The sequence below is a fragment of the Gadus morhua genome, chromosome 14 (assembly GCF_902167405.1).
Source record: "Gadus morhua chromosome 14, gadMor3.0, whole genome shotgun sequence".
Taxonomy (NCBI): domain Eukaryota; kingdom Metazoa; phylum Chordata; class Actinopteri; order Gadiformes; family Gadidae; genus Gadus; species Gadus morhua.
This window is the reverse complement of record NC_044061.1, coordinates 1,236,925-1,379,173: the sequence shown is the minus strand read 5'-3', so window position 1 is coordinate 1,379,173 and position 142,249 is coordinate 1,236,925. Positions and strand designations below refer to the sequence as shown.

Sequence of the window (142,249 nt, the reverse complement as noted above, 5' to 3'; positions counted from 1 at the left end):
CTTCCCTTCTCTAGGAGTCAGCAGTGGAGGAGGCCAGGGCCGCATTACTCATCAGCAGACAGCGTCCATAACTCATTAGAAGGTCCCTGCATATAAAGCAGAGGAGTCGCTCTGCAGCAGCCCGGGGCCCGGCCCAGAATAACCCTGGACCCCGCTGGACCCCGGCCCTACCCCCACCCAGAATACCCTGGACCCCGCTGGACCCTGCTGGACCCCGCTGGACCCCGCTGGACCCCGCTGGACCCTGCTGGACCCCGCTGGACCCCGCTGGACCCTGCTGGACCCCGCTGGACCCCCCTGGACCCCGCTGGACCCTGCTGGACCCCGCTGGACCCTGCTGGACCCCCTGGACCCCCCTGGACCCCGCTGGACCCCCCTAGACCCCGCTGGACCCCGCTGGACCCCCTGGACCCCCTGGACCCCGCTGGACCCCCTGGACCCCGCTGGACCCCCCTAGACCCCGCTGGACCCCGCTGGACCCCCTGGACCCCCTGGACCCCGCTGGACCCCGCTGGACCCTGCTGGACCCCGCTGGACCCCCTGGACCCCCTGGACCCCGCTGGACCCCCTGGACCCCGCTGGACCCCCCTAGACCCCGCTGGACCCCGCTGGACCCCTGGACCCCGCTGGACCCCCCTAGACCCCGCTGGACCCCCTGGACCCCGCTGGACCCCCCTAGACCCCGCTGGACCCGCTGGCCCCCCTGGACCCCCTGGACCCCGCTGGACCCCGCTGGACCCTGCTGGACCCCGCTGGACCCCCTGGACCCCCTGGACCCCGCTGGACCCCGCTGGACCCCGCTGGACCCCGGCCCTACCCCCACCCAGAATACCCTGGACCCCGCTGGACCCTGCTGGACCCCGCTGGACCCTGCTGGACCCCGCTGGACCCTGCTGGACCCCGCTGGACCCCGCTGGACCCTGCTTGACCCCGCTGGACCCCGGCCCTACCCCCACCCAGAATACCCTGGACCCCCCTGGACCCCGCTGGACCCCCTGGACCCCGCTGGACCCCGCTGGTCCCAGGCCCAAGCCTTCACTCTGCCTGGTGATCCACAGCGGCCAGCACAAGACCACCCGGGAAGCAGCCGTTCAGGAGCATAACACCAGTCGGTAAGCAGCCGTGCAAAAGCACAAGACCAGCCGGGAAGCAGCCGTTCAGGAGCACAAGACCAGCCGGGAAGCAGCCGAACACCAAAACAATCTTTCAGGAGCGTCACTCCCGCAGTGGGCCTCTCTCATGCTGTTTTGAATTATAATTCGCTGAGGATAGAGTCATGTTCACCACAGGCAAAGCAATTTAGCATCTATAGTCTGTGTTCAATGTCAAGGTGGACAACACTGGAACTAAACCTCACAAGCTCACACACGACAGATATAGAAATATTAATAAGAATGGTCTATAGGATTATTGATCTATGCCTATGGAGTTAGTTTTTCTCGATATATTTTCTGTGAACAGGATCATAATCAATGCATACATCTGAAAGCTGCGTACAACGACAAGTTCTGCTTCATGAGCAGCACTGAATAATGAACTCAGAGAGCTGAATCCTATCAGTCTCTCTTTGGTTGACTTGAGCTCATTTCAAAGAGATTAATGACGATCTCTTTCCTGCCCTCGACATCGCTAAATATTGTTACAAACACATTAGTTTGTCTCTAATATATTCTGGTTAATTTGATTTAGTGGTGTGTGTGTGTAAAAGATGAATCCTTGATACGCTGTGTTGGCCTTGGACGAGGTCTACTGTGTTGGAACCAGGCTACGTCACCCCCCCCCCCCCCCCCCCCCCCTCCCCCCCAGGGATCATCCACTCATCTGTCGTCTCCACTCTGCTCCCCGTCTTGTGAGCAGCATGTAAACAGCGTTAAAGCGACCCGGGCCGTGAGCGGTCGGCTCCCAGAGCCACAGGGCGGGTCAAATGTATTCCTGGAGCACGTCGACAGAGGAAACAAAACAAGGCTGTCAGAAGGAACGTGAGAAATAGACCGCAGGACACAGAGACACTGACAAATAAGGTGAATGAATCACTCACAGAGTAGGTGTTGTTGTTAGCTTAGCCCTAAAGCTAACTCCCAATGCATCCATATGCACCATAGGAAGACCACGCAGGTCTGAGGGGGGGCTTGGTGTGGTCCAGACGGCCAGGGTCGTGTTCCCTTGAGGCGTTAGTCTCTCTCTCTCTCTCTCTCTCTCTCTCTCTCTCTCTCTCTCTCTCTCTCTCTCTCTCTCTCTCTCTCTCTCTCTCTCTCTCTCTTTCTCTCTCTCTCTCTCTCTATCTCTCTCTCTCTCTCTCCCCCCTTATGCATTAGTGATGAAGTACACAGCAGATCATTCATAAACATCCGTTGTTTTGATACAAACTTTATGGGGCCAGACTTTTGATGAATATTTGCATACGATAGCATTGATGGTACATTTCACAGAACGAGGTGGATCTTAGGAGAGAGTCGATCCCTGACTGAACCTAATGACCTCCAGGCAGCCGGCCTCCACATACTGACCATGAAGCACCTCGATCACCGCAGACAGACTGTCGGGCAGAGGGCCACCGATGGAGCTGATGGTCCGGGACTCAGACGCCTCCTGTCATTGAGGAGCAGCATCTGTGATGAGGTCACAGGTTGGATCTGCCCAACATGTGGCGAGCAACATCACGCGTCGAGCGTACTAATCGTCCTTGGGAGACGCTCCCCCGTCCATCTGCCTCCGTGGCGACCCCGCGCGTCCCCCACAGCGACGAGGAGGTGGGGAGAGGAAGACTCTCACTCAGTTCATTGACAGGTTGGTATTAAATCGCCCTCTGCTCTCTCCGTTTCTGGGAGGAATCGTTCTTCATCGCCTAACTTGCTTGAATAGAAACAAATAGAACTTTTGTCTCAGTGTTGTTGCTGGCAGTTCATAAGTTTAATTCCATTTGAAATGTATTTGTAATCCCCAAATAAAGCCCTACGTGTTGGTCTCCTGTATACGGTAGAGGAAGGATGGACGCCCCGCATTAAGACACACAGCCATCCCCTCGATGCAAGGCTCAGACTATATTGCAGCAATCATGCCATCTTCAATTCCTCCCAACGTCAGTGCGGTGGCAGCGGGGCTCAACACTCCACAAACCATTTCCTCTGCATACTGATCCCCATCCCTGTCGCTCTGAGGTTACCAGCAGAGGTGATGTGATAGATATGTTGCCTAGCGATGGATTCAGACTCAGCCTACAACACGGGCCCCAGAGACTTGGTGTTAGGATGCCTCTGTGACTTGTTTGACTATGTTTGAACAATGGGAGAATACGGCAGCGAGCCTACTATAGTGTTGTTGCAGAGTTTGTTTGAAAAAGAGGACCTTTGTTTGCGATTCCAGCTGACGGATCACACACTGACGCCTGCGTACGTCTTCACCGTTCTTCTGTTCCAGGAACGTGCTCCTGCAGCTCGGAGCACTTTGGTTATTTAATATTGATTGAATGCTCTGCTGTCGGCCTCTCCTGGAAGACACTTTGGATAAAATTCTTGACGTAAATGACTGAATGAAAATAAACATGCAGGACAGAAACACTTTGTTTTTCTCATTTCATTACGAAATCATGAAAACAATTACTCCAGCCCTTGTTAAAGCGAAGGAACGCAATTTATTTTAGATTAGTTTTTTTGCTCTGACGGCAAAAGATCAGAATCAGGCATCTGTGGCGGTCTCAGGCCTTATCGGCTCGTCCAATCAGATCACTCTTGCCCCTTTCACACCGCCGCAAAATCGGGGCTGGTTCCGGGCCAGTTCGGAGCTAGGGCCAGGGCTTTGGTTTCACACCGCCAAAGAACCGGCTCCGGCCCCTAAAAACCGGTTCAACTCTGGCCCCACTTTAGAGCTGGGCTAGAACTAGAACCGCTTTTACGCCGGGGGCAGGGGGCGGAGTTATCCGTACCTTCATAAACAGGAAGACCAACGAAGACCGGCATTTTTTAAAACACCGAAGTAAACAATGGACGTGAATCCGTGTATGGTTCTTTTTTGTTTTTTTCTGATTTTGTTTTAAATCGGAATATTCAAAGAACGAACCATACACGGATTGAATCGAAGACGAAATTGTTGTTGTTGTGTTTGAAACTGGCGCGAGGGTTCTTCTGCGTGCCTATTGTGTGGTGGTTCAACGCGTCAACGCGCCAACGCAGCTAGATGAGTCCATGTCCATGCAAGTGAACGGAGCGTTCCCTCTTCGTCATAACTATCAAACCAAACATCCTTCACATTCACCGAGCGAACATTATGAAAGTAAAATGCACATTTCTCGCTAAAAATGTTTCCATAAACGCATTTGATGGCGTAACTATGTTACTATTTCCACCCAGAATAAAGAAAGATGTCGGCCGTATGCTTCTGTCCAAGCTCACTAGCCGAGACGTTTGCAGTGACGTCATGACGTTGCTCACGCCGGCTCCATGGCTGGCTCTGGCCGGTGTGAAACCAACCGGTTCTTAACTGGGGTAAGGCTGGAACCAGTTTGGAACTGGCCCTAGCACCAGCCCGGAACTGGCTCTCGGTTCTTTTTGGTGTGAAAGCGGCATCTGTGGCGGTCTCAGGCCTTTATCTGCTCGTCCAATCAGATCACTCTGTGGCGGTCTCAGGCCTTTATCTGCTCGTCCAATCAGATCACTCTGTGGCGGTCGCAGGCCTTTATCTGCTCGTCCAATCAGATCACTCGGCATCAAATACTTTTTTGTTTTTGAGGGAGGCCTACTGGTCTCTCCCAACGGCTGTCCTGGATGAAAGGGAGCTCGTCACTTGGGTCTCCAGCAGATCAGTTCTCTGGACTGGCTGATTGTGGTAACGCACACAAAACAATGGGTCAACCTTTCAAATTCAAAAAAAATTCAAAACTTTATTCACATACTTACTTAATAACTTAATACTTATTGGATCAATAATTACTAATAACTTTTCCCTAAATTTCCCATCTGGGAATATCAATCAATAAGTAAGCGATCGCTGTCATGTAGCGATGTTGCTAATCCCATTTCTACCCCTTACCCCTTACCCTTACCCCTTCCCCTTCAAAACAAGGGGGAGGGGTAAGGGGAATGGGTAAGGGGTAGAAATGGGATTGGGCCTTAGAGTTTGACCACAGCGATCCATCCAGCTGCTGACCCCTTCTGACACTGTGAGTGAGTGGTGAGGCTGGTTCAACCTGTGCTCACTGATTACTCAACGAGCTACAGGTGTGCAGCCTCACCAGAGCCCAATCAGTCAGACCCAGGTGAGGCTGCGTCAAGCAGCCGTCATCCACACACACTCCACAGTCCGACACACACGATGTGACCTGCAACCGGACCCCAGGCTGCTGGGGCCAATCACGTGAGCCCCCTCGTGACTGGACGACGCACACGGTAAGAAGAGCCACGTTTACCATGTAGCATTAGCATCGTAGCATCCGCTGTTTACCATGTGGCGCTAGCATCGTAGCATTACGCTGTTTACCATGTGGCGCTAGCATCATAGCATTCCGCTGTTTACCATGGTGCATTAGCATCGTAGCATTACGCTGTTTACCATGTGGCGCTTGCATCGTAACATTACGCTGTTTACCATGGTGCATTAGCATCGTAGCATTACGCTGTTTAACATGTGGGGCTAGCATCGTAGCATTCCGCTGTTTACCATGTGGGGCTAGCATCGTAGCATTACGCTGTTTACCATGGTGCATTAGCATCGTAGCATTACGCTGTTTACCATGTGGGGCTAGCATCGTAGCATTACGCTGTTTACCATGTGGCGCTAGCATCGTAGCATTACGCTGTTTACCATGGTGCATTAGCATCGTAGCATTACGCTGTTTACCATGTGGGGCTAGCATCGTAGCATTCCGCTGTTTACCATGTGGGGCTAGCATTGTTTCTCGAGAACCTGTGAGGAGTGAAGAGAGGCTGATGGCCGCCGTGCCTCCTCTCCCGCGATGAACAAACCTGCACGAGAGAGGGGTTAAAGTTCACAACATGATGTCGCGTGTGAGGCCTTAGTGGCAGCAGTGGACTGTTCTACTCACAAGTTTGTTTCTATTAATCATTTATAATCCCATGGAAATAAGAATTGGTTGGTTTGCATTACATTCAAATTGAGAATTGAGTTGGATGCAATATGCAGCCTCACCACTAGATGACTAAACCCTACAGTACACCTTTAAACGTTCTCTAGAGGATAATAAAAAGAGCCGATGGCTGCTTTGAGCGGCGCTCAGTGACCATCGAAACCTTCAACATCCCAGGAGCCAGCTCATGTTGAGCCACACCGTTATGGAAAGCCAAGAAGGCCACAATCCGGCCCTAGAATGGCGCGGTAAAAGTGCAAAACCGCACGGAATCCGTACAGTTTTGAATGACTAATATTAAATGCACTGATTGTGTGCCCGTCTCCGATATGCTAGATACCTGGCATTTATTCAGTTCATGTTCATGTTATGTAATGTTATGGCCTAGCTGGCTACTGCATATCGAGAACAATCTGGGGATGAGGACATCCCCGAATATTGTCGGGTATTTCGCACACTGCCATCTCAATATATAGCCTAACATATACAAATATATCACTGTACTAGACACAAATGTATTTTCCACTAGCTAATGGTGGTCATTACATTGTAGTGAAACTAGTAAAGACAACACAGCTTTATGTTACAGCGAAACATGGAGGCACTGCAGCTCTGATTGGTTAGACAGCCTTCAAACTTAGTGGTCAAGCAAAGAAGAGGGAGGGGCTCGTTCTGCATACCTAATAGCCGGAGTGAATAACTAATAGCCGGAGTGAATGACTAATAGCCGGAGTGAATGACCAATAGCCGCGGCTATTAGTCATTCAAAACCGTACGGAATCCGTACGGATTCCGTACGGTTTGGAATTCTTGCCAAACCGTACGGAATTCTTGCCAAACCGTACGGTTTTGCACTTTTACCGCGCCATTCTAGGGCCGGATTGTGGCCTTCTTGGCTTTCTATACACCGTGGTCACTGACGGCTCATCACTAGCACGTGCATTACCCACAATTCAGTCTGCCTCCGTAACGCTAGCCTCTCTCCCGCTCTGATCCACATTCTCCTCGGCTCAAGGCCGTCCTGACGGTGAGAACCGGGAGAGGTTCGGTGTGTTCGGTCACGGGGAGCTGAGCGCCGTGTGGAACGGCTAAACCAGCCTGGGAGACAGCGATCGGTCGAGGAAGAGGAGCTTCTGAACCGCGGGCTCTCGCTTCATGTTGTCTCAGTGCCTCTGGTCTGATTGACAGGTCTCTGTCCTCCGGGGGGACGGTTCAGGACTGATTAGGCCTTAAGAGTCAAACTGCGGACGGATTCATAAATAATTGGCTTCCAATCCGATGCAGTGACTTGCGAGGCCCTTTGGTGGGTGCAGACGTCTATTAGATATGGCTTCCTCTGCTTCAATAGCTCTGTGTCGCCTGGGACCGCGGGAGGCTCCACCATCACCCTCAGAGCAGGCGGAGCTTTCAAGGCGTTTGTTAGGATTTAGACTAAGTTGAAAGAGCCAAACGAACTAGATTTGTGACAAGACTAAGCAAACACATTTATTGTCTGCTACTGCATTGCTCTGTTTACTTGACAAACGGTGGGAATAGCCTCTGCACAGCCTCAGTCCAAACGCTGTTCTGTAATAAGTTAGGCTACTATGCACCATAGACCAATCCGTTTTAGGATTTATTTATTTTGACAACCGGTTTTGAACACCGTTCTTTTTACATGACAAATGGTAACCGTTGGCCTCTGTGGCAGCCAGTTTCCTGCAGCTGTTGTCTGAATATGAACAGCATTGGTATCACTGTGAACCTTCCCATTGCCACCAGTCTTCAGCTGAGGGTTTTACTGTCAGTCGAAGGCAGGTAGCGCTGAGCCTCCTCTGGGGATTATGAACCACCCCTCAGAGCCGAGTCCAACCTCCCAGCCTTCAGATCGTGTCACTGGAGCTCGCTCCCTCGCCCGCTCTCTCGCTCTCCTCGCCCGGCGCTGTCACTGCAGGCCATGTTTGCGGATTTACCGCAAAAAATAATTAGCAGAGGAGCCCGGAGCCGAAGCGCGAGTGACTCTCTTCTGCCTCATCAGAAAGATTCGAACTGAGCGCTACATGTTACGTAAGAGCGGCTAAATTTACCGATGCTCTTTTTATGCAAAGCTTCCCGCCGCAAACTGTGATGTTCTGAATCGGAGGACGGCTTTGTTTCCCTCCGAGCCGTTTCATTCTATTTCTGTCGTGGAAAAACAACATTTCAACCCTACAAAGGTCATGCTGATCCAAATGGTTTCCTCAAGGAGGAACAATTACAATTATTTGTCCCCATGTCACTGGGAAAAAAAACAGCAATCCTCAATCACTGATTTCATTGTACGCGATTATTTCCTTGATTTGAGCCTATTTCAGTGTGTTGAGCCTCTAATCGTCATTTAGTAGGCTACTACAAGTCAGCCCTTGTGAATGGTTGTGTGTTATTATGCACGCAATTTTTAGATCATTGATAAAAAGTGTGTGTGTGTGTGTGTGTGTGTGTGTGTGTGTGTGTGTGTGTGTGTGTGTGTGTGTGTGTGTGTGTGTGTGTGTGTGTGTGTGTGTGTGTGTGTGTGTGTGTGTGTGTGTGTGTGTGTGCGTGCGTGTGAAGGAAGTATAAAAGAATAAGGTATTTTTTTCTGAATGGGAGATGAGTCTGAAACGTGCATCCTTACTCTGAATCCAGTGAATAACTCCACTCTACACACGTCACAGCTGGGATATTGTACCCTCTAACCTCTTTCTCAGACACTGACGTCTCTAGCATTGAAAACATTTCACAGAAATGTCCTCACTTCATGAAGAAGGACGCGCTGCGCACACAGAGTGCTTAACCCTTCCCTGGAACGCAGCATCAGATGTGCGACACTGAGCTGTCTCTTCATTCAGCTCATGTACACTGAGGCGTCTGCCGCTCCAACCGGAATAACATTTGCTTTGATGCTCACACAAAGCAAACATCAATTGCCTGCGTTGGGTCCTGAGCCCGTGTAGCACTAAACAGGTTCAGTGTCGATAGCAGACTACCAGCATTACGTACAATAACTCTACAAACAGGTGGTCAATGAGATGTTAAGTGTTTATTACGTTTATACGTTTCCTTAGTTCAATCGTGCGGCATGTGGCTCAGGAGGTAGAGCGGGTTGGCCGGTAACCGGATGGTTGCTAGTTCGATCCCCGGCTCCTCCTAGCCGAGTGTCGAGGTGTCCCTGAGCGAGACGCCTCACCCTGACTGCTCCTGACCAGCTGGCTGTCGCCTTTCATGGCGGAAACCGCCGTCGGTGGGTGAGTGTGTGCGTGAACGGGTGAATGTGTGGTTGTACATCGCAGTGGATAAAAGTGGCAGCAAAGTCCCCGATATGTAAATGTGTTACGCATTTTCCAGTTGCTCCAACACACGGCGCGACGGGTGCTCCATCGGCCCGTGCGCACGGGGAGAGCGCACGGGGAGGGCGTACGGGGAGAGCGTACGGGGTAGCTCCGAGGTCTCTGCACTCGATGTCGTGTCTGAACACACGGCGGAGAGCAGAGCAGCCCGGAGAACACTGGCTCCTGATCAAGTTTCTATTACCAGAGTCTGTCTCTCGGCTCCGCACAGCGCCCTGCCAGTTACCATGACAACGAACAGCAGACCGTTCCCTTTAGCCCCCCCCCCCCCCCCCCCCCCCCCCCCCCCCCCCCCCGACCAGGAGATGTGGGAAAATGTACGATCCTAGATTCTTCCTTTGGTTGGTTCGTACAGCTGGAGCAGCAGCATGTCACGCATTTTGATGTTTGTGAAACTCGTTGAAATTTGCTCCATTATTTATTTTCTTTGCTAGGCTAGGGCAATGCTAGGGCTAGGGCTAGTCTAGGCTAGGTCTAGGGCTATTCTAGGGCTAGTCAAGTCTAGTCTAGTCTAGGGATATGCTAGGGATAGGCTATCGAGATTCCCTGAAGTTAAACCAATAAGCCAGGCCTTGAGGGTATGAAGGATCTGTTGGGCCACAAGGTGAGCAGGTTGGGGCCTGGGTCTTCAGACGACCCTCTGGGAGTGTGGACCGGATTTAGCCCCCGGTCCGGGCCTTCTACGGCCAGGGAGACCCCACCTCCGCCCCATGGTTCAGTCTCTTTCAGCAGCTCATCATCACTCCTCTCTCTCTGCACAGAAATAGACTCAACCTCCACCTTACCTTCAGAGCGGCCGGACACTTTGGACCGAAGGGGGAGGGGGGAGGGGGTGACCTCTGACCTCTGACCCCTGACCCCCACACCTTGAGGTGTCAGCAGTGATGGAGGCCTTCAGATCTTTGGACTCCAGCTCTCTATATTTAGGGGTTCCATCGAGATTCGAGATTCAAGGGGCTTAAGTGGAATGAAGATGTACATTTACAAAGCACAAAAAGTAACACAGGATAGAAAAAAATCACAAAAAAATTGGAAAGAAAAAACATATTTCCAAGTCCAAGCCATAGAAAGACTTTTCTTTACCAGTCTCTCTGAACATTATATGACCCTCTGTCTCTCTGTCTCTGTCTCTGACTCTATGTCTCTCTCTCTCTCTCACTCACTCACTCACTCACTCACTCACTCACTCACTCACTCACTCACTCACTCACTCACTCACTCACTCACTCACTCACTCTCTCTGCCAAAGCACTTAAACTCGCTCCGTCCGCCTGTCCGTCAGACAGAATCCTTCATTTGCGGTCGTTTAAATATAATCAAGTGAGAAAGAAAGCGTCTGACCCCTGGAGCAGAAGGTCACTGCATGGAAAACAGCCCCGCTCTCCAGTGACCCCCCAGGGAGGGGCACTGGTTGTGGGTGGGGGTGGAGGTGGGGTTGGTGGAGTTGGGGGTGGAGGTGTCAGCCGCTCCGTCTGCGGTTCTCCTGCCTAAGTGTTAAGTGTAAGGTTAGCGTTGTTAAGTGTAAGGTTAGCGTTGTTAAGTGCAGCGTTAACAGGTGCGTGGAGCAGCCTGGTATGGTTGAGTTTCGGGGAGGGGGGACGGGGGTACGGCGGCGGTACAGCGGCGTCGGGTTTCCATGGCGAGGCCGTACTCACCGCAGGCATGTGTGGCGTCAGGTGGAGGATATTGTTCTGTCAGGTGTCGCCTTACCCCTTGAGCAATGGGGTCTTTTCCCGGAGGACAGATGCTCAACACGCAGACTCAAGCTCCACGTCTCTCTCTCTCCATCTCTCTGTGTACCTATCGTCTACAGAGTTAAGCATCTATTGAGGTCTATCCTTCCTATTGTCTGTCTGTCTGTCTGTCTGAGACCTGCGTGTTGAGGTGATCAGGACTCAGAGCACTGCTGGGCCAGGCCGGTCTTCAGACGGCAGGAAGCCAGCCGCTCCACCAGAGCCTGATTGATGCGCGGTCCAGTCATCGCGCCCACTATGGGACCCTTTAAATATTTAGGCCGTGTCAAACATGAACGGCCTGAGCATCGGGTTTCAGAAGCAGCCTCCCTAAATGGTCTCCTGAGTCGCACGGCGTTTGGTCCTCAGATCGTGGAGAAGCTCCTGAGTTAGCTTCAGGGAGCTCTTGGACTAGAACATCACGGTGTATCTGCACCAGATTCAGGATACACGGTGTAAGTGACTGATTATTTGAGAGAAAACGCTTTGCGTTGCTGTCCAGTTCCCTAAATGTTCTGGGAATGTTTTCGGCCTTAATTCTTTAGTTTTGCATTTACAGCTAGAGCCCAATACACCCAGACAAACTTAAGTTCTGCAAAATGATCGATTGCTGCAGAAAACCTTCCTCCTCCTCCTCCTCCTCTTTATGAGAATAACTCGATAGATAAATAAATGCTGCCCAAAACTCAGAGGCATAAAACCTGCAATTTTGACCACAATGAACAGACTGTTTCTTAAGATGCAGATTTGGTTGACTTTAACATTGTTCCACATTTAGGTTCAGTTATTTACCATTATGTATGACATGTACCACTTCATGATTATTTTAAAAAGATCAATGTCAAAGAAAATAAGTATAGATTTCAACCATAAACCATATCTTTCTTTCCAATGACTTTGCTCAGCCGTAAACACTGCCAAGTATAAAAGGTTAACACCAGGTAGTTTAATACAGGACAGAACAGGAGAATCCGATGTGAGTCGACAGCTCCATGAACTCAGGCAGAACGAAGGTTATGAGCACAGCATACTAGATGTTCATGATCATAGGGAGAGACACAAACAAATGACCGCATGAACGGAAAGTGCTTTCAGGATTTTTATTGAATATATTATATTTTTTTCTTTAATCAACATTGCACAGATTCCATTTTCAATCACATCTCATATTGCTGCCTACAAAAATGATATGAATGTAGAAAATCCAAAAGTTGGAAGGTATACCAAAAAGACGTAAGTAAGAAAGGAAAAGGGAGGAGGAGGAGGAGTAAAGGGTCTGGATGACGAGCTCCAGGACAGACACAGTGGGGTGGGGGGAGGGACACAAACACACATCAGTGGGACGCGTTCTTCCACAACAAAGCATCATGCAGAATTAACGCAAGGCTGGCCACAACTCACACGGACAACGCTGGGAAACCTCCTCAACCAGGGAGCAGCTGTGTGTTTGCTCATCATTAATCCATTTCATTTCCATTGCTGATCTATATTGAAGTCATGGAGGTCTAAGATGACTCGTTGTGATAAGAGCGTAAACACCGAGAGCTTAGAATGAACACCGAGCGCCCAGGGGAGCAGAGTGGGGGGGGGGGGGGGGCGTGTGCAGGCGGGGCCGAACGCAGCGTCGGTGAGATGTTTTCTAGACGGGACCACCCAGCGTGTGACGGTGGAATCACAGAGTTCTGCAGAGACGGGAACCACCGCTGCACTAGCGCTGTGACGGGACGGGACCTTGGCTGATCCAACTGCTCCACCTTGCATAGATATGTTGACTCTACCCTCTCTCTAAAGGTGTCCCTCCACGTAGAACCGCTACAGGGCGGCCCTCACGAACACCCTGGTGCTCCTGGAGGGGTCGTCAGGCTCCTCCGGGTCTGCTGGTCTGCGGCCGCTGGCTCTCAGCAGGGGGGGCGGGGGGCGTGGTGAGGGGCGAGCTGGCGACACTTGAACACTTCAAGAACATCAAGGTTGCATATGACATGCCTCTGCGTCACCTCAGTCCAAACACTGTAAGTTAGGCTAGTTCGTACCGTAGACCAATCCATTGTTAGGATTGATTTATTTTTACTTCATTGTTTTTACTGGAGTTTGAACAACAATAATCAGAAGGTGCTCCATAATCAATAGGCATGGCCTTATTGGTTAAATCTTTGAATAATACCACCTTGTCTAACATTAATGAAATAGTATTTTATCATCTCACATTCAGAGAGCTCGCATATCTGAGAAGACATAGAGGCAGGAAAACATAGAAAGAATGAAAGAAAGAAGGAAATGTAGTAACCCCCCCCCCCCCACACACACACACATGGAGACAACGGCAGGGAGACATGTGATGGCTGAGGGTCCGTCAGTTCTCTCCTGTCGTTCAGTCTGTTTGGTTGGACTCTAGATCGATAGAGAGATGCTGTATTCCTAAGACGTATTCGGTTGTTCTCCCTGTTGGCACTCGGTTGTTTTAGTATTTTCAGGATTGTGTTCTTCTCGTCACGAGGGCCTCTGTGCTTTAGAGATGTGCTATAATAAATACTTAAGGTAGGGAGGGATTTCATCCTCAACGTAATGCAGACAATTCCCTGTCTCTAGAAGTTCTGGCTGACTGGCCTGATTGATTGTGTTGTGTTCGTCGCTGTAAGTCCCTTAGAGTGCACCAAGAAGCCACTCGTAAACTAGCCCTTCATCGAGTGAAACCACCCTGAAGCTATGCACTACAATTATCTGATTCCTCACTCAACTTTTGTGTTTATTTTTCGTTTCTTAATTTCTTTCTAGTTTCTTCCAAAGTGGTGGGCAACGAAACAAAACAATAAAAACGAATTTGTTCTCCTAAAGCTGCAACAGTGCAGATCAGATTGCAGCGGTTTAACATCAACAACATTTGGCTAGAGTTTCAGCCTTAGAACTCCTCGATATACTTACAGGAACTTGTTTGATTAGAAAACCATCGGATGGTTCTAAGCATATTAGGGTCTGACTTAATAACCGGACGGCACCGTCGTTCATCAGGAGACGCAGGGAGGACTGCTTGTGAATCCAAATGTCTCGTGATTAAACTTTCCTCTGCATACTTTTTTTGAATAATGTTTGAATTTTTAAGGTGTCCTGTTTTCCTCTCCACCAACGTCCTCTGAGCGCAGACGGAGGCATGCTCTGCCTCTGTGTTTGAGACGTCTCGGTGGACTGAATGCATGTGAAGGTTTTAGAGAAAAGATCATCTTCACAATCCTCTGATAATTAATGCTGGTCGTCAAGCAACGCAAACAGTTAGTAGCATCTTTTATGTAAACAATTGCGTGTTATTTTTATTTTGCTATTAATAATCAGATTATCATCCAATATATTAGAACCCAAACACCATTATGCTATGCTCAGTATTCCATATCTTTCTTGTGTTCCAGTACGTTTTTCTGCATGTGATTGGTGGATTATAATTAACTAAATATTAAATATATAGTGTCATAGTCAACGATTCTCCAAAAGTGATCTTCTCATCTGATTTCAGTTGTGTGGTTTAAGGTCGTTAACGGAGAGCCAGAGTGCTCGTTCCCCTTTTGGTCTCGGGGACTAATTGGTCGAGAATCGGGGGGGAGAGACTCAGCCGTAACCCGGGAATCAGGCGGCCATTTAATCCTTTGGGGCATAGCACCCTGTCACTGTACGTCTTCTTAACGGGCCTGTATCTGACACTGACAGGCTCAGATTATATTCTAACGTTATAGAAAGGAACCCTGCAGGGAAATAATCCTTTTTAATTCACCTTTGGCTTGATCCGGTCTGATTGTTATTGTGTCCAAGTCTCTCTCTCTCTGATAAGTCTCGCGAGACTTCAGTAAGAGCTGGAGAAAGAAGAGTTTGTGTTGTTGGAGGAGATAAAGTGTTGCTTAATATTGTCTCAACGATTTGGGTGAAGGAGAGTTTAGATTTGAATGATTATAAGGACATTTCTCACAACAAGATTTCAGAGAGATAATTATCCTTGAGCGAGACTTGGTTGCAATAACAAGCAGATCGTAGATGGCGAAAGCTCAAAATGAAATCCTTTATAAAGACTACAAGACACAAGCCACAGTATTTGATGTTCTATTTTATGAAACAGGCCTTTTTATTCCCCGAATTGCAAATGTTGTGAAAATAACTAAAAGCTCCATCATAAATCCCCTGATGTGGTTTCACTTGCTTGAGGAGATTTCCATCCCGACCCTGAATTCTGTACGACTATACATTCTAGTCTGGGTCTCTAGGTATTAAGATCAATAAAGTCCATTATATTTCCAACCAAACACAAAAACTCACATCAAACTTTATTTTGTAACCGTGTTATATAGGGGGCCCAGCACCCTGGTACTGTGCTGTCCAATGGGGCGGCCAGGAGGTGTGGCCAGTCCAGCCAACAGAAAAAGATATACCGCAACACTTTACAACAAGGGTACACTAATGAGCCATCGATAAGTTTAGTTATTGCACTATTAAGCATTGACTCACGTTAATTAACAGTTAACTAATGGTAGTAGTAAAGTAGTAAAACCTTTACTAAGGGTGTTAACCCTAAACCTAAAGCACTAACCCAACCCCTAACCATAACCCCCATGCTAAAATAATGCTTATCACTGCATAAACTAATGTCTATTAACGGTTTATTAATGTACCCTTTTCATAAGGTGTTACCAAATATATTTATCCATCATTTTGAACTGCCTTAATGTGATCACAAACTAAGTTCAAATTGACACAACTGATATGTACCTCCTCATTATGACATCTAAAACGTGTTGCAGTCACCTCCACACTCGTAAACCCCTAAAGTTTACAAAGACAGCTTCAGACCAAAGGATGCTTCTGGAACCAGGAGAGTGGCCGGCGATTGCCAGCGCTCCGGGTCGGGAATGACGTAGAGCACAAGGTGTGACATTTATGATGGGATGGTTAACAAAGCCCCCGCTGCCGTTACCATGACCACAGAGGATGCTGAGCAGCAGTCCTCTAGCGTTTACGACAGACTGCCTCATCACCGGCAGACACAGACAACACAGCGGGATGAAGGTTAGTAACAGTCAAAGAAAGGAGAAGGAAAACTCTCAAAAAGTACTCTATTTTCACATCAGAGACACACACGTATAAACATCTGCGTATTTACATTTTGTTCTATTCAGTGTGCAACTATTATGTCACGACAAGTTCCAGAAGTCCACAACAGACAGGGTTTCACCTTTGGTTATGTAATTATCAAGGCTAGGTTTAAAAAAATAGAATAGAACACACCTCCATGTTACTTTGCATACAATTAACTTTAACGTGGAAACGCCTCAGCCAGCAGCTGGCAGCTCTACATTTTGCATCTGAGAAAAGAAATGAGAAAAAGTTCTTCATCTTTAGATTCATCTTTGAGCATCGAATGCCCAGGATTTTCCACCACCTCTGTGATAAAAGTAAATGTGGCAGAAAATCATGTTTGTCTACATGTGCCTGACATCTTTGTTAAGGTGGATCGATTTGTAAGGAACGTGTTTTATGGACTGCGTTGCATCAGTCGCCCGGATATGTCTTGTATTTCTCCCTCTCGCTGCTCTCTCCCCACCCTTCGTTGTACTATCGGTTTGTCGTGGGAATCTGAGTTATGAAATGGTGAGAAACAAGAGATTGGCGAGCGCGTGTTTGGTTGAGGATACAAAACAAGATAAAAATAGATCCAGTCATACTGCTTACTGCGCACGTGCAGCGAGAGCTATCCCGCTGCCGGCTAACCAAGACACCTACGAAGCAGACCCAGGAAAACATGTCAACATTACACCCAAACATAGTTCTCTATCATAGTAAAATATTCACATCTCTCTCCCTTTACGACACACTGGTTTCACGTAAAGAAAGAAACACCTTTGAACTCGTATAAGTCTCTAAACATCGTCTCTTCGTACATCTGCGTATATATTTCTGTGTTAGTTTAAGGCAATCGTTTGGGCCGTGACTCACTGTTCAGCTCCCAGCGCTCAGAGCTCGTCTCCATTCAGAGATCCTCTCTGACTCTTTTCCCAATAAACGTCCTCCATCTTTCCGGTGTCCACTGGCTCTCAGGATGACCGGTCACAAAGCTCTGCTCGTTCTCCGCAGTTTCCAAGGACGGACGGACGGACGGACGGACGGACAGACGGGGGGGGGGGGGGGGGGACACTGCTCCGCTGGGTACACTGCAACAGAAACAGGAACAGGAAGGGCATCTAATCAATCATCATTCTAGGCAGGAAGCGACAGTGTTGCATAGCCCCCCCGCCCCCGAAGCAAAGCGCTGGCCCAGTGGCTGGCCGTCCTCACCACGCCCTGCCGGCCTCGGGGACCGGCCTCGAGGACTGGCCTCGGGGACCGGCCTCGGCATCCAGGGCCTCTATTATGGGTAATGGGGCCCACACTGGCCCATTAAGCCTCGTTCATGATGTCCTGAACACCCTGGTGTCCACACTTCAGCCCTCCGCTCCGGGGGTCCCGCTGTTACCGGACATTAACCCCGGCACCCCGCCCTGATGGGGGGCGTGCACGTTGTTAGGAGGGGTGTGCGTGTGTTTGTGTACGTTTGTGGGTGCGTGCATTTGCTGTTGACGCACATTGTTGGGAGTAGTGTGTTTGTGTGTTTGTGTGTGCGTGTCTGTGTGCGTGCATGCATGTGAGTGCATATGTGTGCGTATGTGTGCGTGTTTGTGCTTATTTCCACAGGCCTATCTCCCAGGGTCTTCCCCCCCTTTTTGACACACGTATATATTTTAAATGTAGGATTCCGCAGCGGAGCGTCATGTGAATGATTGTCATGTGTGGCTGTCAGTGTCTGCGGTTATTGAGACGCGTGCGGACGCGACAGCCCTGCGTATAAGCAGACCAGCTGGTGTATAATTCTCCACCTCGATAATTTGAGCATCTCATACACGCGTCTCTGAGGAGTTGCAGACATTCTGTAGGCAATTACTGCTTCAGCCGGCGCAAGGCAATTACTACGACAGTCTGAACACAGGATCCGCTCTGCTCGTGGCCTTATTCGCTGCTTCGCTGGTAAAAATAAAGACAAATTAACAAAACAGGTCATTTGCTTTAAATGTGCCACATATGCCCGGTCACAAGCACTTCAACAACCTGCGTTCCTCCTCTCCACCGACGTGGAGCGAAGGCACACTTCAGCAGATACCATCTCCACCTGTAGGTAAGGCCCAGCAGATCTGAATCACCCATAGTCAAGGCTGAGGGTAATGGGGAGTGCCGGCTCTGATCATCACTGTGTTTGTGGAGGGGAGGAACCCAAACAAAGGCACTACAACGTGGCTGCTTGTTATGACTCTACTGCAGTATTGTGAGCAGGAGACGCACGCCTTGCTCTGCCTGGCTGCTGATCACCAACATGCAGCTGCACACGGTGCAACGCGCTGCTCTGTAATACTGGGATCACGGAATGAGGCGACGGTTGGCGATGAGAGACGTTGGCTTGGTGTCATAAGTACAATATGCATTAATGAATTCAGCGTGTTAAGGGGAGGAATGGGGGGGCGCCGGTCTCTCTTGGTGACGCAGACCGAGTGACAGTGGAGTAGAGAGGTCAGCAGCCTCAGGGCACTTGGCCAACAGTCACTAAGTGTATTCTTTATACAATGAGTAGAACCGTGGTATTGATTCTTCCACAATATGCATTTTGATGCAGTCATAGACGCTGTCTGAAGTGTACGATTTAAAACAGAAAGTTTTGAGATCAGGGTGCAGAGAGGACGATGTCTCCGCTACACCTCCGGGAACAGGTGTGGGAGAGTGTAGCAGCCGTTGTCAACATCACCCCGGAGGGGATGCGTGCTGATCGATCCGCTCTTATCTTCTAACAATAATCTCCAGCGGAAACATAGTGCGGTCCCGCGCCCTGCGGTCCTATGTGTCTGAGGCCCTATGGTCTGAGGCGTCTGGGCTCCGGTGTCCCCGGTCTGTATACAGCCGGCCGACGGTCCTCTGAGTCGTCTCTGCTCCAGGCCCGCTGTCCTCACAACGCTACGAACCCTGACCCTGCGTTTCCATTAGGAAAACGTTCCAGGGCATTGTCCGAAATAATGCCGCCTCCCTGCTTCAAACCGGTTGAGTCTGGTCTCAGCGCGTTGTGTAAACACGTTCTGAATCTAGATACTATCAAAATGCAAAAACGGTCGTAGAATCACGATCTTCCTCTGGTGTAAACGGCGCCATGAGCTCTCTTGAGTTGATTAAATCGGAGCGGACTATCAGAACAGATTATGCCGGCCTGAAAGGGTTTTTCTTGCCGAGTTCTTCCGTGCAGAATATGGTTTTTAGGTTATGAATACCCAGTCACAGACTTCAATCCCGCTGACATTAATGTACCAGAAATGTAATCGGTTCTCTAAAAATAGCCGTTCCAACAACACGGCCGTTGTTTCCACAACCACAGAAGTCAGCGTCCTCTGAAAGACTCCTGGACTACGTAAACAGACAAACAGACAGGGAAGGACTTCTGAGCTCAGGCCACGAGGGGATCAAAGCAGGCTGAATAGAATTCCTTCAGTCGATTTCTTCAACTGTTATCGATGGCATTCTTTTAAAGATCATCTAACCCAGGTTTCTCTCCAGCTTTCTGCTTTCTCCTTCTCCTCACTTACCGAGATCATAACTAATGATACTATCCACGTTCAAGATTAGGAATGAATTCCTACTTATATTCAAGGCTGACAAATGCAATCTCTAATAGTACCACCTGATACTGGCAATATGAGATCAAATAAACAACATATATAATAAGTCCTTGTTGTTCAATAATGACCTATCCAGCCCTCAAACAGTACAACCTCCTCATTGCAATTTAAAAGCCAAAATTATTGAAAACGTGATGAAGACACAAATTCATCAATAAAACGACTGAATTAAATTTGGTTCCTAGTACATGCAGACTGTAATCATTAATTCAGTCCCTACACCACCTTTTTTTTGATTGCACAAAAAGCTGCTCATCCGAATTGCTGCATAATACGTGATATTATATGAATACAAATGGTCCTAATGCTACTACCCCCACCACCACCATCATCAGTGAGGTCATTATTGTTATTAATGTTAAGGATGCGTCCTCGTTGATAAGCACCTGTTCCCTGTTGGAGCGGTTCAGTTCAGAACACGCATGTACACGTGGTCACCTGGCGCCCCATTCTCAAGAGGAGCAGGTCATATCTCCACCATGTTGGATCACACGTTCTTCCCTCGCACGCCCCAGCGCTCGCGCTCTCTGTTGTCTTCGTCCTCCTCAGCTCTGCTCTTTATCTCCGGGAAACATGAAGTCACTGACCGCACAGCGAGTGTGCCTTCCAGTGAACCGCACACACACGCGTGCCTGACCCGGCTATCACCAAACCCCTCTATCGGGTCCACTAACCACTCTCCTCTCTCACACACATGAGTGCGTCGTTCCTGCCGGGGAAGGGATAGCAGAGATGCTGCCCACTCCCATCTCTGTGTGCAGTGAGTGTGTTGAGGAAGAAGGAGAGCGAGCGAGGGCGAATTAGTAACCCTGTCTTATATCTTTTAATATGAGAGACTACTCCAAATGGCTGATAAGAGGAATGAGCGATTTGGAGAGACTAGGATGTGCTCTGCTTTGAGTGTCGGCGTCACTCAAGGACTCCAGCAGGTTTCAAAGTAAACCGTGTACAGCTTTGAGCTGACGTCCTTTGTTTGTGCCGAACCCCCTGGGGAGAGCCCAGCGTATCCACGGCCACAAGTCCTTCAGCGTCTGACGCCGTGGCTTTGGTTCGTCCGGCCGGTGAGAAGGCGCAGCCGTGAATAAATGAACTCACACAGATGTCCCCTGCCAGCCGAAGATAGCGGAGGTCTCCTGCTACGTCCGACAGTGTGGAGGAACACCTCAGATATTACCGACACCTTCATGGATTTAGGTCAAATAACAGAAGCAGGTAATCCAGGGGTTTAGAGTCAACTCTGCAAATCAGCAGCTAGGTGGCCCACTTCCATTGTGGTTCCAAAGCACATAAGGCGGTGCCAATGTGTAACATTTCAACTGGCTTGCAGCTGAAAACAGCCTGGACATATCTGTAGTCAGTGCTGATTGATACTAGATCAATAATGCTTTTATCCTACGACATCCTATGACTGATATATTCGACAAATTCGACGAATCTGTCCATGGGGGCTGGTCAAACTTCCGAAGCAGAACAACAAACTAATGTGTTTCTAGCAAGAGTTCTAGAGAGGAGGATGGATGTGTTATCACCATGGTTACCACGCACAGCAGCCCTGGGATGCTTTAGCTCGTACATGTTGTTGAATTTGAGCGTCATAAGCCAGGGATCATCGACTAGGTTTCCTGTTCTGGAATAAGAAGCCATGACACTGGGCTCAGAACGTTAGGCTGAGGATTGGCCTTCCAGAAGTGTATTGTATTATGATGTTATTATATTATATTGTGTTCTATTTAGAACCACACACCTAGGGATGGATTCACCTGCTCTACTGTGACACCTCAGGAATCATCAATCTATGGTGGTTAAGTTGATTCCTATTTTACGCAGATGCTGTCTCAAAATATAAACAATTAGCTCACATTATTTGCTCGGCTCCTAGAAACACAAATTATCTGACAGGATGAAAACCCTGTTTGGCTCTGACTAATGCCTGGAACGTAATCAGTCGATCAGCGCGGTTAAAATGAGATTAATATGGAGTGCAGACGTTGCCTTTCTGCCCCAGTAATCAGGGAGGGTCCTGCCAGGGGAGACGAGGTCCCATCTGAGAGCCGGCAGCCAGACTGCCTTATAGATAACTGATTAATACTCTACATTAATGCTTCATTCACTTATGGCTGTTGTAACCAACTATTTGCTGGAAAATATACTTTATTTATTATGGACATATTTAGAAGTCTGCATATTTCCCAATGAATGTTACTTTTGAATTTGCAATAGTGACAATCTGTCATAGGCCTATATTATGATATTGAAGATCATAGAAGACGTGATTAAAACAAAAATATACGGTTCTGGGTTCACTGGCACTTTTAGTTCAGCAATAAGACACACTTTTCTCTTTCCTGACGTAATCCTGAGAGGGCCTCATGGCCTTAGCCGGCTCTGATCAGTGGAGTCTGTCAGCCCGTGAGATGCGGTGCGCTCTAAGCCCTGGGTTGGTTCTACACGGTTCTTCAGTAAATCTTCATGTGACTCCATGGCCTTGTGGCGCATACCTCCCCGCTCCGTCGTAGTATTGCTGTACAATTCGCTGAACGTTGAACGTTCGAGCTTTTATTAACATACAATGTGACGACGTATGAATAAACATGACGATGAGATGAATTATTCCAGTAAGTCGCGTCAAACCAAAGATCATCATCGTCGTCTGTCGTTGCCTTGAAGCGCTTGTGGTGTTCTTGAAATATCCGGGGCTTAGCCCTGAGGGAAAGGGAAAATGCGCGTACAGCGCACGACAATTATTTTTGTATGCTTGATTGCAAATGCACATTTTTCATAATGCTTTACCTAAATACACAAAATGTGCAGTTTATTATAGCTTTAAATAGCTACCTGACTGCTGTGCTGCTAATCCCCAGACATCTAAAGTTTTCGATTAATCTCGATTAATCGCCGAGTTAACTATGACATTAATGCGATTAATCCTGATTAAATATTTTAATCGCTTGACAGCACTAAATAAATATATATATATGTATGTATGTATGTATGTATGTATGTATGTATGTATGTATGTATGTATGTATATATGTATGTATATGTATATGTATATATATATATGACTTGGGATAGGATAGGTTAATTCACTTGAAGTGGTAAACAGTCTGGTTATGTTTTTAAACCGTTGTTTGTTTCTAGTTTAAAGCAAGCAAAAAAATAAAATAAAAACGAAAGTTGATTATTAATATTTTTTAAAATACGATTCGGGGATAATTACATAATGTCGGGGGCTTTAGCCCCGAATGAAACAGCTTAGTGACGCCACTGGCGTGAGAGTAGAGCTGTACAGAAGGGACCGTCGCTGAGGTGTAGCGCGGACGCTAAACATCGCTCCGACGGCAGAGAGGCGCGGAGCGACGCACCACGAGAGACGGAGCGCTGGGGATCTGTGGGCGGGGCGCCGCGGCTTCCTGCGCGCTGACACTAATCCAACGGCAGCAGGGAGCTGATGCTTCTTGCGGCTTCTTGCCTCACACCCCTGCAGCGTTCACACACACATGCATCAGAACACACACACACATGCACGCTGGCTTCTCAGAACACACACACGTGCACGCACGCACACTGGGAGAGAGAGAGAGAGAGAGAGAGAGAGAGAGAGAGAGAGAGAGAGAGAGAGAGAGAGAGAGAGAGAGAGAGAGAGGGAGAGAGAGAGAGAGAGAGAGAGAGAGGGAGGCTCATGCACAGAGGACCAGGGGCCTGATGCTAACGGTACGACTGCAGGCCCATCTGATGCTACCTAATCCCTGTGTGATCGTGTGTGTGTGTTAGTCCTCGTCTTGTTACGGCAAGGAGAGTGCAATAGATCGTATCCATTGCACTCTCATTGATGTAAAGGAGGAGGGAGGGCTTGGAGTAATGGGGGGGCTCATTCAGAGAAACCACCGTTTGGCTCGGCCCAGACTCAGTATCCAGTTATATATGAGACGCGTCTCAGAGCCAAGCACACACAGGCCGACCAGAACGTGTCTCCAGTGACCCATCGTAATGTAATCCCACCAGGTCTGTGTAAATACAGTGCATTAAGACGCCACTCTGCTGTCATGGCGCCCGTTTTAAAGTGAAGAAAGAGCCCCGATGTTTTCCAGGTTCAAAAAGTTTGAATGTCGAATGTTTTGATAATGTATTCTTATTGAAGCCTTGCAGGGAAATGGCTTTGCATACTTTGAAGCTGCAATTTACTGAGGCCAAACCCAGGGCACGCAGAGGAAGTCAGATAGCATCATGCAGACTCTCCCCCCTTCCTCAGAACATCTCTCCTTTAGTCTACGTGCGTAGACACCAAAATGGTTAGGATGGACACACACACGCACACTCAGGCACGCACACATGCACACACGCGCACATGAATATATACTAAGGCACAAGCACACATGTGTGTAGGTTCATCTATAATTAAATAAATGTAATAAAGTAAAACTGCAAACCTATAGTATTGTTAAGTGTGCCTTCCTTGTAATAGCTCCGCCCTGTCTGATGATTCGCTCGTTATTAGTATCTGTAAGGAGATCAGAGTGCGCCGTGCCGTTGACTACACATCTGTTCCCTAACTCTCCAGAATACGAGGCCTGGAGGCCGAGCCACGCTCTCTCAGCCAGACGTCTGCTGCCGCAACGCAGCACAACAACATGGTCGTTATGACGATCAAATCAACATGACATCCATCGAGATGTGGCGGATCACTGATTGGTGAACTGATCTGATCCTCTACCGTCTTTGGAACTCAGTCTGTTAGTTCTAGATTCCCAACACTGCAGGCACAGCAGATACGCCTGTGACCTCTGACTAAACCACTGACTGATCACCGGGTAACATTCCACACATCATACATACATACACGAGTTACCAAGCGAAAGATCTTAACGATGTCGAGGTGTTTCAGCCTGTATTGTTCCTTTAAGAGCCCTTAAAGACACACAGAATAGTACCATGGAACCTTCTAGTGTCATATGTAGGTTCCTAAGGTCGCTATGAGCGAGCAGGGCATCTCTAAGTGTGTGGTTGTTTTAATGTGTTTCTCTTCTTAAGAAGATATCCAGAACCAAACAGGAAACACTGCGTAGTTCCGTCCAGTTAACGGTTTCTCCCTCCAGACGTTCTGCTGTGGGTCTTGTACTGAAGGATGCATCATGGCATTACCTGCTATATTGAGAGGATTTTAGAGCGCTGGAGACTTAGTAGTTCTGTAGATGTCAAAATCAACAAAAATATATCGTAACCTAGGCTACATATAAGAAGTGGCCGTTTCAAACGCGTCTCCCCATGATAACAAATAACCTCATGATTAATGACTGAACGAGACAGAAAGAAGAATCTCTCTCTGTCAGCAGTTTCCCGGCCAAGTCTCAGCCCCGCTCAGCCTGTTAGTGTCCCAGCCCTCTTAACTAGCGGTCCGTACGCCAAGACTCTGAAAGCAGACACCCTGGCCCAGCTAGCTAGCTAGCCTCTCCCTGCTGCTGCTACCATCCAGCTGCTAACCACAGCTACGGCCGCAGGCCCACATCAGCCTGAGTTAGCTCCTGAGTTAACTCCTGAGTTAACTCCTCTCCATAATTCAGTCTGAAGTTTCTGTGGTGAGCCAAGGGCCAGGCGAGGTCGCACCCACCTAGACCAATCACAACGGAGAACCACTCTCCTGGTCAAGTTGCGGCCTCTCGTTGGATTTAGAGCCGATATTTCTGGAGATATTTTTCCAGCTTCAACATCAGAGACCAGACTTAAAGAGGCAGAACCCAACCGGTTCACTCTGGAGTCGGTCTGTTGCTAGCGAGGGCCACGGATTACGACAGCATGTTGTTCCCCTCATCCCACCTAAAGACACGGAGTGACTGGAGACTCAGGGGAGCAGCGCACAGAAAGACCACATATACCACATAGATCTACATAGACCACGTAGACCACATAGACCACATAGATCTACATGGACCACATAGATCTACATAGACCACATAGACCACATAGACCACATAGACCACATAGACCACATAGATCTACATAGACCACATAGACCACACATACCACATAGACGAGACATATATGAAAGTCATAGTATTCCATAGATCTATTGAGCATTTTGAAGATTGAATCTTCTACAGAACCAGAATGAGTTCCTCTGCTTGAAGAAGACACTAAACTATAAACTCTAAGCATTGATTATGTTAACAGGCAGCCACTGGCTTTGGCTTCGAAGGAATGCAATCACAATAACGTTCTCTCTCTCTCTCTCTCTCTCTCTCTCTCTCTCTCTCTCTCTCTCTCTCTCTCTCTCTCTCTCTCTCTCTCTCTCTCTCTCTCTCTCTCTCTCTCTCTCTCTCTCTCTCTTCCCCCCACCTCCATCATCTATCCATCATATTTCTATTTAATAATGTAAGTAAATGATAATGTGCTCGAACAAAGAGCCAGACAGACCCAAGTCTTTAAATCACAGAGTAACAGCCACGCTGGTTATACGGCCGGCCTCCGATGGAAGATAACACATAATGTACATATTTAGAAGTCTGTCTGTAAATAGCCCAGGGAGACGTGATCACATGTAGAACTCTGCATCTGAGGGGAGGTGCCAGGGAATGTGATTTACAGCCCCGCTCTGAGGCCGATAAATCACCCTGACGCGTCTCAGATGAAAACAGATCAGTCGTCGTGGACAGGCCCGACCCCCAGCCCTAGAGCTGCTGTTTGTTTAGCTGCTGGTCCACCACCACAGAACGATAATCATAAGGCTGCAGGAACCAGCCTCGCTTTGGGAGGACAGGAAGTACCAGAATATCACAAGGCAACACACAAACACACACACACAAGCCTTCATACACACTCACTCACATACATATCTATGCAAACACGCACACACACACACACACACACACACACACACACACACACACACACACACACACACACACACACACACACACACACACACACACACACACATCCCAGATATACATTTGTAAATGCTCATACAGGTATACACACACACACACACACACACACACACACACACACACACACACACACACACACACACACACACACACACACACACACACACACACACACACACAGGCTGTCAACAGGTGGACATTGACTCCTTACATGCACACTTCAAACTTGCAAAAATAAATGTTTCAATTGTTTCTGCAAACTAGGAGTGAATAGAACGAGTTGTCTGTCCTCTGAGCACTGCAGCAATGTTGTGTTGAGATCATGTGTTTAGTTAAAGGCTTTGTGGGACTCTGGGAGATATGCCCTACAGATGTCTGCAAGAGACGGGCACGTTCAAAGGTCGGGAGGAAAGAATCTCTCACTACAAATCCCGTCTCTGAAGGGAGGGTGAAACAACGGGTTGGTTAGCACAGGTGATCTAAACTAGGTTTAGATAATCCCTTTGGAAGACAAAGACGTGTCTGTAGCGACAGCAGGCAGAAGCCAATATCATCAGAACAGTTTGGACTACATTAAGGAAGTGAAAGGTTGAGTGAAAATGAGTTACTTATAAAATGTCACTTCCTTCAATATTAAATGATGAAGAAACCGTCTTCTGAATTAATTCATGAATCTCTGCTTCCCTGGGAGGATTTCAGATGTTCTCAGAGTCTGAACCCTCTACGCATGCTTTAGGGAAAACCAGTTCAAACATCTGTCTGTCTGTCTGTCTGTCTGTCTGTCTGTCTGTCTGTCTGTCTGTCTGTCTGTCTGTCTGTCTGTTTCTCTTATTCTCCCTCTGTCCAGCTCTTTCTGTCTGTCTCTCTCTCTATCCGTCTGTCTGTGTCTCTAACACACACACACACCACTGCGCTAGTTGTGGGCAGGCCTTGAGGAGTTTCCATGACGACGCTCTTCCACAATGCACACTGCTTCTGTGGGCAAGGTGCTCTAAGAGTGAATGGACCTGTTATGTTTTGTTATAACATTCGGTGAATGAACCTGTTATGTTTTGTTATAACAGTCGGTGAATGAACCTGTTATGTTTTGTTATGATATAACAGTCGGTGAATGAACCTGTTATGTTTTGTTATGATATAACAGTCGGTGAATGAACCTGTTATGTTATGTTATGATATAACAGTCGGTGAATGAACCTGTTATGTTTTGTTATGATATAACAGTCGGTGAATGAACCTGTTATGTTTTGTTATGATATAACAGTCGGTGAATGAACCTGTTATGTTTTGTTATGATATAACAGTCGGTGAATGAACCTGTTATGTTTTGTTATGATATAACAGTCGGTGAATGAACCTGTTATGTTATAATAGTCGTCAAATGAGTGTTATGTTATGTTATGATATAACAGTTGCTGAATGAACCTGTTCTGTTGTGTTTGTATAACAGGACCGCGTATTAGTATTTGCTTGTTGACTTCCAGGTTTGGGTTTAATGTGGTCAAACCCTCCTTACTTGCATTGACAAATAATAATAATACATAATAATTGCATTAATAAGGTTATTAATGATAATTGTTATAATGATACTCTTAATAATAATCATAGTAAATAAACTAATGAATAAAGGTCCCCCCCCCCCCCCCCCCCCAGGCGATATGAGAGAGGCATTGCATCCTCATGTCTCCCCCCCCCCGCCCATCTCCAAGCCATCCAGCCAACAGCAGGGCTCTCTCTCATGTGTCAAAATAGAACGCGCTCACCTCTGTGTGTTACACCCATGTTGGATAACTACACAACACTCCCATGTGATGTAGAGGGGAAAGTAGCGTCCAAATCAGTCAATAAGATACACTATTCAAGGAGAGGTCTGACTGATCTCCTTCTGAGTGTCGGCAGGACCGGCGGCTTCAGGATGTGGTTAACACTGGTTGTGTTTGTATGAATAATGAGGCCCTCACGTCCCCCAGATGTTAGAGAGACAGATGTGTTTCAGAAGGCCCGATCTTAAATCAACAAGCCTTCCTGAGGGTCACTTTGGCCAAACATACGACCGAGCAGAGAGCTGCTCTGCTGAGCGGCAGCAGAGGGTCGTCATTCTTTAGGCTCCTGTTGCCAGCGTCCTGTTTGGGACCGGGCCGCCCGGCGCGACTCTGACACACTTTTTCCAAACAGAGTTAAGACATGGAAAAAGCAGTTACAGAAGGAACACACATTACACACACGCTTCTAACACAGGAACTACACACACACACACACACACACACACACACACACACACACACACACACACACACACACACACACACACACACACACACACACACACACACACTTACTCTCTCTTTCTCTCTCTTGAGGATAGTGCTTTCCATAGACAAATAACTCCTATCACAGATTCCAGCTTTTGTTGCCATGGCAATGATTACACTCAGCCCAAACACTCCTATTCACTGTGTTCCATAACTTCCCCCACCCCTTGGGCATTAATATTCTAATAGTATTCTTGATCAGGTTTGATGGGATTCGAAGCAACAACGGAGAGCCTGGTACACACAGGCACGCACGCACGCGCACGCGCACGCACGCACACGCACACCCAGCCATGCATGTGGAAGGATTGCCATTACTCTGAACTTCAACAATTGAAAAAGGGTTTCCATGCGTTGTCTTCTCTGCTGTATTGTTGAGCCGCGGATGATTGACAGGCCAACTGCAGCACTCCTGCAGCACACAACAAGGAACCAGGTTCCTTTGAATCACTAAACCTCCTCCCTGCAACAGCAGTAAACGCTTCATCTATTTTTAGCCTCCAACGTACAATTCTTCAGCTGGCACTGAGGGGAGGTGTAGAGTTCCAATTAGCTCACCGGAGAGTCACAGGCAAACATTGAGATAACTAATAATAAGGCTCTCCCCTGATGTTGGTGTAGACACAACTCTCCCCACTACTGAAGGGAGGCCCGAGGCTCTTTGGAGCCGGGATATGAAACAGGATTATGATCCTTCTTCTTGTTCATTGGATTTGGATTTCTGTGTGAGAACATGAATTATGGAAGCTGATGTGATGAAGATGAAATGTGTGATGCAACAGAAAATATTCCATTATATTTCATAATGGGCATCACTTTATCTAGCTAGCTAGCTAGATGGATAGATGGATAGATGGATGGATGGATGGATGGATGGATGGATGGATGGATGGATGGAGATATATACGTCTATAGAGAGCTCTGGTGCAGCGTTCAGACAGAACTGGTAACACAGCGTACATCACGGGAGCCGATATGTGGGCCAGCCAACGTGTTTTGTCTCAATTAGATTTCAGTCTGCAGTTTGCAGCCATCCAAGTGCTGGGTTTATAATACTGCTGCTTCTCTTCTACACAATCCAATGCACATGTTACCTTCTGCTATGAGGTCACTTGTTGGGTTTCTCTTTCTCTCTATTCTTCCTACATTTATTATAGAGTCATTCATGAGCTATGCTACGGCTGCATATTGTGTGTCTTATTCTTCTCCAGCAGAACACACTTTGGCTGGCAGTGTTTTTTCCACAGTATTTCTCCACTGACCATAATCACAACGGAACAAGTGAGAGGAATGCAAAATTGGGCCCTCTATGATATCATAGTATCATAGTTTAAAATACATAGTTTAAAAATAAAAACACCTATGATATCATAGTACCATGGTTTAAAAAACATAGATTAAAAACGAAACACCAATGATATCATAGTACCATAGTTTAAAATACATTGTTTAGAAACGAAAGGCCTATGATATGTCAGTTTTCAAACTAAACAAATAGCAGCTGGGACGAGCAATTCATTTTTTTATTAGAAAATGTCAAATTCAAATCCAACGTTTGTCTGATTAGTCGGGGTGGAATATTCACGGCTTTGATTAAGACCTTCGCCGGGAAACATCAGTAAATATTTGCAACTTCCAATGTTTATTTGTGATATTTTCCTTTCCACTCTACACCATTTACAGTATGAGGCAGATTTATGGCCCACATAATTAGATTTGGTGCCAGGAAGGGGACAGAACGCAACAAACCACTATTTGTTATTTGTAAAAAGGAAGAAAAAGAAGGCAGGGAACTTTCCATCAGGGCCGTGGTGTGGCCGTGCCAGCAGTGTGCCAGCAGTGTGGCGGGGCCAGCAGTCACTCTGGGCAGAGGCCCACTGGAGAACCAGGCTGAGAGCAGAAAGGATTTAGTGTGAGGGCCTGGAGGTAACACACAACTCCTAAGAGGGCTGTGGTCACTCAGCCCAACGTACCTTAAAGGCTTCCATAAAAGCTGTTCTGTACGCATCTGGATACGCCTTGAACTCATACTTGGAGAAAATATATTTTATAAATTTGTTATAGTAGCCTATATATTTTCTTTTTAAAATGTTTGCTTTTTCCTTTTCAAGTCAAAATTGTGAATTAACTAAATGCAAGTGAATAATGCTCACCATGAGGCACAAGTTTAAAAAGTTAAGGAGCTACTTTTCCATACATGTGTGTGTATATACACACACACACCTCTTACATGGATCAGTTTGTAAGTCAAAAATAATATGAGGAACACTTTGCTGTTGCTGAACGTGTTTTTCATAAATACTGGTATACGGAGCACAATACTATTGGGAGTTAACATGTAAAGCAAGACTGCAAGACATCAAATGAAAGCAAATCAACCTCAGAATGGCTGCCTGATACACTGCCTCTGTCTCCGAGCTCGAAGCATGAGGCGCTGCCACGAAGGTAAACAACGCCTTCCACCCCTCAGCCTTTAGAACCGCGTGCGTCAGGCAGTGGGAGTCTGTGGACAACAGAACCGGGAATCACCTACTAGGGCTTCACACAGCGTGGAATAACAAAGGCCACAGGGCTATAGCGCTATAGCTTAAGTGTGGCCGACGTGGCCACGCTGGTGGTTAGATTCAGCCCAGTGATGCTGGGAGAGAGGATGTCTTTCCACCATCAGCCAACGCTGGAAGGACATGGAGCAGTGAAGACCACAACTGGTGTGTGAGGAACATGTTGATCAGACTCAGCAAGAGAGGCAGACAGGAGGTTCTGATAATCCTCATCATCTAAAGGCAGCACCAGTGTATTTACTGTACACTAACGCATTCTATAGGGAGCTTCATGTAACGTGCCGTGGATTTAATTATCTCTGTTTCATGACTCATCATTTTAGCCTCAGAGGCCCCAGTGTGTTGAATTAACACACACACACACACACACACACACACACACACACACACACACACACACACACACACACACACACACACACACACACACACACACACACACACACACACACAGGACCCTAAGAGCAAGTATTACTCATTCCACATAAAAGCATAGAGTCATTCCAAAGTACGTGGGGGGAGGGGGGGAGAGAGGGCTAGAGGGAGAGAGAGGGAGAGAGAGAGAGAGAGGGCTAGAGGGAGAATGTTTTTTTCCACATTTTCCACAGTGTCTTAATCCTGTTCTAGCTCAACCAAGTCCAGTTGTTGGCGTCGTTGTGGGAGGGCAGGTCCTTATGTAACCCTGATCGATACGAGGCCCATCTCAGACACGTTTCCACGTTCCATCGGCAGCCTGAGGCTCGGTCGGTGGGAGGCTGATGGGAGAATGATGAGAGGCGGTCATGTGGCCCACACAGTCCTACCATAACACCACGTCATGTGACCGTCGCTTGGAGCCCTAATACAATCCACCTCTCAAACCTTTGGTCATGAGAATGACCGACAGCCTCCAGGCGCTACCCAACGTGGAGCTGAGATGATTTAAACAGCCAAGTCAAACTCGCTCAAACTAATGGTACTGATGGTAGAAGGAGAGACACAATCGCAATATACTTCTACAATCGTAATATTCAAATCAATGTCGGCTTATCTGCAATAATTCTATCCATACCAGGCTCACAGATCGATCCACTGCTGAGGCTGTGTACACAGTGAATATTGAAGTGACCATACGTGGGTTTAAACATGTGCATATGCACATACACTCAACCAGCTACTTTGACTAACCTGCCAATGGTGGGTAAATATAAACCCATAAAAGCCAGTTCTATGTTGAGTGATACTAAACTGGTGTTTGATAACTGGGTATATTTTATATCTATGTTGAGATAAAATGTGTCGGTATGTGTTGGCCTCCAAGGTTTTCCTTTAGTTTCATACAACACTCGACCTGTAGTCACTGGCTTCTATCACGCCAAGATATGTTAGTTGTTTATTATATACAACTAGTTACCCACAGATTAACATTACTTTAGCCATAATAAGCATAAACTAACTAACAGTTAACCAATGGTCTAGAAATTGTTTACTAATGATGTCCGTGTTCACTAAGGTAGTGGGTTTCATTGGAACTAAGGTATTCATTTATTCATTATTTGATAAATATCCCACTAACCCTTACCTTCTAACACACTAACCTAATCCATTTACCCTAACCCTGCTAATTCTACATAACTAATGCTTGTACCGCATTAATTAACGCTTATTAACTGTTCATTAATGTACCCTCATTGTAAAATGTCGGTAAGAATGTAAGGCTGCTCTCGAGAAGCAAGAAAGAAAGAGCTTCCAGGTAGAAAGGTCGACCCTTTAGGCTGCTTCTCCCCGTTTGTCTCTCCACATCTCTGATCCTCTGTGACAGCCGATGTGATCCACCGTGGTCTCGGATCTACTGCTGTGTGCTGTGTGTGCACAGGCAACTATGTACTTTATTTAGTTTTCAATGATTAGCCCTGTGTGTATTCTGAATGTTAGAAAACACCGGGTCTTTACAGTACAAACCAATATCCACACTGAAGAAATATAATCGAATAAAAACATATCGTACATATTGTGCTCGTACACCTCTTACACTGCGTCCACGGCCGTAGCTGTGGTGCGTGAGAGTGAAATGGAGACCAGATGATGTGTGTGATTAGCAACACAATCCCTGCGCCTATAGTCGGCTAATGTAATCAAGACGGGACGGGACGAGTCGGGAGAGAGAGAGGCTGGAGGACGGCTCAGAATCGGGTGTCTCCCCCCCATTCAGGGCGGCTTCATTGATTCAACACTATCTAATGGATGATATGTTATAGGATTATTCCTCGGATAAAACACAGCCCGGTCCAAACACTAAATGGTGGCACACATGTATCTGGTGTGAGAATGTTTGTGTGTGTTTCATATGGAAAATGCTAACCCAGTTTCTGCAGGTTGTGTGCACTACAGGTGTCATCAACGACACACACATTGTAAAATAATAGTACACTTTCGTAATAATATTGGCTTGCATGGCATGCGTGGACAAAGGATTTGCACAATGCATAATTAATGCAGTTTGTTAACGATTTACAGAACAGGACCAAACGAAGAGTATCAAAATACATTTCTGAAACTTTAGGTAGAATCAATATTGAGATGTATGTGTTTGGAATGAAATACAATCAATTCATAACGTCCTGAGTTACGAAACATTAGGCATTGTTTGTGCGTAAACGGCCAACGGGGCTCTTATCGGCGCGTGACGCGTGTATTACGCACGCGCAATGGCTCACCATTCAATGGCACGAGATGGCCGTTACACACACACACACACACACACACACACACACACACACACACACACACACACACACACACACACACACACAGACACACACACACACACACACACACACACACACACACACACACACACACGTTCAGGGCCTACATATAGGAAGATATTTTTATACATCATTTCCACGTCATGTAGTTCTCAAAGTGGAGATGAATGTGTACAGTAGGAAGCTACATACCTTGGAAGACATCCATACTCCGAAGAACCTCTTTGATCCTGGAGATAATCATTGTCCTCTTGTAAAAAAAAAAAAAAAAAAAGAACCGTTGTGCCAGAGGTCCATCGGACGACGGATGAAGTTCTCAAACCAACGAGTTTCCACGACGTCATGTCGCCGTACCTCTCCATCGGGCTCCGCGTAAAGGGTCATCATACCGGGTAGAGATGTTGGCGCCAAAGCAGGAATAGGCCATAAAACCTGGCGTTGCAAGCCATTCTTCATAAGCTTTTTCTGGCCTATTATGAATGTTGGAAAATGATCTGATTGGATATAGCTCTGGTTAGATTAGAATGATGAATACGAAGTCTAAACTCGGATTGTTCTCATTATAGATTTGGACCACATCAGACCCTCGGGTCTCTCCTGCAGGCCCTCGGACCCACACCCTGTGCTTGTAGTCTAGTGCGTGTGTTTGGCTGTCGTGTGCTTTCTCAGATGGAACAACAGAAATAGGTTTCAGTCAGATGTTTAGAATGTGTCTCCAATGTCGTCCTTCAGAGGGTCTGGAGGTTCTGTATTTAACTGCAGCCTCTCACCCACGTTTGCCAGAAAATATTTATATATATTTTTAGTGCAAACAAATTTGACTTTTATTGCATATGAGCAAAAACTAACCCATTGTTCACGTTTTGACAAATACAACTCATAAAGTGCGAATGCATTAGCCGGTCTTTTGTGGCTCATAGTATGAAACCTTTAGACTAACGTATCGACCCCACACGCGGCTAGTCGGACTAGCGTGTGATTGTTAATTAATCAATTAATTAATTGATCTAATTCCTAGATGCTTTTTATTTAAATGCTCCACCTGGCAAAACATTCTGAATAGTGTGTGTGTGTGTGTGTGTGTGTGTGTGTGTGTGTGTGTGTGTGTGTGTGTGTGTGTGTGTGTGTGTGTGTGTGTGTGTGTGTGTGTGTGTGTGTGTGTGTGTGTGTGTGTGTGTGTGTTCTAGGTATCATGCGCGCTTCGCCTTCTGCAGTGATCTCGACGCACGAGTCCAACTTTACGCTTCAGGGCCCTCACTGTGTAGCGCACACAGGTCTTATAAAGTAATCTCTGTTATCATCACACGTCAGTCTGAACCGACTTGGAGCTGCTGTTCTTCCGGTTGATCTCGGTCCCGTTCCCCTTGCTCGGGCTCTTGTCCAGCCCGCACAGCGACTCCGTCACCCCCTCTTCCATCTCCATGTACTCCGCCTTGTCGCCCAGCGAGGAGCCGGACGGAGAGCCCCTGAACCTCCGCAGCAGGTCGGGGCAGTAGGGGCACCCGGGGGGCAGGCTCTCCGCCACCGCGGGGGGCTGCTCCTCCTGGTTGTCCGTCTCCCGGTGGTAGAAGTAGTTGAAGTTGGACACGATCACCGGCACCGGAAGCGCGATGGTCAGCACGCCGGCGATGGCGCAAAGCGAGCCCACGATCTTCCCGCCGACGGTGATGGGCTTCATGTCGCCGTAGCCCACCGTCGTCATGGTGACCACGGCCCACCAGAAGGCGTCGGGGATGCTGGTGAACTGCGAGGAGGGCTCGTCCGCCTCAGCGAAGTACACGGCGCTCGAGAAGAGGATGACGCCGATCACCAGGAAGAAGATGAGCAGCGCCAGCTCGCGCATGCTAGCGCGCAGCGTGTGGCCCAGGATCTGCAGCCCCTTGGAGTGGCGGGAGAGCTTGAAGATGCGGAACACCCTCACCAGGCGGATGATCCTGAGGATGGCGAAGCTCATGGCCTGCTGGCCGCCGCCCCCGTGCTGCTGCGCGAGGTCCGTGCCCAGCGTGATGAAGTAGGGCAGGATGGAGACCACGTCGATGGAGTTCATGATGTTCTTGAAGAAGTCCGCCTTGCTGGGGCTCGCGAAGAAACGCACCACGAACTCGAAGGAGAACCAGATGATGCAGACGGTCTCCACGAGGAAGAAGGGGTCGTTGAACGGCGTGAAGCCCCCGTTGTCCGGCTGCGCATGGCTCAGGTTCCCGCGCGGCTGCAGGTACTCCTTCTCGTCCCGGAACTCGGGCAGCGTCTCGAGGCAGAAGATGACGATGGAGATGACGATGACCAGAACGGACACCACGGCGATGCCGCGCGCGGGGCTCGAGCTCTCCGGGTACTCGAACAGCAGCCAGATCTGCCGCTTGAACTCGTCCTCCGGGAGAGGCTTCTCCTCCTCCTTCACGAAGCCCTCGTCCTCGCGGAACTTCAACACGGCCTCGTCGCCCAGTTCGTAGAACTTCACCTCCTCCGAGAAGATGTCGAACGGCACGTTGGCGGGTCTTTTCAACCTCCCACCCGACTGGTAGTAGTATAGGATTGCGTCGAAGCTCGGCCGGTTCCTGTCGAAGAAGTACTCGTTGCGCAGCGGGTCGAAGTAGCGCACGCGGCGCTCCGCGTCGCCAAGCAGGGTGTCCGGGAACCGGAGCAGCGTCTTCATCTGGGTCTCGAACCTCAGCCCTGACACGTTGATCACCACACGCTCACAGCAGCCGTAGCCGTCGCCGTATGCGGGCTCGTAGCCGGACTGCGGCCGGCGATCCGTCTCCTCTCCATCCTCCTCCATGGCGCGCAGGAGACTCGCCCTCGTGCTGCCCCCCCTGTGGTCCTCCTCCTCCTCCTCCTCCTCCTCCTCCTCCTCCTCCTCCTCCTCCTCCTCCCCCTCGCCCTCCTCCTCCTCTATCATGCCGTCGTCCCCGGACCCCAGCAACGCGAGCTCCGAGTGGCGCAGGTCCCCTCCGAGGCTCGCGCGGTTCCTCCTCCAGCGTCCCGCGCCACCGCCGCGTCGCCTCTTCCGCGCTCTGAGCGCGTGCTGCTCGTGCCGCTGCTGGGGGGGCGAAGCGCATGAGGGGGCGTGGCGCGAGGCGGGGCCGCCGCCGCTGCTGTTGTTGGCGTTGGACGAGGAGGAGGCGGCGTGAGACGGGTGACCCCCCCCTCCACCCCCGCCTCCCCCTCCCTCCCCAACGGCGTCACCCTCCGCCGCCGCCGCTGCCGCCGCGCGCGACTGGCGCTCCACCTCGCGCGCCCTCTCCCGGGCGCGCGACTGCTGCGCGTACCCGTATGGCAGGCGACTGTTGCAGCCGTTGTCCGCGCTGATCATGGCGAACTCCATGCTGCCCCGTGGGGGGTCCGCGCGCTCAGCGGGAGAAAGTGGCTTGCGCGCGACGGAGGAGGAACCGGGGGGAGAGTTGAGGCTGAGCGGGACGCACGCGGGGCGCGTCAGACATCAACGCCCCGGGGAGTCGACCTCACCGGGCTGATGGTTCAGTGGAGGGGACGCTGAGGGGCAAGGTCCATGGTATCTGGAACATGACACGAGACCGTATGATAAGTAGGGTCCAGGCCTCGAGGTCTATGACGTCACGAGCATCACTCAGCAGGGTGGGTGGTGTCGTCCAGCTCCGTCAGGTGTTATACTGGGGGGGGGGGGGACGCCCTTTATCCTCCTAGTCCCTAACTGGTCGGATCAACAGGCCGTCAGTGAGAAGGCTGCTCAGCCTCCGGTTCCCATCAGGTGGTTCAGTCAGACGCTGAGCTCAGAGCCGTTCTCAGAGCCGTTCTCAGAGCCGTTCTCAGGTTTTGTGTGGCGGCTCCGGAGTCCTGGATGCCATTTTAGGGGTGGAGAAAATCCGATCTGTTATCTTCACCTCCAGGGATTCGGAAGGACTTTATTCCTCCTCCGATTAAAGCTGAGGGAACAGAGAGACGAAGAGCAGTGAGACAAGGTGATGGGAGCAGTGAGACAGCATGATGGTAGCAGCGAGACAGCATGCTGCTCCTCTCTGAGTAGTGAGACAACATGATGAGAGCAGTGAGACACATGATGAGAGCAGTGAGACAACACGATGCTCTTCTCTGATGTCCGCGAGGAGCAGGCGGCTCAGAGAGGAGACGCAAACAACTCCATCATCATCACGAGATGCTGAGATTATTATGATTCATATATGAGTATTATTATAATGATTATTATGATTATGATAACGATCATTATGATTAAGATCAGCCTTTTATCTCTACCAGCATCATCATGGAGGTACAATAACTGTCGGTATGAGATGCATTACGCACGAGATGCTCTCGCTTCTGTCAGACCGCCTCCCGCCTGCAGTACTCACCTGGTTACAGGGCCGAGGAGGCTCTCAGCCCCCTACGAAGATGAGCTGGAGGTAGGGGAGGATGCAGCTCTTCGCTTTGCCCAAATGTACGTCTTGTTTTGGGAATATTAAAATCCCTCGTCGCAGGCAGCCGGCTAACATATCAACTCCACATCCGTGCTCTGACGCACTCCACGATGACACTTTTGGCGGCGTCTCGACGTCCTCTCTCCTCTCGATTCAACAGGATCTCTTCCCCCTTACCGCAGACACATGCACCGCTGCATCGATCCCTCCGAGCGGGCAGGTGTGCAGCGAGATGCCATCGACCGCTCCGCCCAGGAAAACAAAAGGATGGATAAAAGTTTATCCCCGCTTATGGAATAGCCCGCGGTGGGTCGGAGCATCACACATATGTCTGGCCCTACCTATACGCACACACACCCTTCCTTTTCTTCTATTGTGCGTGATGAAGACCCTCGGCAGACTAAAGATCTGGATGCACCGCAGCGCAGACGGAGTGCGATCATCCCCCAGTGGCCGAAGGCGGTCACTGCGCTCTGCTGCAGTCTCCTCTCTGCCCTGCCCTGTCTCATCACTGGATGACGCTGAACCCAGCGTCCTTTTCGCTGTTTTATCAACTCAATCAAATGAACTCCCTGCGACACACCGGCTACAAGGGCCTGTTCAGAAATGATGCTCGATGATCTAAAATAGTCGAATGGAAAAGCTGTTTGTTTTCTCCATGTGTTCCGGCCTGTTGTTGTTCTGCATGAATAAACAAACTACAGGCAACCAGCGCACAAACTACGGGCAACCAATGCACAAACTACGGGCAACCAACACACAAACTACGGGCAACCAACGCACAAACTACAGGCAACCAACGCACAAACTACAGGCCACCGCACAACAACTAGAATCAAATGCATGTTGTTTATCTGTTTGGGCATTGATCAGCATCGCTTACGTGAGGTAATGAATACATACACATCACACTCACACACACACACCTACACACACACACACACACACACACACACACACACACACACACACACACACACACACACACACACACACACACACACACACACACACACACACACACACACACAAACACACACACACACACACACATCCCTGTTGATTAGACCACTTTGTGCGCTGTAGGTAGAGACTCCGTCAGCACCAGGGGGAGCAGTGAGGACCTGATGGAGGCCTGTAGGCTAAAGGGGGGGTGGTGAGGACCTAATGGAGGCCTGCAGGGTAAGGGGGGCAGAGCAAACAGAGCTTTACTCTGAGTTATCATACGAGTGTACCTGCTCTCTGATCTGCTACTGCAGGCCGGTTCAAACCAGATCTGGGTCCTTGGTAATGAGAGTATCCCATTAATCCTGAACTGGTCCTGAGTCCCTCCAGGACCTCTCCAGGGACCTCTCTGTAGAGCTGGGGATGAGCTCATGGCTCGGATGGACCTGGGATGTAAATCTTCCTCATGTTGAAACTCCGAGCAGGACTTAGAACCTCAACAGCAGGAGGAAACACTCCAGAAGACAACCGATGCTCCTGATGCTGAAGCTGTCCTGGCAGAACGAGCTGTGTCATCCAGATGCAGCTGAAGAGCCTCACCACGTCGTGCTCAGCTGGTTCTGTCTGATGTCCTCCCCAACTCCACCCCAACAGAGCTGCCGTCCTGTGAGGTAGCGAGTTCGTCCCCGTCCCCCTGAACAACACGTGGGTCCTCTCCAACCCGGACGGAGGCCAGGATGTCCTGCTCTGAACACGATGAGGTTCAGGCCAACGTTCACGACCCCAATACTGATCGTACGAAGAACGCTGGATTATTGGGATGATCTGGTCGAGAACTGAACCCTTCTACCTACTCCAGTTCAACAGAAATGTTAACATACACGTCAACACACACGTCAACAGACTCGTCAAGGTGGGTTTATCCACATCCCTACAGAGCATGTAGATCAGTAAATCACTATACGTACTGTATGTGTTCTGCGCTTTAAACCCATGGAAATTACAATACTTTGTTATCTCACATAAAGAGACGTTTGAGATACTCTAATTAATATAAATATATACTTTTAGTCAAATGGGCGCTATTAATGAATACGATGGAAGAATAGTAACAGTGACTGGCAGCAACAAGGGGCAGCAACAACCCCAGCAACGAGGAGGCTACGCTCCAGACAGTCGGAGCCCGCCGGCCTCACCAGGTGTGATGGTCCGCTGGGGGCCAGGAGAGCTCTCTGTGGACACATGCAGGGCTGGCAGCACAGCAGCACTCAGAGGCACGCGCTGTGGAGCCCCGGGGAGTCCTCCGCCCTGCCTGCAGACAGCAGAGAGGAAACTACGGAGAGACGCCCCCCGGCTGCTCGCTCGGTCGGGAGCAGGGAGATGAGAGGGAGGGCAGCTCCCCGTGTGTCTGAGAACCCGCTCCTCTCTGACGCTCCACAGGGTTTTATGAATCAACAGCAGAGCTATGGTCAAGAAAAGGCATGTTGCACACAGCATGGGGGTAGCAAGTACACAGAGTACTACAGAGGAAAGCATGTTTGTATTGGGGGCGATACCGTTCTCATAGCCGTAATCGACAGACCCTGTTATTGCTCAATAACATCTTTTATTTCAGCAGATATTGACAATTCTTCAACGTGTGATCTCTTAATCCTTGCACGCCATATGTAATGTTGCACACTGTCTCAGTGGGCTCAGTTGTTAGTCTCTAGTTGTTGCAATGTTCAAGTCCACACATTAACACTTTGAAATCTTTGGTTGAAAACAAACCAGAATATTAAACAGAGAGAGGACAATGTATATCAAACAATGTCTGTATTCCCCAAGAAAGCGTTTTATTTAATTAAAGCAAGTGACAGCAGAACATGAGACCAATGAATCTGGGTAATCCCTGATGTCCTCGATGCTTCCTTCAAACCAGCAGTGTCTGCGGCTGGGCTGAATCAAACGCCGCTGTGTGAGCGCACAGTGGAAGACTCCCTGTCGCTGTGTGGGCCGCTGTCTGCTCCTTTAAGCCATTCACCGGCAGACTTTAGACACTGACCTGTGGTGTGTAGGAGGTGAGACCTTGAGACACGGCTCTGTTTCCCTCTCTGGAGGAGGTTTCCGTTGTTGCCTACAAACAAGGCGTTGTCTGCAGGTATCTGACACCTGTTTCCAAGGCTGCAGGGATTAGTGCCTTCTCAGGGAACACTATTTAAGATCCTGAGCGTCGGTGATGATTCGGAGATGACGGGCTGTCTGGGGAGACGCACACTACACAAGAGCTCTCTGAGGTGAGTCTGGCAGTGGGATTGGGGAACAGATAGGCAAAGATGATCTATAGTCCGTTTTGGTTGTGCAATTAGATTCCTCTTTAAATGGGCTTATGAGAGCATTAAAGCCCATGCATTATAGGTGCTGAGAGCATTTAAATACTTTAGATTATATGTATGCACTAGATGTGTAGAATATTTTGAATTTGCAAACTCTTATAATGTATTTGCATTTTTGACTGAGTTAGAAAAAGGACATAAAATATTCAACAAAAGGTTTCGCAAAACATTTAAAAGTGGGACAATGCATTTTTAAAGCATTCATCCTCATCTTATGGGAGAATGTGTACAATTTGTAAATTCTGTCTGGTGATGGTGAAGGAAATACTCTTCAAAATAGGACAGAAAGTAGTCAAAGTAAAGACAAAATTCTGCCTGCACTTTGCCAGCTCATAAGAGCCGTTTTATATCTGCAAACTGCTGTAGAAGGCTTGTTAATAAAGGGCTTCACACTGCATAGCTCCATCGGTGTGTCAGGTTCCGTGCCAGAGGCCGTTCATCCGTCCTCTGATTGCTGTGTGATGTGCAGGCTGATCTCCCCCTTGTGGTCGGGCTCCATATTGCAGCGAGCCGAGGATGCAGCTGGTTGTCATGGCAGCAGTGCTGGCGATGACGTGGGCCGACCAGCCATGCAGCTTCACCTGCCGCCCGACCCCGACCACCATTGCCGTGAAGAGCTGCGTCAGAACCGAGTCCATCAACACCACCATGTGTGAGGGCCAGTGCTACCAGGAGGTGAGCACAGCACCCAGGCTCAACCCTCAGCCCCATCCACACACGTGTGTGTGCTGGCCCACAACTATTCAAGGTAAGGATTCTAAACAAAGAAGGAGGCCTCATCTAATGAGCTTTGGTCGGCAGGACCCGATGGACCCCGGGGAGCGCCCCCAGCAGTACACCTGCAGCGGGGACTGGGCCTACGAGGTGAAGCACTTCGAGGGCTGTCTGGAGGGCGTCCTCTACCCCGTGGCACGCAGCTGCAAGTGTTCCCTGTGTCAGAGCAGCAACACCGACTGTGAACGAGTTCTCTGGGATGTCTGTTAGCTGTTAACCCCCCCCCCCCCCCCCCTCTGTGTATCGTACCCAGTCAGCGCTACAATATTCAGTGAACAATAAAAACGCCTTCACATACACCGATCGTTCTTTGACTGTGCTGCGGTTGTGATTGGTGTGCGGTGAGCTGTGTCGTCCTGTGATCGGGGTTGTGGAGGTCGGATGGTTTGCTCCCGGCCCCCAGGAAACAGGAGGTTGCGCGTTCGGCCGGGACCCCGCCCTCCATCGACCCCCCCGCCCTCCCCAGACCACCGTCCATCCGGGAGCTCTGAACTCTGAACTCCAAGACGGTTCCGCCCAAAACAAAATAAAAAACAAAACAAGCAATAAAATCCAGCATCTCTCGATCAATTGATGGATTAATGGGTTATTATACTCAATTTAACTATTAAGTATAATAGTTAATTTATCCAGTGATGCTGGATTTTACTTTGCTGGAAGTATAATACTTTTATTAAGAATTATACTTAATAGATCCAGTGATTCTGGATTTGACTTGCTTGTTTTGTTTTTCAAATGCAAGCAATACATTTGATTGTTATGCTATAACAATCAAATGTATTGCTTTCATTTGACTGGCCTAGGCCTAAAGGCTTCATTGGTATGATGTCCAGTAATACTAGCTTGTTTAAGAAAAGCTTGTCAGCAATTCATGAATGCCGCCTATTTGACTTCTGTGTCCGCACAGAGGAACCCTCAATTCAAAGAAATCATATCTCTCAGTTTTTGGGACAGCAGGATGACTTTGCAGAAATTGTTTCCCTAAAATATGCAATGCAACAGGTTTTACAAGTAAGCCAGACCAAACTTCATCTGTCATTTGAAAGAACACAATGTATCGTCATTAGTGCGCCAAAGGAAAGATTAAGGGTACCACGATGTTTTGTAACCTCTCGCAAATCTAATAGGCGGCAGCCAGTCTCCTCCTGCCTCAGTGTTGAGGCTGACGCTAACGAGCCCCGGAGCTGTAATGTAATTATGACGGGGTAATGGTTGGGCCGAACGGGGGGCAGTATAGCGGCAACAGGTCTTAATAACCACTTGCATAATGTGTTTGTTTCTAAAATGTATAACAGTTTCCAGATTAGAAAAAAAGAATGGTAATTTGTGCACGTGCCCAGGCACGTGGTCAGGAGGTCAAGGAAACACTAGAGATGCTACAAGCTAATTGTTGCCTCCAGTACCGTCCTGACACCGACAAGCAGAAAGAGGCTCCACCCCCAAGGCCTTGTGTATTATGCACACATAATACACATAATCGGGGTCAAATACAATGTGTTGCTAGTAATAAAGCTGTGAGATTGTGTGCTTAGAAAACAACACTTCTAAAAACAACGACAATGCCAGCCTCAATCAGCCCTCCAGTTATAAGCCTTTAAAATAATCCTTTGGCCACCTCAACCAATCACATGGGGATGTATATTTTATACAGCTGAATTCTGAGTAAATGATCATCTTGTAAGATTGCATAAGTCGAAACTAAACACTGCTATTCATAACATGGCAGCTGTCTTTGTATTTTAAACCCGATCTGGACAGCTGACATAATCTAGTGCTCATTGAAAGACAAGGTTGTGGCAAAAAGCCTTTTACAGAATGAATTGTAAGTATAGTAAATGTAAAAATACAAATACTAGTTATTGGTCTTCCCCTTTCTGAATGAGATTTGAATGACGATTATTCACTAGGGTCTGTATTTCATGGCTATTCTGATACTTGACACCATAATAGATAGCCCATATTATGCATTACCAATCAGAACATTTACTGTTTGTGCCAAAACTCAACTAACACCTATAATACAAATGTCCCTTGCAGACGGAGCAGATATCCCAAACTGATCTTTATTCATACAACACAAAAGAAATATATACAGCACAGAAGAGGTGTCTTTAGTGTTTAAGTGTGTCAAACTCAAAGAAACTTCTGTTTTGGTCGAGGACCTCAGTGCCTCAGTGCCTCAGGGCCCCCTCAGGGGGCCCCCTCAGTGCCCCCTCAGGGCCCCCCCCCTCCCTCCCCCCTCCATGTTCCTGGGCCCTAAAGGTTCCAGAACGTTCTGGAGTCTTCACACAGCAAATTTGTTCCTGATGATCTCGCCGCCCTCGACCTCCACCTGCTCGTAGAGCCACTTCCTGTGGCAGCGGCACTCCACGCCGCACTTGCGAGCACCGCAGTCGGGGCAGGGGTAGAAGCAGCCCATGCAGTCCACGTCGAGGCAGTCGCACATGTCCTTCCCGCTGGAGATCAGGACGCCCTTGGCGTCGTACAGCTTGCTCTTGGGGCCCATCGTCTGTCTGCAGGAGACGGACGATGAAAGGCTGAACACCGTTCCACACGTGATTTAAATCACGTGTTGGTGACGATCATCCCGACTAAGGTTTATCTCCATGGAGCTCTGTCCCCAAACCGGCCGACAGGCCAACACACTCCCTTCATCTGGACAGACAGGCCAACACACTCCCTTCATCTGGACAGACAGGCCAACACACTCCCTTCATCTGGACAGAGAGGCCATCACACTCCCTTCATCTGGACAGAGAGGCCATCACACTCCCTTCATCTGGACAGAGGCCAACACACTCCCTTCACCTGGACAGAGGCCATCACACTCCCTTCATCTGGACAGAGAGGCCATCCCTCCCTTCATCTGGACAGAGAGGCCAACCCTCCCTTCATCTGGACAGAGAGGCCAACCCTCCCTTCATCTGGACAGAGAGGCCAACACACTCCCTTCATCTGGACAGAGGCCAACACACTCCCTTCATCTGGACAGAGGCCAACCCTCCCTTCATCTGGACAGAGGCCAACACACTCCCTTCATCTGGACAGAGAGGCCAACACACTCCCTTCATCTGGACAGAGGCCAACACACTCCCTTCATCTGGACAGAGGCCAACCCTCCCTTCATCTGGACAGAGGCCAACACACTCCCTTCATCTGGACAGAGGCCAACCCTCCCTTCATCTGGACAGAGAGGCCAACACACTCCCTTCATCTGGACAGAGGCCAACACACTCCCTTCATCTGGACAGAGAGGCCAACACACTCCCTTCATCTGGACAGAGAGGCCAACACACTCCCTTCATCTGGGCAGAGGCCAACCCTCCCTTCATCTGGACAGAGGCCAACACACTCCCTTCATCTGGACAGAGGCCAACACACTCCCTTCATCTGGACAGAGAGGCCAACACACTCCCTTCATCTGGACAGAGGCCAACACACTCCCTTCATCTGGACAGAGAGGCCAACACACTCCCTTCATCTGGACAGAGAGGCCAACACACTCCCTTCATCTGGACAGACAGGCCAACACACTCCCTTCATCTGGACAGAGAGGCCAACCCTCCCTTCATCTGGACAGAGAGGCCAACCCTCCCTTCATCTGGACAGAGAGGCCAACCCTCCCTTCATCACGACAGAGGCCATCACTCCCTTCACCTGGACAGAGGCCAACCCTCCCTTCATTAAACCCTCTGACCCTCCTTCTTTAGATCCATTCACTACAGAACTGCCCTCCCTTTTCTCCCCTTCCTCCTCTTTACCTATTTTACTTGAATGTTTCTTTTGTTCTCACTCTGTAAGCGTCTGAGTATTTAGAATGGCGCTATATAAATCCACTGCATTGTTAGTATTATTGATTCTGACCTTTCATTGGTTGAGTACTTCCCGCCGCGCCCTCCGCGTCCTCCCTGAAACAAACACAACGAGAAGACGTTGGGAGATGAAGGATTTGCAATGTGACACAAGATTATTGTCCAAGCGTTCCGACTGGTTGTTATAAATGTGCATTTGATACACCTCATGTGTTTGTGTGTAACATGTTATAGATGTTATTATGTCATGTGTTACCGCCCCTCGTTGCTCCGTGCGTAGGTTTGTATGTTATACCTTGTGTGTGTCTATATAACATGTTCTATCTCATGTGTGTGCGTGTCTCACCCTCACCGCCCCTCTCTTCTCCCTGCGGAGGTTAGCCCCGTCCCTCGTCCGTTCTCCGGTTTGCGTTACTGGCCGAGCCGCCGGATTGGTGTCCTTGGTTACCACCCCCCTCTTCCGAAGCTCGATCTGCAGAGACTACACAGACACGCACAAAGGTAAACAACGAGTACAACAAGTTAATGCAGGAGGATGATACTACAAGGTGAGGCAACAAGTTCATACAACAAGTTAATACGAGAGGTTGATACTACAAGGTGAGGCAACAAGTTAATACGAGAGGTTGATACTACAAGGTGAGGCAACAAGTTAATACGAGAGGTTGATACTACAAGGTGAGGCAACAAGTTAATACAACAAGTTAATACGAGAGGTTGATACTACAAGGTGAGGCAACAAGTTCATACAACAAGTTAATACGAGAGGTTGATACTACAAGGTGAGGCAACAAGTTAATACGAGAGGTTGATACTACAAGGTGAGGCAACAAGTTAATACGAGAGGTTGATACTACAAGGTGAGGCAACAAGTTAATACAACAATTTAATACGAGAGGTTGATACTACAAGGTGAGGCAACAAGTTCATACAACAAGTTAATACGAGAGGTTGATACTACAAGGTGAGGCAACAAGTTAATACGAGTGGTTGATACTACAAGGTGAGGCAACAAGTTAATACGAGAGGTTGATACTACAAGGTGAGGCAACAAGTTAATACAACAAGTTAATACGAGTGGTTGATACTACAAGGTGAGGCAACAAGTTAATACGAGAGGTTGATACTACAAGGTGAGGCAACAAGTTAATACGAGTGGTTGATACAACCATGGGCGCAGATGGCACTAGGGGCGGGGGGATATGACCCCCTCAGATTCATAGTGACCCCCACTGTCCCTACAAAAGGCGACTAACATCGCCGGTAAACTGAGGCTTCCTCCTCTTCAAATGACACTGGAACATGTACCTGTCTTACAAACTGCATATGCTGATCTTTCTCAGAGTCAGTGAAATACTCCCACACAACCGTCATTTTCTTTCAATTTTATTTGTAAACAAACCACAAGTGCGCGCTGGCGGCTTATTTATTTTTTTCTGTCGTATCACTCCGCAAGCGTCCTCGGTTGCTAAGCGACGTCAACGTCTTTGGCGACTATTTCTCAGTTGATCAACACTACGAAGCTGGTAACCAATAAATTGTGAAAAGACACACCGTGTGAAGTTATTTTTTTGGCCATAGTTTCCATATGCTAAAGACGTGTCTAGTTCACCGTCATGCAGGCTGTGTTTAGTCAAATAAATAGCGACCTGTTTTCGGCGCATGTAGGTCTATCTGCCTAAGCCCACGTTGAAATAATTTTGATGTTGAATGTTGATGTTGCAGTTGTTGAAACAAACAGATTGATTTCATACAAATCCTAAAAGCCTCTCCCTGTGTCATTGTGTGTGCGTGTATACGAGGTGCGTGGGTGCATGTCTGAGTGCGTGCGTGCGTGGGGGGTTAGGGTTTGTTTCCCTGGCACGAAAGGGGAAATAATAACATTGTGTCTGCCAAATTGTTATTTTAAAACATCGGTATCGGCCCAGAATTTCACAATCGGTGCATCCCTAGTTCCAACATTAAAATAAATGGAAAACTCACTCCTTACTCCCATTACAAATGATGCAGCAGTTTCAAGAACTTTTTTCTCTTGGTGGCATACTTTGTGTAGACAGAGTGGAGGCACTCAAGTCTTCCAGTGTGGATGCCCTCAGTGACACTCAAGTTTTGGAAGGAGTTTTTTGTCAACAATCTCACTAGTGAGATTGTTGATGGTGGTGCTCATATCATCTGCGAGGCAGAGCGCACCTCCAGCACTACACTCTGGAGGTGTTTAAATGCTGCAGAGCTGGGATGGAGTCATGGACGTTTGCTCTTCTCTTCAGGAGTATAGGGAGGGTGTTCGCATTTTGTGGTCCTCTCCCCAGTTGCCCAACAGTGGACATTGGTGATGTGGTGCAGCACAGATATCAACCTCTCCTTCAGCTTTGTTGCACTTCCATTGCATGTACTGGCACTGTACCACAAGTGGTTGGAGACCATCTTGCGCCACTCAATTAACTCAATTGTTCATCCTGGCACTTCAGCAGTCACTATTTCATATTCTTCACAATGTGCCACAGATCAAATTCCTGTTTAATGTCCCCATACTCCTCCCGCATAACTTTTTGCACTGATGGGTGACAATCGGTCACCAGCACTGAGACGGACACTCTATGCTCCAACAGCTTGTTAAGGCATCTCTCAAGACCATCAACCTCCATCCAGTAGCTGTTTTGGACTTCAGTTACATTTACAGTCTCCTGAGCAACGACTAAATCTGACTTGGTGTCAATCAGTGAGTAGGTGCCATATGATGCATTGTGACCAGGGCTGTCATACCTTGCGTCACCGGAAACGATCAAGGATTCGTCACTTACGGCACTCATGATGGCCTGATTGTGGAGAGACCATGTCTCGTTGACTACCGGGATGACGTGGGCCTTATGGATGTTGAACCACTGCTTCTTTGACAGGCTCTCCAAGCCGATTGCCTCACAGACCGCTATGAATGGAGTACATGTATTCCCCGTAACAAACACTGCCGTTGGTATCGAGACACTGCTCTCCATCAGGCCTCTCACCATAGGCTGGGAATGCCAGACGTATCTGTGGCCATCAATGCACTCTGTATTTACCGTCATTCCAAATCCACTTTTTGAAACTACCGGTGGTTTCATCAAACACTTCCCACAATTTTCCCAGTGACACGAATTGAACAGTTTCAAAAGTTGCTTGGTAGAAACAACACTCTTTCAGTCATTTGAGAGGTTAGGCTCCTCATCCTCTTCATCGTCAAAACTCGTGTCTGTGTCTTCTTCACTCAGCCGAACCGCCTCATCCAAACTCATGTCCTCCTCAGCCCTCTCTTCATGGACTGACTCCTCACTCCTCACAGACAGGAATGGTACCTCACTCTGCTGTGGTGAGGACGCCCTTGGCATTGAGATGTTCTCCAGACTTGTGTCATCAAACAATGTGCAGTAGGAGTGGTCACTAAAGACACCCTGCATGTTGTACATGTCGTCAGTCATTGTGCCTTTGCTCAAAAGGACGATGTGTCTACCTTCACTTCCACATTCAACCAGATCAGTCTGGGTACTGGCCTCCACTTGGTGCTGCTAGCCTGACTTTCTTCTGGTTCCTGACATGCTTCCTCCCTTCCTGTCAACTGACCCTCCATCAATTCCCTGCATGCTTACATGGTCTTTAAAGAGACACAAAAGCAGAATCTAGCCAGAATTAGAAGAATTAGAATACCTTTATTGTCACTGTAAACATGTACGTTGAGATTAAAATAGCCATAACTATATAACTATATCAACTATATAAATTGTATTTATTATTATTATTATTATTATTATTATTATTATCTCCATGCAGTGCAAAAATACATAGATACAATGCAAACACATAAACACAGACATGAAGAGATAAAAAAGGGAGGTAGGGTGTGCAGTCCTGGGGAGTGTGTACATTGCAAATAAATAATAAATACGTTACTATGCAGTGTAAGATATGTATATATTGCACATTATATATTATTATTATATTATTATATATATAATAATTATATAATAAGATAATGTGGAGGAGACAATGACTGACATCTCCCGGCTCTGCCCGCCAACAGGATGTTGTTTACAGCTATGAAAAGTAGTACACGGGTGCAGCAGCTGGGCTCCACGCTGCCTTACAGTTCGTTCATTTCATGATACAAGTAATTGTCGTGCCATTTGGGTGTGCACATGAATGTACGAAAATAGTGCAACCGACGGTGTTTGCAAATGGATTATTTCCGATAACAATGGATTATTTTGGCGATGGATTAGAAATTATCAAGAGCATGGAGCGAGCTAGTCTGCAAACAATACAATCTTCAAACATTGAGTGTACTCATTTCTCTGTTTCTCTAGTAGTAGAAGCTAAGTGTACCTCTCGTTCCTCTGCCTGGCAAGCACATTTCTGCGCTCTTTCTCTGCGCATAAGAGCAGCGCCCGGGTCCGATTTAAAAATAGTTGGCACAGCATCTGGCTTCAGGCGATTGGTGGGACGGCGAACAAATCTCCCATCTTCAGCAAAAGCTCCCTCTTCAATGTAATCAGCCTCTATAAAGTGGTCGCTACATACTCTCCGCGCTGGTCCCATTGGGGGGCTGAGGCGTTTCAATGCAGCTAACCATCTTCGGAGCACTTCAGGCTTCTTGACAGGAATGGCATGGAAATGAACTATTCTACCGCTCTCCTTTAACTGATAATATTCGTTTGAACAGCAAGGGGCAATACAAAAGGTTGTTCTTCCAATATTCGACATGTTTATTTTAAAGAGCTAACCATTCTGATGACGTGGCGCCTGCGTTTTTAAAACATGGCCGTGCCCTAGTGGCGAAAGTCGTTATAAACATGTGATTTTCCAGTGAAACTACTTGAATTTCAGGTTTAATGAAAATCCATGCATTTCCAAAAATGAAAAAGCAACCAAAAAATGGTCTCAGACATGGGGGACTCGAGTCACATGACTTGACTCGAGTCAGACTCGAGTCGCAAATTTGAGGACTTGAGACTTGCTTGACTAACACTGATAAAAGACTCGACTTGACTTTGACTTGGTCTTCATGACTTGAGACTTGACTTAGACTTGAGACAGATGACTCGAAATGACTTTTTTAAAGTTAGATTAAATGTTGGATATGGGACTTGTTGCGATACGCCAGCCGATTTTAAAAATACACAACTCAAATGGTCCTACCCCCTCTCGTTCAACGCTGACTCTGACTCCACCCATTCCAAGAACATGGACGCGCAATCACGCAAGAGCGCGAGCGCAGATGCGCGAGAGTGAGCCAGGCTAGCTAGGTTGGAGTTTAGGGTTGTCTTCTAGTGCTAGGTCCAAATGTTGATTAGCTAGTTAGCTAGCTCCTGTAGCTACCGCAGGATAACAACAAACAGAAGCTTGCTCTGGGTCACGAGCTTTGAGTACGTGCACGTGCCCGTTCCACAGATGATTGACTTGTTTAATTTTCATGTCAGTAGACTACTTCTAACTCATTGGCTGTAAGTGGGTTATAATAATGATTTCAAGTAAAATTACACCGTCAGAGCCAGAGCGTCAGACTGGGCTGTTCTCAGCATACCGCAAAAAAATTAAGAGGGTTCAAGTTCCAGTCCCCAAATTAAGTTGAACCACTACCTGGGCATTTGTGATGGACAGAGCTGCCTTCAGTTTTAGGGCCTATTCACATAATGGTTTTGGAATGTTTTGAATAGTTTGAGTTATTGTTAATGTTAAGACATTGTTATTGTTAATGTTGAAATAAAACTCAACTTGTGAACCACTCACTCTACCGATTTTTAAAGGTGGAAACTGGGTTAGATGATCAGATTTTTGTATGACTTGACTTGTGACTTGCTTGACCTGAGCAATGACTTGACTTGTGACTTGCTTGATTCTCACCACAGTGACTTGGGACTTGCTTGAGACTTGAAGGTTACGACTTGAGACTTGCTTGTGACTTGCATATGAGTGACTTACCCCCACCTCTGCGGAGTTCTCATTGCTTCATTTCCACTTTAACAAGTTGATATAATAAGTTAATACATCAAGTTAATACAACAAGGTAATACAACAGGTTAATATAACAAGTTGAGAAGTTAATAGTAGCCCCTATGGGCCAAGGTGCTTCTTCAGTCTACTCTGAAGAAGCACCTTAATGTGCTGCTCTAAATGTTTCATTAAACTAATTAGTGAACTTTGACCTTAGTGGAGTCGTGGCCGGCGGTGAAGATGGTGGGCACGGCGTCCTCCCTGAGGAACTGCTTCCCGTTGTAGTCCCTGAAGCAGTCGGGCCGGAAGTGCTCCGAGCAGAGGCAGGTGTTGGCCGTGGGGAGGAAGTTCTTCATCCCCAGGCTGTGCACCCATTGGTTGGCCAGCTGGGGTTTGCTGAGGGGGAACCTGTCATCAGATATATTGGATTATTGTACAGTGTTTCGGTCGATCTCTAGTATTATTAAAATGGACTAAAGCTTTTCCAACCATCCTGGAGAGCATGAACATAAATATACATCAGTAGCCATGAATTATTATTATTATTATTATTAGTAGAAACTGACCACTTTGTGAACAATAAAAGCTCATCCCACAATGTTGGATCAGATCTAAACATTAGGTTATCAGGCTTAACCTCTAACCTTCTCTAATATCAGATAACACGTCACACAGGTCACTAGGTCACAGTGACCTGTCGTTCCTCCTAAAGAAGAGAAGGTGTGAAGCCTGAAGTGGCTTTAGATCATGAAACTACCAGCAAGCAAGTAGTAACACACATAAATTAAATAAGAAACACCAATTAAAAGGCTAAATGATATGATATGTATGGAATACAAGGAAAAAAACAAACTATTACCGAATATTTTGACCATATATTAAAATGTTGTAGTCAATATTATGCCCTTAGATACGGAACGCGTCTCCTAACTCACCTATAGAACCTGATTTCGGAGCCTTTGACGAACTTGTTGTTGCAGCCAATAGCTGCACAGATAACGGGCATGATCACTTTAATCAGGACCAGATCGATCACAGGAACATTGGAGGGCTTTAAACGATGAGCTGATAGAGGCGTGTGGTGTTTGAACTGTGTTTACTTCCTGTGGTTCTTCTTCCATCCGTCTTCTCTTTCGGCTCACTACCGGTCAGAGCGACATCCAGCGGCCATAAGGTAACATTAAAATATTGCAATATATTAATGTCCCCTTCTACTGTAAGAGGATATACTAATTAAGCATGCATACGTTATATGCATTACGAACACGTTTTATTTTTATCCAGATTCAAATTAACTATATTAGATTTTAATTTACCGTGGTATTTGATATTGTTAATATTTGTAATGTGCATGTTACTGATTGAACGGAATCATCTGGATATTTACACAGCCTTCCACAGGGGGGGGGGGGGGGGGGTGGATGGATAACATTTATCCACCTACTTAAGACATTTAGTGTGAAATGGTGTTAGACATGTGGAGCAGCATTCCCCCTATCTGACCAGTAAGACCAGCTCACATACTGAAGCCTCCAGGCAGCAGACGACCGGGGTGCTGCTGCTGCTGGCACACAACTTGAACCACACCTGTCCCCCTACACACCTGCCGGGAGGGACTCACGATAGTGTACACAATACACAATAAACGGCAGCTTCATGCATATCTCTGAATACGGACGAACCCACTCAGTGTGTGGAATGTAAAAACAGATGATTATCAAGCCAAGAAAGACCCTTAAAGTTGAGTTATAAGTATTAGTTTTAGCAGTTCTGCGTCTTGTTTTGTACTTCCGGCTTCCTGCAGTCACGTGAACGAGCTAGCAGCCAGTTGTTCCGGCCCAATCTGGCAACCCTGCTAGCAGCTAGCAGCTAGCGGTAAGCATGTAGCTCCGCCTCCCTGCGGTCACGTGACGGAGCTAGCAGCTAGCCGTTAGCCGTTAGCTGTTAGCATGTAGCTCCGCTGGACTCAGCGCCCGCAGACGAACCGACCTACGAACCCCCAAAAGCCCCCCTCGGTCGGTGTTCGGTGGAGTGGCTCCAGACACCCCCCCCAAGGTGAGTGAAGGGAGGGAGACCCAGGACGGGTCGGTGTAGTGTAGTTAGTTGTGTTGTTAGTTGTGTAGTTAGTGACGTGAGGAGCCGTCAGTATGAAGTCCGATCCGCGGAGACCTAAAACACTTCGGCTAACGCTACTGGTCTACCAGTAAGAAAATCGAGGGGGTGAACTGGGAGACATCCTCCCAGTATGAGGGTTGACACACTGGGTCTGTTCTGGTTTAGTCTCTAACTCCCTGCTGGGAGTTAGCCACATGCTAACGGGCTAAAGCCAACACAACAAGTCTATTATCTCTAGTTGACCATTAAAGGGTTGAACTGGGAGGACGTCCCCCAGTATGAAGTGAAAGTATGTACTGGTTTCACTCTACTGGTCACGTTTAGCTGTTGACCCCATGCTGGGAGTTAGCCACACGCTAACGGGTTCGGTTAACGCTGCTGGCCGACCAGTGAAGTGTTGAACTGGGAGGAGGACGTCTCCCAGAAGCGTCCTCCAAAAGCGAACCCCCAAAAGCCCCCCTCGGTCGGTGTTCGGTGGAGTGGCTCCAGACACCCCCCCCCCAAGGTGAGTGAAGGGAGGGAGACCCAGGACGGGTCGGTGTAGTGTAGTTAGTTGTGTTGTTAGTTGTGTAGTTAGTGACGTGAGGAGCCGTCAGTATGTAGTCCGATCCGCGGAGACCTAAAACACTTCGGCTAACGCTACTGGTCTACCAGTAAGAAAATCGAGGGGGTGAACTGGGAGACATCCTCCCAGTATGAGGGTTGACACACTGGGTCTGTTCTGGTTTAGTCTCTAACTCCCTGCTGGGAGTTAGCCACATGCTAACGGGCTAAAGCCAACACAACAAGTCTATTATCTCTAGTTGACCATCAAAGGGTTGAACTGGGAGGACGTCCCCCAGTATGAAGTGAAAGTATGTACTGGTTTCACTCTACTGGTCACGTTTAGCTGTTGACCCCATGCTGGGAGTTAGCCACACGCTAACGGGTTCGGTTAACGCTGCTGGCCGACCAGTTAAGTGTTGAACTGGGAGGAGGACGTCTCCCAGAATGAAGGCTGACACTGACAGTCTTTACTGGTTTAGATTCTACTGACCTGTTGACCCCCACCCGCCAACACAACCAGTATCTGATCTGTAGCTGACCTGCTGTCAGGTGAATTTAAGATTGAACCATCCTCCATAGTATACCTGAATGTTCTCTGGTGGCTGGAGGCGGTGGACTCAGTGCTACTCCATTGCTAAACAGAGTCAAACAAAAGTGAAGTTGGCCTTAATAAACCTCTGATAAAGAAGATATAACCGAAATGACTCCACCTTATAGAGAAGGTGTATGAGATAGGATTGAGATAGTTATATTAGGGTTAGGGTTAGTACTTAGGGTTAGGGTTATTGTTAGTAGTTGATAAGCAGAATATTGGTCCCACCACCCATCCTGTCATATGATTCCTTGCGACATGGGGGAATGTTGTTCTGTTTAATCCTCTGATGCTGAACGTGTTCCCACGTTTTAAACACTCAAAACGTGCCTTGTGAACCTGAAACTAATGAGTTTGTAATTCTACTTTACCAATTCTTTGCATGATTTCTGTCTTGTCAGATGGACAGCATCCTGAGAGCTGCTGATTCCCACCAGTCATTCTTACTACTTCCTTCTGAGCTTCAGTTTGAGTTCATTTTGTTTCAGTCTACAACAACCCTGTCAGGAACTTTATGGATTTTAGTCAAATAGCTTCAATGCATTAACGTGTCTTAATTTAAGTGATGAAAACATTATTAAGGTTATTGCAAGTAACTTTTGGAGTATTGCGACACTATCATTGTCCCCGGGATGAAATAATCCCGAGGTAAATGAGTGATCAGATATCGATAAGATGACCGTTGGACCCAGGCAGCTGGACAGGGGTTACTGTGGGTCACTTACTGTCAGACCTTCTGATGCCTACAAACATTCTGAGTTGTCTTATTGCTGCGCTCGCTCTAAAACAATGTAGGATAATTTTTGGATAACGATTGAAATATGATACAAAGCAGTTCTTCAGGTTTAATTCAGTAGTTGCAACTTCTGCCTTCTTATTTGTGGTTCAAACTAAAAAGATCCCTCTTCTCCCAGTTAGCTCCAAGAGTTAGATTCTAGTTGTAATGGTCAGAACATAAGGCCGCGTCCTCCCTGAGGTCACAGACTGGAGGAAAGGCCCTGAAGAGGGTGATGCAATCTGTGCTTGATCCACAGCTGCACTCGGCACCCAACCCATCCCAGGCTTTGAACGAGGTCTCCATCCCATCTGGGTTCTGACCGCCCACACTGAGAACACACTCATGCCTCTCTGTAACGAAGGCCAACATCACGTCTGATTTATGCATTAGTTTGTGATAACTCGCTAACCCGTTTACGGAGACAGTAAAGCTGCACATGGTAGAGTGGGGACCCCGATCGGCCCGCTGCGTGGTGGAGGAGGAGCCGCGGGGTCTCCTCTGTCTGCAGGACGCTGTTTGCTCACCAAGAGGAGGCTGCCTAGTAACTGAAAACAGGAAAGAGCCGGGCGCCCTGAGGGGATTTCAGGGCGTTCAGACGACCTACAGTAACCTGTTGTGTTCCTTCCCCCTGGTCCTCGTAGGGCTGCGTCAGCCAGCTCAGCACCCTGCCCCCTGCTCTGACACTCACTATCAGCGGCCCCATCTAGAGCCGGAGATCTGCTCTGTCTCCACCGGCCTCCAGGAGTCCTCCGGCCTTTAGCCCAGATACAGAGGGAGAGGTGGAGATGCAGATCCCGTGGTAACACACTCACTGAGGTAAGGCTTCATAATGTGTGGTGTAGCCCCGTGGGGTCCGAGGGGACGCTGTCGGGGTATCAGGAGATAGGGCTGGGGCAATATGTGGTTATTGGTTCTCTGCTAGCTGGGGTTTTGTTCCTAAAGGATTGTGCCTTCGATCTCCATCAATATTATCCAGGGTACAGGATCATTTAGGATTTACAGTAATATAATAATTGTCAATATAATATAATATCTGTCATGGCCAGGACACTCTTGTAAACAAAGATTTTTTTAATCTCAATGAGACTCCTGATTAAATAAAGGTTAAATATGAAAAATATCATAATAATAATAATTATTACAATTATTAATAATAATTGTCTCAGATTTGTGAAAGTTCACTATTTGAATGTTTTTTATTTTTATTGTATTGGCCAATTAATGTATTTTTGCACTTAAAAAAAATATCGTAATGCTGTGATAATATTTCAACCAAAACACATCACAGCTACAACTAAAGATAAACCCACACACACATTAGAACAGTGTAAATAAATGATCCGATTTAGTAGAAGATGCAACTGAATGTGTCCAGTGCTGTTTTGAATATCGGTCTAATTTAGGGTTACAATAGAGTTGGCCATAACTTCCATTAAATGCTTAGGGTACTACGATTATACCATATTGTTTTTTAAATCAATATGTTGCCAGGTGGTTTTTTAGTTCAGTATTCAATTCTGTCTGTCTTTTTATATATGTTATTGAGGAGGAATATAATTGTTCTAAGTGCCTTTAACTCTTATCAGGAAAAGGGGAGAGTCTTGCAATAGTATCCACAAAACCACAGTCCTTAAACAGAGTGCTATATGAGCCATTCACATGACCGGTTTCATTTCTGCTTTCTAGCTAGGTGGATTTCCTCTGTTTCTTTATAGAAGACTTGGAACTGAGAACACACAATGTTTGTGCATATTGTACTATACATTTGTAATACAGAAAATGGGTTGAATTTGTTAGTTTTCTCAATAGTCGTATATTCGTCAAATGATAACATTTAAAACTACATTGGAGATGCATTAATGATCCCGGATATGTGAGGTTCTGCTTTTAGTTTTTCAACTTGTGGTCAATTTAGCACATTGGGGGGGGTTCCCATTCGATTTTCTGCTCAGATGGTAGCGAGACTCGTTTTTATTGGTCAGCCTCCAACTGCGAAAGTCTCTTCCCTGCAGAAATGTATTTAATGGAGCGGTCACATCCCATGAGTCACCAGCCATCTGTTAGACTTCATCACCGGCTCCACCGGCGACGTTCTGGTTCCCGGAGGGACCCGCCCGTCTCCCTGTGATCTGTACGGTCACGGGGTTCCATCGTTCGCAGGCCATGTTTACATTCATTTGGATATCTTCATCTGTATCTATAGAAATCTTTATGGTGCAGCTGGACGTTGATTCCGTAATGACAAGCTTCTGTGAAGAAGATGTCCACGCTGTCTGCGACTGATATCCCAGATGTTGGTCACGGTACAAGCCGCTCTCTCACATTGGTTTGCCTTAACTCTCCACCACTGGGAGTGGTGGAGTTTGACTAATGGCTCTCTTCTCCTCCCACTCTTCCCCTCCCCTCCCCTCTCCTCTCCTCTCCTCCCCTCTCCTCCTCTCCTCCCCTCTCCTTCTCTCCTCCCCTCTCCTCCTTTCCTCCCCTCCCCTCTCCCCTCTCCCCTCTCCCCTCTCCCCTCCCCTCCCCTCCCCTCCCCTCCCCTCCCCTCCCCTCCCTCTCCTCTCCTCCCCTCCCTCCCCTCCCCTCCCCTCCCCTCCCCTCTCCTCCTCCCCTCTCCTCCTCTCCTCTCCTCCTCTCTCCCCCCCTCCCCTCCCCTCTCCCCCCCTCCCCTCCCCTCCCCTCCCCTCTCCTCCCTCCCCTCTCCTCCCCTCCCCTCTCCCCTCCCCTCCCCTCCCCTCTCTCCTCCCCTCCCCTCCTCTCTTCTCCCCCCCCCCCCCCCAGTTGAGAGGCAGGTGTTTGACCTCCCCCCTGTGCTGCGGCTGCACTGCTTGGTGGAGGAGCGTGTCGACGGCGCCGGGGCCGGTCACCGTGGCGTCATGTTAGGGAGCCCCCTGCGGGCCGACGAGCTGCCCTCCCTGGACGGCTCGTCGCTGGGGGAGATGAGCAGCCCGCTGCCCGCGGAGCACGGAGACATGAAGCTGGAGCCGGCGGCGGGGGACAGCGCCGCCCACTCAGGTGTGTTGAGGACGGGATGTAGGCCGTGATCATGTGACGTATGAATGTGATATACTGACGGTAACGCGTAAGTGTGAAGGTTTATTATGTAGTGAGACCGCCCCCCACAGGAACATGTGGTGACTGTGGAAACAGTCAGACATGGTGAAGTGAAAGCACATCGTGTTCTAAAATTAAGAAGCAGCTAAATATGCCTTAATCGTAATGGTAAAAGACAAACATTTCCTCCATTTCTTGAGTTAACCTATCGAAGTTGACGTAAATGATTATCAAAATATTTCTGAGCAAAGTACAACTGACATTTATGGCATTTAGCAGACGCTTTTACCCAAAGCGACTTACATTTTACTTGGTTAACAATAAAGGTCTACGATGTCACATCGTAATGTCCTGTAAGTCACTGGTACTCTATACGTTCTGAAGCTACACATTGCACCAGAGTAATGGAATTGCACTGCCCTGATCCTTAAAACCACGGTTCTGTGAAGAACCCCAGCCTGAATGTTGGCTAACAGCAGACCTGTTCTGATTGGAAGGTGAGGAGAGCTCTCCTCACCGCTCAGGTGGGCTGGAGAAACCTCCCCTTCAACCGCTGAAGCTCCTCGGACAGAAGAAACGCCATTCCAGCTCCGTTGGTAATATATTTTAATTAGCAAATTGCACCTTGAGGCTTTAATAAGCATTATTTAGAACCGTTTCATGTGATGTGTTCACTGCTAATGTTGATAGAATGTTTTCAAATTGGGGATTTAAAATACGTCACGAAGGTAAAGCAACAAGTAGCCATTTGCCTCGCTGTGAGGATAATCCACCAGGCTCTGTCCTCCCCCCAGCGTGAACACAGAGCCCTTACTCCGAGGAGGGGGGGGAGTTTGACGCAGTCAACTCGCCTTGACGGCGGTGGTGACGGTTATGGTTTAGTTTGCTGTGACGCTGGTCACTGCCGCTCAGTCCATCAGACAATTACAATAAAAAAAGTCGGCACAGCCCAATCGCCGACAAAAGTAATCCCAAGATACATTATGATAGTCCAGCCCTGTACCCCTTTTAGTCCATTTAGCAGTTCCACTCTGATCAAATTCAGGTTTAACTTTGCTTCGTCAAACAACCCTTTTTTTATTTTATAGACCTGACTTTATATTTGTGCATCCCAAATCACTGCACGCTTGTATTGAGAGTTTCTCCATTAACACATTTGCACTGAAGATGTCTGGTTACTTCCTCCAAAGCCCCCACTCATCCCTCCCCTTCCTCTTCCTCCCCAGACGGGCAGCCGGCGGTGAAGAGGAAGAAGGGGCCCGCCCCCAAGATGCTGGGCAACGAGGTGTGCAGCGTGTGCGGGGACAAGGCGTCGGGCTTCCACTACAACGTGCTGAGCTGCGAGGGCTGCAAGGGCTTCTTCCGCCGCAGCGTCATCAAGGGCGCGCAGTACGCCTGCAAGAGCAGCGGCCGCTGCGAGATGGACATGTACATGAGGCGCAAGTGCCAGCAGTGCCGGCTCCGCAAGTGCAGAGAGGCGGGCATGCTGGAGCAGTGTGAGTGTCCTGAGAGTCGAAGGCATCGGCCTGCGTCCTGTCGGCTGTGGTTCAGATGAACGGGGCGGCATGTGGCTCGGGAGGTAGAGCGGGTTGGCGTGCGTTGTGAGGTGTCCCTGAGCGAGACGCCTCACCCCTGACCAGCTGGCTGTCGCCCTGCGTGGCTGACTCCACCGTTGGTGTGTGAATGGGTGCATGAATGGGTGAATGTCAGGCAGTATTGTAGAGCGCTTCGAGTCCACTGGTTTGAAGGTTTGAAGTCAGGTTAGGACGGTGCCTGTGGCTGAATGTTCAGACACAGTACAGCAGGATGGTGCAGAGCTGCAGCTTGTTGACGGTCACGTGTCTCTGCAGGCGTCCTGTCGGAGGAGCAGATCAGGCTGAAGAAGATGAAGAAGCAGCACGAGGACGAGTCGGCGCGCGCCTCGTCGGTGGCCACGCCCACGCCGCCCCCGGAGCTGCTCAGCCTGGGCCCCGAGCAGCAGGCCATGATCGACAAGCTGGTGGCCATGCAGAAGCAGTGCAACAAGAGGTCCTTCATTGACCGGCCGAAAGTCACCGTGAGTTCAGGGCTCAAAGCATCATAGATGCTAGTAGAGGAAACTAATCAGGTAGACATAATTAAGTGATGTACTTCAGTAGTATGCATATTCGTACGATGAGCTTCTAGGAAGGGGCTCATGACAGCCGTGAGGCGAAGGCCTGCTGTACCATTACAACGTTCAACAGGCTCTCTAATGCCGCTTTTCCACCGCACATGTAGCTCGACTCGACTCGACACGACTCGACACGGTAGCAGCACGGGTCGTTTTCCACCGCAAATAGTACCTCCTGGACGTGGGCGGGGTCGGCTGCGCGAAAGGACAGAACCCACATAACAACAATGGAGGACATCGATAACATTACTATTATTAGCTGGCATGTTGAAAAGGTTGAAGAAGTGGAATATGTTGGCTGCGGCGCTGCTATGGCTGTTACCAGCATTGTTGCCATGTTGCTCTCGTGACTTCGTCACACTCTCTGGCCAATCAGTAGCCGGCCGTCTGCCGACGTCACCTTTTAGCATCGGCTCAGCCACTTGGAACCTAGAGCGAGGCGGTACTAGAAAAAGCAGACACTTCAGGTACCATGTTTTCGCGGGGGAAACGCAAAAAATGCGAGCTGAGTCGAGTCGTGTCGAGCTGGTACCATGCATTGGAAAAGCGGCATAAGTTACTATCAGCAGCACCACGATGACAGTCCACCTAACGTGTGTGTGTGTGTGTGTGTGCAGCCCTGGCCCCTGAGCCAGGACCCCCAGAACAGGGAGGTGCGTCAGCAGCGGTTCGCCCACTTCACAGAGCTGGCCATCATGTCGGTCCAGGAGATCGTGGACTTTGCCAAGCAGCTCCCCGGCTTCCTGGAGCTGACCAGAGAGGACCAGATCGCCCTGCTGAAGACCTCCACCATCGAGGTCCGTCCAATGTCCCCCACACACTGTACTGTATACACTATACAGCTGAGGTTTAGGTCCCACTGTGTTGCACTTCAACCCGCTCATAGCGTGGGATCACCTGGACACATCAGTAGTTAACGCTGATCAACAGGGATTTCATTAATGTTATCGCTAAAGCTATGAATGAATGATACCCCAATGGGGAACCAGTCCAGCTGACATGTTGTTGAGGCTCAGACTCTCTCGGTGTTACTGAGGAGGGAGGCTGCAGGACTTAATGTCTGCCTCTCGACCACCTCGTCTCTGACGGCACACGGACGCTAAAGGTCCCATGGACCAAAGCTTAGTGTCTCCGGGTGACCTGTCGCTGAGAGCTGAGCCTTCCGCCCGCAGATCATGCTGCTGGAGACGTCTCGGCGCTACAACCCGGCCATCGAGAGCATCACCTTCCTCAAGGACTTCAGCTACAACAAGGAGGACTTCGCCAAAGCAGGTACCCAGCCCTGAACAACAGACAGAGAGACAGACAACAGAGCAGGAACCCTGCCCTGAACAACAGAGACAGAGACAGACAACAGAGCAGGTACCCAGCCCTGAACAACAGAGACAGAGACAGACAACAGAGCAGGTACCCAGCCCTGAACAACAGAGACAGAGACAGACAACAGAGCAGGTACCCAGCCCTGAACAACAGACACAGAGACAGACAACAGAGCAGGTACCCAGCCCTGAACAACAGAGACAGACAGAGACAAACCACAGACAGAGCAGGTACCCTCTCCTGAACAACAGACAGAGCAGGTACCCTGCCCTGAACAACAGACAGAGCAGGTACCCTGCCCTGAACAACAGACAGATACAGATATATAACATCAACATTCCACTGGGAAGGAGTTGGTAACAGTAGTACACAATAGTATTACAGCCATTATGTCTTTAAATCATTAGTTTCCCCAGTATAACCATCCCTGTTGTGATGGACCTGCTGGTCGATGGGTCTGATTGGGGACCACGTTTCTCTCTCTCTGTCTCGCTGACCTCCGGCTCCTGCAGGGCTGCAGTTTGAGTTCATCAACCCCATCTTTGAGTTCTCCAAAGGGATGAACGACCTCCACCTGGACGAGGCCGAGTACGCCCTCCTCATCGCCATCAACATCTTCTCTGCAGGTCAGAGAACAGTAATGAGGACCTCAGTAATGATGTACTGATGAGATCAGATTAACACACTGCCAACGCTGTACAGACTGCTCTGCAACAGAGCTGCACAACTGGTTTCAAGGTTAATAAGGGTATTAGATAGGTATTAAATAGATATTAAAAAGGGGTTAAATAGGAATTAAATAGGGCTGTAGACTAAAATGCGACCGACTCTTCGACTAATGGATGGTCGATGGGGAAAATAAAAGTCTTCTGCTATCTCTAGCTTAACTTAATGTGCCACAGCGCTGTGTACTCTGCCTAGCCTATTGCCCAATCGGTCTGCATATGTCCCTCCCGCCCCCCCAAAGTTATGGATCCAGAAGCGATTATTTCCTTCTGAAAGTAAACCAACAGCACGTAGAGTATCACCCAACAGCACGTAGAGTATTCACCCAAAAGGACGTGGAGTATTCACCCAACAGCACGTAGAGTATTCACCCAACAGCACGTAGAGTATCACCCAACAGCACGTAGAGTATTCACCCAACAGCACGTAGAGTCTTCACCCAACAGCACGTAGAGTATTCACCCAACAGCACGTAGAGTATTCACCCAACAGCACGTAGAGTATTCACCCAACAGCACGTAGAGTATTCACCCAACAGCACGTAGAGTATTCACCCAACAGCATGTAGAGTATTCACCCAACAGCACGTAGAGTATTCACCCAACAGCACGTAGAGTATTCACCCAACAGCACGTAGAGTATTCACCCAACAGCACGTAGAGTATTCACCCAACAGCACGTAGAGTATTCACCCAACAGCACGTAGAGTATTCACCCAACAGCACGTAGAGTATTCACCCAACAGCACGTAGAGTATTCACCCAACAGCACGTAGAGTATTCACCCAACAGCACGTAGAGTATTCACCCAACAGCACGTAGAGTATTCACCCAACAGCACGTAGAGTATTCACCCAACAGCACGTAGAGTATTCACCCAACAGCACGTAGTGTTCACCCAACAGCACGTAGAGTATTCACCCAACAGCACGTAGAGTATTCACCCAACAGCACGTAGAGTATTCACCCAACAGCACGTAGAGTATTCACCCAACAGCACGTAGAGTATTCACCCAACAGCACGTAGAGTATTCACCCAACAGCACGTAGAGTATTCACCCAACAGCACGTAGAGTATTCACCCAACAGCACGTAGTGTTCACCCAACAGCACGTAGAGTTCACCCAACAACACGTAGAGTATTGAACCAACAGCACGTAGAGTATTGAACCAACAGCACGTAGAGTATTGAACCAACAGCACGTAGAGTATTCACCCAACAGCGCGTAGAGTATTCACCCAACAGCACGTAGAGTATTCACCCAACAGCACGTAGTGTTCACCCAACAGCACGTAGAGTATTCACCCAACAGCACGTAGAGTATTCACCCAACAGCACGTAGAGTATTGAACCAACAGCACGTAGAGTATTCACCCAACAGCACGTAGAGTATTCACCCAACAGCACGTAGAGTATTCACCCAACAGCACGTAGAGTATTCACCCAACAGCACGTAGAGTATTCACCCAACAGCACGTAGAGTATTCACCCAACAGCACGTAGAGTATTGAACCAACAGCACGTAGAGTATTGAACCAACAGCACGTAGAGTATTCACCCAACAGCGCGTAGAGTATTCACCCAACAGCACGTAGAGTATTGAACCAACAGCACGTAGAGTATTGAACCAACAGCACGTAGAGTATTCACCCAACAGCACGTAGAGTATTCACCCAACAGCACGTAGAGTATTGAACCAACAGCACGTAGAGTATTCACCCAACAGCACGTAGAGTATTCACCCAACAGCACGTAGAGTATTCACCCAACAGCACGTAGAGTATTAACCCAACAGCACGTAGTGTTCACCCAACAGCACGTAGAGTATTCACCCAACAGCACGTAGAGTATTCACCCAACAGCACGTAGAGTATTCACCCAACAGCACGTAGAGTATTGAACCAACAGCACGTAGAGTATTGAACCAACAGCACGTAGAGTATTCACCCAACAGCACGTAGAGTATTCACCCAACAGCACGTAGAGTATTCACCCAACAGCACGTAGAGTATTCACCCAACAGCACGTAGAGTATTCACCCAACAGCACGTAGAGTATTCACCCAACAGCACGTAGAGTATTCACCCAACAGCACGTAGAGTATTCACCCAACAGCACGTAGAGTATTCACCCAACAGCACGTAGAGTATTGAACCAACAGCACGTAGAGTATTCACCCAACAGCACGTAGAGTATTCACCCAACAGCACGTAGAGTATTCACCCAACAGCACGTAGAGTATTCACCCAACAGCACGTAGAGTATTCACCCAACAGCACGTAGAGTATTCACCCAACAGCACGTAGAGTATTCACCCAACAGCACGTAGAGTATTGAACCAACAGCACGTAGAGTATTCACCCAACAGCACGTAGAGTATTCACCGAACAGGACGTAGAGTATTCACCCAACAGCGCGTAGAGTATTCACCCAACAGCGCGTAGAGTATTCACCCAACAGCGCGTAGAGTATTCACCCAACAGCGCGTAGAGTATTCACCCAACAGCGCGTAGAGTATTCACCCAACAGCGCGTAGAGTATTCACCCAACAGCGCGTAGAGTATTCACCCAACAGCGCGTAGAGTATTCACCCAACAGCGCGTAGAGTATTCACCCAACAGCACGTAGAGTATTCACCCAACAGCACGTAGAGTATTCACCCAACAGCACGTAGAGTATTCACCCAACAGCACGTAGAGTATTCACCCAACAGCACGTAGAGTATTCACCCAACAGCACGTAGAGTATTCACCCAACAGCACGTAGAGTATTCACCCAACAGCACGTAGAGTATTCACCCAACAGCACGTAGAGTATTCACCCAACAGCACGTAGAGTATTCACCCAACAGCACGTAGAGTATTGAACCAACAGCACGTAGAGTATTGAACCAACAGCACGTAGAGTATTCACCCAACAGCGCGTAGAGTATTCACCCAACAGCACGTAGAGTATTCACCCAACAGCACGTAGAGTATTCACCCAACAGCGCGTAGAGTATTCACCCAACAGCGCGTAGAGTATTCACCCAACAGCACGTAGAGTATTCACCCAACAGCACGTAGAGTATTCACCCAACAGCACGTAGAGTATTCACCCAACAGCACGTAGAGTATACACCCAACAGCACGTAGAGTATTGAACCCACAGCACGTAGTGTTCACCCCCGTTGGTCAGAGAGCTGCTCCACTGATCCCCTGGAGCTGAAGGAGGCGTTCTGCTGCTGTGAGTCCACATCGTGACCCTGACCCCTCCTGTTCTCCCCAGACCGGCCCAACGTGCAGGACCACGACCTGGTGGAGCGCCTGCAGCAGCCCTACGTCGACGCCCTGCGCGCCTACATCTCCATCAAGAGACCCAACGTGAGTCAGAGCCTGGCCTCAGAGCGGGGTCCCCCTGACCTCAGGGCGGGGTCCCCCTGACCTCACAGCGGGGTCACCCTGACCTCAGAGCGGGGTCACCCTGACCTCAGAGCGGTCAGCGGCTCCCAGGAACGCTCACAACAACAGAGAACACAGACACTATCAGGCCCTCTGTCTGGGGGGGGTCCTCTCACAGAGACACTATCAGGCCCTCTGTCTGGGGGGGGGTCCTCTCTAGGAGACACTATCAGGCCCTCTGTCTGGGGGGGGGTCCTCTCACAGAGACACTATCAGGCCCTCTGTCTGGGGGGGGTCCTCTCACAGAGACACTATCAGGCCCTCTGTCTGGGGGGGGTCCTCTCACAGAGACACTATCAGGCCCTCTGTCTGGGGGGGGTCCTCTCTAGGAGACACTATCAGGCCCTCTGTCTGGGGGGGGTCCTCTCTAGGAGACACTATCAGGCCCTCTGTCTGGGGGGGGTCCTCTCACAGAGACACTATCAGGCCCTCTGTCTGGGGGGGGGGTCCTCTCTAGGAGACACTATCAGGCCCTCTGTCTGGGGGGGGGTCCTCTCTAGGAGACACTATCAGGCCCTCTGTCTGGGGGGGGGTCCTCTCTAAGAGACACTATCAGGCCCTCTGTCTGGGGGGGGGTCCTCTCTAAGAGACACTATCAGGCCCTCTGTCTGGGGGGGGGTCCTCTCTAGGAGACACTATCAGGCCCTCTGTCTGGGGGGGGTCCTCTCACAGAGACACTATCAGGCCCTCTGTCTGGGGGGGGTCCTCTCACAGAGACACTATCAGGCCCTCTGTCTGGGGGGGGGTCCTCTCACAGAGACACTATCAGGCCCTCTGTCTGGGGGGGGTCCTCTCTAGGAGACACTATCAGGCCCTCTGTCTCGGGGGGGTCCTCTCACAGAGACACTATCAGGCCCTCTGTCTGGGGGGGGTCCTCTCTAGGAGACACTATCAGGCCCTCTGTCTGGGGGGGGTCCTCTCACAGAGACACTATCAGGCCCTCTGTCTGGGGGGGGTCCTCTCACAGAGACACTATCAGGCCCTCTGTCTGGGGGGGGTCCTCTCACAGAGACACTATCAGGCCCTCTGTCTGGGGGGGGTCCTCTCACAGAGACACTATCAGGCCCTCTGTCTGGGGGGGGTCCTCTCACAGAGACACTATCAGGCCCTCTGTCTGGGGGGGGTCCTCTCTAAGAGACACTATCAGGCCCTCTGTCTGGGGGGGGTCCTCTCACAGAGACACTATCAGGCCCTCTGTCTGGGGGGGGTCCTCTCTAGGAGACACTATCAGGCCCTCTGTCTGGGGGGGTGTCCTCTCTAAGAGACACTATCAGGCCCTCTGTCTGGGGGGGGTCCTCTCACAGAGACACTATCAGGCCCTCTGTCTGGGGGGGGGTCCTCTCTAGGAGACACTATCAGGCCCTCTGTCTGGGGGGGGTCCTCTCTAGGAGACACTATCAGGCCCTCTGTCTGGGGGGGGGTCCTCTCTAGGAGGACATTGATGGTTAAACACACACGCTCACAGTCAGTCTGTTACACACACACAGTCAAGTCAGTCACAGAATCAGTCAGTCAGCCACACAGTCACACAGTCAGTCACACAGTCAGTCACACATCCAGTCAGTCACACAGTCAGTCAGTCAATCATTCACACACTCAGTCAAATCTTATTTGCGCTGCATCTGTCATGTCACCTGCAGCACTTGTATAATGATTATGTCTGTTTGCGTTGTTGTCTGATGAAGACGGCCCCCTCTCCTCTGATTGGTTCCCAGGACCACCTGATGTTCCCCCGCATGCTGATGAAGCTGGTGAGCCTGCGCACGCTGAGCTCCGTGCACTCGGAGCAGGTGTTCGCCCTGCGGCTGCAGGACAAGAAGCTGCCCCCGCTGCTCTCCGAGATCTGGGACGTCCACGAGTGACCGTCTCCCCCCTGGACCCGCCCCTCTCCACACCTGGCTCCTCCCAGCTCCCCCCTGGACCCGCCCCTCTCCCCACCTGGCTCCCCCTGGACCCGCCCCTCTCCCCACCTGGCTCCTCCTGGACCCCCCCCTCTCCACACCTGGCTCCTCCCAGCTCCCCCTGGACCCCCCCCTCTCCACACCTGGCTCCTCCCAGCTCCCCCCTGGACCCGCCCCTCTCCCCACCTGGCTCCTCCTGGACCCCCCCCTCTCCACACCTGGCTCCTCCCAGCTCCCCCCTGGACCCGCCCCTCTCCCCACCTGGCTCCTCCCAGCTCCCCCTGGACCCCCCCCTCTCCACACCTGGCTCCTCCCAGCTCCCCCCTGGACCCGCCCCTCTCCCCACCTGGCTCCTCCCAGTTCCCCCTGGACCCCCCCCTCTCCACACCTGGCTCCTCCCAGCTCCCCCTGGACCCGCCCCTCTCCCCACCTGGCTCCTCCCTGCTCCACCTGGCCCCACCCCTCTCCCCACCTGGCTCACCCCCACCTCACCTGGCTCCTCCCTGCTCCACCTGGCCCCACCCCCACCTCACCTAGTTCCTCCCTGCTCCTCCTGGCCCCACCCCTGCCCCACCTGGCTCCTCCCTGTCCCACCTGGCTCCTCCCTCCCCAGCCCTGGAGGGGCGGAGCCATCAGACTCGACGGCCCGTTAACCGTTGGGGCAGACTTGGTGGTGTTCTTCTGACATGGATTGGTTCTACGTGTGCAGAATGATATAGATCTATTTTTCCTTTATTCTTTCTGGGCTCTCCTGCGTTCACACCCCCTCTCCTGAGAGGGGGTCTCTGATTGGACGGTAGGACCCTCTAACACGGGGGTCTCTGATTGGACGGTAGGACCCTCTAACACGGGGGTCTCTGAACGGACGGTAGGACCCTCTAACAAGGGGGTCTCTGAACGGACGGTAGGACCCTCTAACACGGGGGTCTCTGATTGGATGGCAGGACCCTCTAACACGGGGCTCTCTGGACGGTAGGACCCTCTAACACGGGGGTCTCCGATTGGACGGTAGGACCCTCTAACACGGGGGTCTCTGATTGGACGGTAGGACCCTCTAACACGGGGCTCTCTGATTGGACGGTAGGACCCTCTAACACGGGGGTCTCTGATTGGACGGTAGGACCCTCACACGGGGGTCTCTGATTGGACGGTAGGACCCTCTAACACGGGGGTCTCTGCAGTGCAAAGAGCTCCTTTTCTGTAAGCCTCTTGCTCTTCCTGTCGTGTTGACTCTGCAAAGAGCAGAATCCAGCTTCTATCTAGATAGATCTATATAGATATACATCTATGGATCAGGCTTGCAGGCTAGTTTTGATGTGCACAAATTAATATATGTAGAAGGTTGTTTTATAGTGGACTTCTTTACCTCAATTCTAATGTCGTTAATGGCAATGCTTTCAGCAGATCTTGGCTCTCTAACATTACAGTCCATAGAAAATTCCAGCTGCCAATGAATAGGTGGTGACCTCAGACAGTAGAATAGGTTCTACACATCTGAGGAACAGAGATGATCCTGCTTTGCATTGAATTGAATTAGTTTGGTCCCAAATAAAAATCATTGGGTTAGGTTATTAAATCACATTTGATCATCAGAACTAATTTGAAAGATATATTGTACAATTGTCAGATACTGATAGCATTAGTTTTATGTAAAATATACATGTCAGATTTTGATTACATGCTTATAGGACTGAAAATGAGCAGAATAGATCTTTGTTTTAATTTAGTGCAAAGGGTCATGTCTGCATGATTCATCATTCTTTACTTTTTGCTCTTTAATGCTTCAAGCAGAGCTTGAACTTTGGAACAAATATGTCCCTTCATTGAGTGATTTATCATAAATGATGACAACGGTTGGGGTGGGTTGAATACAGCAGGGTTTATCGTTCCACAACTTCTAATAGCTTACAGAAATGGGTTGATACTTGGATAGATGGTTGCCTGGGGTTTTAACTGCAGCCAACGCTACATTATTTGAAAGTATGTATAATACTGATAATACCATCACCAACTTGGTTATTGAAAAAGTGGAGGCTCATTACATCTGTCCAACCATGAAGTGATGCTTTTGTTCCAAGCTGCTGTGAAAAAGTTGCATAGTACAAACCTAAGGCAGAGCCCAACACTTTGGCTCTCTGGAAGCAATGCTCTAGATGAGGCTAATGTTGGCGCTAGAGCATCCGGTTTCATTCCAGTGTTGTGATGAAGCAGCTTTCTGCTTGTTTATCTTCTGGAAGAGAGACGATATATCATCACAGGGATGTGGAATTGGATCTGATAAAGTATTAGGATTTCGAGATCTGGTAAATGCAAACATCTTTTATAACTTAACTAAGTTGAAATGAGTCGAGTTCTGCTCTAAGTCTATAATGGTTATACTGAGGTACACATCGGACTGGTTTTCTAATGAAGCTTTGATCGAAGGCCTCTCACCTGTTTCCTATGGAGGAAGTGCGGACATTTTTTTAGCGTGGTACAGCATAATGGTTGTCATGGGCGTCGAGGTTCCATGTACAGACTGCCCCTCGGCCATTGGCATCACTTCCTCGTAGCACCGTTTACTAGACAATGAGAAGCAGGTCCAAGTCACACGTGTGAAACTACCAGGTTAGCGTAATGCATTGTTCTAATGCAGCAAGCTGTGGAGGGTGTCTCTGAGGAAATAATTCAGATATTTAATGGACTTAAATTCACAATTGATCAATGGCAATATGACCGCGGGGACAAAGAATATATCACGAGAGGTGCTAACATGTTTTCAAACATTTCCGTTTTTATAAGTTTCAAAATAAGTTGATTTTCTGATCTGATGTAAAGGACTGAATTGTTCTTAAGGTCTTACGGATGGTTAACTAATAATTAAAGAATGGTTATAAATTGACTCTGCTAAAGGGATCGTGGGACATCTTTATTTTTATAGAGGACAGGTTTTTCATGATGTCTCCCCTGTAATTTGACCAGGAAATGCTGCCGGAAAGATAACGACAGATTAACAGTAAAACTTGTTTCTCCAACTTGTGATTCCGTCTCATTCTTATCTCTTTGCCAGGGTCATTTGTGACTGATCATTATCTTAAGCACAACAACAAATGAACAAATAAGCTTATTTGAAATAAATCTCAAATTCGACTACTTTAATAATAATACATTTAATTTAGAGGCGGCTTTCAAGGCACCCAAGGTCACCTTACAGAGCATAAAGTCATCATAAATCGTTTAAAAACAAGACATTGTGGAAAAGAATAATAATGAATAAATAAAACAACAGGACAAATCAAACAAACAATCAAGACAGTGATCAGTTAGACCTGTGCGAGTTTGAACAGGTGAGTTTTGAGTTGTGACTTGAAGGTTGTAATGGTGTCTGACTGTTTTATGTGTGGGGGGAGGGAGTTCCAGAGCCTGGGTTCTGAACAGCTGAATGACCGGGCACCCATTGTAATGAGTCGTGATGTGGGGATACATAGTAGTCCAGCAGAGGTTGAGCAAAGGGAGTGTATTCTTGGAGGAGGTCGCAGAGGTAACTGGGGGCGAGGTTGTGGAGAGCTTTGTAGGTGAGGAGTAGGGTTTTGTATTGGATGCGGTAGTGTACTGGGAGCCAGTGAAGTTGGATGAGGACAGGGGTGATGTGGTCAGATGATTTGGTGCGGGTGATGATCCGGGCGGCTGAGTTCTGAATGATCTGCAGCCTGTTGATGAGTTTGCTGGGGAATCCGGTGAGGAGGGCGTTTGCTTTGCTTTGCTACTATATAATGTATATTTTTCTAGATCCAAATATAGACAAATAAATGCAGTTAAAATGTTCAGAGATGTGCCAAAGTTGATTGTATAGCCTCTTGGGATGTGGGATTGTACCCAAGTTATCTAAAATGTGAGGCTGTAAACACTAATGCTGCTAGTTTTTGTTACAGGCGAACATCATGTGTTGTTAGCTCCACATTATAGGCTATTCTGCATCAGTTATTGGATCATATCAACGGATATTTAAATTATCGTGGTATCAATAAACTCTCTGGGTAGGATGATATTTTTATTTAAAGGTTTCTGAAATATACTGGCTAATAAATACAGATTCATATTTATTAGGGGGCCATTCCCCTTCTGACTTCTGACTGTCAGGGGTCCCTTCTCCTGACTTCCGGTTGTCAAGGGTATCTCCCCCTGACTTCCGGCTGCAACGGGTCCCTTCTCCCGCTTCCGGCTGTCAGGGGGGGGGGGGTTCCTCCTCCTGACTTCCGGTTACCAGGGGTCCCTTCTCTCTCGTCACTCAGTAAGCGGAAGTCCCGCCCACTCCTGCTCGGTGGATCAGGAGGATGTTGAACAAGGCTCAGCAGCATCACTGTTCATCACGATCATCATCCAACCCCAGGGTCGTCATCAGCGGGGAGCAAACGGGCTAACTGACAGGTAGGTGGTGTTCCTCCGCCGGCTCTGCACCCCTCACCACCCCCTCCTGGTTCTCCGTCATTCCCCCCGTAGATCGGTCCGTACGACGACACGTCGGTCCGTGTCTCCGACGTTTAAGCTAAGAGTGATGCTAACGCTGACAGCTAGCCCTCCTCTTAGCAGCCAGCTCTTCTGCTAGCAGCTAGCTCTCCTGTTAGCATCTAACTCTGCTGTTGGCATCTAGCTCTCCTGTCAGAAGCTAGCTCTCCTGTCAGAAGCTAGCTCTCCTGTTAGCAGCTAGCTCCGTGGCTAATCCATCCGTGACGTATGAAGCCGGAGTCCTAGGAGGCGATGCTGAAGGTCTGATGATCAGAGGCCTCTGGTACCGGGAGCCTCTGGTACCAGGGAGCTTCTGGTACCAGGAGGAGCCTGTGGTACCAGGAGCTCCTGGTACCAGAGGCTCCTCCTGGTACCAGGAGCCTCTGGTACCAGGGAGCATCCCGACCAGGCTGCAGCAAGAGTGAGTCTGGTTGAACACATCCAGGGTAGTCAAGTGTTTCTGCTGTCCTGAATGAAAAAAATGAACAGTTAGAGGTGCACTGGCTCTGGTGTGTGTGTGTGTGTGTGTGTGTGTGTGCCTGTGTTGTGTGTCAGTAGATGTGGTCTGTGTGTGTAGATGTGGTCTGTATGTGTGTAGATGCGTGTGTGTGTGACTGTAATATGTGTTGTGTGTCTAATTGTGGTATCACAGATGTGGTGTGTGTCTGTAGATGTGGTGTGTGTCTGTAGATATGGTGTGTGTCTGTAGATGTGGTGGTGTGTCATATATGTGTGGGGTGTGTATGTGTGTGTGTTTGTCCTGTCGTAGTGGTGTCCATCACCGCCGCTGACCTGTTTATATAATTCACCTCGGGGAGCAGAGTGACGGCCGTAACGTGGCCTCGCTGCGTCACGCTCCAGCTGGCCGCTCGCTGCTCCTCTGTCGTCGAGGAGGTGATCTGGGGAATCCTAACCTTGGACGTTAACGCTTGAACGAGGACGGGCCTGGAGTTGTTAATTAAATAAATGGAATTGTGATGAAGAGGTCATCCTGCTAAAAGATGAACCAGACAAAATCAACACGGCCTGACACATATTTTTCTGAATCATTATGTACATATAATTACTAATTAACTAAACCTTTACATCATTTTTTTCTTTTAAAAATCTATTCTCCAATGAAATGGTTGACGATGTGGGGAGAATATGAATCCTTTCTCCGCTCTGTGCTTACATAAGCAGAGTGTTGTGCCGAGGGGTGCCCGGTGGCAGCTGGTGTCTAACCTGCAGCACCCTCCCCTCTGAAGGTGATCCTGAATGGGATGCCGTATCTCTCATTGAAAGGAAAAAGGAAATCAATGAATCTGTTGACCTATACGATTCTTAAAGGTTGTATCAACAGAAGGATTTTACTATTGAGGTTGATCCATTATACAATTGACTTAGACAGATTAACATGGCAACGTGGAGTTAATTAAACATTTAATTAGCTATTTTTATTAATTTGATTGCAGTGCACCCAGTTTTTGTTCAAGTGGGATGCAATAAATACTCCAGGAATCCACCGTAAGCCTCCTGTGTGTTATCATCTGTTTATTCATGCTATTCTTCAGATATTAACCCATCTCAGTGGAATTGCTAATCCAATGAGAAATAATTTAATTATCTTGCTGGATGAAGAGTCTGATGACTATGGGACAGCAGGATGATGCTTACCTCTGCTGCCAGGGATCCCATTGTGGTAAAATGGGAGATCAATGGTCTCGCACTATAGCGTTCATTATGTTAAAGAAAATTGTCACATGGGATACATGAGAGGATGAATCCCTCTGAGCTACTCGAGTAACAAACGTGGCAAAGAAAAACGTTATAGATGGAAGTGAGGCATCACATTGGCCAGCCACATATGGCCCTCTGCCTACAGTTTGATCAAACCCGACCTGTCAGGCTGTGAGTTCCGGCCTGTGTCGGCCCACCAGTAACATTCAGCCACGCAACAAGCCTTCAGCCGGCCACTAACAGGCCCTCAAACACAACCAAACCATGGCAGTACTATTAACATTAAGAGGTCCTCACACACAACCAAACCATGGCAGTATTAACATTAAGAGGTCCTCACACACAACCAAACCATGGCAGTATTAACATTAAGAGGTCCTCACACACAACCAAACCATGGCAGTATTAACATTAAGAGGTCCTCACACACAACCAAACCATGGCAGTACTATTAACATTAAGAGGTCCTCACACACAACCAAACCATGGCAGTATTAACATTAAGAGGTCCTCACACACAACCAAACCATGGCAGTATTAACATTAAGAGGTCCTCACACACAACCAAACCATGGCAGTATTAACATTAAGAGGTCCTCACACACAACCAAACCATGGCAGTATTAACATAAACAGCGGTTATCATCCAGTATCGAGTGTGTTTGTGTTTGATGCCTAACGTGCTGCACTGCAGCCTTGTTTTACCGTCTGTTTGCTGCACCTCCTTTTTTTTTAACAATTCAAACATTTTCAGCAGCTTCTCTTTCATAGGTAGTTATTTATTCATTCTCTGATAACTGAAACTGTTTCAGTGAGGCCTTTTATAACCTCTCCCATTCCTTTGTACATATCCTAGAATTGGCAGCTAAATCTTAATTTATCCTCAAGGAAATGAATGTATGGATAAGTAAAGTATGGTTTCTTAAAATGAATGATGTATTATATTGTGGATTTTCTTTTATCGCTTTTAATTTGAACCAAAGCCTTAAGGTGTTTCACACCAAAATAGATGAAATATGGCCCTTAGCTCCTGACCGAATGCTACTGCACAGCATGCATTATAGTGTGCGTTATCTTTATTTACACCAGTGACCAATCAGCAGGCCCCCTACTCGGCCGTCTGCAGTAACACAACCTTGTTAGAGTCCTGCCTCCTATTGATGTTGTGCTAGCGCTGTAATACCAGCCAAGCTGTCAGAACGTGATTCATAGTGCAACGGCTGGCAAGATATTTCTCATGCAGCACACTCACAATACAACACGAGTTTACTAAATGGTTTTCAAGTCACTAATGGTTCACAGTGGATTTCTCTCCTTATAACGGCTATACTGCAGACACATCGAGATAAGATGAACAGCAGCCAATCCAAGGCTCTAGGTCACATTAATTTGGACAGCATTAGCAAAGGGTGCTCTGTGTTCCTCACTTAAAGCTGCAGTAGCTAGGATTCATAGCCATCATTTGATCTCTTTGGAAGGCCATGGCTCTCAGTCAGCTGGTGTACAGGCCAGGGACAACGTCAATGAGGATATCTGGTGTGGTTGAAGTCTGCCTATATGTATCAAGATTCAGATTGTGGACCACTCCTGGCTCGGTTTGGACCAATAAGGACGTTTCTTAGTTGATTTGTTTGGTGATTCCATCCTTCAAATCACATGCCACATGCCTGTCAATCAAATGTGTTTCATTCCGACGCTGCAGAAACGTAGGGAGTGCTGAGAGAGAGGAGATATTTTATCTCTTTTAACTCTTAAATCGTACCTACAGCACATTTTTAAGCCAGTATTCAAGTTGGTATGGCACATTCCACTATATCAGTATTCCAGTAAATTATGTATCTTTATAAATGCTTTTAATCAGTGTTCTAAGTTGAAATTTGTTCAACAGGAATCCTGCCTGTATAAACTGACATTTCACAACAAAAAATAGATTCATAAGAATATAAATGAAATGACTAGAATAGAAAACATCTTAGTAAGCAATGAGTAATATGACAGACATTTAATATTTATAAAGATACCTTTATTATTTAAGTGACTGTAGTTATGGTAACTTTCTTGAAGTTACCATTGGATGGATTAGGCAGACATCATGTCCCCTCATTTGTGTTGTTAATCATTCAACTTATTGAGCATCTGGAAGACAATGGTGGAGGATTAAAAAGAGAAGAGACCTGGCAATGTCAATTTATTGAACATCAATACAATAAGCTTATCAAAATGCTTGACATTTGACCGACTTATTGTTGTACAAAACAGATCAGTGTTTACTAGAAAAGTCTAATTTCACATGTTATTCTAATTTGAAATGACAATTAAATCCAAATTTAATTGTGTGGTTGGTCGTTATATTCTATTTATACAACATTAAATGCAAAGGCAGTTACTGTCAATTGAGTTATGCTCAGACTTTCACTTAAAGTATAAAAAACAAACAAAAAAAATGTCAGCTTTGATCCTCTTGTCTTGTGTCCTGTAATTGTAATACAATTTAACAGAACATGCCACTGTAAGGTCTTCTAGGATATAACAAACTACTCAAAAAATGACCATTATATGTCATCAGAGATGAGGGAAACTTCTTGCTTAATCTAAAAACAGTAATACTACTTAGTATGTTACGCTTTACTACTTGGTATAATATATATATATACTTAGTATTTAGTGAGTGTGTGTGTGTGTGTGTTCTCCTCTGAATTTTCTGTTCTGGGTCTGGATGTTTTGTTTGTCCCAGTGTCCTGGTTCTCTATTCTCAGAGTACCACGAGTTGACAGATATTAAAACAAATTGACACAAAGAAAGAGCAGCCATGGGAGCAAGCAAACAAACGGTATCAACTAGTTTGCACCGGACTCGCTGCCTGCGCGGGCTCAGTGAGACCGCTTGGAGCCCAGAAGGATTTCCAGTCAGATGCCACATGAGCTGGTTTATAGTGGAAACAATAATTAACGTAATAAACATAATCATGAGCTGATCAACGGACCGTCTAGGACTCGCTGCTGCTGGTTAAACTAAAAATAGAACGATTGCACCGGTCTCCACTATGTTGTGCTTGGCTCATCTTGGGCTCTCTTCGTTCAGTGTCAGGTTGAGGATGTCAAGACGCTATGTTTTGGAGCGGCAGTTCAACCTGTGCTGGGGGGAATTAGTTAACCAGTTAGACGATGGGCTGAACCGATAATCCCACTGATCCCCTCAGACAGGCCCTCCTGCCACGTTGTTCTCCCACTGAGCGCTTAAGGGCCATTCCTCCCTCTGCCCCTCAAGAATATCAGCCCCACCATCTTAGGAGCCGATCCCTGTTAAAGCCTGAGAATCATCCTCAAATTACTTTTGGCTTAACTCTGATTGTCAGAATTTCTTCAGTTTCGCCGGGTTTGCCTTTGATGCGTACAGCATACACCTGTAGATGGCAATTTGCATCTCAAAGGAAGTGATTTGTATCCCACAGAAGGCAACTCAAATATTATGTACTGTGCTTTGTGAAACGATATCCAAACTCTCTTCAGAATTGAATTTGACACACACCACAGTCAATGTTGTAACATGAGGCTGTGTGTACAATAATACTCCTCTAAATAACAAACACCTCATTAATAACAATAATATATGTTCTATACTGTTTAATGCCTGAAGGTTTCTTGCCTTTAATCCATTTTTATGAGTTTGGTTTGGTTACCAGATCAACATTGTGTATAATATTGTTTGTTATGCTTCTGATACCGAAACAACTTCTAGGCTTTTTTATTATTTAAAAATGCAATGTATCAATCAACATCTTATTAAATGTTATATTTGATCCTATTTGGAAAGCCAGTGGTTTTATTGTGTGATTAGTGTTATCATTACTCCTCAGTGTCAGTACATCCTGTACGGCTCTGTCAACACCGCTGGTGATGAGCTTCATGGGAACCTCTTCACTGGGAGGAGGATGGACCAGTCAGACCAGTTGGCTGAGCCCAGTAGCGCTGCTCGTTATGAGGGAGGCAGCCTGTCCTCAGTGGAGCTCACTGGGTTCTTCTCCACTCTCATGTTTCGATTGGGAATGAGAGGGACTGGGAACAATGGTGCTACTAATGGGAGTTATCGGTGAGAGAGGGGGCGGGACTTGGGAGGGAGCGATATCCTGTTCAGTTCCATGGGCTAGCAGGCGAGCGAGGGAGGGACTTCTGCTGGAGGGATCTCCGTCTCTGAGGGAGGGCGGGACTTCTGGTGGAGGGATGTCCCTCTGAGGGAGGGCGGGACTTCTGGTGGAGGGATGTCCGTCTGAAGGAGGGCGGGACTTCTGGTGGAGGGATGTCCCTCTGAGGAAGGGCGGGACTTCTGGTGGAGGGATGTCCGTCTGAGGGAGGGCGGGAATACTGATGGAGAGACGTCCGTCTCTGAGGGAGGGAGGGACTACTGTTGGAGGGACATCCGTCTCTGAGGGAGGGCGGGACTACTGATGGAGGGACATCCGTCTGAGGGAGGGCGGGACTACTGATGGAGGGACATCCGTCTGAGGGAGGGCGGGACTACTGATGGAGGGACATCCGTCTCTGAGGGAGGGAGGGACTACTGGTTGATTTGGTTTAGCGATGTCCTAATTTGAGTGTAAAGACTCACATTATCGTTTCATCCTTCGTCTTAAACAAGTGTTACCCGAGTGCCTCACCTTCGCTGCTCTGCAAAGCCTACCTCATCGTTCCAGTTCGTCCCGGTCACGTCCGTTCTCCTGGTCTGTCCCTGCAGGAGCACAGCAGTCTTCCTCAGAGGCACCGCGGGGATGAAGAGCCCCACTCTGTGATCGGAAGCGACCGCTAATCCCGGGGATATATGTTCAGGACCTCGATGCCGTAGAGACGCAGACGGAGAGAAACCCAAGATGGAGAAAAAGAAGCCGTGTCCTCGACTTCTGGACTACCTGGTGGTGGTGGGGGCCAGGTAAGGACTCCTTTATCTTCATCGTCTTCTGGACTACCTGGTGGTGGGGGGGGCCAGGTGAGCTATTATGGGCTGCCTTGCATTTTATACATCATGGTTTGAGGCGCCTCTGGGAATTAGTGAGAACAAATTCCTCTTCCCAAAGTAATCTTCTCTGTTCCTATAGTTGGATAACTCAGTTACACCCTATGGCAGCCGAATGTAATGTGGGAAGTCACACTGCTGCTACTGTGTTACGTGAGGCTAATGAGCAGGACCAACCTCAGTGTTTAGTCCGTTCTGTGGTTCAGTGTTTAGTCCGTCCTGTGGTTCAGTGTTTAGTCCGTTTTGTGGTTCAGTGTTTAGTCCGTTCTGTAGTTCAGTGTTTAGTCCGTTCTGTGGTTCAGTGTTTAGTCCGTTCTGTAGTTCAGTGTTTAGTCCGTTCTGTGGTTCAGTGTTTAGTCCGTTCTGTAGTTCAGTGTTTAGTCCGTTCTGTGGTTCAGTGTTTAGTCCGTTCTGTGGTTCAGTGTTTAGTCCGTTCTGTGGTTCAGTGATTAGTCCGTTCTGTGGTTCAGTGTTTAGTCCGTTCTGTGGTACAGTGTTTAGTCCAGTCTGTGGTTCAGCGTTTAGTCCGTCCTGTGGTTCAGTGTTTAGTCCGTTCTGTGGTTCAGTGTTCAGTCCGTTCTGTAGTTCAGTGTTTAGTCCGTCCTGTGGTTCAGTGTTTAGTCCGTTCTGAGGTTCAGTGTTCAGTCCGTTCTGTGGTTCAGTGTTTAGTCCGTCCTGTGGTTCAGTGTTTAGTCCGTTCTGTTGTTCAGTGATCAGTCCGTCCTGTGGTTCAGTGTTTAGTCCGTTCTGTGGTTCAGTGTTTAGTCCGTTCTGTGGTTCAGTGTTTAGTCCGTCCTGTGGTTCAGTGTTTAGTCCGTTCAGTGTTTAGTCCGTTCTGTGGTTCAGTGTTTAGTCCGTTCTGTGGTTCAGTGTTTAGTCCGTTCAGTGTTTAGTCCGTTCTGTGGTTCAGTGTTAAGTCCGTCCTGTGGTTCAGCGTTTAGTCCGTCCTGTGGTTCAGTGTTCAGTCCGTTCTGTGGTTCAGTGTTTAGTCCGTTCTGTGCTTCAGTGTTTAGTCCGTTCTGTGGTTCAGTGTTAAGTCCGTTCTGTGGTTCAGTGTTAAGTCCGTCCTGTGGTTCAGTGTTTAGTCCGTTCTGTGTTTAGTCCGTTCAGTGTTTGGTCCATACGTTCTTCTGCGGTCCAGTTCTACGGTACAGTGGTTCTGTGTCTCAGTACAACATGTTGTACTGAGACACAGAACAACGTGCAGAGGTTCCTAGTCCACCCGTCTGAGCCCGTCCTCATGGTCCCCCCCCCCCCCCTCCACAGGCAGCCCAGCAGCGACAGCGTGGCGCAGACCCCCCAGCTGCTGCGGCGCTACCCCCTGGAGGACCACCCTGACTTCCCGCTGCCCCCTGACGTGGTGTACTTCTGCCAGCCCGAGGGCTGCCTGAGCGTCCGGCAGCGCCGCGTCAGCCTGCGCGACGACGCCTCCTTCGTCTTCACGCTCACCGACAAGGACTCGGGCATCACGCGCTACGGCATGTGCGTCAACTTCTACCGCTCCTTCCAGCGCGGCGGTGGCGGCGGCGGGGGGCACCACCGTAACCGCGGCGACAAGGGCGGCCCCACGGAGGCGGCGGAGGCGGCCGGCGAGGGCTCGGATGGCGGCGCGGCCCCCGGGGCGGCGCGCCCGCCCGGCTGCGCCCCGCGGGGGGGGCCGGCGGGGCCCGGGGCGGGGGCGGAGCCCCCCGGCGGGGAGCCCGGCGCGGGCCGCTCCCCGCGGCGGCGGCGCGCGGCGGCGGCGCGGGCGGCGGAGCGCAGCCGGAACAGCACGCTGACCTCGCTGTGCGTGCTCAGCCACTACCCCTTCTTCTCCACCTTCAGGGAGTGCCTCTACATCCTGAAGAGGCTGGTGGACCGCTGCAGCCAGCGGGGAGCCCTGCAGGCCGGGGCCGGGCCCGGGGCCGCCCAGAGGTGAGGGGGGGGGCAGGGTGAGGTGGTGGTTGTGACAGGGTGAGGGGGGCAGGGTGAGGGGGGGGGGGATTGTGTCAGGGTGAGGTGGGGTTGTGACGTGGTGGTTGTGACAGGGTGAGGTGGGGTTGTGACGGGGTGAGGTGGGGTTGTGACGGGGTGAGGTGGGGTTGTGACGGGGTGAGGTGGGGTTGTGACAGGGTGAGGTGGGGTTGTGACAGGGTGAGGTGGGGTTGTGACAGGGTGAGGTGGGGTTGTGACGGGGTGAGGTGGGGTTGTGACGGGGTGAGGTGGGGTTGTGACGGGGTGAGGTGGGGTTGTGACGGGGTGAGGTGGGGTTGTGACGGGGTGAGGTGGGGTTGTGACGGGGTGAGGTGGGGTTGTGATGGGGTGAGGTGGGGTTGTGACAGGGTGAGGTGGGGTTGTGACGTGGTGGTTGTGACAGGGTGAGGTGGGGTTGTGACGGGGTGAGGTGGGGTTGTGACGGGGTGAGGTGGGGTTGTGACAGGGTGAGGTGGGGTTGTGACGGGGTGAGGTGGGGTTGTGACGGGGTGAGGTGGGGTTGTGACAGGGTGAGGTGGGGTTGTGACGTGGTGGTTGTGACAGGGTGAGGTGGGGTTGTGACGGGGTGAGGTGGGGTTGTGACAGGGTGAGGTGGGGTTGTGACGGGGTGAGGTGGGGTTGTGACAGGGTGAGGTGGGGTTGTGACAGGGTGAGGTGGGGTTGTGACGTGGTGGTTGTGACAGGGTGAGGTGGGGTTGTGACGTGGTGGTTGTGACAGGGTGAGGTGGGGTTGTGACAGGGTGAGGTGGGGTTATGACAGGGTGAGGTGGGGTTGTGACGGGGTGGTTGTGACAGGGTGAGGTGGGGTTGTGACGGGGTGAGGTGGGGTTGTGACGGGGTGAGGTGGGGTTGTGACGGGGTGAGGTGGGGTTGTGACGGGGTGAGGTGGGGTTGTGACGGGGTGAGGTGGGGTTGTGACAGGGTGAGGTGGGGTTGTGACAGGGTGAGCAGTGTGCTCTCCCTCCCTGGGCTGGTCCTCCCATCGCTCCCCTTGAGTCAACGCCGTTGGAGGAAGGTCAACAAGGCGCCTGGCGGTGGCCGGCCCTCCGTGGTCCGCACATTAGAGATGCGCGGTTGGCGGTTGCAACCGCGGATCGGGCGGGTGACGTGACAAAAAATAATATTTTAATTAAATTCGGGCGGTTGGCGGTTTAACCAACGAAATTCAAAAATATATACACATTGTTAAATGTCGTTACCTACTTCCAAGCACATTTTGAAATAATCCAATTCTCATCAGGCAGTAAATTGGCCTCTCTGTCTCTATCACACACACACACACACACACACACACACACACACACACACACACACACACACACACACACACACACACACACACACACACACACACACACACACACACACACTAACGGAAGCAAAAAAGTTTAAATTAAGTGACGATCCGTCCCATGTCGCGTCTCCACAAACCTGCAAGTTATGAGACAGCTGTCAGTATTGGAAGAAGCTTTAACGTCTCGTAGATGAAACTGCCTGGGTTATTTTGTTTCGTATAAGTTATATTTTAAAACAGCCATTGTAGCCTACCAATCGTGGAATATGGAATTTCAAAGAGATGATGGAGTGATTTGACTCAGAAGTGACATCAGGCATTGGCAGCGCGAGATGTGCAGAACAAGTTAAACTTCTAGCTCAGTAACATCAACACCTAAGAAAGAAGGTAAGAAAAATAGTCGGAAAACTTTGATTTGCAAGGCAGGCCGGCAAGTGTTGGGCTTGTTACAGTAGCCTATATAGCCTTCAATGCGGTGAAATTTCGGAATTAATAGGCTCGAGTCGGCGTTTCCTTAAAAGGCTATCTTTCATTTTGCAAAAAAAACAACACAGTAGGCTATATTACCATATTAAAATGGTGTACCAAATTGCGTTTTATTACAATGATAAAAAAGTGTAGGCCTACTAGCCTATGGTAAGGTCAGGTTTGCCGATGTGCTTGGCTATTTTAAAGTTTCTCCCTGTGCATCGATCGGAGACAGACGTCACTTCACTGATAATATTCTGGGGATAGGCTACAACATAGCCAATAGGCTTTCATACTAGGGACTTTATCCTTTAAATATCTTTGCGGCATTGGATCAGTCTCCTTTCAAGAACAGGCAAGAACTTTCTAGCCTCGCGTCAGCAGCGCATATACCTAAAAACAACAGGCGGATGGCGGGGGGGTGCGGTTTTGAAAATTGGTCAAAAAATTTGTTGCGGATGGATGGCGGGCGGATCAAGCGTTTTGTGATGCGGTTGCGGATGAAATAATAGCCCATCCGCGCATCTCTACCGCACATGGTGGTCTGGCTGTTAGCGGCCGGCCGGCTCAGAGGAACACGGACTGATCTACGGACTGAACTGAGCTGAGAGGCCGATGGATCTGATCAAACATCCGTTCCCGGTGCTGAACGCCGGCGGGAGGACCCTCGTAATGAGAGGTCAATAAGGGGTTTCTGTTTCCGTCACGCTGAAGTCGAAGGCACACAGTTGTGTGTTGATAGTTAAGTCAACAATGAGACGTCTGTGTTGTGGAAGGTAGTGTTGCGTAAACAATGCGCATGTGACCGTGCATGTGAGGGATGTGCACGCCCAGGGCCTGCAGAGCTGGATGACTGAGCTGCCTGCAGAGCCCCACGGCCCTCTGAAGTCTTCATCCGGTGGTCTCAACACTCTAACGGCGGTCGCACCGTCCAAGGCATTACCAGCAGTAGAACACACCTAGATAGTTAACGCACAGTTACATTAAACATAGGCTGGTGTTAGTATTGCACAATTAAAATTGCGATATCAGTACTACACTATTATCCAAGATGTGTGGAAACACACGTTGATGTGGTTGATGCATTAGAAAACAGCCTTAATGTTAGACGTCATGACTGAATAACAACTCAACGGTCACAGAGCATACCGCCTCGTAACTCAGATAATGGACAGTCCTCGAGATGAGGTGGACATTGTTTTTTGCAGCGTTTTTCTCAGTACTCAAAGACGCTTTACAAAAAGGAATACATACAGACGGTACGGACAAAAGGCATGTTAACAGCCCCACAACAAAAGACAACACATTAAGAGAGAGAGGGAGAGAGGGTGGAAGGTGGAGGGTGATTTGACAGATGTTTTCGGTGGTCATGAAGAGAGGGGAGTTAAGTTGACTTTTGAACGAAAAGGACATACTGGGGAGCTTCATGTCTCGTGACTCGTGTGGAGATGGAGGTGGTGCTCAAGTAGACTCTGCTGGGTGGAGGTGGTGATGGTGCTCCAGTAGACTCTGCTGGGTGGAGGTGGTGCTCCAGTAGACTCTGCTGGGTGGAGGTGGTGATGGTGCTCCAGTAGACTCTGCTGGGTGGAGGTGGTGCTCCAGTAGACTCTGCTGGGTGGAGGTGGTGATGGTGCTCCAGTAGACTCTGCTGGGTGGAGGTGGTGCTCCAGTAGACTCTGCTGGGTGGAGATGGTGATGGTGCTCCAGTAGACTCTGCTGGGTGGAGGTGGTGCTCCAGTAGACTCTGCTGGGTGGAGGTGGTGATGGTGCTCCAGTAGACTCTGCTGGGTGGAGGTGGGGCTCCAGTAGACTCTGCTGGGTGGAGGTGGTGCTCCAGTAGACTCTGCTGGGTGGAGGTGGTGATGGTGCTCCAGTAGACTCTGCTGGGTGGAGGTGGTGCTCCAGTAGACTCTGCTGGGTGGAGATGGTGATGGTGCTCCAGTAGACTCTGCTGGGTGGAGGTGGTGCTCCAGTAGACTCTGCTGGGTGGAGGTGGTGATGGTGCTCCAGTAGACTCTGCTGGGTGGAGGTGGTGCTCCAGTAGACTCTGCTGGGTGGAGGTGGTGATGGTGCTCCAGTAGACTCTGCTGGGTGGAGGTGGGGCTCCAGTAGACTCTGCTGGGTGGAGGTGGTGATGGTGCTCCAGTAGACTCTGCTGGGTGGAGGTGGGGCTCCAGTAGACTCTGCTGGGTGGAGGTGGTGCTCCAGTAGACTCTGCTGGGTGGAGGTGGTGCTCCAGTAGACTCTGCTGGGTGGAGGTGGTGCTCCAGTAGACTCTGCTGGGTGGAGGTGGTGATGGTGCTCCAGTAGACTCTGCTGGGTGGAGGTGGTGATGGTGCTCCAGTAGACTCTGATGGGTGGAGGTGGTGCTCCAGTAGACTCTGCTGGGTGGAGGTGGTGATGGTGCTCCAGTAGACTCTGCTGGGGTGGTGGTGCTCCAGTAGACTCTGCTGGGTGGAGGTGGTGCTCCAGTAGACTCTGCTGGGTGGAGCTGGTGATGGTGCTCCAGTAGACTCTGCTGGGTGGAGGTGGTGCTCCAGTATACTCTGCTGGGTGGAGGTGGGGCTCCAGTAGACTCTGCTGGGTGGAGGTGGGGCTCCAGTAGACTCTGCTGGGTGGTGATGGTTCTCCAGGAGACTCCAGAGGAGGAGATCCTTCCCTCAGCGCCCGTTCTATTCGTAGCCTCAAAGCTCTCCTATCCCAGAGGGAGCCTGGTTGAGCTCCTGCCCTCAGTGTGGCGGTAGAGTGACGACCTTGGAGAAGGACAGCTGAGCTCAAGGTCAAGAGCAGCCGTTTGTTTTCCCTGAATCGTTTCTTGGACGCCGATTGGCTGAGTCTTGTTGCGGTGGCGGCGTGCTCTCAGAGGGGGGGCGGGGCTTATGCTGACGCTGCTGACAGATTGAGGTCCGGCTTGCCTTTAGGGACGTCTGCACGCGCACGGGGGGGGAGGGGGGGGGGGGGGAAGCTAATGATTCATCTTCCTCTGCTCCAACCACACCAGCACGGTCAGGGGGCTGGGGGGGGGGGGGGGGGGGGGGGGGGGGGGGAGGGGGGGGGGAGAGAGGGGGGAGAGAGGGGGGGAGGGAGGGAGAGGGAGAGAGGGGGGAGGGAGAGAGAGGGGGGGGGAGGAGGAGGGGGAGGGAGAGAGGGGGGGGGGGAGGAGGGGGAGGGAGAGAGGGGGGGGGGGGAGAGTGAGAGGGGGGGAGGGAGGGGAGTCAACTCTTGCAGATGAGACTGCGAAAAAGGTTCATAAATACCAAACAAAGTACAGAATAGAATATAGAAATAGTATTACAGCTAATGGGAACATACTAAAATGGAGAGATATTTTGCTTATGGGGGGTGAGGAGGGGGAGTGAGAGAGGGGGGAGGGAGAGAGGGGGGGGGAGGAGGGGGAGGGAGAGAGGGGGGGGGGAGAGTGAGAGGGGGGGAGGGAGGGAGAGGGAGAGAGGGGGGAGGGAGAGAGAGGGGGGGGGATGAGGAGGGGGAGTGAGAGAGGGGGGAGGGAGAGAGGGGGGGGGAGGAGGGGGAGGGAGAGAGGGGGGGGGAGAGGGAGAGGGGGGGAGAGAGGGGGGGAGGGAGGGAGAGGGAGAGAGAGGGGGGGGATGAGGAGGGGGAGTGAGAGAGGGGGGAGGGAGAGAGGGGGGGGGAGGAGGGGGAGGGAGAGAGGGGGGGGGGAGAGTGAGAGGGGGGGAGGGAGGGGAGTCAACTCTTGCAGATGAGACTGCGAAAAAGGTTCATAAATACCAAACAAAGTACAGAATAGAATATAGAAATAGTATTACAGCTAATGGGAACATACTAAAATGGAGAGATATTTTGCTTATATTGTCAAACAAACGGTATCTGCGATTCTGATTTAACCAAATCCTTGGTATGTCCATAATGTATCGATTGATTCCATCTGCATTTGATATTTGTGAGTTGGGTCGTTTATTTCAACCATCCCCCCCTAACAGAACAGAGGAGCAGTTCGGGTCTCCAGTTGTTTGGCGGCCCGTGTGGCCTTCTCCCCTCCCTGGAAATATCTTTGATACACACTGTGTGTGTGTGTGCGTGTGTGTGCGTGCGTGCGTGTGTGTGTGTGTGTGTGTGTGCGTGTGTGTGTGCGTGTGCGTGTGTGTGTGTGCGTGTGCATGCACGTTCTCCCTGGCTGCCTCCTCGTTCCATCTCCGTTCTCTTTCTTTCTTTCCAGTGAATTCCCAATAAATCCTATTTTTGGGGAGATTAATGTAGCTCTATTAAATAAGCAGTCATTTAATGACGTTAACAATTGTTTTGATACTCATTTGTTTGCATTGTCGTTTGTTTCCAATGGTCTAGATTTAATTACCCTTCATAAGCTTAATCCGATCAAACATCCCCATGGTTTCATGTTTGCTCAGTATATTGGGGAAATGTACGCTTTGTTGGCAAACAAACAGCAGGATGGATTCGGTTTCAGGTGGTTTAGACGAAGAAGGTAAAAGTAACCAAGCATTGATCCAGGTAGGTTACCTACCTACCTACCAGGTAGGTTGGGTTTAGGAACTGTGATGGTTTCTGGATCCTCAACGCAGTTTATGGACGGTGAACGATTGCGTCACACCTGCAGTGTTTGCTCGGTCTTAATAAAACCATCAGCGTTCACCCCGTGGTGTGTACAGCCCGTCTGGGCTGGGGGGGGCAGCAGCAGGTCTCTGAGGGCGGGGCCGGCCTGGCGACAGGAAACAGCCCATAAAAGGCTGGCCCCCGGCGCCATGTAAGACACTGCTGGGTGCGGGGTGGTCAGGGGTCACACAGGGGTCACACTGGGGTCACACTGGGGTCACAGCGCCCCCCCCACCGTGCCTGCTGGGTACTGACGCTCTGCCCCCCCCAGGGACACCATGTGGCGCGTGTTCACCGGCGCTCTGTCGGTGGAGGAGCGCGGCAGCCTGCTGCTGGCGGACCTCCGGGAGATCGAGGCCTGGGTGTACCGGCTGCTGCGCTCGCCCGTCCCCGTGGCTGGCCAGCGCCGCGTGGACGTGGAGGTGCTGCCCCAGGAGCTCCGGAGGCCGCTCACCTTCGCCCTGCCCGACAACTCCCGCTTCTGCATGGTGGACTTCCCCCTGCACCTCCCGCTGGAGCTGCTGGGGGTGGACGCCTGCCTGCAGGTGCTCAGCTGCATCCTGCTGGAGCACAAGGTGAGCTGTCTGTCTGTCTGTCTGTCTGTCTCTGTCTCTGTGTCTCTCTCGCACACCGTTCCCATGTGACGGTCCAGTTCAAAAAGGGGAAACTGGGTCAACCGGTCGCTGCATTAAGGTCCCTAAACCATGTAACATGACGCATGAAATGAGATAAGGCTGAGCAACGGGCCGGACAAAGGGAATTGTTCCGTTATCTTAATGTATCTAAACGCCCAGAACACCGCGCATTAGTAGGAGTTAGTGAGGTGGAACATTGGCTCTTTGTTTCTGTATCGTAACCGCGGCCGTGCCATCCCTCCATTACACTGCCAGACTGTCTGTTATAGAGCCCAGCTCTGTTATAGAGCCCAGCTCTGTTATAGAGCCCAGCTCTGTTATAGAGCCCAGCTCTGTTATAGAGCCCAGCTCTGTTATAGAGCCCAGCTCTGTTATAGAGTCCAGCTCTGTTATAGAGCCCAGCTCTGTTATAGAGCCCAGCTCTGTTATAGAGCCCAGCTCTGTTATAGAGCCCAGCTCTGTTATAGAGCCCAGCTCTGTTATAGAGTCCAGCTCTGTTATAGAGTCCAGCTCTGTTATAGAGCCCAGCTCTGTTATAGAGCCCAGCTCTGTTATAGAGCCCAGCTCTGTTATAGAGTCCAGCTCTGTTATAGAGCCCAGCTCTGTTATAGAGCCCAGCTCTGTTATAGAGTCCAGCTCTGTTATAGAGCCCAGCTCTGTTATAGAGCCCAGCTCTGTTATAGAGTCCAGCTCTGTTATAGAGTCCAGCTCTGTTATAGAGCCCAGCTCTGTTATAGAGCCCAGCTCTGACTCTGTTATAGAGTCCAGCTCTGTCTCTGTTATAGAGTCCAGCTCTGTCTCTGTTATAGAGTCCAGCTCTGTCTCTGTTATAGAGTCGTTCTGTTATAGAGTCCAGCTCTGTCTCTGTTATAGAGTCCAGCTCTGTTATACAGTCCAGCTCTGTCTCTGTTATAGAGTCCAGCTCTGTTATAGAGTCCAGCTCTGTCTCTGTTATAGAGTCCAGCTCTGTTATAGAGCCCAGCTCTGTTATAGAGTCCAGCTCTGTTATAGAGTCCAGCTCTGTTATAGAGTCCAGCTCTGTTATAGAGTCCAGCTCTGTTATAGAGCCCAGCTCTGTTATAGAGTCCAGCTCTGTTATAGAGTCCAGCTCTGTTATAGAGTCCAGCTCTGTTATAGAGCCCAGCTCTGTTATAGAGTCCAGCTCTGTTATAGAGTCCAGCTCTGTTATAGAGTCCAGCTCTGTTATAGAGTCCAGCTCTGTTATAGAGCCCAGCTCTGTTATAGAGCCCAGCTCTGACTCTGTTATAGAGTCCAGCTCTGTCTCTGTTATAGAGTCCAGCTCTGTCTCTGTTATAGAGTCGTTCTGTTATAGAGTCCAGCTCTGTTATAGAGTCCAGCTCTGTCTCTGTTATAGAGTCCAGCTCTGTTATACAGTCCAGCTCTGTCTCTGTTATAGAGTCCAGCTCTGACTCTGTTATAGAGTCCAGCTCTGTTATAGAGTCCAGCTCTGTCTCTGTTATAGAGTCCAGCTCTGTTATAGAGTCCAGCTCTGTCTCTGTTATAGAGTCCAGCTCTGACTCTGTTATAGAGTCCAGCTCTGTTATAGAGTCCAGCTCTGTCTCTGTTATAGAGTCCAGCTCTGTTATAGAGTCCAGCTCTGTCTCTGTTATAGAGTCCAGCTCTGTCTCTGTTATAGAGTCCAGCTCTGACTCTGTTATAGAGTCCAGCTCTGTTATAGAGTCCAGCTCTGTCTCTGTTATAGAGTCCAGCTCTGACTCTGTTATAGAGTCCAGCTCTGTTATAGAGTCCAGCTCTGTTATAGAGTCCAGCTCTGTTATAGAGTACAGCTCTGTCTCTGTTATAGAGTCTGTCTGTTATAGAGTCTGTCTGTTATAGAGTCTGTCTGTTATAGAGTCTGTCTCTGTTATAGAGTCTGTCTGTTATAGAGTCGGTCTCTGTTATAGAGTCTGTGTTATAGAGTCTGTCTCTGTTATAGAGTCTGTCTCTGTTATAGAGTCTGTCTCTGTTATAGAGTCGGTCTCTGTTATAGAGTCGGTCTCTGTTATAGAGTCGGTCTGTTATAGAGTCGGTCTGTTATAGAGTCTGTCTCTGTTATAGAGTCTCTCTGTTATAGAGTCTCTCTGTTATAGAGTCGGTCTATTAATTTAACCCAGAGAAGGAAACAGCACCACCTGGTGTTCGTCCAGATGTTTGCTCCCCCGGTCCACCCAGACTGTAGGGGACGGGTTCTAAGCAGGAGTCCCTTGTAGCTCACCAGATGCGGAGCTGGTTCTATGCAGGAGTCCCTTGTAGCTAACCAGAGGCGGAGCTGGGTCTAAGCAGGAGTCCCTTGTAGCTCACCAGAGGCGGAGCTGGGTCTAAGCAGGAGTCCCTTGTAGCTCAACAGACTGTAGAGGACGGGTTCTAAGCAGGAGTCCCTTGTAGCTCACCAGACTGTAGGGGACGGGTTCTAAGCAGGAGTCCCTTGTAGCTCACCAGACTGTAGGGGACGGGTTCTAAGCAGGAGTCCCTTGTAGCTCACCAGACTGTAGGGGACGGGTTCTAAGCAGGAGTCCCTTGTAGCTCACCAGATTGTAGGGGACGGGTTCTAAGCAGGAGTCCCTTGTAGCTCACCAGAGGCGGAGCTGGGTCTAAGCAGGAGTCCCTTGCAGCTCACCAGAGGCGGAGCTGGGTCTAAGCAGTCCCTCTGTGTGTCCCCAGGTGGTCCTCCAGTCCCGGGACTACAACGCCCTCTCCATGAGCGTCATGGCGTTCGTGGCGATGATCTACCCCCTGGAGTACATGTTCCCCGTCATCCCCCTGCTGCCCACCTGCATGGCGTCCGCAGAACAGGTACGCTCGGCCGCGGCCCGGGGAGGAGGAGCCACGGGCCCTGCAGAGCAACCCTCACAACATGGACCGTGGTGGTTTCATGAGGCTCTGTCCCCTTGTTGGGCTCAACGTGAACAGAAACGTTCTCCCAACAGCCATCTGCTCTCCAAAGTGTTAATCCTCACACCTCCCCTCACCACATGCATTGAAAGAGAAAATAGAGCGTTGTTGTTAAGAAACATGGTGGGGGGGGGGGGAGACTGCAGTGGAACAAGGAGTAGGAAGGAGGTAGAGTTCTCTGCATACCGTAGGGCCCAGTGCATGATTCAGAGAGGAGGGGTCAGTGTGATGAAGATGAGGACCAGTGCATGATTCAGAGAGGAGGGGTCAGTGTGATGAAGATGAGGACCAGTGCATGATTCAGAGCGGAGGGGTCAGTGTGATGAAGATGAGGACCAGTGCATGATTCAGAGCGGAGGGGTAAGTGTGATGAAGATGTCCCCCCCCCCCCCCCCCCCCTGCAGCTCCTGTTGGCGCCCACCCCCTACATCATCGGCGTCCCGGCCAGCTTCTTCCTCTACAAGGCCGACTTCAAGATGCCCGACGATGTGTGGCTGGTGGACCTGGACAGTAACAAGGTCCTCACAGAACACACAGCACCTGCATACAGCTTAGACCTGCTGGGCCTGGATCCATCCGGGGGTTCATTAGTGTTCATTAGTATTCATTAGTATGCGTGGTGACTTTGAGTGGGACTCCACGCCCCCTCTCAATCAGTGAATCCAATGTTGTATCGTTTCCTCGTCCTCCAGGTGATCGCCCCCACCCACGCAGAGATCCTGCCCCCCCTGCCAGAACCAGAGTCCCTGGAGCTGAAGAAGCACCTGAAGCAGGTGGGTGCTCCGTCCAGTGAGAGCAGGACCTCTGAGCGGCTCACGCCAGACGCGCACCGTAGTCATACTGTCGGCACATTCATTAAGAATGATCAGTATGTGCTCAGAAACACCTCTCAGAGAGACGGGTCAAATGGCCCCCAGGAGGGTGTGAGTTATGGTGTGTGTTATGGTGGTGTTATGGTGTGTGTTATGGTGTGTACTATGTTGTGTGTTATGTTCACATGTATGAGGGTCTCAGCAGGAGGGGGGCACTGGTTCAGCTGCAGCTCCTCTCCGGTGGGACGTACTGTGTGCGTTGCGTTGTGTTGTGTTGCGTTGCGTTGTGTTGTGTGGGCGGGAGCGTTGTGGCACACTAACGGACCGGTGGTGTTTGTTCTCTGTCTCTTCTCTCCTCTCTCCGTGCATGCTCTAGCTCTTGGAGGTAAAAGGCTTTAGAGTGCTAGAGGTTCTAGTGGTAGTTACTAACGTGTGTTCCTACCCCAGAGTGCCTGGTTCTGATTCACTGGAGCCCCCTTCGTCTCCCTCAGTACCCCCCCCCCCCCTTCCGTTTTCCTGTTCGATTTGATCAGTCAATAAAACCCTTTGTTTGAAAATGAATTCTCCTAACCCAGAATATGATGTGAGATTCATAAACTACCTGTGGTTCGAACAACATTTTAATATCATTGTTATCATTGTTATTATTAGTATTATTAGTATCTATTTATATTGCGCACTGAGACCCTACCGGGACCAGTTACCCTACCTTACTGGGACCAGTTACCCTACCTTACTGGGACCAGTTACTCAGCCTACCTCCATGCCTGTTCTCGTCAGCCGTTTTTAAATAGCGCTGTGAAGGTTCACAAGACCCGAGGCCTGAGTGAGGTAGGTTTACAGCCGTATAATCGCCTTTATGCACGTTTCACAAGTTTACGGGTAATTAGCAACTAATTAGACACGTTCGGTGTTAAAATGTTGTTCATTTCACATTAAAAAAAGGTTAGCTAGTTCATGCCTTGGATCAGAACCAGCAGTGTGTGTGTGAGTGGCCATCCTATTACTGTGTTATGGACGTTTTTATTGGACTTTATTTTCTATAACCCATGGAAGGCAACTCACATTGTGTGACTCGGTTGCAGTGTTTTGTAAAATGATATCCAGACAAATGTTCCATGATAAACAACGCCCTGTTCTTAATAGCTATCCTATTAGATCAACAAAGCCCTGTTCTTAATAGCTATCCTATTAGATCAGAATTGAGCAATGGTGTGTTAAACTTCTTTCTGAAAGTGTTTGTGGATAAGATCTAACAAGACCACATATTATTTGTGGACCATTAATTATTCTGTTGGATATCTTTGTATAAAATATTTCTGGATGGTCGTACAATGTGAATTTATTTTGTGGGTTAAGCATATTCAAGTCCAATAAAAACTTGCACGTCCACAATTTATTGATCAGCAGAGGGACATATTGGAGAGAAATCCTCAAACAAAATGATGCAACTCACGAATAAAAGTGAGGTTGGATATTATTTTACAAGACAAATAAGAAAATATGATTTGTGGATTCAAAAATATATTTGCGTGGATATCATTTCACAAAGCACACGTACAAGATATTAGTGTATCGTACACGCAATGTGAAGTGTCCTCCACAGGCTACAAATAACATAGTTCAAGTGTGTGTGTGTGTGTGTGTGTGTGTGTGTGTGTGTGTGTGTGTGTGTGTGTGTGTGTGTGTGTGTGTGTGTGTGTGTGTGTGTGTGTGTGTGTGTGTGTGTGTGCGCTAAGCCTCTGTTTAGCAGTTGTTCATGCGGGAAAGAGCAACAAACAGCAAAGACAAAAGAATAATCTTGAGCCTTTCTGAGCAGGACATTGTCGATGATCTTAAACGCGATGCCAATCAACCCAGTTGATAATTATTGAGTCTAACATCATAAATGTCAGTAATTATCCTACATTTTAAAAGAAACGGCCAACAACAAGATATGTTAAGCGCATAAACAAAGTGATATCAGATTTATGTCTGCAAGTATTTTCATTTATTTGTGTATTTTTAGTTTTTGAAAGATCTGCTATTTTGTACGGTCCCTAGCGTGTCCATGGCGACCGCTGGCGAGAGCCAGCTGGTGCCCATGGCCCCCCCCCTCCTCCAGCCTGTCTCATCAAACTAACCCCCCCCCCCCCCCCCCCCCCCACGTCTTCATTCTGTCTGTCATGCTGCGACACCGTGTCTGTAGAGCTCGTAAGTCGGCCCCTTCCGGTAGAGCCCATGGTACCTCTGGGATCGTAACATATGAACGGGTTTCAGTGGAGAGGAAGTCATTATCTCCTGGTCCCAGTCTTTATATGCCCCTGGTTACACATATGTTGTTTGTGGATTTAAATGATAATCTTTCATGTGAAGAGTTTGAACGTTTATTGTGCAATTGTTCAGTTAAAGGCCGTAGAGAAAGCACAATGAGAAAGACTACACGTCTCGTATGTGCCGTCACGCTCCCTGCGTCTGGCGTGGACCAGACCGACAATCTCCCCATCGGCATAACTGAAACTCTCCACATGCCCCGACGTACAATGGTTTTCACCTCTTTCGATGCCTTTATCCTCCCCTTGGAAAAAAGCGATGAAGTGGAGCAGAGGGGGTCTCCCGGAAGGGGCGGACTTACGAGCTCTCTCTAACCCTAACCCTCTCTCTCCCTCACCCCGCTCCCTCTCTCTGTCTCTCTCTCCCTCTCCCTTGCCTCTCTCTCTCTCTCTCTCTCTCTCTCTCTCTCTCTCTCTCTCTCTCTCTCTCTCTCTCTCTCTCTCTCTCTCTCTCTCTCTCTCTCTCTCTCTCTCTCTCTCTCTCTCTCTCTCTCTCTCTCTCTCCCTCTGTCTCTCTCTCTCTCTCTCTCTCTCTCTCTCTCTCTCTCTCTCTCTGTCTCTCCCTCCCTCTCTGTCTCTGTCTCTCCCTTGCCTCTGTCTCTCTCTTGCCCCTTTCTCTCTCTGTCTCTCACTTTCTCCGGTCTTGTGATCGCTGTCCATTTTTCATTCCACCATTTATTTTTCTTACAGTACAAACAACAAAGGAAATATCTTTTCATCTCCTCTCTTCAGTTTTAATGCGATGGCCTTTCATAATTTGTATTGATTTATTTGTCGTACATCCGTTTTAACGCAACCTAAACGTTTGGGGTGGGGTCGACATCAATTTAGATTCGCTCTTCTTCCGTTTCTTTTGTTTCTGGGTCCTGTTGAAGGAGAATGATGAAAAGAGGAGAATGATGAAGAGAGGGATTTGTCTCTGGTTGTTTCCGGCCGTGTGCCTGTGGTGTTTTCATCATCAGCTCTACTTCATCTGTCCCCCCTCTCCCCCTCCCCCCTCCCTAGTGTCTGTTTAGATTGACCGTCATCACCCAAAAGCAGATCTTCTCCTCTGACAATAAGGTCCTTTACACCGCCTTGTGTGGAATGTGGAATGCCAGTGCATGGATGTTCTCTCTCTCTCTTCTCTTATTCTCTATCTATCGTTCTCTCTCTCTTGTTTTCTCTCTCATTCTCTCGTTCTCTCTCTCACGTTTTTTCTCTTATTTGCTCTCTCTCATGCTATCTCTCTCTCTCTCTCGTTCTATCGCTCTCTCGTTTTCTCTCTCGTTCTCTCTCTCTCTCTCTCCCTCTCGTTCTATCGCTCTCTCGTTTTCTCTCTCTCTCTCTCTCTCTCTCTCTCTCTCTCTCTCTCTCTCTCTCTCTCTCTCTCTCTCTCTCTCTCTCTCTCTCTCTCTCTCTCTCTCGTTCTCTCTCGTTCTCTCTCTCTCTCCCTCTCGTTCTCTCTCTCTCGCTCTCTCGCTCTCTCTCTCTCTCTCTCTCTCTCTCTCTCTCTCTCTCTCTCTCTCTCTCTCTCTCTCTCTCTCTCTCCCTCTCGTTCTATCGCTCTCTCGTTTTCTCTCTCTCTCTCTCTCTCTCTCTCTCTCTCTCTCTCTCTCTCTCTCTCTCTCTCTCTCCCTCTCGTTATATCGCTATCTTGTTAACCCTCTCGTTCTATCGCTCTATCGTTTTCTCTCTCTCTCTCTCTCTCTCTCTCTCTCTCTCTCTCTCTCTCTCTCTCTCTCTCTCTCTCTCTCTCTCTCTCTTTCTCTCTCCCTCTCTCGTTCTATCGCTATCTTGTTAACCCTCTCGTTCTCTCTCTCCCTCTCGTTCTATCGCTCTCTCGTTTTCTCTCTCGTTCTCTCTCTCTCGTTCTTGCTCTGTCAATCTCCCCCCCCAAAACTGTCATGCGATTTTTAATCAGACTATTCTTTTAATTGTTCTGCTTGTTACTATTGTTCCCCTACGGTCAGGAGTGTGTCAAACAGCCACATGGTGCAGAATAAACAGACTAATAATCCTTATCTTAGATGATGATGTGGATACTGCTTAGCTCTGGCTTGCGCATGACTGAATGTGCGTGCATCTATCTTGGCATTGTCGAGTGTCCCCCCCCCCGCCCCCCTGTCAGCAAGATATGATGAAGCTACTCCCCCCTCGACCGGTCGACCCCCACCCAGACCCGACCACTAAACCCTCCACCCTCATCAGACCACTAAACCCTCCACCCTGATCCTGACCACTAAACCCTCCACCCTGACCCTGACCACTAAACCCTCCACCCTGATCCTGACCACTAAACCCTCCGCCCTGATCCTGACCACTAAACCCTCCACCCTCATCAGACCACTAAACCCTCCACCCTCATCAGACCACCAAACCCTCCACCCTGATCCTGACCACTAAACCCTCCACCCTGATCCCGACCACTAAACCCTCCACCCTCATCAGACCACTAAACCCTCCACCCTGATCCTGACCACTAAACCCTCCACCCTGATCCCGACCACTAAACCCTCCACCCTCATCAGACCACTAAACCCTCCACCCTGATCCTGACCACTAAACCATCCACCCTGATCCTGACCACTAAACCCTCCACCCTCATCAGACCACTAAACCCTCAACCCTCACCCCGACCACTAAACCCTCCACCCTCACCCCGACCACTAAACCCTCCACCCTCACCCCGACCACTAAACCCTCCACCCTGATCCTGACCACTAAACCCTCTACCCTGATCCTGACCACTAAACCCTCCACCTCATCAGACCACTAAACCCTCCACCCTGATCCTGACCACTAAACCCTCCACCCTCACCCCGACCACTAAACCCTCCACCCTGATCCCGACCACTAAACCCTCCACCCTGATCCTGACCACTAAACCCTCCACCCTGATCCTGACCACTAAACCCTCCACCCTGATCCTGACCACTAAACCCTCCAACCTCATCAGACCACTAAACCCTCCACCCTCATCAGACCACTAAACCCTCCATCCTGATCCCGACCACTAAACCCTCCACCCTCACCCCGACCACTAAACCCTCCACCCTGATCCTGACCACTAAACCCTCCACCCTGATCCTGACCACTAAACCCTCCACCCTGATCCCGACCTCTAAACCCTCCATCCTGATCCCGACCACTAAACCCTCCACCCTGATCCTGACCACTAAACCCTCCACCCTCATCAGACCACTAAACCCTCCACCCTCATCAGACCACTAAACCTTCCATCCTGATCCCGACCACTAAACCCTCCACCCTCACCCCGACCACTAAACCCTCCACCCTGATCCTGACCACTAAACCCTCCACCCTGATCCTGACCACTAAACCCTCCACCCTGATCCTGACCACTAAACCCTCCATCCTGATCCCGACCACTAAACCCTCCACTCTGATCCTGACCACTAAACCCTCCACCCTGATCCTGACCACTAAACCCTCCACCCTGATCCCGACCACTAAACCCTCCACCCTGATCCCGACCACTAAACCCTCCACCCTGATCCCGACCACTAAACCCTCCACCCTGATCCCGACCACTAAACCCTCCACCCTGATCCTGACCACTAAACCCTCCACCCTCATCAGACCACTAAACCTTCCACCCTGATCCCGACCTCTAAACCCTCCACCCTGATCCTGACCACTAAACCCTCCACCCTCATCAGACCACTAAACCCTCCACCCTGATCCCGACCACTAAACCCTCCACCCTGATCCTGACCACTAAACGCTCCACCCTGATCCTGACCACTAAACCCTCCACCCTGATCCCGACCTCTAAACCCTCCATCCTGATCCCGACCACTAAACCCTCCACCCTGATCCTGACCACTAAACCCTCCACCCTCATCAGACCACTAAACCCTCCACCCTCATCAGACCACTAAACCCTCCATCCTGATCCCGACCACTAAACCCTCCACCCTGATCCTGACCACTAAACCCTCCACCCTGATCCTGACCACTAAACCCTCCACCCTCATCAGACCACTAAACCCACCATCCTGATCCCGACCACTAAACCCTCCACCCTGATCCTGACCACTAAACCCTCCACCCTCATCAGACCACTAAACCCTCCACCCTGATCCTGACCACTAAACCCTCCACCCTGATCCTGACCACTAAACCCTCCACCCTGATCCTGACCACTAAACCCTCCAGCCTGATCCTGACCACTAAACCCTCCACCCTGATCCTGACCACTAAACCCTCCACCCTCATCAGACCACTAAACCCTCCACTCTGATCCTGACCACTAAACCCTCCACTCTGATCCTGACCACTAAACCCTCCACTCTGATCCTGACCACTAAACCCTCCACCCTGATCCTGACCACTAAACCCTCCATCCCGCTAAGCCACCGCCTACTGACTGGGCAGCAGCTCCCTGTTCCTTTGTTTTAACCCGACCGTGTCTGGTGACTCACTCCCCTTTGCCCCTCCTAGCCCTCTCCGAAACGACCCTCCCACCTCAGGCATCAACTCAACCCAGTAGACACCGATAACCACGGTAACCACGATAACCACGGTAACCACGGTAACCCAGGCTCCCAGACGCAGTGGGATCAAAACAGAGAAAGTGTTGATCAAGAAAACATTCACATAGTTAGTCTCTGATCCGGACACGGGCAGGGCCGTGATTGGCTGTCCACGGTCTCCTCTGCCAGGAGGAGGACGTCAAACACGAGCCGGCCCGAGGTCCGTCGCTCAGCGCTGATGCCCGCAGTGGGAGCGGTTCTTTGGGGCGGTCTCCACACCGCGGGGCTCGTTAAACTCCTCCCTCCTCCTCCAGGCTCTGGCCAGCATGAGTCTGAACACACAGCCCATCCTCAACCTGGAGAAGTTCCAGGAGGGCCAGGAGATGCCCCTGCTGCACCCCGCCCGGGAGAAGGCCTCCCCCTCCTCCACCGAGTTCAACCCCCTCATCTACGGCAACGACGTGGACTCTGTGGACGTGGCCACCAGGTCAGCCTTCGTCCTCTGATCACTGTGTCAATACCAGATCTGGATCCTCTGATGATCTGATCAATGGTTCAGCTCAAAGTGTCGGGGGTTGAAACGCAGAATAATCCGAGATGAATAGACCCCATAGCCCCCCCCGACCCAACCCCCCTCTCACGCCCTTGTTGTATGCTGTCCTTCCTGGCCCTTAAACAGTACTCAGCATGGTGCAGCATCTTACCCACGCTGTCTGTTGTACGGGGAACGGGTTAACCCAGGGATCGGGTGACAGATAGATGGTTGTTCCCCTTTCTCCTGACCCCCCCCTCCCTGAGTCGACCTGTGGCTCCGTGTTCCTCAGGGTGGCCATGGTGCGGTTCTTCAACTCGCCCAACGTGCTCCAGGGGTTCCAGATGCACACGCGCACCCTGCGTCTGTTCCCGCGGCCGGTGGTGGCCTTCCAGGCGTCCTCCTTCCTGGCCTCGCGCCCCCGCCGCTCCAGCTTCGCCGAGAAGCTGTCGCACACGCAGGCCGTCGAGTTCTACGGAGAGTGGGCCCTGAACCCCGGGAACCTGGCCTATCAGAGGATCCACAACAGTAAGGCCCGCCCCCTCTGTAGCACACACCGGTCCTGGTTGGTCAATAACCTGGCCTATCAGAGGATCCACAACAGTAAGGCCCGCCCACTCTGCCACACACACCGGTACTGGTTGGTCAATAACCTGGCCTATCAGAGAATCCACAACAGTAAAGCCCGCCCACTCTGTAGCACACACTGGTCCTGGTTGGTCAATAACCTGGCCTATCAGAGGATCCACAACAGTAAGGCCCGCCCACTCTACACTCTATAGCACACACTGGTTCTGACTGGTTCTGTTACTACAAATCCAATATTAAAAACATCTCCCCAGTCCACCAGAGGTTTCCTGAGCAGCGCAGAAACAATCTGCTCAAAGAGCAGCAGAAGATGTTGGTGGTTACTGATTAAAGCATCTATTATGGGATTGGTGAAAGTAACTTCTGTCCGTCATGTTGGTAACCATGGTAGCAGCGGGTTAAACCAACCAGTCTGGTTATTTAACTACCGTCGGGCTGAGAGGAAGGCCCGGTCGCGCACCAACGCCAGTGTCAATTATCCTCCAATAACTGGAGACCCCTTCTGGGTTCACTCCACATAACCCCCCACAGTGTGATTTCAGAGGGCCGCCTGCAGGGGGCACCACAGGTCACTTCATGCTTGGTGTCGTGAACCTCTTAAAGAAATATAACTAACTAATGGACGACTAATGAACTACAGAGGAGCTCCAGGGGATGGAGGTCCTGCTCCCTCTCTTATTCTATATCGAACTCTGCCGCTATTTTACCAGGAATCTTTGATTATTTACTATATTGCTCAATTTCTATTAAATTAAATACACTGTTTTGGTTGTTTTTTTACTGGGAAGGGGCCACTCTACTTCTCTGTCTCTGTCTCTCTGTCTCTGTCTCTCTGTCTCTGTCTCTGTCTCTCTGTCTCTGTCTCTGTCTCTCTGTCTCTGTCTCTGTCTCTCTGTCTCTGTCTCTGTCTCTGTCTCTGTCTCTGTCTCTCTGTCTCTGTCTCTGTCTCTGTGTCTGTCTCTTTCCTCTGTCTCTGTCTCTCTGTCTCTGTCTCTGTGTCTCTGTCTATGTCTCTGTCTCTATGTCTCTGTCTCTCTGTCCCTCTGGCCCTCTGTCTCTCTGTCTCTCTGTCCTCTGTCTCTGTCTCTGTCTCTGTCTCTGTCCTCTGTCTCTTTGTCTCTCTGTCCTCTGTCTCTCTCTCTCTCCCTCTCTCTCTCTCTCTCTCTGTCTCTGTCCTCTCTCTCTCTGTCTCTGTCTCTCTGTCTCTCTGTCCTCTGTCTCTCTGTCTCTCTCTCTCTGTCCTCTTATGTGACTGCTGTCCTCTGTGTGTTGTCTAGACGTGTATGACCCGTCCCTGATCGGGGACAAGCCCAAGTGGTACGCCCACCAGCTGCAGTCGGTCCTGTACCGCGTGTTCGACAGCAGCTCCCAGCTGGTGGAGGCCCTGGCTGGGCCCCTGGATGACGAGGGCAACGACTCTGACCCCACCGACAGGTACCCCCGCCCGCCCTGTCACGGACCTGTCTGTCTGTCAGTCAGTCTGTCTGTCTGTCTGTCTGTCTGTCTGTCTGTCTGTCTGTCTGTCTGTCTGTCTGTCTGTCTGTCTGTCTGTCTGTCTGTCTGTGTCTCTGTCTGTGTCTCTGTCTGTCTATCTATCTGTCTGTCTGTCTGTGTCTCTGTCTCTCTCTCCAGTGGTAACGCCTCCCCCTCCTCCCCCCCCCCCCCAGTGGCAGTGACAGTGAGGCGTACGACGGCTCCAGCTCCTCCTACTCCTCTCTGGGCGACCTCGTGAGTGAGATGATCCAGGGAGACCTCCAGGGAGGGACGCCATGTGAGTGGTCCTCCAGCATGCCCCTACACGCCCCTGCACACGCACTACACACCCTACACACGCCCTACACACCCTACCCACCCTTCACCCCTACCACCCTATTCACCCTACACCCCTACACACCCTACACACCCTACAGACTCCTACAAACTGGTAAATCCAGCCTGATGGTTTACAGTGTAACCTAGCCTAAAGGTTTACAGTGTGATCCAGCCTAAAGGTTTACAGTGTAATCCAGCCTAAAGGTTTACAGTGTAACCCAGCCTAAAGGTTTACAGTGTAATCCAGCCTAAAGGTTTACAGTGTAACCAAGCCTAAAGGTTTACAGTGTAACCCAGCCTAAAGGTTTACAGTGTAACCCAGCCTAAAGGTTTACAGTGTAATCCAGCCTAAAGGTTTACAGTGTAACCAAGCCTAAAGGTTTACAGTGTAACCCAGCCTAAAGGTTTACAGTGTAATCCAGCCTAAAGGTTTACAGTGTAACCAAGCTTAAACGTTTACAGTGTAACCCAGCCTAAAGGTTTACAGTGTAATCCAGCCTAAAGGTTTACAGTGTAACCAAGCTTAAAGGTTTACAGTGTAACCCAGCCTAAAGGTTTACAGTGTAACCCAGCCTAAAGCCCTCCAGGGTGATCCAGCCTAAAGGTTTACAGTGTAATCCAGCCTAAAGGTTTACAGTGTGATCCAGCCTAAAGGTTTACAGTGTGATCCAGCCTAAAGGTTTACAGTGTGATCCAGCCTAAAGGTTTACAGTGTAACCCAGCCTAAAGGTTTACAGTGTAACCCAGCCTAAAGGTTTACAATGTCATCCAGCCTAAAGGTTTACATTGTAATCCAGCCTAAAGGTTTACAGTGTAACCCAGCCTAAAGGTTTACAGTAGGGATGTCCGATATTGGCTTTTTTGCCGATATCCGATATGCGATATTGTCCAACTCTAAATTTTCGATTCCGATATCAGCCGATACCGGTGTCGATATTTGGGTTATTTTTCCTCAAACCTAATTTAGGTAACATTACATATCTCCTGTTGTGGAATTAACACAACATGCTTATTAATGTTATTGTGATGCCCCACTGGATGCATTCTTGAATGCAACAAGGCTTTCCAAATGTTAACATTGTCTGTGCAAAAAAAGAAAAATACTTCAACTTAATTTAAGGGAAAAGTGCCATGTTTATTTTTTTAATGGTCTCAGACAACAGTTTGGATTACACTCTCCCTGAGATAATCTTGACAATGCCCACAACAAATAGGGCAAACTTGACTTCACAAATGATAAAACATTGTACCTGAACAACTATGTGCAACATAGCAGTATGTTTCTTTAACTAAAACTCAATAACCTTAATTGAATAAATGCACAAATATGAGTCAATTACAATGTGCACGGTACTGCACAATTTTGAAAACATTTATTTGAGCTATAAAAAAAAAAAATTAAAAAAAAAAAATCGTTTTTAAGGCAAAAAAAAACCGATACCGATATTGACAGATATTACATTTTTATGCTAATATCGGGCCGATAATATCGGTGGGCCGATAATATCGGACATCTCTAGTTTACAGTGTGACCCAGCCTAAAGGTTTACAGTGTATCCAGCCTAAAGGTTTACAGTGTAATCCAGCCTAAAGGTTTACAGTGTGATCCAGCCTAAAGGTTTACAGTGTGATCCAGCCTAAAGGTTTACAGTGTGATCCAGCCTAAAGGTGTACAGTGTGATCCAGCCTAAAGGTGTACAGTGTAACCCAGCCTAAAGGTTTAAAGTGTGATCCAGCCTAAAGCCCTCCAGGGTGATCCAGCCTAAAGGTTTACAGTGTAATCCATCCTAAAGGTTTACAGTGTAATCCATCCTAAAGATTTACAGTGTAATCCAGCCTAAAGGTTTACAGTGTAACCCAGCCTAAAGGTTTACAGTGTGACCCAGCCTAAAGGTTTACAGTGTATCCAGCCTAAAGGTTTACAGTGTAATCCAGCCTAAAGGTTTACAGTGTGATCCAGCCTAAAGGTTTACAGTGTAATCCAGCCTAACGGATTACATTGTAAACTAGCCTAACAGATTACAGTGTAAACTAGCCTAAATGTCTACAGTGTAATCCAGCCTAAAGGTTTACAGTGTGATCCAGCCTAAAGGTTTACAGTGTGATCCAGACTAAAGGTTTACAGTGTAACCCAGCCTAAAGCCCTCCAGGGTGATCCAGCCTAAAGCCCTCCAGGTTGATCCAGCCTAAAGCCCTCCAGGGTGATCCAGCCTAAAGGACGCTGTGTTCCTGTGTTCCGTAGGCCTGGACCCGCCCTCCCACGCCGCCCTGGGGGACCCCAGCGAGGTGGAGTTCCAGGACCTCCCGCCGCTCAGGGAGGGGCCGGGGCTCGAGGGCCCCCCCGGCGCAGACCCCTCAACCGCTGAGCCCCCTGACGGCCAGCCCCTCCGCTCCTCCTCCAGCACCACCGCCAGTTCCTCGCCCAGCACCGTCATCCAGGGGCTCCACCAGGTGAGGGGGTCCGCCAGGTGAGGGGGGGGTCAACCAGGCGAGGGGGGGGGGTCCGCCAGGCGAGGGGGGGGGGGGAGTCCACCAGGTGAGGGGGTCCATCAGGTGAGGGGGGGGGGGGGTCCACCAGGTGAGGGGGATCCACCAGGTGGGGAGGGGGGGTCCACCAGGTGAGGGGGTCCACCAGGTGGGGGGGGGAGGGGGGGTCCACCAGGTGAGGGGGTCCACCAATTGAGGGGGGGGTCATCAGTTCCTGAAGTGAGGTTTGTGTCCGGTGGGAGTCTGACGGCGTTCCTCTGGTCCCCAGCAGGGGGAGCCGGGGGAGCCGGGGGAGATGGAGGCCTCCGCCGCCGCCGCCCTGCAGAACCCGGTGCCCGGCCTTGTGGGGGGCCCCTTCCCCAGGATCACCACGGACGCAGCCCCCGAGCCCGCCAAGGACAAGAAGGCCGAGTATGACAACCCGTACTTTGAGCCGCAGTACGGCTTCCCCTCGGAGGACGACCCCGAGGGGCAGGTGGAGTCGTACACGCCCCGCTTCAACCAGAGCCTCAACGGCAACAAGTGTGTTCCACTGCTCACCGCTCAATGGATGTCCTCATTCAAACGAGCTTCTGCCCGCCATGGCAATGTCCCGCGTGTGTGTGTAGACCAAACTAACCTAAAACAACTAACCGCTGACTGGTGTCTGACCCAGCCGTCCGCTGATTGGCTAGCGCTGCATGTCCGCACGCCGTCCGTCCCATGGTGCTGTTGAGTCTGTGGTGGGGCGTCGCTCTGTGGGGTTCTGCTCTATGGGCGTCTGTCAGTGCACCCCCCTGGGGGTGTGTGCGTGTGTGTGTGTGTGTGACCGACTGAGGCTCTGTGGTGGTCTGAGCGCTCACTGAGCTGGCTCTGCGCGTGTGTGTGTCTGTTTGCGCGTGTGTGTGTCTGTTTGCGCGTGTGTGTGTGTCTGTTTGCGCGTGTGTGTGTCTGTTTGCGCGTGTGTGCGTCTGTTTGCGCGTGTGTGTGTCTGTTTGCGCGCCTGTGTCTGTTTGCGCGTGTGTGTGTCTGTTTGCGCGCCTGTGTCTGTTTGCGTGTGTGTGTAAGTGTGTGTGTGTCTGTGCTGGTGTACCGGTGTGTGTGTCCCACTGAGACGCTGGCTCCGCCCCCAGGTCCCAGCGGCCCTTGCGTCCCAGCAGCTTGCGTCTCCCGGGGGAGTCGGACGGCGAGGGTGACTCGCGGACCAGCTCGCCCAACTCCACCATCTCCAACAACAGCAACGACGGCTTCGGGGGCCTCATGTCCTTCGCCAGTGAGTCCCTGACTTAGCCTGGCTCCGCCCGCCTAAGTACTTCCGCTCAATTTGAATTTCCCTTCAGTACTAGGTCTGGACCTGCTGTATGTAATTTGGTTTTCTGGTGCCGCCACAGCGGCCACCAATCAGCGAACAGAGGTCTGAGAACAATGACGATCAATGACGATAAAGTCGTACGCCAGTTTGAGTTGTTGTTGTAGGTCGGTAGTTGATTTACAATGTGCAATTTTTCCCTGATAAATTAAATTCGACGAACAAAACCTGCAGCTGTCGTTGACGGACATTTTGGTGCAGACGCGCAAGGTGTTTGGTTTGTGTACAACCTGCGCGTGATTCCCGGCGCATGACATACGTCACAACCAAACGTTAGCGATTGGTTATGGCAGATCCAGAGTGGCACTGGGCAGATCCAATCATTTTAAACTTCAACAGACACCCGCCTTCAAGTGAGTTAACGTTTGTCAATTGATTAGGTCCAGACTCTCTGTACAAATGAAATGAAATGAAGTGAAGTACGAGAGTCTGGTAGAACCAGGCTATCCCTGACTGCTGCTCAGTGCGGATTCATAATTCAGACTGGTGATTGGTTGACCTCCTAAACCAATCACCGAGCGGATCCCGGGTCTGCCGGTGACGCTGCTCTCTGTGGTTGGTGTTTGGAGGATGTCCTTTTAAAGCCCGATCCGTCCACAGATGTGGACGCGTTGTCTCTGGGTGGCAATGGTCCCACGGAGTCCTTCAGTAAGCATGTTTCTTTAGTCCCGCCCCCGAGCAGTGATTGGCTTGGTGAACCCAAAGCGGACCAATCCCTGAATCACATCAGATGTGTTTTAATTTGGGCTGCATTCCAGTCGACATCCGCCTCAGGACGATGGTTCTGCTTCATGGGTTAGTGGGTTAGTGGGTGGGTTGGTTAGTGGGTTAGTGGGTGGGTGGGTTGGTTAGTGGGTTAGTGGGTTGGTTAGTGGGTGAGTGGGTGAGTGGGTGGGTTGGTTAGTGGGTGAGTGGGTGGGTTGGTTAGTGGGTGAGTGGGTTAGTGGGTGAGTTGGTGGGTTGGTTAGTGGGTCAGTGGGTGGGTTGGTTAGTGGGTGGGTTGGTTAGTGGGTTAGTGGGTGAGTGGGTTAGTGGGCTGGTAAAGGTCAGAGAGCCTCTTTGATCCCCACCCTGTGCCCCCGACCAACAGGTAATCTGTACAAGAACCACGGGAGCAACTTCAGTCTGTCCAACCTGGCCATCCCCAACAAGGGGGCCCGAGAGAAGGCCACCCCCTTCCCCAGCCTCAAAGGTACGGCCCTGCGTTCACACCCCCGCCTTGTGCTCCGCTCTGCTCTCTCACTCACCGTTCCACATCAACCTGAGGATGACCTCAACAACAGTAAAGAACTGATCTTATCCCTTACATTAAAGGTATCTTGGTCCATCCATTAAATCATATGTTTTAGCATATCCATTTCATTAAATGTATCTTAGCCTATCCGTTACATCATATGTATCGTAGTATATCCATTCAATGCTAATCCTATAGCGAGCTGTGAAGTGATGCGTTTGTAATATTGAATTAATGATCGCGTTTGTATTCAGATCAACATCAGCTATAGTTTTGTTAATTTTTCACCAGCTTTGCTTTTTGAGGTGTATCATCGTCATTGAATGTCCTGCTTTTCTTTCTTTTTCTTTATATTTTATTTTGAATTTTTGAAAATTATATTATTTCTTTACCAAAAAAGAGATGTTAAACTTTGATGTAGAGGAAGAGATGGATGAAGCAGGTTGGTAGAACGTGTTTACGGCCTCAATAACCCCCTGTCATCCTATAAACCTCCATCTCACCGTTTTAATTAATCGAGGAGAATATGTATTTATATAAATTAGGTTTTTCTCTCAAGGATGAACTCCTGTGAATGTAAAAATCAACCCCTCACAGTAATAAATAGAAAGATTTGTGAAAGTAAAACTATTTCCATTTTATTTGGGATGTTGAGGTGCCCAGATTATAATTGGAACGATCTGAAGTTAATTGTGCAAAAGTTTTCCCTCGGCGGTGGATTTTCACATTTATATGTGGATCACATCCTGAGAGAGAAACAAAGCCTGGAGCATGCAGACGTTTCCTCGATCGCTGCCCTGAAATGACTCAACGGTCCTTTGATGTGCGTGTGTTTGTCTCTCGTTCAGATGAGCCTGACAGCCCGGGTATGTTACGTGTGCTGTGCCCCCACTCCTCTCTAACCCTCCCTGTGTGAGCCCTAGCCCAGAGCCTCCACCAGACGCTAGCTCTCCTCTAGCTCTCCTAGCCTCGGTCTAGGAACCAGAGGCCACTTTAGCCTCTGTTCCCCTCCGTCCCCCCTCTCTGCCTCCGTGTGCGTAGGACTGGTAGGTCTTTAGTGTCCTGACACGCATCGTGGACCCCCTACCGTAGGACATGCTGACTGTCGGTGTGATGATCTGATGCAGGAAGACTGTGGTTTTGATCCGCACCGTGTGACAGAGTGCTCGATCCCCTTTGCGTTGATTTGAACCACAAGGGAATCGTTGTGTGCATCAGAAGGGTCATTCCCCCTGAATGGCCCTCCTCTCTGAGTCGGTGAACCTGAAGCCTCCTGGTCACGGTGTTGGGCGTCTCATCATCTCGAAGTCCCTCACAGTTTTAAAACCAATAGTGCTAACTTAACTTAAACAGAGAACAGTATTAAAATATGACACTTTTAACTAAATGTATAGGATGTGTCATCTCAATGTGTTTTCTAGCATAAACCCAACAGCTTGCTTCATATGAAACTAGGTCACAAACCTAACTCATTCATGTAGTTGACCCTGAGCTTCACGTTTGTGCAAGTAATCGCCCGACAACGCTACAAGGAGGCATTCAATGGTTCTGGGAAACAAGTTGATGTTGTTAATTGTTCCAAAAGCAGATCGTACAACCTTTTGTGACAAGGTTTATGGTGTGCCCTCATCAACGCATCCTTTTGCTTATGTTTTGTCATTGTGTCTCTGTCCCTGTCTCCTCCTCTCTCTCTCTGACGCCCTGTTGGGTGTGCATGTCGTTGTGTCATTGGGTTGATAACAGACTGGCTTGTCCCGGCCGGTGTCCCCTCTCTATGTCCTCTAATTCTGGGTTCTGTGTGCAGTATTTGGGCTAAATTCTCTAATGGAGATAATATCAGAGGCTGGCCCGGGGAGAGGAGAAGGTGGGTTCTGCCCTTTGACTGCTGAACTGCATGTTTCTCCCAGCCAGTCAACTACATCTCCCAGCATTCCCTCTCTCTCTCCTCTGTGTGGACTGACCTGCATCACCTGGGCCTCGGTGTCGATGCTGTCCTCCCATCACCGCCATCGTGACTGTTCCCTCACTAACTACCATTCAACACCAGCCACAGGCCACAGGCCACAGGCCACAGGCCACAGGCCACAGGCCACAGGCCACAGGCCACAGGCCACGCTCTCAGATCTTATTTAAGAACGGGCCAGACCTCTGCTCTGTCTTTAAACCTGGTTCTCCAACGGTCTCTTCTGATCAGAAGCTGTGGCCGTTGTTATGTTCAGGATGTTGGGTAGTGTAGGAGGTTTGTAGGAGGCTAGGGGGTTAGTCACCACCTAGGATGTTGGGTAGTGTAGGAGGTTTGTAGGAGGCTAGGGGGTTAGTCACTACCGAGGACGTTTGGTAGTGTAGGAGGTTTGTAGGAGGCTAGGGGGTTAGTCACTACCGAGGACGTTTGGTAGTGTAGGAGGTTTGTAGGAGGCTAGGGGGTTAGTCACTACCGAGGACGTTGGGTAGTGTAGGAGGTTTGTAGGAGGCTAGGGGGTTAGTCACTACCGAGGACGTTGGGTAGTGTAGGAGGTTTGTAGGAGGCTAGGGGGTTAGTCACTACCGAGGACGTTGGGTAGTGTAGGAGGTTTGTAGGAGGCCAGGGGGTTAGTCACCACCTAGGACGTTTGGTAGTGTAGGAGGCAACAGGGTTACCATGACCTTTGTCATGCTAGTCTCAAAGGTTGAACATCATTTGACTTGATTTGATACAATCCCCAATACATTAAGTAATGTGTCAACTTTTTATGGACCTTTACGATGGATTAAAGAGGCATAATTGATGATGAAATGATTACAGTTCTATAAGTGCCATTGGTAGTATAGTCTTAATCAGTAATGATCTTACCCAATAGTGAATATAAAGTCAATGATCAACTTAAACAGCAGTCAAATTCAAGTGCTTGTTGAGTAGATCCCATAGTTTGAGACACTTGAAAGTCAAACTAATATCCCTACTGGTACTAAAGAAGGTCTGAATGAGGTTTGTTTATCTTCTAAAAAAGGGCTGGTCAACATACATAAAGTGGAGTCTGTTTTCTCAGGTTCTGGATTAAGCCACGTGTATTGACGAGTGGTATCCATCCCAACTGGAGCAGGGCCATGTGTTCAATAATTCAGTCTCTGAACTGTGAGCTGTTTCAGCGGAGCGTGGACACAGAACACGGCTTTGGCTGTATTGATTTGGTTAAATATGACTCAACTCACTGATGCAAAAACTCTCCCGACATTTCGTGTCGGCCCCAAAACATCGTCATGCTTTGGGCTTAACCCTCACATGTTCAGTGTCCTTACATTGTACCACTCCCTGCCTCATGGAGCCACTCAGTGTCCTTACATCGTACCACCTCCCTGCCTCATGGAGCCACTCAGTGTCCTTACATCGTACCACCTCCCTGCCTCATGGAGCCACTCAGTGTCCTTACATCGTACCACTCCCTGCCTCATGGAGCCACTCAGTGTCCTTACATCATACTGTCTCATGGATCCATTCAGTGTCCTTACATCGTACTGCCTCATGGAGCCACTCAGTGTCCTTACATCGTACCACTCCGAGCCTCATGGAGCCACTCAGTGTCCTTACATCGTACCACTCCCTGCCTCATGGATCCACTCAGTGTCCTTACATCGGGCTCCATCCTCCTGTCACCTTCTCTCTTAGTTCTGCATGTTGTTGCTGTGGTTGTTGTGGTTGTTGTGCAGGCTGTCCTTGTTGTTGTGCGATGCCATTGTGTGTTGTCACCACCAGCTGTGCTTGTGTGTGTGTTACTGACTCTTTCTTCACCCCGGTTGTTTTTACCACTAGGCCGTAGCAGTGGTTAGCGGTTAGCTTGTGACCCCGCCCCAGTAGAGTACCCCGTGTGTGCGTGTGTGTGTCCCTCTCACAGTGAGAGGGTCCTCTTCCTCCTTCCGTCGTGGTGTTAGCGCTAGTTCAAAGGCCTCTCCTGGGGCTCCGCGCGGCCTGGCGAGCTAGCCCCTCTGCGGCGAGGCTAGCCCCTCTGCGGCGAGGCTAGCCCCTCTGCGGCGAGGCTAGCCCCTCTGCGGCGAGGCTAGCCCCTCTGCGGCGAGGCTAGCCCCTCTGCGGCGAGGCTAGCCCCTCTGCGGCGAGGCTAGCCCCTCTGCGGAGAGGCTAGCCCCTCTGAGAGGCTAGCCCCTCTGAGAGGCTAGCCCTTCTGAGAGGCTAGCCCTTCTGCGCCGAGGCTAGCCCCTCTGCGGCGGGGCTAGCCCCTCTAAGGAGAGGCTAACCCCTCTGCTGAGAGGCTAGCCTCTCTGCGGAGAGGCTAGCCCCTCTGCGGAGAGGCTACCCCTCTGCGGCGAGGCTAGCCCCTCTGCGGCGTGGCTAGCCCCTCTGAGAGGCTACTCCCTCTGCGCCGAGGCTAGCCCCTCTGCGGAGAGGCTAGCCTAGTGCGTGGTCCTCTGTGACGCTGTGGCCCCCCTGTTGGCCCCCCCGGGCCCCAGAGAGCTCACTCCTCTGGCCCTTCTCAGGAGCCCGGGCCCCGCGTGCGCTGGTGGATCAGAAGTCGTCGGTGATCAAGCACAGCCCCACGGTGAAGAGGGAGTCGCCGTCGCCCCAAGGCCGCATCAGCAACACCAGGTGAGGCCTGCTCAGAGCGTCGCTGGCTCTGGCTGTGTGACATGTGATCAAAGCGCTTCTCGATGCAGGAGATAGGGGTGCTAGTTTCAGGATCGAGTCCAGTCCGCCTTGCCCTCGGAACGGCGTGATGAAATAATGAAATAGTGATGAAAGTAGTGTCTCCTCCCAGCTGAAGGTGTAGCCCTTCAGGCTCAGAGGGGTGGTGTAGTGTCTCCTCCCAGCTGAAGGTGTAGCTCTTCAGGCCCAGAGGGGTGGTGTTCTCCTCCCAGCTGAAGGTGTAGCCCTTCAGGCCCAGAGGGGTGGTGTAGTGACTCCTCCCAGCTGAAGGTGTAGCCCTTCAGGCCCAGAGGGGTGGTGTAGTGACTCCTCCCAGCTGAAGGTGTAGCCCTTCAGGCCCAGAGGGGTGGTGTAGTGACTCCTCCCAGCTGAAGGCCCTTCAGGCCCAGAGGGGTGGTGTAGTGACTCCTCCCAGCTGAAGGCCCTTCAGACCCAGAGGGGTGGTGTTCTCCTCCCAGCTGAAGGCCCTTCAGGCCCAGAGGGGTGGTGTAGTGACTCCTCCCAGCTGAAGGCCCTTCAGACCCAGAGGGGTGGTGTAGTGTCTCCTCCCAGCTGAAGGCCCTTCAGACCCAGAGGGGTGGTGTAGTGTCTCCTCCCAGCTGAAGGCCCTTCAGACCCAGAGGGGTGGTGTAGTGACTCCTCCCAGCTGAAGGCCCTTCAGGCCCAGAGGGGTGGTGTTCTCCTCCCAGCTGAAGGCCCTTCAGGCCCAGAGGGGTGGTGTAGTGACTCCTCCCAGCTGAAGGCCCTTCAGACCCAGAGGGGTGGTGTAGTGTCTCCTCCCAGCTGAAGGCCTTCCTCCCGCAGTGAGAACCAGCAGTTCCTGAAGGAGGTGGTGGGCTCGGTGCTGGAGGGCCAGGGCGTGGGCTGGCTCAACATGAAGAAGGTGCGCCGCCTGCTGGAGAACGAGCAGCTGCGCGTTTTCGTGCTGAGCAAGCTGAACCGCGCCGTCCAATCAGAAGAGGACGCCCGACAGGAGGTCATCAGAGACGTGGTGAGAGGACAAACAACACTTCTCCTTAGTGTGTTTGCATGCCTTTCAAAATGTCTCGTAGCGTTGTTCAGGGTCTTCTCCTAGCTGTCTCTGTTGTGCACGGGGAATGGGTTAACCTAGTGATGGTTAGTGCTTGATACTTGGTTCTATGAACATCCTTACTGTGCAGACAGCGATATATATTGTTTCTCCTATTGAAAAATGGACTCATTGTAAGTCGCTTTGGATAATGGCGTCCGCTAAACGCCCTCAATGTAACTGTCAATGTGTGTTGCTGAGTGGTGTGTGTGTGTGTGTGTCCAGGAGGTGAACAGGAAGGTGTATAAGGGAATGCTGGACATCTTGAAGTGCACGGTGTCGAGCCTGGAGCACTCGTACACCAACGCGGGCCTGGGCGGCATGGCCAGTGTCTTCAGCCTGCTGGAGATCGCACGCACGCACTACCAAACCAAAGGTACCGCCACACAGCACCGTACTCTCCTCTCCTAACCACAAGCACTACCAAACCAAAGGTACCGCCACACAGCACCGTACTCTCCTCAACTAACCACACGCACTACCAAACCAAAGGTACCGCCACACAGCACCGTACTCTCCTCTACTAACCACACGCACTACCAAACCAAAGGTACCGCCACACAGCACCGTACTCTCCTCTTCTAACCCCCCACGCACTACCAAACCAAAGGTACCGCCACACAGCACCGTACTCTCCTCCTCTAACCCCACGCACTACCAAACCAAAGGCACCGCCACACAGCGACTATCGCCCGGTGTATTCATGGCCGTTTAGAAAAAGGGAAAATGGGAATGAAAGGTGGATGTTATCCAAAATAACCAAGCAGACGACTGCAAAACCCCCTTCACTGACCTCTGATGTTCAGTATTAACCCGCCTCTCTCTGGCTGTCTCCCTAACCTGATCAAACCGGTCTGTCTCTCCCTAACCTGATCAAACCGGTCTGTCTCTCTCTAACCTGATGAAACCGGTCTGTCTCTCCCTAACCTGATCAAACCGGTCTGTCTCTCTCTAACCTGATGAAACCGGTCTGTCTCTCTCTCTAACCTGATCAGACCGGTCTGTCTCTCTCTCTAACCTGATCAGACCGGTCTGTCTCTCTCTCTAACCTGATCAATCCGGTTCCTGCGCCCCCTCCCTCGGTCAGACCCTGAGAAGCGTAAGCGCAGCCCGACGGACGGCAGCCCGGGCAGCACGGAGAGCCCCCCGGGGCCGGCGCCGGCCCCCCGGGCCCCCCAGGGCCCGCTCGCCGTGCCGCGGCTGCAGCTGCCGCCCCCCCACCACGCCGCGCAGGGCAAGGGGCTCCGCAGCTTCGACACACGCAGTCTGAACGAGGAGAACTTTATCGCCTCCATCGGTGTGTACTCCAGACACCCCCTCCTCCCCCCGCATCTGCATGTGCGCCGCGAGTCCCCCCTTCCCTGACCCCCCCAGGGTATGCTCACCCCCTCCTGAGTCCCCCCCCCCCCAGTGGACCCCCTGGGGCGTCTCGTATTCCACTCACCAGCCACACCCCGGCTTCACCTTCTACAAACAATTGGATTGAAAAAAGGAAATAGTTGAAATGTAACATTCTGGGTCTGGACTACAGGTCTAGAGGTGGGGGTCACCCACTGGGTGCCCGGGGGTCACCCACTGGGTGCCCGAGGGTCACCCACTGGGTGCCCGAGGGTCACCCACTGGGTGCCTGGCCGGAGTGTGGAGGTGTGTGGAATATCGCCCTGACGACCAGCCTTGTGTGTGCTTCGGTTTCCCCTGAAGTCTGAGCCCCCCTCTTGTCCCTGTCTGACCCCTGACCCTGCTGTCCGACCCCTGACCTCTGACCTGGTGGTTTGCCTGCGTGCAGCCTGGAGCATGCAGCCTTGTGTTGTTCTGTCCTGATCTCTAATCTGCAGTACTGGGCAGAGGTAGCCTGGAGCCGCGCATCGATGGATCGGCGCTCGTCTAGAAGGCCTGACTGCAGGTTTCATCTGGTTACGAGGTGCCGGTTGGACACCTCCCCCATCGCTCTGGCATGGAGGGTGGGCCAACCCGCTCCCCAGTAGACAGTCCCAGTAGAGAGCCACAGGCCACCGCTTGTGTCCTCCAGTGAATCCTACCGGACTGGTCAAAACCAACCAGTCCTGGGACACCTTTGGCCGCAGTGGGTTCTGGGTCTGTTTACAGGGGACGGGTTCAGTGAGACCACCCTCACCACCCCCCCAACCCCCCCCCCTACCTTCTAGAAGAAGCCCCTTCGGTCCCACAGTGCCTTGAGACTCCTTGCATCCCTGCTTCTGCGACTGCCTCATTCCACTGCTGAAAGGCTTCCCACCGTCATCCCACGCTCCTTTACATCCCGGTCACCCCCCCTCGCACCCCGGCCCTGGGGAGCCGGAGGTCCTGAGGGTCTCCTGGTTCTCCGGGGCCGCGGTCCAGGGGGTCCCTGATGGGTTGTGATGTCGCCCTGTAGCCCCCGTTGAAGACGGGTCGTACCATCACAGTGGTCCGGTCCTCAGGTCCTCGCCGATTGGTGGGCTTCAGGCAGACATTACAAACCCTCCTCATTTGGTTAATAACATATTTGTTTTTGACGATGACTAATTTTGTTTTGTCTTCTTTTAACGCTCATCTCCCATACATGCCTTCTCTCCCAGCCTCTCTGACTCTCTCTGTCTTTCTCTCCTTGCTTGCAATGCATCTTGGGTAGAATTGTGGAGCAGGCACCGGGATAAGCAAAGTGCTTTGGAAAAACCACAGAGTAAGAGACTCCGCACACAACAGAGGACAAAGTACCACAAACTAAAGATATAAGGGTTGTTGGTTCCCCCCCCCCCCCGCCCCATTCAGCTCTGAAACATGTCCTCGTTTTCTACGCAAGACACTGATCAAGGTTTACAGAAAATAGATTCTATATAATATGAGGAAAAATCATCTAGTCCAGGTAAATGAAGGTGTAAAATCAACTCATAACTCATAATATAAGAACTAATATTTATCATAGAGGTTTCCATCAGTATATCTCATATCAAGTATATCAAACAAACATCTGCTTAAGCGAGGGGTGACTGTTATTTTTTCAAGTGTATTTCTATAGAAGATGTACTGGAGCTCGGTCATTTACCAAAGGGACTCCTCATCACAAACAACAAACCAAACCATCCTCAAACTAACCCATCCGGTCCTATAGTGTCAGGGAATATCTCTGCTGCATAAACCATTGAGTAACAGTTAGAAAAGGAGGAGCCTCGTTAGGGGGCGGGCCTCGTTAGGGGATAGGCCTCGTTAGGGGGCGGGCCTCGTTAGGGGACGGGCCTCGTTAGGGGACGGGACTCGTTAGGGGTGAGGGCCTCGTTAGGGGATAGGCCTCGTTAGGGGGCGGGCCTCGTTAGGGGGCGGGCCTCGTTAGGGGGCGGGACTCGTTAGGGGGCGGGCCTCGTTAGGGGTCCCCAGCAGGGAGGTGAGCCGCCAGACAGGAGCACCCTTGGGTGCTCTCCATGGGATGATAGCGCTGCTGTGTCTGACCCTTTGTGCTCTTATGTCTCCCGCAGTGTAAGCTCTCAGGTAAATGTTTCCTCTGTGATTGCTGATTGTCGTGGCTTTAGCCCAGTGCATCGTACGGTAGTCCTGGACTTCATTATTTCCCTGACGACCAACCTTAGAAACTTTTACAGCCATCATTAATGCTGTGTTATGAACAGTCAGGGGTTCAGTGATGATTGTACTGTCTTGTTGGGTGTGCATGCTAACTGCCTGTGTCTGTCTCTGTGCACCCTGGGCCATGGGCCACTCGTATCTTGCAGTTTGGTTTTAATCAGTAATTTCTGCCTCCCGTTTGTTTTGCATTTACTGCTTAATATCTGTTATAACGTTTGTGTATGACTTGTGGCTACGACTCGTTGAGTCTGAGCAGGACTTCAGAGTGTTTTAAGATGAGCTGCGTTAGTGTTAATGCCCTCAGCAGTGTCCTCATCACATCATGATTAATGTGCTGCCCTCGGCGCCGCTACGGTACGGGGCCTGCCGCCCCCTGCAGAAGGTAAGGGTGTTGGGCCCGTGGGGGGGCGCCGGGGGGCCGGGGGGGCCGTGGTGGAGCAGCAGCAGCGATACGGCCCCCAGTCACGGCTCTGTCCTCCTGCAGGGTCGGACGGGAAGCAGCCGCGCCCCGAGACCACCGACACCGAGGAGAAGAAATCCCAGATCAGCGCCGACAGCGGGCTCAGTGTGACCTCCGGCTCTCAGGTGACCACCTCCCCCTCCTCTTTCTCTTTCCTCCTCTTTCTCCTCCTCCCCCTCTTTCTCCTCCTCCTCTTTCTCCACCTCCCCCTCTTTCTCCTCCTCCTCTTTCCACTCCCCCTCCTCTTTCTCCTCCTCCCCCTCTTTCTCTTTCTCCTCCTCCTCCTCTTTCTCCTCCTGCTCCTCTTTCTCCTCCTCCTCTTTCTCCTCCTCCTCCTCCTCCTCCTCCTCCTCTTCTTTCTCCTCCTCTTTCTCCTCTTCTTCCTCCTCCCAGGACTCACTGCAGAAATGTCTTGGGTTCCATTATTGATGAATCATCCATTTATTGATTAATCCTCAGTCTCTGGGCTTCAGGAGATCCAGACCTTTGTTGATGCTATCTATACCTCATGCCTACGGTGTCTATGCAGAGTGTCAGAGTTAAATGAACCTCCTATCCCGTAACGTTATGATGTGGTCGTGTTTGGCTGGTACTAACCCCCTCCTGTTCCTCTGGGCAGAAGAGCGACACGGAGTCTGTGAAGGGAACCGAGCCCCCGGCCCTGACCAGGAGCACCAGCCAGGACTCTGAGGCCAGCACCGTGGTAACGCCTCACTCACTCACTCACTCACTCACTCACTCACTCACTCACTCACTCACTCACTCACTCACTCACTCACTCACGCTCACTCACTCACTCGCTCGCTCGCTCGCTCGCTCACCCACTCACTCACTCACTCACTCACTCACTCACTCACTCACTCACTCACTCACTCACTCACTCACTCACGCTCACTCACTCACTCACCCACTCACTCACTCACCCACTCACTCACTCACTCACCCACTCACTCGCTCACCCGCTCACCCGCTCACCCACTCACCCACTCGCTCACTCGCTCACCCGCTCACCCGCTCACCCACTCACTCACTCACTCACTCACTCCAGCACCTGGTAGGGATGTATCTCTACGAGGATGGGATGTTATTATGTATTTAAATGTATTCATGTGGCCACAATGGCTAAGGGCAGCTCTTGCTGTAAATGAATGGTTTATGGTGATATCTGCCAAATGAAGTAATGTGAATCAAACAAGATTTTATTATAAAATAGAATCTAGAAAATAAAATAGCTCATCATCATTCACAAGTTAAAACATCCATTTCAATATTTAGTCTCTGGTGTATTTCTACGCTCTGGTGACCCTGGGCCCTAATGTTGCAGCACTAACTCAAATGGGTTTCAAAGAAAACACAACTAAATGGACATTTACAAATGACTCAAACTAATGACTAATCCCTACTTCTGTGCTGGTCGTTCCCTGAGGGTCGGCCCCAGAAGAACATGGAGCTCCATTTATTTGGGATTGTCTGGTTTTTAATTAAACTCAAAGCGGGCTGTTTTGCGCATCATAATAATAATAATGATTAAAGCACATTAATTAAAGGGATTTCAAGTCTGAACATTTTAGTTTTTCTTTTTTCTATTAATTGTTTTTTGGATGATGTAGTGTTCTTCTAATCACTCATTACCCAGACTGCAACCCTCTCTGTGGCTCTCTGTAGATCAGCAACAGCTCGGGGGAGACGATGGGCGCGGACAGCGACCTGAGCAGCACGGCGGGAGACGGGCCGGGGGGACGCGCCTCGCTGCACCTCGCCACCTCCCGGGGGACGCTGTCCGACAGCGAGATCGAGACCAACCCGGCCACCAGCGCCGTGTTCGTGAGTCGCTGCTCCTCGCCCCGATCACACCGAGCAGTCAGAGCACACCGAGCAGTCAGAGCACACCGAGCAGTCAGAGCACACCGAGCAGTCAGAGCACACCGAGCAGTCAGAGCACACCCAACAGTCAGATCACACCCAACAGTCAGATCACACCCAACAGTCAGATCACACCGATTTCAACCCGACATTTATTTTAACACATATGTAACTTTGTACACATTTGTTACTAGGCCTACTCAGCTCAATATATATGTAAGGGATAATGTATAGAACGCCGGTCATTATCGGGAAAATAAGACCCGACAGGGCGAACAGTACACCGACGCGCAGCGGAGGCGTCTTGCTTCGCCATGAAGGGGCTTATTTTCGAAAATGACCGGCAACGTTCTATACATGTCAGATCACACCGAACAGTCAGATCACACCGAACAGTCAGATCACACCGAACAGTCAGATCACACCGAACAGTCAGATCACACCGAGCAGTCAGGTCACACCGAGCAGTCAGGTCACAATGAACAGTCAGGGAGCAGGTCAGACCGAGCAGTCAGATGACGCCGAACATTCAGATCACAGCGAACAGTCAGATCACACCGAGCAGTCAGATCACACCGAGCAGTCAGATCACACTGAACAGTCAGATCACATTGAAACTGTCAAATCACACTGAACCGTCAGATCACACTGAACAGTCAGGGAGCAGATCACTGAACAGTCAGATCACACTGAACAGTCAGGGAGCAGATCACACTGAACAGTCAGATCACACTGAACAGTCAGGGAGCAGATCACACTGAACAGTCAGGGAGCAGATCACTGAACAGTCAGATCACACTGAACAGTCAGGGAGCAGATCAAACTGAACAGTCAGGGAGCAGGTCACCGAACAGTCAGATCACACTGAACAGTCAGGGAGCAGATCACCGAACAGTCAGATCACACTGAACAGTCAGGGAGCAGATCACACTGAACAGTCAGATCACACTGAACAGTCAGGGAGCAGGTCACACCGAACAGTCAGATCACGCCGAACAGTCAGATCACAGCGAACAGTCAGATCACACCGAGCAGTCAGGTCACACCGAGCAGTCAGGTCACAATGAACAGTCAGGGGTCAGATCACACTGAACAGTCAGGGAGCAGGTCACACCGAACAGTCAGATCACGCCGAACAGTCAGATCACAGCGAACAGTCAGATCACACCGAGCAGTCAGGTCACACCGAGCAGTCAGGTCACAATGAACAGTCAGGGAGCAGATCACACTGAACAGTCAGATCACACTGAACAGTCAGGGAGCAGATCACACTGAACAGTCAGGGAGCAGGTCACCGAACAGTCAGATCACACTGAACAGTCAGGGAGCAGATCACCGAACAGTCAGATCACACTGAACAGTCAGGGAGCCGATCACTGAACAGTCAGATCACACTGAACAGTCAGGGAGCAGATCACTGAACAGTCAGATCACACTGAACAGTCAGGGAGCAGATCACACTGAACAGTCAGTGAGCAGGTCAAACTGAACAGTCAGTTCACACTGAACAGTCAGGGAGCAGATCACACTGAACAGTCAGGGAGCAGATCACACTGAACAGTTAGATCAAACAGTTAGATCACACTGAACAGTCAGATCACACTGAACAGTCAGATCACCCTGAACAGTCAGTCTGGGAGCCGATCATACCTTAGTTCATCATTGGTGAACAGTGAACTCTAAATGTTGTAGGCAAGAGTTACTTTGTGTCATTAGCTGAACGCTGATTTGGACACTCACAGAAAGAGTTATTCCCCGTTAATTCCCGGTCCTAAGGGCTGTGCCTCACAGCGATCCATTGTGCAGGTTAGCTGTGAATACATTCACGCTGGGAAGTCGAATGATTTCCACGTGTGATGGAGGTCAGCGTGTGTCAGAGACCCTGCTGATCTGGGTCACAGGCCAACGGGACGCGAGTCAAATTTGATAACCTGTTCATATCCAATCAGAAACAAACGCCTCAATGCTCTCTGAAAACACTCCTCTCCTGCACAGCAGTGATGACGATGGGGATGATGTTGATGACGATGATGATGATGACGATGATGATGATGACGAGGATGATGATGATGATGATATTGATGATTATGACGAAGATGACGAGGATGATGATGGTGATGATGATGATGGATGTCTCTTCCAGGGGAAAACCCACAAGCTGAAGGTGGCGTCGGCCAAGGAGCCGGTGCGGCCGGTGAGCCGGGCCCCCCCCCCCACCGCCCCCCTGGAGGACGTCAGCATGAGGATCTACCTCTGTGAAGGGCTACTTGGTACGCTCCGTCTGTTAGATCTACCTCTGTGAAGGGCTACTTGGTACGCTCCGTCTGTTAGATCTACCTCTGTGAAGGGCTACTTGGTACGCTCCGTCTGTTAGATCTACCTCTGTGAAGGATTACTTGGTACGCTCCGTCTGTTAGATCTACCTCTGTGAAGGGCTACTTGGTACGCTCCGTCTGTTAGATCTACCTCTGTGAAGGGCTACTTGGTACGCCCCGTCTGTTAGATCTACCTCTGTGAAGGGCTACTTGGTACGCTCCGTCTGTTAGATCTACCTCTGTGAAGGGCTACTTGGTACGCCCCTTCCTCTGCTCTGTCTGTAGGGGCCGGGCTCATGCTTCAGATCCTCATGATTATTTTCTTAATTGTAAATAAAATAAGAGTTTGTGCTCCTGCACCTCCTCTGAGGAGCGCTGGGTTGGTGCTCCTGCTCCTCCTCCTCTGAGGAGCGCTGGGTTTGTGCTCCTGCTCCTCCTCTGAGGAGCGCTGGGTTTGTGCTCCTGCTCCTCCTCTGAGGAGCGCTGGGTTTGTGATCCTGCTCCACCTCCTCTGAGGAGCGCTGGGTTTGTGCTCCTGCTCCTCCTCTGAGGAGCGCTGGGTTTGTGCTCCTGCTCCTCCTCTGAGGAGCGCTGGGTTTGTGATCCTGCTCCACCTCCTCTGAGGAGCGCTGGGTTTGTGATCCTGCTCCACCTCCTCTGAGGAGCGCTGGGTTTGTGCTCCTGCTCCTCCTCTGAGGAGGAGCGCTGGGTTTGTGCTCCTGCACAAACCCAGCGCTCCTCCTCTGAGGAGCGCTTGGTTTGTGTCCCTGCTCCTCCTCCTCTGAGGAGCGCTGGGTTTGTGTCCCTGCTGTGGATCTCTCTGCTCCTGCTCCCTGTGCTGCCTGGCATTAACGCACTAACCTCTTGGCCTGACCTCTGACCTGTCTCTCTACCTGTCGCCTCACCCCTCTTCTCCCCCGCTGCTTCTGCTGGACGGCGCCCCCCGCAGGGCGGGACAAGAGCTCGGTGTGGGACCAGCTGGAGGACGCTGCCATGGAGACCTTCTCTCTAAGTAGGGCTCACCCTCTAGGTGGAGGTCTGCTCCCTCTCCACCTCTCCTCCCTGCTCTACTCTCTAAGTAGGGCTCACCCTCTAGGTGGAGGTCTGCTCCCTCTCCACCTCTCCTCCCTGCTCTACTCTCTAAGTAGGGCTCACCCTCTAGGTGTCTGTCTGCTCCCTCTCCACCTCCCCTCCCTGCTCTACTCTCTAAGTAGGGCTCACCCTCTAGGTGTCTGTCTGCTCCCTCTCCACCTCTCCTCCCTGCTCTACTCTCTAAGTAGGGCTCACCCTCTAGGTGGAGGTCTGCTCCCTCTCCACCTCTCCTCCCTGCTCTACTCTCTAAGTAGGGCTCACCCTCTAGGTGTCTGTCTGCTCCCTCTCCACCTCTCCTCCCTACTCTACTCTCTAAGTAGGGCTCACCCTCTAGGTGGAGGTCTGCTCCCTCTCCACCTCTCCTCCCTGCTCTACTCTCTAAGTAGGGCTCACCCTCTAGGTGGAGGTCTGCTCCCTCTCCACCTCTCCTCCCTGCTCTACTCTCTAAGTAGGGCTCACCCTCTAGGTGTCTGTCTGCTCCCTCTCCACCTCTCCTCCCTGCTCTACTCTCTAAGTAGGGCTCACCCTCTAGGTGGTCTGTCTGCTCCCTCTCCACCTCTCCTCCCTGCTCTACTCTCTAAGTAGGGCTCACCCTCTAGGTGGAGGTCTGCTCCCTCTCCACCTCTCCTCCCTGCTCTACTCTCTAAGTAGGGCTCACCCTCTAGGTGGTCTGTCTGCTCCCTCTCCACCTCTCCTCCCTGCTCTACTCTCTAAGTAGGGCTCACCCTCTAGGTGTCTGTCTGCTCCCTCTCCACCTCTCCTCCCTGCTCTACTCTCTAAGTAGGGCTCACCCTCTAGGTGTCTGTCTGCTCCCTCTCCACCTCTCCACCTCTCCTCCCTGCTCTACTCTCTAAGTAGGGCTCACCCTCTAGGTGGTCTGTCTGCTCCCTCTCCACCTCTCCTCCCTGCTCTACTGTGTCTGTGGGAGGATGTGACTCCAGCTGCCCTAACACATCTCTATTAACCCCCCCCCCCCCAGAAACACACCAACACACACACCGTTAGAAAGATTCTTAGAGCTGTGCTCATGGTAAGTAGCCCCAGTGGGCCGTGGAATTTACATTACATCGCTAATGTGTCCATACATTATGGACAACATGGACATCCTGTTATCAATACGTCCACACATTATGGACAACATGGACATCCTGTTATCAATACGTCCATACATTAAGGATCAACATGGACATCCTGTTATCAATACGTCCATACATTAAGGATCAACATGGACATCCTGTTATCAATACGTCCATACATTAAGGATCAACATGGACATCCTGTTATCAATACGTTTATACATTAAGGATCAACATGGACATCCTGTTATCAATACGTCCATACATTATGGACAACATGGACATCCTGTTATCAATACGTCCACACATTATGGACAACATGGACATCCTGTTATCAATACGTCCATACATTAAGGATCAACATGGACATCCTGTTATCAATACGTCCATACATTAAGGATCAACATGGACATCCTGTTATCAATACGTCCACACATTATGGACAACATGGACATCCTGTTATCAATACGTTTATACATTAAGGATCAACATGGACATCCTGTTATCAATACGTCCATACATTATGGATCAACATGGACATCCTGTTATCAATACGTTTATACATTAAGGATCAACATGGACATCCTGTTATCAATACGTCCATACATTATGAACAACACGGACCGTCCTGTTATCAATACATTATGGATCAACATGGACATCCTGTTATCAATACGTCCAAACATTATGAACAACACGGACCGTGCTGTTATCAATACATTATGGATCAACATGGACATCCTGTTATCAATACGTCCAAACATTATGAACAACACGGACCGTCCTGTTATCAATACATTATGGATCAACATGGACATCCTTTTATCAATATGTCCATACATTATGGATCAACATGGACATCCTGTTATCAATACGTTAATACATTAAGGATCAACATGGACATCCTGTTATCAATACATTTATACATTAAGGATCAACATGGACATCCTGTTATCAATACGTTTATACATTAAGGATCAACATGGACATCCTGTTATCAATACGTCCATACATTATGAACAACACGGACCGTCCTGTTATCAATACATTATGGAAAACATGGGCCGTCCTGTTATCAATACGTCCATACATTAAGGAACAACTTGGACATCCTGTTATCAATACGTCCATACATTATGGATCAACATGGACCGTCCTGTTATTAATACGTCCATACATTATGGATCAACACAGGGAAATATAAGATAAAGACAGTGTTCCATGACACGAGTTCCTGGGTGGAAGTTGGCTGTCATTAATAATCTGATCGCATTTGGTACTTAGTGTTCTTCAGTACGTCTATGTCTTAAGCCTTAAGTGTGTGTGTGTGCGTCTCCCCAGGTAAGGAGCGCTCCACGCTGTGGGACCAGGTGCAGTTCTGGGAGGACGCCTACCTGGACGCGGTGATGCTGGAGCGCGAGGGCATGGGGATGGACCAGGGCCCGCAGGAGATGATCGAGAGGTGAGCGCCTCACCTGGGGCGCGGAGGCCTCACCTGGGGCGCGGAGGCCTCACCTGGGGCGTGGAGGCCTCACCTGGGGCGCGGAGACCTCACCTGGGGACTGGAGAGCGGCCCCTCAGTTTGACCTCTCCAAGCCTCTCTGACCCTCTACTGCCTCGGCCTCAGCGCATCAAACACAGAACAGCACTGACCTCGACATATTTAACGAAACTATATAAATGACATTCTCTCGCCTTAAATGTATAACGGTTTAAAATGTAGGATGCTATGTTAATATGGACTCTAGTTGCTCTATGGGTAGTTTGGTGACCGGATAGCATTTAGCTAAAGTTCTCCCCCAAAGCTGACTGAGGCGACTCTATGGAGCGCGTAACTCTAGCTCTATCTCCAGGTACCTCAAGTAGGGTAACCTGCTGTAGTCTCTCGCCCCAGGTACCTCAGGTAGGGTAACCTGTAGTCTCTCTCTCCAGGTACCTCAGGTAGGGTAACCTGTAGTCTCTCTCTCCAGGTACCTCAGGTAGGGTAACCTGTAGTCTCTCTCCAGGTACCTCAGGTAGGGTCACCTGTAGTCTCTCGCCCCAGGTACCTCAGGTAGGGTCACCTGTAGTCTCTCGCCCCAGGTACCTCAGGTAGGGTAACCTGTAGTCTCTCTCCAGGAACCTCAGGTAGGGTAACCTGTAGTCTCTCTCCAGGTACCTCAGCTAGGGTCATCTGTAGTCTCTCGCCCCAGGTACCTCAGGTAGGGTCACCTGTAGTCTCTCGCCCCAGGTACCTCAAGTAGGGTAACCTGTAGTCTCTCTCCAGGAACCTCAGGTAGGGTAACCTGTAGTCTCTCTCCAGGTACCTCAGCTAGGGTCATCTGTAGTCTCTCGCCCCAGGTACCTCAGGTAGGGTAACCTGTAGTCTCTTGCCCCAGGTACCTCTCGCTGGGAGACCACGACCGCAAGCGTCTGGAGGAGGACGAGGACCGGCTGCTGGCCACTCTGCTGCACAACATGGTGGCCTACATGCTGATGCTGAAGGTAAGGGGGTCCTCAGCGTCTGAGGAGCCCAAGTGTTGGGGCCCGGGGCTCAGCAGGTCATGTGACTCAGCCTCCCCTGTCCTCTGTCCAGGTGAGCAAGAACGACATCCGTAAGAAGGTGCGTCGTCTGATGGGCAAGTCTCACATCGGGCTGAGCCACAGCCAGGTCATCAACGAGCTGCTGGACAAGCTGGCCGACATGGTAACCTTCTAAATACATATATATATGATTATATAGATATTATTACCAGATGGTCACCGTCGAGCCCTTTGTCTTACCTTCTGCACACTGCTGACTGGAACCATCTAGAATATTTAATGTGGAACCAACTATAATATATAATCTTTAAGCGTAACCACCGACTCTGCGGACGAGCTAACCTTGACCCTTTAGACTGATTATGAGGAGGTTTCTGATTGGTTGTGTTTCCAGAACGGCCGTGAGATACCCATAAGGCCGAGCGGCAGTCGCCACATCAAGAAGCAGACGTTTGTGGTGCATGCTGGGACGGACACCACAGGGGACATCTTCTTCATGGAGGTATTAATCCTGACTCACACGTGGTCGTCGTTTTTAGTCTATGAAACGATGAACCCAGGGACCGGCCTTAACTTGAGGCCTTTGCTCTGCTGCAGAGCATATAGAGCTAATCGCTGGAGCCCAATGTTAGCATCTCCAGAGAACATCTCAAACCAAGCTGGGAAGCGTAACGTCCCCTGTTAAAACAGAGTTCCTGTTATTGGGTTCGGTGTCCTCTGTCGTTCCTCCTGAACGGTGTGCCTCCCCAGGTGTGTGACGACTGCATCGTGCTGCGCAGTAACATCGGCACGGTGTACGAGCGCTGGTGGTATGAGAAGCTCATCAACATGACCTACTGCCCCAAGACCAAGGTGCTCTGCCTCTGGCGGCGCAACGGCCAGGAGACCCAGCTCAACAAGTTCTACACAAAGAAGGTAAGGCGGTGGCCGCCAGCCCTCCCTGACCCTCGACCTCCAGGCCGGCCTCCTGTTTTACTGACCTCTGTCAGAGGCGTGTGACCTCTGTGGGTCAGGCATGACCTCTGTGACCCCCGATGTGTGCCCTCTGTCCCCAGTGTCGGGAGCTGTACTACTGTGTGAAGGACAGCATGGAGAAGGCGGCCGCCCGGCAGCAGAGCATCAAACCAGGTGGGGGGCCTGGCCCACTGCCAGACACTACCTGTAGATTCCTGAGGGCCACGTCCAACCCTTCTTCATGTGGCCCTTCATCCACAACAAGGAGCTTGACCCCTGTGGCCCCTGTGTCCCCAGGGCCCGAGCTGGGCGGAGAGTTCCCCGTCCAGGACATGAAGACGGGGGAGGGGGGGCTGCTGCAGGTCACCCTGGAGGGCATCAACCTCAAGTTCATGCACAGCCAGGTGAGCGCCCCCCCGGGGAGCAGGGTACGGCCCCCCAGGCATGAGGAGGTCGTCCTCCTGGTACCCCCTAGGGGCCCCCACCTCCCTTATCACCTCGCTTGTTCTGCTTGTCCCCCCCATCCTGTGTTGTCCTCCTCCAAGGTCCACGTGCACACTCATGTCAACGTGCACTCTTTACAGGTGATGAGTCATGTCCACGTGCACTCTTTACAGGTGATGAGTCATGTCCACGTGCACTCTTTACAGATTAATTGAACGCTGTGCACTTTACAGATTATTGAATCTTCACGTGCACACTTTAGATTAATTGAATGATTTCCACATGCACACTATAAAACGTAATGAGCGATGTCCACGTGCACACTTTAGAATGATTGAATGATGTCCACGTGCACACTTTACACGTTAACTGAGGGATCTCCACGTGCACATTGTAGGGATTGATTCATCAGCTCCTGGTTTTCTGAAGGTGTCGGGGGTTTGGAGGAACCGTTTGAGTCGGACTTGTTGCTTTGTTTGTCTGTGTGTTTAACTGGCTGTGTGTTCCTGTCTGAGCGCATCTCTTCATTTGTTTGTGTTTTTTTATGTGAATGCCATTTTTCCCCATCCGTTTTCCTTTGGCGTGTTGTCCATGTTACTGTGTGTGTACATCTGAGGAAAGGATATGCTGTGTGTTCTGTGTGTGTCGGTCAAACAGATTACCTCAAGACTTTTCATTAATAATTGGCTTTTATATCAACTTCCATTTATTTATTCTGCGTTTGGACCCTTGAACTTAATAATGTGTTCCATCCTCACGTCAATCCAGACGAGGAGAAACCAAGTTCAATACCCTGCTCACTGTAATCCACACCAGGGCTCTGGTTCAAGGTTTGGAGGTTTAGGACAGGCAGCTCTGGAAGAACAGTGTCTTGTTCGCTGGAAGCCGTTGTGCATTAACCACGAAGCATCCCCACGCTGATCAGTAGCCAATAGCAGCAGCTCATCCCCATCATGTCGTATTTGATACAAATAGCATTTTTCAAGCAATTTGCATTAGCACAAATATTCAGAAGAGTTTATTTCCAGAACAATTCACACTGATGTGTTAAAAGCTCTCCATGCATTCTCTTCACCTTTAAAGTCTGAAAGATGTCTCCTCTGGGCTCCATCTGTTCAGTTAAGGGGGATGAATCCTGTTTCATCTAAAATTAATCTATGTTATGGCTGAGGTTCTTAGAAGGAAGGGGGGGGTTAATCCCCATGGTTACGACTAACGCCAACTTAGTGCTGGTGGGTTTGAGCGTTGTAGTGAGCGGTGTTGTGTATATGATAAGCCACACTGTGCTAACAGCCTAGTAGAAGCTAGCGGTCAGAGACCGGTGTTATTTGAACGATAACCTGGCCTCTGCTCCGTGAGGGGTAGCGGTCGCAGGTGTTGCCGTTCGTCCTCCCCTTTTATCGTCCCTTCACGGAAGGCCGACGTTATTCAGAACACACTGAGGATGGACCAGGCTGGGAGGCGTGTAGCGTTGGGGTCCGAGGGGCGGCGAGTGGAGCCAGGAGAGGTCTCAGAGTAGAGGGGGGGCGCGGTGTTGAGCGGAGGGTCGTTGGGTCCAGCCCTCGCTGCTGCTGGAGGAGGAGGCATGGAGGGCAGTCGGCGGGTTTAGACCCAATCAAAGGTGACCTCGGCACTGAGACTCAAACCTCTAGGCCCCTGGAAGTTATGTTGGTTCATCTCTGTTCCGATTTTTATACGATTGGTCGATTGTTTCTGGTAAATATTAAGAGACCCCGGGGACTGTGATTGGCTATTCTAGACCCCCCCCCCCTCAGGAGGGCGTGTCTTTGCTCTTCTGTCCGATAATAATCCAACCCATTTCTCTCCCATGCTCTCTCCCCCTGCAAGGAGCGGAAGGTACACGGCCTCTGCTCTCATTGGCTCTCACCTTTATGTTGGGTTTCCCTGATTTAAACCCTCTTGTTGTTCTATAATTATTATTATTTTTATTTATCTTTATCTGTTTTAGCTGTTGTAGTTGTTTGGCAAATCTTGATTTTGTGTCTGTCTTTTTTAACTGGAGATTCCATGTGTGCGTTAAATGGGCCATTGTGTATCAGAAATAAACATTTAGTAACAATTCAAATCTGAGAAAAATGCTCCAACCTCAAACAACTCGTAGACTATTGATACTCCATTCTGTTCTGTTGACGCCACTTCAGTGACTTGATGTGACCCATGTCCCGCCCACCATGGAAGCTTCCTGTAGTATCCCCCCCCCTTATGTCATTAGCTTCCTGTGGCTTGCCTCCCATGTGAAGTCCTTTTCTTTCTACCTTCCCACCTGATAAAAAAACACACTTCAGAGAACTGTTATTTTGATTCAACATGGATTGTTATCATTTGTAGCCGGTGTCGTTGAGTTTAACACTGTTGTCCTGTTTTTGTTTTTGTTTTCTGTCTGTGTTTTAGGTTTTCATAGAGCTGAGTCACATTAAAAAGTGCAATACAGTGAAGGGAGTCTTTGTCCTGGAGGAATTTGGTAATTACCCATCTATTGATTCTAAGCCTGTACCGGGCGCAGCAGTAACTCTGAGGCGAACCCCTTCAGTCCTTTAGGGGTCTGAACCCTTCAGTCCTTTAGGGTCTGAACCCTTCAGTCCTTTAGGGTCAGAACCCTTCAGACCTTTAGGGGTCTGAACCCTTCAGTCCTTTAGGGGTCTGAACCCTTCAGTCCTTTAGGGTCTGAACCCTACAGTCCTTTAGGGTCTGAACCCTACAGTCCTTTAGGGTCTGAACCCTTCAGTCCTTTAGGGTCTGAACCCTTCAGTCCTTTAGGGTCTGAACCCTTCAGTCCTTTAGGGTCTGAACCCTTCAGTCCTTTAGGGTCTGAACCCTTTAGTCCTTTAGGGTCTGAACCCTTCAGTCCTTTAGGGTCTGAACCCTTCAGTCCTTTAGGGGTCTGAACCCTTCAGTCCTTTAGGGGTCTGAACCCTTCAGTCCTTTAGGGGTCTGAACCCTTCAGTCCTTTAGGGTCTGAACCCTTCAGTCCTTTAGGGTCTGAACCCTACAGTCCTTTAGGGTCTGAACCCTTCAGTCCTTTAGGGTCTGAACCCTTCAGTCCTTTAGGGTCTGAACCCTTTAGTCCTTTAGGGTCTGAACCCTTCAGTCCTTTAGGGTCTGAACCCTTCAGTCCTTTCGGGGTCTGAACCCTACAGTCCTTTAGGGGTCTGAACCCTTCAGTCCTTTAGGGTCTGAACCCTTCAGTCCTTTAGGGTCTGAACCCTACAGTCCTTTAGGGTCTGAACCCTTCAGTCCTTTAGGGTCTTTGGCTCTGAACCCTTCAGTCCTTTAGGGTCTAAACCCTTCAGTCCTTTAGGGTCTGAACCCTTCAGTCCTTTAGGGTCTGAACCCTTCAGTCCTTTAGGGTCTGAACCCTACAGTCCTTTAGGGTCTGAACCCTACAGTCCTTTAGGGTCTGAACCCTACAGTCCTTTAGGGTCTGAACCCTACAGTCCTTTAGGGTCTGAACCCTACAGTCCTTTAGGGTCTGAACCCTACAGTCCTTTAGGGTCTGAACCCTACAGTCCTTTAGGGTCTGAACCCTACAGTCCTTTAGGGTCTGAACCCTACAGTCCTTTAGGGTCTGAACTAGGGCTGTCAAAATTGCTCAAAAATGACATTCGAATGTTCGTTTGGAAAAAAATCACGAATTCGAACTATTCGAATATCTGGTTGCCTATTTTACGCAGTTGCCGTCAATATGTCAATAATGCGACAAAACCATGGTTCAAATTAGCGGGATATATATATATCCTATAAACAGCCCAGTAACGTGGAGGCCTAATCATGAAAAGCCACAACTTTGTATCGCTTGCATTTCACCACCACACCTGCAAGCGCGCAAACTATAGTAATCTGAAGAAGACGCCCGCTTCTGAATGTTACAAAGTATGCTAGTGGTAACGTTCCTTGCTTTGCTTACCAAGTTACCATTTATCGAGAAGGCCTATTAAAATCGATAAAGAAAAATATGCATGTCGCCTACGTCTTCCACCATGCCAGCGAAAGGGCACTTCGCACTACGCACCGTTCGGATTCATGAAAAAAAAGCTGTCTCGGACTTTGCCGAGAACATTGCGTTATAGCAGCTTTCACCAGCCAGACTACTAGCTCCCTGAGCTCTACTTCGGATGCTTATTGAATGGCATAGCCGAGCTGGAATACCTATATCCAAGTACGGAAACCCCGAGGGGATAAAATACATTCGCTCTTCACAATACTAGTCTGTTACACTTGTACCGCGGGAGTGTTTTTTCCCATGCGAATATTATGAGGGACATCGCGAACAGACAGAGGCTCATTCACAAAGCAGATAGAGGCGCTTGTACCGCGGGAGTGTTTTTTCACATTCGAATATTAATTTTCACGTTCGAATTCGCGTTTTTGGATACATTTCGAACGACTATTCGAACTTCGAATATTCGTTGACAGCCCTAGTCTGAACCCTACAGTCCTTTAGGGTCTTTGGCTCTGAACCCTTCAGTCCTTTAGGGTCTTTGGCTCTGAACCCTTTAGTCCTTTAGGGTCTGAACCCTACAGTCCTTTAGGGTCTTTGGCTCTGAACCCTTCAGTCCTTTAGGGGCTGAGGCAGCAGAAAGCCCTTCCTATCAGGGAGGGATGGGGAGGGTCTGTTGGGTTTGGGTTTTTTGTTTAGTTTTTAGGACGTTTTGGTCCATTTATTGATTTCCTGCCGTAGGAGCCGTTTAATGGAGTTGACCTCTGTGGCTTCTGCTGACCCCTGCAGGGGTCCGCTAGGTGTTAACGAGCTATCTCTGGACACGCTGCTCTGATCGTTGGTCTCCATAGGAGACCAACGAGGCTTCATAGTGCAGCTCTGATCTCAACCACGACATCTGATGGATAACATTTGATTCTCTGCTCAGGTTTTCCCTTCAACTTAGTCAGACAGTTAAAGCACTTCTGTTAAGCAAGTCCGATAGGGATTTAAAAGGCTTCTCTCCAAGAAAAACTGGTGCAGCGAAAGCCGTAATGGATTCCAGACGAGCCTTCAGCAGCATAAACCAGTTCAGCCTCCAGGTGCTCATTGAGCGTGGGCTTTCGGGTCTGGCTCCTCTGGAGGTGAAGCTGTGATGGTATAAGAACAGTTAGCGAGGTTAGCCTAGCCTCAGGACGGGGCGGAGTTACTGCTGTGTCCATGTGCTGCTTTTGTAATGTTGCCCTCATCTTTGCCACTATGAAAACCTTCATTCTCCAGCAGGTAAAGTGTCGTCACCTTTCTCCTTATTTTGACCTTCCTCTTGACTTTCCTCTGTGTGAAGTACGCCTCCATCGACCCTCCCCCTCCCTCTCAGAGCCTCAGACACCTGTCTTACTGTCTCACCGCCTCACCCCTCGTGTTCTCAGCGCTCTGTCTGCCAACCGCAGTCAGTCTGCTAGCAGGGGTCTATCTGCTAGTAGCAGCCTCTCTGCTAGCAGACAGAGCGCTGCTAGCAGACAGAGCGCTGCTAGCAGCGCTCTGTCTGCTAGCAGCGGCCTATCTGCTATCAGAGGCCTGTCTGCTAACAGCCTGTCTACTAGCAGCAGCCTGTCTGCTAGTAGCGGCCTGTCTGCTAGCAGCGGTCTGTCTGCTAGCAGCGGTCTGCCTGCTAGCAGCGGTTTGTCTGCTAGCAGCGGTCTGTCTGCTAGCAGCGGTCTGTCTGCTATTGGTCTGTCTGTCTGCTAGCGGTCTGCCTGTCTGCTAGCAGCGGTCTGTCTCCTAGTAGCGGTCTGTCTGCTAGTAGCGGTCTGTCTGCTAGCAGCGGTCTGTCTTCTAGCAGTGGTCTGTCTGCCATTGGTCTGTCTGTCTGCTAGCGGTCTGCCTGTCTGCTCACAGCGGTCTGCTTCCTTCTTCTCTTTCTTCATTGAGGCAGCGAGTGTGATGTGTTGACTCCATGGCTCTCCTGGGTTCACGGTTCACGGTTACTAATGAAAAGTCAATCTGTCCGGTGGACGACAGACGGCGGCGGTCCGTTGGTCTGGGCTGTCGTTCCTCCGTCTCTCCTCTGTCTCTCTGGTCTCCGTGACGTAGCTCATCTTAGAGGATTCTGTTTGTTTCTCTACTGAGATGTTTGTGTTCCACTCTTATCCTTTCCCTGGGCCATGAATGTCCTTCATCAAACGCCACAGAGGTTGCACAACACACGTCTAAATATAAACACAGCCGGACGCCTCCGGGACGCTTCTGTTAAAGAGGAACTCTACACAGTCCCAAGAGATCTGAATCCGTTGGCGGTTCAAGATTTTGTGTAGGCATAGCTGACACAGAAGCTCACACAGACACACACACACTCACGCACACACCCATGCAAACATGCACAAACACACACACACACACACACAGTGTTACCTTCCGCACCCCAGGTATTGTGGAGGACTCTCGTGGCCCACAGCTACCTCTCGCCCATTATCATTCTGCCCCCCCCCCCCCCCCCCCCCCTCAGCTCTGACTCTAGTGTAGATCTTCTTCATTCCAGTTCCTGCTGCCTTTGAATTCTCTGTTTTGTCTCTCGCACCGGCCTCGCACAGTTCCTGAAACTAAAGAAGTGGTGATCCACAAGTACAAGACGCCCATGGTGAGTCCTCTCTCATCTGCCCCCGGCCGGGCATGTGATGCTACCCCCCCCCCCCCAGTTAAGGGCTCGGGGAATACCTGCCCTCTCATTTCCTTTAAATCCATTTGAATTGCATGACGGAGACGCCATTTCGAAGGTATGCAGGATTGTTATTTATTTATTCTGGGGTTGAGGACGCTAAGGTGAGGTTACAAAATCAACCCCAGGGATTGAGAGTGGACTATAAACAGCTCTGACATAGACAGTGAAAGTGAACCTATAGAAATATGTGTATCAACAGTGTTGTCTTTACAGCTAATGTTACCCCTGTGTTATTTATTGATCACTTGTTATAAATGTGTAAAGGCGAGTTGTAGAATGTTGTGCTGACCAGGGACCCAGCAGGCCCTCGGGTCCCACTGCAGGACGTCATGCGTGCTGAGCTCCTAAACGCCTCCTCTCTCCGTCTCTCTGCCGCGCCTCAGGCCCACCAGATCTGTTACTCGGTGCTCTGCCTCTTCTCCTACGTGGCCGCGGTGAAGGGGAAAGAGGACGGCAGACCCAAGCTCCTGTCCCCCCGACCTGTGTCTCCCAGACCCCCGTCCCCAAGACCCCTGCCCAGCTAGTCCACTCCGTCGGACCCCCCCCCCCCTACGTGCCTCTCTGCTCTCCCCTCTGACAATCCCCCAAAGCGTCCCTCTAAGCACACTCCCCTGACCCCTTTGACCCCCTTTCTTATCTGTGGTCGTCTGAACAGACCTAGAGGTGTTCCTAGGTCCTGGTGTATCGTGGTGTTCCCCCCCCCCCCCCCCCCGTCAATTCCAATTCGCTCTTGTAATTAAGAAATGAAGACGGAGCTGAACGCTGTCGCTCCACTACGGGCCCGGACCACGTCCTGTAGGGTCCGCTCGCCCCAGAGGAGACCCCCCAGGGCGGGCATCCAGGTCCTGTGCACCACCCTGTGACCCCCCCTCCCCCCCCTGTTTGGTGGTGTCTGTATTTCGGTCCCTCGTCTCGCCTGGTATCAGGGTGTGTACAGGCTGCTGGTCCCCCGCATGTAAATGCTTCTGTAAAGGTCCCAGTACTCCGTAAAGGTTCTCCCCCCCCCCCCTGTAAAGGTCCCAGTACTCAGTAAAGCCCCCCCCCTGCCCCGGTAAAGGTCCCCGCCTCCCCAAAGTACAGCGGCCTCAGACCTGTTCAGCTCCGCTCGCCGTTCTATCGTTCCGTGCCGCTCTGCTGTACCCGATTGCATGTTCAAATAAGATTAAAAAGAATAAATATTATATATGTACATATATATATAATATTTATGATGGATATATAAATATATACGTTGTACATTTCTCCATGACGATGTTGCAAACTGTGGTTTATTCACTCGATGTGCGATACCAAGGTGGGACCACAGGGGGCGCTGTTGAGCCCATAGAGAATGTATGGAAGGGCTGAGTCCTTCTCCTGCGTCTGTTGGTTTTTTTCTACAGTCTATATTGAAGTGAATGTGATGGCTGTGTGTGGAGTTCGTGTCCCATCTATATATCTATGTAGGTGGATCTATATAGAGCTGTATGGCTACTGCTGTCGTCTTAAGTCTTAATGTCGTCCTGTACTGTAAGTGGAGTGCTGTTCAAACCGGGACCATTGCTGTCATACTTTGTTTTTTTTCTGCGTGTGATGTTTGTGTAAAAAGGAAACTGAATCGTTCCTCCCAATTAGCAATATATCCATAAGGCTTCGTTACTTTTGACAACATTTATTTTTTTGTCAATTAAAATGCGCGGTTAAGAGCTCCTGTTAAAGACATTCCAATAGCCACCGCCATGCACCATATATGGGTGTAGAAGATCCTTCTGGATAATAAACATCTGAATATGTAAACGCTCTGAATATGTGTAACACTGGATTCTGTGGCCCATCCCAGTCATGGTTCAGCCGACTGCTGTAAACTGAGGGTATTGCTGAAATAAGAAGGTCTATTATTTCAGGATTCAACTAAAGTATTTATAGAATATGTACAGCTTTGGCAATATCATAATAAAGTTGTCCCAAACGAATCCTCATTTTGTCCCATATTTTTTCCTCCCACGTTTTAAAAATAAGTTAAATTAGCCATTGGGCAAGAAGAACTCCGTGCGGTCGGCTTTTAATCTTCCTCCTCAATCCATCGTGTTTACATAAAAATGTCTCCATAAACAAATAGCAGCCGCCACTTGTTTTGCATTATGACATATTGACGTGATAAATAAACACCAATCAAACCTCTTGTTGGATTCAGAAAGCAGAACAATGAAATCCAACTGCAAGGAAAAACTCAACCTTTGTTAACGTAGATGTATGACTCCTCATACTTAAGTGGAGTTAGGGTTAGTAGAGTTAGGTTTATGGTAAAGTAGCAGTCCTTCTGTTGGTTGCCATGACGACGCAGTGAGGAACCTACGTCGACGGTTTAAAAGACCCGCTCCTGGTGCGGCGGAAATCCTCACAGGTTTGTTCCTTTATTAACGCCTACATACACATATAGGCCTACAGATCATACGCATATCTCAGAAACTGCGGAAAGTAGTTTTAATCGCGTAGACTTGCCACCGAAAAGCTTTCAAAGGGATGAACGTGTGACCTATAAACGTGAAAATTCCCTTCATATTCTGCATAGAGGTTTGGATTATTAGCCATCATTTAGTAACCATCCGAGTGTAATAGCCTACTTACCCCAAGCCGTCATGGTGTGAAACGACGGTAATGCTCCTGAAGAAGACACAAGTTAAAGAATAGTTGTGAAGAAAAACATGCTGAAATCGTGATGTCATTGAAAAGCAGTCCCAAGGTGTAACACTACGTCTTTGATTGGTGGAGCTCGCTGTTACCATGGGAACGTTTATCGCCGGCGCGAAAGTCAAACCGTCGATGACTGCTGCCGCTGAACACAAAAACGCCTGACGTCCCTCTGGTAGAGAGGAGGATCAGCGCCCACTGGGTGGGAACCAGTAACAGGTCAGGCGTGGACTGGAGGAAGGACCAGTATGAAGGAGAAGACTACAGGGCTGTGGTGAGCTTAGCAGGCTGGCTAGTTAGCTAGCTGACATGAGTTGTACCAATCATATTATAATGCCGCGGTGAATAATACAAAAATAAATAAAATATATGATTATAGCAGTGCTATAGAGTAATTGGGGTAGGATAAAGGTTAAGAATACATCATGTTGAATGAATACCTAACTGAAGCCACATGTATAAAAAACGAGACACGTTATTCCGTATATAACCGTCCACCCGCTTCTCTTAGCAACCAGACTTGGCAGAAACCGATGGAGGAGCTGTCACGTTAAAATTGTACCGGGGGCGAAAATTGTACCGGCCTACGTCATCAGTTGTTGACAAATTCCAAACCTGCCTGGCAACAGACGACGCGATCGTCGTCTGTTGGTTCTTGAACATTCGCGCGTCGAATGATGTGGGAAGGTTCTTGAACATTCGCGAACTTTCATGCACGTTCGTTGCACTCCTTCATTGAGCATGACACGACAGGTTTTGGAAACCTGCTTTAAACACTCAGTTTACTTGCTAAATTCGATTAAACAATTCAATACAATACAAATATAAAGTAAAAACAAGTGTTATCTAGCGAACCGTTATTATCTGTATTATGTTATTTGGTGTTCGGCAACATGAGCGCGAATGGTTTTTGAAACCTGCTTTAAACACTCAGTTTACTAGCTAAATTTGATTAAACAATTCAATAAAATACAAATATAAAGTAAAAACAAGTGTTATCTAGCGATCCGTTATCTGTATTATGTTATTTCGTCTTTGGAAACATGAGCCAAATGTTTTTTGAAACCTGCCCGGCAACGGACAACCCAATCAAATCAGTTGTCAAGTTGTCAACAACTGATGACGTAGGCCGGTACAATTTTCGCCCCCGGTACAATTTTAACGTGACAGAGCCAATACGGACGCGCGAGCGGTGATCTCAGTAAGAAACAAAGCACAACCATGACCTACACTATATACTGTACTCAGTGGCGGCTGGTGAATTTTATTATAGGGGGGGCAGAAAGTTTGTAAACCAAACCCCTGTAGGGGGGTCTTGGGCCCTCCTCCCCCCGAAGATTCTTTTGTGTTTTTCATATAAAAACGAAGCATTCTGGTGCATTCTGGTGCATTCTGACAAATAATAATAAAGACAAAGTAGAACATTTCCTTACAAAGACGAATGGAGCCGGGGAACTAAGTTTTTACTTAATTTATTTGCCTTGTAGAATTTAGCAAGGTTAAAAGTGCAAATACATCAATAATAATTGGGAATTATGTGTGTTTGTGAGAGAGTGCCATGTTTGGGTGTGTGTCTGTGCCGTAAGGCATTTTCGAAACTACAATCTGACTACATTTTCGAGGATACTTCCGCCGCGTCACATCCGGAAGCGCTCGGTCCGAACACATCAAGTTGCATATGCGCTTTTTCACTGTAGAGGCCACATGGGAAAATGACACACCCACCAATCGACCCAGAAATGGATGCAGAACCATCAGCATAACTCTCAACCTGCATACTTAATGTAATTTTGGCTAAAAAAGTTGCATAGTGGGCCTTTAAGTATGCATTTAGACAAATACGATAAAATATCGAGAACTATTTACAATATACACACTGAAGGCATGATGCCACCATAGGTTTGAATTGCGCACATTTGCAGCCATGTTGAAATCAGCAAGTGACTTGAAAATATCCCTTCGCGCTCTTTGCTCAGTTACGTATGACGCAAGCACGTTAGGGCGAGTCCCAAATCCCCACTGAAAATGCATTGAAGGCTCAATTTCCGAAAAAAAAAAGTTTTAACATTAGAGTCAACGGAGAAGGCTTTGGCGATTTTCCACGTCGATGAATTTGCCCATAGAGGCAATATCATCCCACTGCAGACGCAAATGGGCGTTCTCGTTTGGTGGGGGTTCCCGTTTACGCAGACTGGAATGCCCCCTTCTTATTCTTCGTTGCCTTTCTCGCTGAACTGTATTAAAATGTCAAAGTGTGCTACTCCGAAACCATGTAAATAATGTTGTAAATATACGTCCAAAGCTTTTCAAATCTTATTTGGAAAATAACTTCACATGGTGTGTCTTTTTACAATTTATTCGTTACCAGCATTCGTAGTGTTGATCAGCAGTGAAATAGTCCGCTATAAGACGTTGACGTCGCTTAGCAACGGAAGACGCTGGGGTAGACAAGTTACCGGACTACTACCCATGCAAGTGAACGGAGCGTTCCACGGCATTGAGAAGGCAATAAAGGTAATAAAGGCCAATAAAATGTCTGTTTATGGCATAGATTTCTCCTCAAATTAGGCCAATAAAGCAATGATAACAAAAAAAAACGCTCCATCAAAGTCCCGACCCGACAATCAAAACCCTCATTGTTTAACGTGAATTGGCTAAACAAATGACCACTGTAGCATATTTAAACACAATTCAAATTGTGCAGCGACTTATAAAGTCAAGTATAACCATTGTGATGACTTTATTCGGTGTCTTGATGGTGCATTGATAAGTTCGGAGGGTAACACTCTAAACAACTCAGGTTCGGACCCCTGCAAAAACGTCGACAGAGGTACCACTGTCGTTTTTTATTGGTCAACAATATGGAAAAAACATGAGCGTTTTTTATCGGCCGTCATGAAACGAACATAAGGGGTAACACTGTCGATATTTATCCATTAAAACATAGGGGGTAACATTGTCGTTTTTATCAAAATGAAACATGAGGGGTGACACTGTCGTTTTTCTTTGGTCGTCATGAAAAAAACCATAAGGGGTAACACTGTCGATATTTATCAAATAAAACATAGGGGGTAACACTGTCCATTTTTATTGGTCGTCATGAAAAAAACATAAGGGGTAACACTGTCGATATTTATCCATCAAAACATAGGGGGTAACATTGTCGTTTTTATCAAATGAAACATGAGGGGTGACACTCGTTTTTTTTTCGTCGTCATGAAAAAAACCATAAGGGGTAACACTGTTGTTTTTTATTGGTCGTCATGAAAAAAAACATAAGGGGTAACACTGTCATTTTTTATTGGTCGTCATGAAAAAAAACATAAGGGGTAACGCTGTTGTTTTTTTATTGGTCGTCATGAATAAAAACATAAGGGGTAACACTGTTGTTTTTTATTGGTCGTCATGAAAAAAAACATAAGGGGTAACACTGTTGTCTTTGTCAAATAAAATGTAAGGGGTACCACTCGTATTTTATTGGTCGTCATGAAAAAAAACAAAAGGAAATAATGGAAATACACACATACATTTTAATGTCATGTATATCCTCTATATTGATGATTGATTATTGTGTATTTTCATCGCCTCAGTGGTGCAGTGGTGTGCACTCTGCCTAACCCACTGGAGACCGCGGCTCAATTTCTGAGGAAAACACAATATCTTTAATTTTAAACGTAATGCTATCATGTCTATTGCACTGCCATATATAATCTCAGACACAATTAAATGAAAAATCTCATTGGGAAGTGGAGAGAGCTGTGAGCTATCCCCCTGGAGACCGGGGTTCAAGTCCGGTTGATGTCCACTGTTAGTAGTCTCTTATTTCTAATTCATGCGAATTGAAAAGTCAAGTATAACCATTGTGATGAATTTATTCTGTGTCTTGATGGTGCATTGATAAGTTTGGTGGTTAACACTCTAAGTAGCTCAGGTTCGGATCCCTGCAAAAACGTAGACAGGGGTACCACCGTCGATTTTTATTGTTCAACATGGAAAAAACATGAGCGGTAACTCTGTCGTTTTTTATCGGCCGTCATGAAATGAACATAAGGGGTAAAACTGTCGATATTTACCAAATAAAACATAGGGGGTAACACTGTTGTTTTTCTTTGGTCGTCATGAAAAAAAACATAAGGGGTAACACTGTTGTCTTTGTCAAATAAAATATAAGGGGTACCACTCGTATTTCATTGGTCGTCATGAAAAAAAACAAAAGGAAATAATGGAAATGCACACATACATTTTAATGTCATGTATATCCTCTATATTGATGATTGATTATTGTGTATTGTCATCGCCTCAGTGGTGCAGTGGTGTGCACTCTGCCTAACCCACTGGAGACCGCGGCTCAATTTCTGAGGAAAACACAATATCTTTAATTTTAAACGTAATGCTATCATGTCTATTGCACTGCCATATATAATCTCAGACACAATTAAATGAAAAATCTCATTGGGAAGTGGAGAGAGCTGTGAGCTATCCCCCTGGAGACCGGGGTTCAAGTCCGGTTGATGTCCTCTGTTGGAAGTCGCTTATTTCTATTTCATGCGAATTGAAAAGTCAAGTATAACCATTGTGATGAATTTATTCTGTGTCTTGATGGTGCATTGATAAGTTTGGTGGTTAATACTCTAAATAGCTGAGGTTCGGATCCCCGCAATAACGTAGACAGGGGTACCACCGTCGATTTTTATTGGTCAACATGGAAAAAACATGAGCGGTAACTCTGTCGTTTTTTATCGGCCGTCATGAAATGAACATAAGGGGTAAAACTGTCGATATTTATCAAATAAAACATAGGGGGTAACACTGTTGTTTTTCTTTGGTCGTCATGAGAAAAAAAACACAAGGGGTAACACTGTCGTTTTTATCAAATGAAACATGAGGGGTAACACTGCCGATATTTATCAAATAAAACATAGGGGGTAACACTGTCCTTTTTTATCGGTCGTCATGAAA

General features: G+C 49.5%; 5 protein-coding genes and 1 long non-coding RNA gene across 43 annotated transcripts; 4 read left to right on the top strand and 2 right to left on the bottom strand.

Moving 5' to 3' along the window:
* Positions 1-34,636: 34,636 nt before the first annotated feature.
* kcna4 (potassium voltage-gated channel, shaker-related subfamily, member 4) lies at positions 34,637-39,687 on the bottom strand. The gene is made up of 2 exons (XM_030377916.1): positions 38,712-39,687; positions 34,637-38,285 (listed from the first exon to the last, which is right to left on the bottom strand). Exon 2 carries the CDS (start codon positions 37,706-37,708, stop codon positions 35,681-35,683), a length of 2,028 nt encoding a protein of 675 aa, XP_030233776.1. The 5' UTR covers positions 37,709-38,285; positions 38,712-39,687; the 3' UTR covers positions 34,637-35,680.
* A 1,359-nt stretch (positions 39,688-41,046) lies between these two features.
* LOC115559203 (gonadotropin subunit beta-1) lies at positions 41,047-43,170 on the top strand. Of its 2 annotated transcripts, XM_030377980.1 has the most exons (3): positions 41,050-41,998; positions 42,604-42,772; positions 42,899-43,170. In XM_030377980.1, exons 1-3 carry the CDS (start codon positions 41,952-41,954, stop codon positions 43,079-43,081), a joined length of 399 nt encoding a protein of 132 aa, XP_030233840.1. In that variant the 5' UTR covers positions 41,050-41,951; the 3' UTR covers positions 43,082-43,170. The 2 variants fall into 2 exon arrangements, with proteins under 2 accessions (XP_030233839.1, XP_030233840.1); XM_030377979.1 differs by having other exon boundaries at positions 41,047-41,998; positions 42,604-43,168.
* Positions 43,171-44,914: 1,744 nt separating this feature from the next.
* arl14ep (ADP-ribosylation factor-like 14 effector protein) lies at positions 44,915-56,080 on the bottom strand. 3 transcript variants are annotated; one of them, XM_030377962.1, is made up of 6 exons: positions 55,893-56,075; positions 53,583-53,788; positions 52,860-53,055; positions 47,036-47,164; positions 46,736-46,779; positions 44,915-45,384 (listed from the first exon to the last, which is right to left on the bottom strand). In XM_030377962.1, the coding sequence occupies exons 2-6, from the start codon at positions 53,651-53,653 to the stop codon at positions 45,156-45,158; spliced, it is 669 nt and encodes a 222-aa protein (XP_030233822.1). In that variant the 5' UTR covers positions 53,654-53,788; positions 55,893-56,075; the 3' UTR covers positions 44,915-45,155. The 3 variants fall into 3 exon arrangements, with proteins under 3 accessions (XP_030233822.1, XP_030233821.1, XP_030233823.1); XM_030377961.1 differs by having other exon boundaries at positions 47,030-47,164; positions 55,893-56,070; XM_030377963.1 differs by lacking the exon at positions 53,583-53,788 and having other exon boundaries at positions 47,030-47,164; positions 55,893-56,080.
* LOC115559211 (uncharacterized) lies at positions 47,193-47,928 on the top strand. Its single transcript, XR_003979456.1, has 3 exons — positions 47,193-47,269; positions 47,309-47,725; positions 47,817-47,928. It is a non-coding gene; the product is annotated as an uncharacterized LOC115559211 (long non-coding RNA).
* Positions 54,546-69,361, top strand: nr1h3 (nuclear receptor subfamily 1, group H, member 3). 4 transcript variants are annotated; one of them, XM_030377937.1, is made up of 12 exons: positions 54,546-54,702; positions 57,320-57,494; positions 58,882-58,981; positions 59,460-59,693; positions 60,230-60,328; positions 60,959-61,228; positions 61,583-61,788; positions 62,502-62,681; positions 63,057-63,156; positions 63,717-63,830; positions 67,198-67,292; positions 69,056-69,361. In XM_030377937.1, the coding sequence occupies exons 3-12, from the start codon at positions 58,939-58,941 to the stop codon at positions 69,230-69,232; spliced, it is 1,518 nt and encodes a 505-aa protein (XP_030233797.1). In that variant the 5' UTR covers positions 54,546-54,702; positions 57,320-57,494; positions 58,882-58,938; the 3' UTR covers positions 69,233-69,361. The 4 variants fall into 4 exon arrangements, with proteins under 4 accessions (XP_030233797.1, XP_030233799.1, XP_030233800.1 ...); XM_030377939.1 differs by having other exon boundaries at positions 69,086-69,360; XM_030377938.1 differs by lacking the exon at positions 54,546-54,702 and adding an exon at positions 54,756-55,267.
* Positions 69,362-73,518: 4,157 nt separating this feature from the next.
* madd (MAP-kinase activating death domain) lies at positions 73,519-136,572 on the top strand. Of its 32 annotated transcripts, XM_030377883.1 has the most exons (41): positions 73,519-73,678; positions 80,207-80,398; positions 81,749-82,396; positions 89,080-89,383; positions 92,126-92,257; positions 92,761-92,874; positions 93,049-93,129; positions 96,486-96,542; positions 100,273-100,445; positions 100,783-101,018; positions 102,356-102,512; positions 102,746-102,849; positions 105,133-105,341; positions 105,646-105,899; positions 106,490-106,629; positions 107,326-107,373; positions 107,816-107,917; positions 108,808-108,825; positions 109,764-109,823; positions 112,427-112,535; positions 113,397-113,583; positions 113,887-114,017; positions 114,310-114,329; positions 114,749-114,958; positions 116,291-116,341; positions 117,722-117,822; positions 118,317-118,400; positions 119,363-119,521; positions 121,704-121,830; positions 122,825-122,887; positions 125,385-125,505; positions 126,422-126,527; positions 126,619-126,729; positions 126,961-127,068; positions 127,317-127,481; positions 127,622-127,694; positions 127,818-127,924; positions 129,813-129,821; positions 130,377-130,446; positions 134,493-134,539; positions 135,004-136,572. In XM_030377883.1, exons 2-41 carry the CDS (start codon positions 80,340-80,342, stop codon positions 135,142-135,144), a joined length of 5,196 nt encoding a protein of 1,731 aa, XP_030233743.1. In that variant the 5' UTR covers positions 73,519-73,678; positions 80,207-80,339; the 3' UTR covers positions 135,145-136,572. The 32 variants fall into 32 exon arrangements, with proteins under 32 accessions (XP_030233743.1, XP_030233756.1, XP_030233744.1 ...); XM_030377896.1 differs by lacking the exon at positions 114,310-114,329 and having other exon boundaries at positions 105,646-105,788; positions 113,887-114,037; XM_030377884.1 differs by lacking the exon at positions 114,310-114,329 and having other exon boundaries at positions 113,887-114,037; positions 118,320-118,400.
* Positions 136,573-142,249: the final 5,677 nt, after the last annotated feature.

Excerpts from the sequence above, each read along its gene's own strand:
- kcna4 (XM_030377916.1), bottom strand. The coding sequence starts at position 37,708 with ATGGAGTTCGCCATGATCAGCGCGGACAACGGCTGCAACAGTCGCCTG.
- LOC115559203 (XM_030377979.1), top strand. The coding sequence starts at position 41,952 with ATGACGGGCTGTCTGGGGAGACGCACACTACACAAGAGCTCTCTGAG. Across the intron at positions 41,999-42,603 it reads CTACACAAGAGCTCTCTGAG|CGAGCCGAGGATGCAGCTGG; the intron begins GTGAGTCTGGCA and ends TCCATATTGCAG.
- arl14ep (XM_030377961.1), bottom strand. The coding sequence starts at position 53,653 with ATGCCCGTTATCTGTGCAGCTATTGGCTGCAACAACAAGTTCGTCAAA. Across the intron at positions 46,780-47,029 it reads AGAAGAGAGGGGCGGTGAGG|GGAGGACGCGGAGGGCGCGG; the intron begins GTGAGACACGCA and ends TGTTTGTTTCAG. Across the intron at positions 45,385-46,735 it reads AAGTACTCAACCAATGAAAG|ACAGACGATGGGCCCCAAGA; the intron begins GTCAGAATCAAT and ends CGTCTCCTGCAG.
- madd (XM_030377883.1), top strand. The coding sequence starts at position 80,340 with ATGGAGAAAAAGAAGCCGTGTCCTCGACTTCTGGACTACCTGGTGGTG. Across the intron at positions 101,019-102,355 it reads CTATCAGAGGATCCACAACA|ACGTGTATGACCCGTCCCTG; the intron begins GTAAGGCCCGCC and ends TGTGTTGTCTAG. Across the intron at positions 109,824-112,426 it reads TGGCCCGGGGAGAGGAGAAG|GAGCCCGGGCCCCGCGTGCG; the intron begins GTGGGTTCTGCC and ends GGCCCTTCTCAG.
- nr1h3 (XM_030377937.1), top strand. The coding sequence starts at position 58,939 with ATGTCCACGCTGTCTGCGACTGATATCCCAGATGTTGGTCACG. Across the intron at positions 59,694-60,229 it reads GGACAGCGCCGCCCACTCAG|GTGAGGAGAGCTCTCCTCAC; the intron begins GTGTGTTGAGGA and ends TCTGATTGGAAG. Across the intron at positions 62,682-63,056 it reads TGAAGACCTCCACCATCGAG|ATCATGCTGCTGGAGACGTC; the intron begins GTCCGTCCAATG and ends TTCCGCCCGCAG.